Genomic DNA, 143,705 nt, shown 5'->3' with positions numbered 1-143,705 from the left:
ACAGGTGGATCCCTGGAGCTGCCCGTCCAGTCAGACTAGCCTATTTGGCAAATTCCATGCCAGTAGGAGATCTTTCATTTTTTAAAAAAGTGGATGGCACCTGAGGAATGGAATACCCACCCACATATGTGCATGTACACCCACCCACCCCACACAAATAAATAAATACTAATTTTTTTAAAAGGCTTATGGTGCTAAAACACAGGCATACTATTCATCTGGCAAATAATCCGCCAGGCTTCCAAACATGTGTGGGTTTGCCATCTCAGGGACTGCCATCTAAAGAGCAAAGGAAAATTCCCTTAGTCCGTGCCTGCTTGACAGACAATATAAGTGCATGGTTCTTTCTATGTCACTACAATGGTTAAGAAATTGTATTATTGCCGGGCGGTGGTGGCGCACGCCTTTAATCCCAGCACTCGGGAGGCAGAGGCAGGCGGATCTCTGTGAGTTCGAGGCCAGCCTGGGCTACCAAGTGAGTTCCAGGAAAGGCGCAAAGCTACACAAGAGAAACCCTGTCTCGAAAAACCAAAAAAAAAAAAAAAAAAAAAAAAAAAAAAAAAAAGAAATTGTATTATTAAGAAAATTGCAGTGACAACTTACATTTTCTTGATACAATCAGGGGTATTGTTGCCACTTGAATGTTGTGGGTTGCTGGTTTAGGAATCATCTCACTCTGGGTTAGTGTCAAGGCCGTGGGATTAAATGGAACAGGCAATTTAGCTTTGGCGTTTTGGAAGGAAGCTCAGCTATGATTAACAAGCCACCAGGGGTCTGGTAACTACTTTTATTTACACGGCATACATAATACAGATATTGTGAGGTGGGTGATAGACCTCTAAGGAGGCTGATGATTTATGTACTGAGTTACATCTCGACTTAGGCATAACTTGTAATTTGTGGTTGGTGATAAGATTGCTGGCATTTATTTTCTTCTTTCCTTGGCAAGTTCTCAAAATAAAAGGAACTAGAATGAGCCTATTGTTTTCCTTCTGTCTATTTACAGAGCTATAAAACTCAAGTTTTCTTTACTAGACGGTGAAGAAGATAAATCAGATAAATTCGGGATAAAGTTTTAAATGATTAACGGTTCTAAAAAGGCCAGCAAAACGAGAGTTGTCAGTTTGAAGAAAGTTCGTTTGTATAACCGACACACTGTGTAGGCTAGAGATTAAAGAGTGCTATTCTTAGGATGAAAACAAGTAAACTGAGTGACTGGTAAAGCCAGTTCCATGCCTCCTCCTCTTGGTTGCAGACTGTTCACACAAAGCACAGCGCTGAACGTCAGTTATAATAACAGGCATCAAACTCTGTATAATTAAAGAACAGGCACCAGCAAGAATATCCTATCAAGAAGTGACAGTTAGGGAAAAAGCATTCCCCAAAGATCTTAGAAATTGAAACAGCTGCAGAAACAAACCCACAGCTGGAACCGTCCCACAAGGCGCCCCAAGGGATGACAGGATATACCCACTGAGACGTGTAAAGAAAGCATGGGGAGGACTGATACCCAGACACCCCATGGACGCGCTGTCCCCCTGCCTGCTCACCCTCCTAGCCACAGTCAAAAGACTCAGCGGTTGGGCTTTTCCCGGTTTTGCTTTTCCCATAAGCTCCAAAGCCACCAGCCCACAGGTTTGTGCCTGCGCTGCCCACACCTGGGTGCAAGTTGCTTAACGCCCTCCAGGTCGGAGTTCCCGGATGGGTTGTGACTCCGGGGTCGAAGGAGGCCCCTACCCACACAGGGTAGCCAGGAAATCAAGTGTCCGAGTGTACACTGGAATACCTCATGTGCAGAGATGCCTCGCCCATTCTGCATCGCCACACCCCTCAAGCTGAGCGGACTAGTCCACTGCCCCGCCCATGGCTCCACCACGACCAATGACTGTAAACCACGTGGCCTCCAAAACAAGGGTGGAGTGTGACAGCAGAGCCGGCTCCTACGCCCTCGGTGGCCACCTCGCCCCCTTTTGGTCCTCTTCTCAACATCTTGTGTTGGGCTCTAAGTGCTGTACGCTGGCTCCCGAAACCGAGACTCAGGCTTTCCAAAACCGGGACTCTCCTTATTCAGACATACAGACTCTTTAAATCCAGGCTTAAGTTGAAGCTGATTTCAGAAACTAGGTACACTGGTGGCTGTGCAGGTGCAAACCGCAGACTCAGACCTGCCTGAGAGCTGCTCTTCCACTTGGAGGACAGGGAAGCTACTGTAATCACCGGGGAAACACGTCGAGATGCAGGCACAGGTCAAGACTTTCTGAAAGGTGCTTCAGCCGCACAGGAAACAACCCCAAGGGTTGGCAAATGGAATTATGTGAAGCTGATAAGTTTCTGGACAGCGAAGGAAGCCATCGACAGAGTAAACAGCCTACAGAATGGCGGAAACAGTCATCAGCTAAACTTTAAATATGGGATCAATGTATAGAATGTATATAAGGAGCAACACAAATTAAATACCAAAAAAAAAAAAAAACCTCCCAATCACTAAAACAACCTCTCAATCACTAAACGGGCTTGTGAACTGAACATTTATGGCTCAGTGGTTAAGAGTACTGACTGCTCTTCCAGGGGACCCAGGTTCTATTCTCAGCACCCACATGGTGGCTCACAACTGTCTGTAACTCCAGTTCTAGAGTACCTAACACCCTCACACAGACATACACACAGGCAAAACACACACACACACACACACACACACACACACACACACACACACACATATATATATAATATTTATCAATATATATATACCAATATACCAATATTGGTATACCTATATATATATAATATTTAAAAAAAAAAGAAATATGGCTGGGCAGTGATGACACATGCCTTTAATCCCAGCACTTGGGAGGCAGAGCCAGGCAGGTCTCTGTGAGTTTGAGGCCAGCCTGGTCTACAGCACAAGAGCCAGGCACCAAAACAACACAGAGAAACCTTATCTCAAAAAAAAAAACCCAGAAACAAAAACAAAAACAGAAGAAGATGAAGGAGGAGGAGGAAGAGAAGAAGAAGGAAGAGGAGGAGGAGAAGGAGAAGGAGAAGAGGAAGAGGAAGAGGAAGAAGAAGAAGAAGAAGAAGAAGAAGAAGAAGAAGAAGAAGAAGAAGAAGAAGAAGAAGAAGAAGAAGAAGAAATACAATTAGCTATCAAATACTTGAAATGTATTCAACATCCTTGGCCATCAGAGAAATGCAAATTAAAACCACTTTGAGATTCCATCTTGCCTCACTCAGAATGGCTGTCATCAGTGGGGAAAAGGTAGCAAATGCTAGCAAAAATGGGGGTGGGGGAGAGGGAGCTTTATTTAGTCTTGGTGGAACTGTAATCTTATGCAAGACAAAAGCAAGTTGGAGGGAAAAGGGTTTATTCAGCTTACACTTTCACATCATTGTTCATCTTCAAAGGAAGTCAGGACAGGAACTCAAAGAGGGCAGGAACCTGGAGGCAGGAATTGATGCAGAGGCCATGGAAGGACACTGCTTACTGGCTTATTTCTCATAGCTTGCTCAACCTGCTTTCTTACAGAAGCCAGGGCCACCAGCCTAGGGATGGCACCACCCACAATGGGCTGGGCATCTCCCATCAATCACTAATTAAGAAAATGCCTTACAAGTTTTTCTGTAGCCCAATATTATGGAGGCACTTTCGAAACTGAGGTTTCCTTCTCTCAGATGACTTTAGCTTTGTTAGGTTGACATAAAACTATCCAGCACACTTGGGTATATACCAGGGACTCTAAGACAGCACACCACAGAGAATCTTGCACATCCATGTTTATTGCTGCACTATTCACAATAACCAGGAAGAGCAATCAGCCCAGATGCCAAACAACAGACAAATAGACAAAGACAATGTGGCACCTATACACAACAGAATCTCATTCAGTTGTTAGTAACAGGGAAATACAACATTAGCAGGAGAAATGGATGGAACTGAGGAAATCATGTTAAACAAAATAAGTCAGACTTAGAGAAATACATGTTTTCTCCTAAATACAGAATCTAGATTTAAGGGGTTTTTTTGTGTGTGTCTCAGATCCTAGTGTGTGTGTGTGTGTGTGTGTGTGTGTGTGAGAGAGAGAGAGAGAGAGAGAGAGAGAGAGAGAGAGAGAGAGAGAGAGAGAGAGAGAGAGAGAGAAGGGAGAGAGCACTGGTTCTTGGTTCACTTCCTCTTTTTTTTTTTTCAGTCTATGACCTCAGCTCATGGAATGGTGCCACCCACATTTAAGGTGAATCTTCCTGCCTCAATTCACTCAATCTAGAAGCCTCCATATAGTCATGCTAAGAAGCATCTTTCCACGGAGATTCTAAATCCTTGCTGACACAAGGATGTGGAGGACAAGCCAGGACAAAGGTCAGTGCTTTGAAAGGACACTATTCTCGGTAAAGTCATTCAACTGTGCTCTATTCGAGTTCTTGTTAAAAGACAATGCATCCTTTTATCTCTCAGCCGCTTCTTCTGGCAGTTCAGATAATCAGCTTCGGGTGTTGCTTAGGAGAGTGAGAGGTTCATTACCCCTCCCAGAGCTACAGACATTTTTTCTTCAACTCCCTGGGTTGCCAAGCTTAGAGCGTCTAAGATACTAAGGTTTGCCTTTGTAATCCTGTTTTATAAGGCTGTTATTTTTCCCCCTTTGAAGACTAACTCTAAGTCATTTAGATGCTTAAAAGCCTAGACGTGGCACATTTTATTCCGTTCATTTGCTCTCCTCAGATGCCAAGTAGGTATCGCCGTGCCTTTCCAGAAGGCACACGCTGGCTTATGTGCAAACGACTCACATTAAAGTGCCAGGCAAGCCCAGGGATTTTTTTTCTCTTGACTTAAAATAACTTTTTAGCATGCAAAAGAATAACTTCTTTATGACATTTCCATAGCTATGAATCACTGTAACTTGTTCTTATTCCCTTCCATGACCTCCCCTGTCCCCACCCCCCAAGCTGGCCCCTTTCCTCCCACTAAAGAGACTCACTCTGCTTCCATTTCATAGTTATGTGTGTGTTTCCATGGTGATTATAGAGTCCATCAAGTTGTTTGTGTGTCTATAGGAGTGTGTGTGTATACATTTATTTGATCTAGATTAAATGAGAGACAATACGTGATACATTGTCCCCCTCACTACTCTCTCCTGTTCCTCCTCCCTCTTCCATTTCCATGTCTGAGAATGGACACTGTATCTTTATGTATGTATGTATGTATGTATGTATGTATGTATGTATGTGTGTATGTATGTATGTGTGTGTGTATGTGTGTGTGTATGTATGAGCATTTTGCCTAAATGTTTGTAATGTGCACTGCATATGTGACTAGTGCCTGTAGAAGTCAGAAGAGGGCGCTGGATTCTCTGGATCTTGAATCATGGGTGGTTGTAAGTCACATGTGGATGCTAGGAATTAAACCCAGGCCCTCCGCAAAAGCGGCAGCTGCTCTTAACTGCCGGACATCTCTCGAGCCTCCTACCATATGCTTTTTAACTTGTTACGGCACTGTAGGTTTCTGTTGTCGTTGTGGGGACTGAAGCCAGGACCTTATACACGTTATGTCAATGTTCTATCACTGAGCTACATCTCAGCCTATTGTTACGGCATGTTTTATAACCCAGAATAAATTGCCATCACAGTGAATGTTCTCAGAGTTCCTGAGAAGAATGTGTAGTCTGCTGTTAGATAAAGCAGACGAGATATGTCAATTATATCAAGTTGATTGGTGACCACCCCCCCGCCCCCGCCATTTTTACAATATAGTGCTTTTCAGGATAGAAAGCTTGTTTTGAAGTTACTTCACTCTTTCGAAAGTGCATCTCCTGGGCGTGTGTGCCCTCATTCATGTGGGTGCATGTAGAGGCCAGAGTTAGTAACAGGTGTCTTTCTCTGTCACTCTCCACATTACTTTTTGAGACTGTCTTTTACAGAACTTTTACCTGGAACTTACTGATTCAGCGAGACGAACTGCCCATCAAGTCCATAGGATCTGCCTGTCTCTGCCTTCAGGGTTACAGACAGGGCTCCCATGCCCCAGCTGATTACCTGGGTGCTGAGGATTCAAAATCAGGTCCTCATGTTTTCATGCAAGTACTTTACCCATCGAGCAACTCTTCCTCTCCCAAATGCTTACTTTTTGACTGGACATTTTAGCAACGCTGTGATGGTATTTGCTATTCCATTCACCTGTCTCCTAACTCTCTTCATGCATGCGGCACCTGTCCACTAGAGGGCGCTGAAGTCGTCAACTGTAACCATGGATGACCCTGTCTCCTTTCAGTTGTTTTTGCAATACATTTAATGTGCTAATGTTCCATACATACAATTAAAGACTGTGGGTTTGGTGGCTGATTTTTTTCTTTTTTAGAATTAGTTGCTTTTGCATTTTGAAATGTACCTTTGTGTGGGTGTGTGCAGGTGCTCATGTGTGTAGTGCACGTATAGGTCAGAGAACACCCTCAGATATTATTGTTCCTCAGGTGCTGTTTACGTTGTTTGAGACAAGTTTTCTTATTGGTCTGGAACTCACTAAGTAGGCTTAATCTAGCTGACCAATGAAAACAAGGATCTGCCTGACTCTATTCTACCAGCCCTAGGATTACAAGTGCATGCCACCATGCCCAGATTTCTTACGTGGATTCTAGGGTTCAAACTTAGGCTCTCTCATTTGCAGGACAAGCACTTTCCAATGGAGCCATCTCCCCAGCCCTGTAATTCCCCTCTTTGGCTCTGATCAACTTTCCTTGATCTGAAGTCAGCTCTTTTAGAACTTAATGTAGTTATTTCCACCTTCTTTTGATTAGTGCTAGCATGGTTTATATCTCTCCCACCCTTTAGAGTTAATGCACATGTCTTTGCATTTAAAGTGGAGTTCTCATAGGTAAGACATATTTGGATCTTGGTTTTTAAATTATATTATTATTTATTTATTTTGTGTGCATCTGTGCATGTATGCATATGCATATGGACCCTTACATGAAGATCAGTGGACAATCATTGGGAATAGAGCTGTCTCCTTCTGGTGTATGGATCCTGGGGATCAAAGTCACATCATTGAGCTTGGCGGCAAGAGCCTTTTTTACCCAATGACCCATCTTGTCAGCTCCTTGTATCTTGCTTCTTGATCCTTTCTAATACTCTGTCTTTTTTTTTTTTTTTTTTTTTTTTGGTTTTTTGAGACAGGGTTTCTCTGTGTAGCTTTGCGCCTTTTCCTGGAACTCACTTGGTAGCCCAGGCTGGCCTCGAACTCACAGAGATCCACCAGGCTCTGCCTCCCGAGTGCTGGGATTAAAGGCGTGCGCCACCACCGCCCGGCATACTCTGTCTTTTTTAATAAGGATATTTTTAATTTTTGTCTTTGTTGGCTTTTTGCTTTTTGTTGTTGTTTTTTTTTTTTTTTTTTTTTTTTTGGTTTTTCGAGACAGGGTTTCTCTGTGTAGCTTTGCGCCTTTCCTGGAACTCACTTGGTAGCCCAGGCTGGCCTCGAACTCACAGAGATCCACCTGGCTCTGCCTCCCGAGTGCTGGGATTAAAGGCGTGCGCCACCACCGCCCGGCTTGCTTTTTGTTGTTTTGAGACAGAGTCTCACTATGTAGCTCTGGTTGTCCTGGAACTCCCTATGTAGACCAGGCTGACCTTGAACTCAGAGATCTCTGCCTCTGCCTCTGGAGTGCTGGGATTAAAGATGTGAACCAGCATGCCCAGCTTGTCTTTGTTTTTTTTATGAGAGGGTTTTTAGCATAACTACTCATTCTATTAGCATATTTAGACAATGTTTAAAGTGATCATTGGTGTAATTGAATTTCTATCTACTGTATCTATTCCTGTTTCTTTTAATGCATTTGCTTTGTTTCTATTTTTTTCCTTCCACCATTTTTCTACTTGTAGTTTAAATTGAGTAATATGATTCCAATTTCTTAACACATTAGCTATATTACATTAAAAACATTTTTGAGTGTTTATTCTAGAGGTTGAAATGTACATTCACAACAAATACAAGCACACTTCCTAATAGTATACACCACTACCTTGGTGACACGGGCACCAATGCAAACAAAGCAGTCCCAGTCCTTCCTCCTGCTCCTTTGCATCTAGAGATTAAATTCACAAGGCGTAGAACTCTAGGAGGGGGGTTATCTTCTAGCAATGCTTGCAAGTTTTCACTCCATGCTTTTCTAGATTATACAATTTCTAAGGAGAAGTTGGAAATAATTCTCTTTTTAAGATTTTATTTTATTATTATGTGTATGTGTCTGTAGCTACACACGAGTGCAGTGCTCAAGGAGGCCAGAAGAGGGCATCAGATCTCCTGGAGCTGGAATTACAGGCAGTTATGAGTTGCCTAGTGTGGGTGCTGGGAACTGAACTTGGGTCTTCTTCAAGAGCAAGTGTTCTTAATTGCTGAGCCATCAATCCAGCCCAACTTTACTATTGTTTTACGATATTTTGCAAATTTTCTTCTTTGTTAGTTGTTCCAAAAATTATTGGGAAATTACATTTCCATATGAGTTTAATTTTCAATCAGTTTCAAGTTCCAAGTAAATCTTGTTGATTTGATTGTTTTTCACTGAATGTATAGTTTAATTAGGGAACTGTGGATATATTTAGAACATTAAGCCTTCTTATCTATTAACCTGGCATGGCCATTTTGTCAGATTTGTTTTCTTTTGTTTTGTTTGGGGCAGGGTCTTGCTGTTGAATCTTGGCCTACCTGGTACTCATTACTGTGTCATAGGCTGGCCTCCAAGTCAGTGATCCTTCTGCCTCAGCCTCTGGAGAACTGAGGTTACAGGTGTTCAGTACTATGCCCTGCTTCTATTTTGTCAGATATTTAAGGAATGTTTTTTAATAGGGCTTCCTAGTTTTGTAATATTCTTATACAGTTTTATTGAATTTGTTCCTGGTTACTTTATGGTTTCATTTGGCTATAGAACATCTTACTGCCAAGACGTAGCTATTTAATAGTTCTAGCAGTTTCTCAGCTGGTTCACTTAGATCTAAGCCCACCTTCTCAGCATCCTGTGAATTCCAAACAACCATTTGTTAAAGATGTGGCAGAGTCCTGTCACCAATTTAAGCCTGCATCCTCCCATCCTGGAATACAAAGTGCAGGAAACCACATGTGTTGATCATGGTCACTAATAACACTAGACTGTTGTCACACTTGATCTTTTCCCCTGATAACACTGACAAAACACACAGAACAGAATCTCCTCTCACTGCTGTTAGTTGGCTCTGTTTCCAATGTACTCCCACTTTCCATGTGTGGGGCTTAAAGCGGGACCTCATGCAATGCTGGGCAAACGCTTGGTCACTGAGCTACACCCCAACCCTTCAAGGTACAGCATGTAATATCCATATCTTTGAAGTGATTCTCTCTTAAAATCTGGCATGGAAAATGCAGTGCTCTGAATTTCTTTCTAAGAAAGCAGATGAAAGCAACGCAGAGTCCACGATCACCCAAAGTGAAGGTACCAAGACACCTGGAGGTGATGAGGGGGCTCCAGGGGCTCCTCCATGTAGTCTTCCCTATACACTACAGTTCGTTAGGGTGAGTTTAGAGGCTCATCAGGTGTGCTGGCTAGTTTTATGTCCATTTGGCATATGCCAGAGTCATTTGGGAAGAGAGAACCTCAATTGAGGAGATGCTCCCACCAGATTGGCCTAAGGGCAAGCCTGTTGTACATTTTCTTGATTGATGACTCGTGTGGGAGGGCCCAGGCTGCTGTGGTTGGTATCAGTCCCTGGGCAGGTGGTTCTGAGTTGTATAAGAAAGCAGGCTGAGCAGGGCACGGGAGCAAGCCAGTAAGCAGCAGCCCTCCATGGTTCCTTCTCCAGCTCATGCCCTAAGTTCCCTGGATGATGGTCTAAACACTGTAAGCTGAAATAAAATCTTTTCTCCACAACTTGATTTTCATCGTGGTGTTGTATCACAGCCATAGAAACCCTATCTAAGACATCATCCTATTGATGGAGTAACTCATTATCAGAAAATTCTTTGGGGGCTGGAGAAATGGCTCATTGGCTAAGAGCATGGCTGCTCTTGCAGAGGACTCAAGTTCAGTACCCAGCACCAACATCATACCTTAGAAATGTGTGTAAATTTAGGTCCAGAGGATTCAATACCTTCTTCTGGCCTCTGTGACACCTGTATGCATGTGGTGTACATACATAAGCTTGGATCCATACACATAAAATAATAACTCTTTAAAAAGAAAAAGAAAATTCTCAATTTCTTCTTAACCATTCATTGTAGATTGCCATGTGTGTATAAAGTGACCCCAAAATGCCAAAGGATGCAAAGGTCCTCCTTTGCACAGCCACTGCAGGGCAGCTGCTCACCCGGTGCCCACTCTCCTGCTTTCCATCTGCTCTGGGTATAGTCAGCAATGCTCTGCTGAGAATCACTGACATGGCTTCTTTCTTTCTTTCTTTCTTTCTTTCTTTCTTTCTTTCTTTCTTTCTTTCTTTCTTTCTTTCTTCCTTCCTTCCTTCCTTCCTTTCTTTCTTTCCTTCTTTCCTTCCTTCCTTTCTTCCTTTCTTCCTTCCTTTCTCTCTTTCCTTCCTTCCTTCCTTCTTCTTTTCTTCCTTCCTTTCTTCCTTCCTTCCTTTCTTTCTTTCTTTCTTTCTCTCTCTCTCTCTCTCTCTCTCTCTCTCTCTCTCTCTCTTTCTTTCTTTCTTTCTTTCTTTCTTTCTTTCTTTCTTTCTTTCTTTCTTTCTTTCTTTCTTTCTTTCTGAGACAGGGTTTCTCTGTGTGGCCCTGGCTATCCTGGGACTCGCTCTGTAGACCAGGCTGGCCTGGAACTCACTGAGATCCACCTGCCTCTGCCTCCCAAAGCACTGGGATTAGAGGTGTGTGCCACAGCCCTGCTGACACTGACATTTTTTCCTCTCTCTTTCATTTTTAGATTTATTTTACATGTGTTCTGCCTCCGTGTATGTATGTGTACCATGTGTGTACCTGGTGCCTGTGGAGGTCAGAAGAGGGCACTGGATCTCCTGGAACTGGAGCTAAGGATGGTTGTGAGCCAATGTGTGGGTGCTGGGAACCAAACCTAGGTCTTCTGCAAGAGCAACAAGGGCTTTTAACCACTGAGCCATCTCTCCAGCCTCTTCTGCCATTCTTTTTGTGGGAAACCAAATATAGCCCATGCCTCTGATACCTACACAATGCAAAATAAACCATGAACTGCAAGACAAAGTTCATCTCACATGCTTAGGAGGGATAAAACCCAAAAGGAAACACTTAAAAATTATTCCCACTTCTGGCTTCAGAAGACAGCTCAGTGGGTAGAGTATTTTGTACGAGCATGAAGGCCTGAGTTCAGATCCTCAGAATCCAAGAAGAGCTGGACATTCATCTATAGCCCAAGGACTCCCACATTGAGACAGGAGGGAGAGATGGGAGAATCCCTGGAAGCTCATGGACCAGTTAGCCTTGGAATATACAGTAGTGAACAACTGGAGATCCTGTCTCCAAGGTGGACAGTGTGGACTGATACCTGAGGTTGTCATCTGAGCTTGCAGATACCTGTGGTATAGACAGACACACCTGCACCCAGATCACATGAATGTGCATATACGTGCACACATGCACACACACAAGAGAAGAGTATATAGACTTATACGTGGAGAGGAAGGAGTCTGGGGCTGGAGAGACGGCTTATTGGTTAAGAGCACTTGCTGCTTTTACAGAGGACCTGAGTTTGATTCCTAGAACCCACAAAAGGCAGTTCACAGCTACCTGTAATTCCAGTTCCAGGGGATCCATCACTCTCTCCGGCCTCTGTGGGCACTCCAGGCATGTGGTGTATATGAATACACATACACATAAAAAATAAATAATAAAATAAATCTTTAAAAAACAGAAAAGAAAGGCTCTAAAGAGAGGGGGTAACAGAAGCTGATTGGGAGAATGAAGGAGCCAAAGATTGCATGTTTTCTCTTATATGTGGCATGCATACACACATATATGATATGAACACAGAAGGAATACTACATGGTAGGGGGGACTTGTTGTGGGGTGATGTGAGAGGACAATGGGGAGTGCAAGTGAACAAACTACAATGACAGATATGCATGAAAATGCCATACTGAAACCAATTATTTTATATGCTAAGAAAAATAAGAAGCCAGGCAGTGGCAACACACACCTTTAATCTCAGCACTTGGGAGGCAGAGGCAGGCGGATCTCTGAGTTCCAGGCCAGCCTGGTCTACAGAATGAATTCCAGGACAGCCAGGGCAACACAAAGAATCCCTGTCTTGGGGGAAAAAATTTTTTTTAAAGAGGAAAAAGAAAACAAAAAGTCACTAAAAAAGAAAAATGAGAAAATAATTATTTATGCTAAAATGATGGTATGCTTCTCACAGTCAGAAATCAAACCAGCAAAGCAGGTATTTTAAAGTTTTTAGTCCCTCAGCTAACAATAGAGATTTTCCAGATTACTTTCTGGATATGTGCAAATCTACTAAGCAACTGATTGGTGCCCAGCTATGGCTGCTTTCAGAAACATCGGGACACCGAGGGTCTTCAGATGAGTTCCCACCAGCACCAGCACCTTTTCTCACCACTGTGCCAGAACTCCTTGAGGAAACAGCCTCAGGGAGGGCTGGCCAATCTTGGCTCCATCAGAGCATGGAAGGCACAGTGGATGCAGTCGGTGGCTCTATCCATGAGAGCAAGAGCATCTGTCATGGTTTATTCACAGCCATGCAGGTCGGGAGGCAGGGAGCTGCATCAGAAGTGGGTTGGGTTGTAACCCTCAAAGACCAGCCCCCTACATCTGCTAGCCAGACACCATGCCCCCAAGGTGCCATGGCCTCCCCAGGTAGGGAGACTGGGGACCAAGTGTTCAAAACATGAATCTGTGAGTGACATTTCACATTCAAATTGTAACAGCCCCATTTAAGTAAGGCATACATTTGCTTTAAGAAACTATGGTGTCCTGAGGGCCTGGGGATAGTATGGCTCAGTTGGTAAGAGCATTTGTTGAATAAGCATGAGGACCTGAGCTCTCAGGAACTCTATAAAAAGAAAAAGTCAGGTATGGCCACATACGGCTACATACTGACCTGTACCCTCAGGACTTATGTTGGGTGGAGACAGAGGGACCACTGAAGCTTGCTGCTTACCTGCCTGGCTCGGGGTTCAGTGTGATACTCAGTCTCAAAGGTCTGAGGCAGAGTCCTCCTCTGGCTTCTGCATGCACCCTGTGGGCACACACACTTACATACAGACACGGATATCACACACACAATTTTTAAAAATTACAGTGTACTGGAAAGATTAGTTCCCCACCTACCTCCTCTTCTCTGTTCCCCCTACGCACAGCTGCCAAACTAATCTTTCCAAAACACCAATTTTCTTCTGCCTCCCCAAACCCAGCTCCCTGACTTCCTGTTGTCTACAAACTAGTCCTGCACACTTCTGCTTGGTGCTCAAGGCTCTGTAGATCGCAGATCCTCCAAAATGTTCCCCTCTTCTCGGTTTCTTCCGCCACCAGCCGCGTGACTGGGCTAATTATCCAACAAGTCACTCTCAGTTCCCCATAGATGTTTTCTGTGGCCGTGTTCTGAGAGGCGGTGGTGACAAAGCAGCTGCCACCTCCTGGGGTCAGTGGTTAGAGGTGATAGTGTCCACCCCTGTCCTGTTTTTATTTCTGTTGCTGTGATAAAAAAAAAATTTTTTTTTTGGTTGTGAGCCTAGCCCTTAACGGCTGAGCTATCCCTCTAGCCCTACAGTGATGAGAGCTAAGCTGACTTCCCCAAAGCCACAAGTGACATTACTGGTCACTGAGGCCGTGCATGCATGTCAGACTGCCTTTATCTTTTCTAAAAGTCACACCAAAACATCCGCTTAAGTTCTTCAATTTGTACCATTTCTTCAAATAAAGAATTTTGGTACAACCCCCCCCCCCCAAAAAAAAAATACCCTGACCAAAACAAAACCCACCACTTAGGGGAGAAGGGGTTGATTTTGACTAATTGTTCCAGGCTATAGTCCATAGCCTGGCAGAGAGAAACGAAGGCCTGCCTGCTTACATGCTAGTGTTCAGTTAGCCTTCAGCTTTCTTACACAGTCCAGGATTACCTGCCTAGGAAATGGTGCCACCCACAGTGGGCTGGGCCCTCTCACATCAATTGACCCTGCTAAGAAAAGCCTTTATGGGCATGCCACAGGCCAACCTGATCTAGCTAACTGTTTTTTGAGGGTCTCTTCCCAGGTGATTCAAGTTTGTGGCAAACTGACAACTCACCATCTGAACTACCAAATGCCAGGAACTGAAGGGGACAGTGAGTCTTCAGAAGAAAACTGGGGCACTATGATGGAAAGTTAGATGGAGAAGTGACAGAGCACTCTGTGTAGGGTAAAAGGGCCAGCCAAAGAAACACACCCTGGCCCTGAAACCAGAGCCAGCCAAAGAAACACACCCTGGCCCTGAAGTCAGAGCCAGTCAAAGAAACACACCTGGCCCTGAAACCAGAGCCAGCCAAAGAAACACACTCTGCCCCTGAAACCAGAACCAGTGAAAGAAACACTTTGGCCCTGAAACCAGAGCCAAAGAAACACACTCTGCCCCTGAACAACTCAGTAAAAAAAAAAACAACCAACCCCTGAGCACAAAAGCCACTAAGCCCTGAGCACAAAATCCAGCCAATCTCTGAGTTTATCCAAGCTCAGGGATTGAAATCTGACCAATCCCCACCCTGGAAAAGCTCCACCCCTGAGAAGCCCTGCATAAGCTCTGTGCGCATTCAGTTTGCTGCTGCCTTTGTCCACCCTGGGAGAGGCGGTCACCCTCCTGGACTCTTCCCGCCTAATAAATCTCTTGAATGAGGTTTGGGTGAGGACCTTCTTTTGCCTGAATGGAGCAATTCATTGCTCCCTGCTGGTTTTTCTCCCTCCCAATAAATCTCTTGTGTGAGATTCATTGTGTGGTGTGACTTGGTGGTGGTCCTTGGCTCCTGGTTGCCAGGTTACCTTTCCCTTCGGAGCTGTAACACCTGCACTGGGGAAACCTTCCCAGCTGCCGCAGAGTAGAATACTTCTGCGGGGGAAGCCTTTCCCTTCAGAGCTGCACCACTTATATCTTACAACGAATTAGAATTTAAAATGTAGATACTTATTTGACAGTGCTGAGATCTGAATCTCAGGCAAGTGCTCAGCCACAAAGCACCATCCCAGTTCTTGGGTTTTTGTTGTTGTTTTTTTTTTTTTCTGTTGTTGTTATTTTAATCTCTGTCTCTGTCTCTGTCTCTGTCTCTGTCTCTGTCTCTCTCTCTCTCTCTCTCTCTCTCTCTCTCTCTGTGTGTGTGTGTGTGTGTGTGAGTTCATGAGCCTGTGGAGACCAGAGATGTTGGATCCTTGTGGAGCTGGAGCTGCAGGCAGTTGTGAGCTCCTGACATGGGTGCTGGGAACCGAACTCGGGTTTTCTGAAAGAGCAATGCATGTTGTTAAACCTTGAGTCATCTCTTCAGCCTCAGTGCTTGGCATTTTGCTTGCTGCATGGAATCAAGTTTAAGAAAATATTTGCAGGTCCTGGGGGTGTAGGCCTGCCATCCTAGCACCTCTGAGGACTGAAGCAGGAGAATGGCAAGTTCAGGACTGCTACCTGGGCCACAGTGTTAATTCAAGGCCAGCCTGAGTAACTCAGTAGGACCCTGTCTCAAAATAAAAACTAGAATAAGGGCTGGGAGTACAGTTCAGTATAAGGTCCTAGGTTCAATCCCTCTCAAAATCATCAATGAATGCTATCATCTACTTCTCCTGGTCCCTGCCATGTAAAAACAAAATATACTGAAACATTTATTGGAAAAGGACAATAAAAGCTTAAGTCTGCTGTGAGATTGTGTCTCCTAGAAATGACAAAGAAGCTACACCCATGATACCTCAGCAATATGACTGCCTAATGGAGACCTGAACAATGACAACACCAGCAGACCTAGTAACGTAGAAGGGGGAAATCTCACGGCGCCCACCCCTAGATAAAGAACTAAAAGCAAGTAAGAAACGCTGAGATTGGGAGAAACAGTCTTCCCCAGGGATGACTACACTAACTGGTTATCCAATACCAACTAGTCATCCACGAAATCACACACATCCATGCAACACTAAAAGGACTCAGCAGGTCATACTTACATCTATGTGACAATAATGATTGGAGGCATGGATGTAGAAGGGAGCCACGGGGAGATGGGAAGGGGAGGGATTGTAGGGAGGAGAAGGGAGGGAAAAATAATATACTTATATTTAATTTTTAAACATTGAAGAAAACAAAAGCTGCTCTCAGTAGCCTAAGTTGTAAGGAAAACGTGTGCTGTATGACAGCCACCTACGTGTGGGACAGCCACTGGCTTACTCCTCCATCTTCCTTATTCCGCTGTTCTTCCCTCTCTCACTCTCCCTTCATCTTCTCTCTCTGCCTCTTTCTTTCCTTCCTTTTCCTGGCAATGCTCATATCAAACCAACAGCCTACATCATGCTAAGCAAATGTTCCTCCCCTGAGTCATACCCACTGTCCCTGTTATTTCGGTAAATGTTCACAGTCCCACAAACCACCCCAGAGTAGGTTCCTTGCTTGTGGTTTCATGCCCAAGAGTCAAAGCCAGCTGGGTTGGCTCTGAGATGACCAAGTCAGAATAAGGCAAATGGAGGTCAATTATGAACTCCAAAGCAACAACACTGGACACAGTAGCACATGCCTGTAATCTCAGAGATGGAGGTAGTTGAATTAGAAACTCAAGGTCATCCTCAGCTACATAGAGAATTCAAGGCCAGCCTGGGCTACATGAGACCCTTTCTCAATATATAAGCAAACAAAAAAACTCCACAAAACATAGCCAGGCAGTGGTGGCACACACCTTTAATCCTAGCACTCAGGAGGCAAAGGCAGGCATATTTCTATGAGTTCAAGGCCAGCCTGGCCTACAGAACTAGTTCCAGGACAGCCAAGGCTACACACAGAGAAATCCTGTCTCGAAAAACCAAAACAATAACGAAAAAAAAAAAAAGAGCTGAAGCAATGGTTTAGTGGATAAGAGCACTTGCTATGAAAACAAAAGGACCTGAGTTCAAACCCCCAGCACTCCTGTAGAAGTTGGGCATGGCCACAAGTGTCTGTGGAGACAGGCAGACCCTGGAGCTTGCTGGCCAGCCAGACTAACCAGGATGATGAGCTTCAGCGAGACACACTGTCTTAGGAAAGAATGGAAGGAAGGGAGGAAGGAAGGAAAGAAGGAAGGAAGGATGGAAGGAAGGGAGGGAGGAAGGAAGGAAGGAAGGAAAGAAAGGAGAGAGAGAGAGAGAGAGAGAGAGAGAGAGAGAGAGAGAGAGAGAGAGAGAGAAGAGAGAGAGAGAGAGAGCAATAGAGGAAGAACCTGACATCTTTCTCTGGCCTCTCATGTCCAAGCACATAAGACACATGCAATGCCAACCCCCAAATAAATAAATCACACATACACAAAACCCAAACCAAAAGCATTAAAGCAAAGGACTTCAAGGTCGATGCGGTTGAGGGCACTATAAGAAAGTGTCACCAATGCCCAGTGTTACAAGTATAAGGACAAACAACATTTTTCAGTGCTGAAGATGTTCCCTGCTGAGGCTGATGCCCTGAGTTCTATCCCCAGGGCCCGCCAGGAGAAAAGAGAACTGACTCCTGAAAACGGTCCTCTAGCCTCCACACGTGCACACATACATGCAAGCACACACACACACACACACACACACACACACACACACACACACACCCCAAATCAGCAAACATAACAAAATATTGTTTTAGGGACTGGAGAGGTGGCTTAGCAGTGAAGAGCACTTGCCACTCTAAGTTTGGTTTGGTTCACAGGCACCCATGCTGGGTGGCTCACTGTCACCTGTAACTCCAGTTCTCAGCAATCAGACACCCTCTTTTGGCATTTGTGGCCACCTGCACTCACATACACATACCCACACATAGACACACACATATACACATACTCTACAAATAGGAATAAGTCTTAAAAGATACTTTTGAAAGGGTCTTGCAATTCTTGCCCCTGCCCCCTCACCAAGCATGACACTCTTTGGGAGCAACAGAAGCAGTCCCCGAGAAGTCTAATGTGACAATAAACGGATTGCACAGGAACTTCACAGAATGAGAAACATTGTTAATTTATTAATCTTTCTTAAAAAAAAACTACACAGACATAAATGCAAGCAAAACCCCACACATAAAAGTTAAAAAAAGATTAATCCTAGTCTGCTGTGGCAGCTCACTGTAATCCCAGAATTCTTGAGGGTGAAGCACTGGGAAGATTATCATAGTTTGAGGCTAGCCTATCTACAGAGTGAGACCTTCTCAAAAGAGAAGGAAGAGGAAGGAGGAGGAAGAGGAGGAGAAGGAGGAGGAGGAGGAGGAGGAGAGGGGAGGGGAGGGGAGGGGAGGGGAGGGGAGGGGAGGAGAGGAGAGGAGAGGAGAGGAGAGAGAGAGAGAGAGAGAGAGAGAGAGAGAGAGAGAGAGAGAGAGAGAGAGAGAGAACAAAGAGGTTAGGCTCAGCAGGTGAAGGGAGATGCTTGCAGCCCAAGCTGATGACCTGAGTTTGACCTCCATGACCCACATTGTAGAAGGAGAGAACTGATTTGGACAAATTACCTCTGACCTCTACATTTTCCCCCATGGCACACGCTCACTCATGTGCACACACAGAGAAGGAGAGAAAGGCAACACACATTTCTAGAATCATCTTCTATTCAGTGAAGGATGGGTGTCATAGGAAGACTTACCTACAATTTCATTAGGAAAAACAAGTCACTTGATCCTGTTCTAACAATCTTGATATGTGGTACCTGACCATCAAACCTCAGAATTCTATCTCTGTGGGAAGTCCAGAAGGAACCGCAAAACAAACCTCAAAATAGATTCCCTGAGAAAATACCCTATCTAAAATAATTCCCTTCCTGTGTGAGCTCCTTTCCACACAGTCCCATGTTTTACTGTCGCCTCCTCTCTGAAGACTGTGTCCCACCCCACCCCCATCCCCTCACACACACACTTTTTTTTTTGGATAGCATTATGCCATAAAGTTCAGGCTGGTTTCAAACTCCCGTGTGCTGGGAATACAAACGTACATCATCAGGCAGGGATTAAAATGAACTTTTAATTGAAAACGTTTATTTTTTGCAGTACCAGGTTTTAAACCCAGGGCTTACACATGCCAGGCAAGCACTCTACTACTGAACTACATCCCGGGCTGCTGTCTCCTTTCAGCTCCTTTTTATAGGTCTATGGTTATGTTCAAGGGCAGATACAGATGATGAGATACCTTTCCGAGATTCCTATTAAATTTAAATTGTCTGTAACCTAAGAGTTAGTGACGATGTGGCCACTAGAGCTGGAGAGGTGGCTTAGCATGAAGAGCGCTTATTGGACTTAAGAGGACCTAAGTTCAGTTCCTAGCATGGTCACAACCACCTGCAACTCCAACTCCAGGGGATCCAACGCCCTCTTCTGGATTCCGTAGGCACTGCACTTACGTGTACATACCTTCCCCATGTGGTTTAAAAATAATAAAAATAACTTTTTAAATTTTAAAATAAAGTAAAATATAGCCATTTTAAACGCTCACATTCTCTGATCACTTAGTTAGCATAAAATCCCACTTAAACTAAATCTTAATTCATTCAAAGGCCAATGGGTTTTGCATTTCTGACAGAACCTTACATTGTTTTTTTTTTTTTTTTTTTTTTTTTTTCTTCTTCTTCTCCAGACAAGCGAGCAAGAGACCTTGAGACTGGCTTTTCTTCCCGCTCCTTTGTGTAGCGCTCACCCAGGAGGTCAGGCAGTAACCAATGCCAAAGAAACATCAAAATAGAAAGTGCTAGCGTGTGCGGTCATGCAGCCGTTCAGGCTGCCTGAAGATTAGGAAACTGTTCAAACATCAGATCGCCGGCAGGCGTCTCAGCCCGGGCCTGTGCAAGGAGCACGCTGGGAGCGCTTTGGTGTCCTAGCTGAGGGCGAGATTAGGAACCAGGAAAGCCACCCGCGCGCGCGGCAGCGGGTGCAAGGTTGGCTGAAAGGCCCCTCCAGCTGCGATCGCGTGTGCCCCCGTGGTGGGACCTGCGCACTAGGCCCTAGGTACCGGCAGGACACGTGCTCCGGGCCCCCCACCCTCCTCCCCGGGTCCTCTCGTGTCCAACCGCAACCACGGAATCCTCTTCAGAGTTCTGGAGAGACGCTCGCGCCGGGAAGGGGCTTTACTAATTGCAGGAAGTGAGCACGAGGAAGAAGTGGCAGAGATCAAGGGGAGGAGGGAAGGGAGGAGGAGCAGCAGCAGCAGCAGCAGGGCAGCCCGAAGAGCCCTAGAGTCGCGCATTGCCACGCAGGAGATTGGGTCCCGGCGGTCCTGCTGTTCTTTGGGGTCCCAGAGGCTGCCCAGCCCCGCTCGGACATTCGTCTGTCCCCTCCCGGTCTTCATGGCTTCTCCGGATGACCCTCTGCGCTCAGGTAAAGTGGCACCATGCCGCGCCCGCACTTGGAGCGTGACCACCAGCTGGGTTCGTGAGATTGAACCCCAGTCACCCCTGAGAGCGCTTCAGGACACCAGGGCCTGCGCCAGATGTGTACCAGGCTGGATGAGGACAGTGGTGGCACACTGCCCTACCTCTCCCATTCTTACCCCTGTGCTTCCCCTCTGTGAGCAGCAGCTGACCTGCTCGCCTCCTGCACACGGAGGCAAGGTGTGCGTGGTTCCTCTCCCCACGCGGAGGCCCAGACGAGCGCTTTTGTTCTGGGCCACGCGGGTGCCAGGTTGAAACAAGTCCGCAACCCTTTGGCAGAGAAGAACACAGAAGGAGTCTGTACCCCATCCCAGGCTCTCCCTTGCTCCCCATTCACACGCCTCTCCCTCCTGGCTCCACTTGGCTGAGATGGTTTTGCTTCTGTTTAAGTCTTACCTTCCGAGCTGTAGTATAAACTATTATACTATCCCCAGAACCGCGAAGCTGAGCTCACCTTCGCAGACGCCACCTGTGGAGGCCTCCAGTCCCGTTAGTACATAAAAACGCTGTGCTTTCATACCCGAGGCTAGCAGACTAGCTCGATTTTTCTATCGCTTCTCCCTGCATGCATTTAAGTAAAATTCTCCTTAAACTTCATCTTCCAGGGATTTCCCCCTGTCCTCCTGCAACCTAGCTTAACATTTCATCGGTGTTTGTGGGACACGCCTGACGAATGGATGGTCTCTGGTTTTGTTGAGATTGGAAGCTCTGGTGAGAGCCACCCAGAACCAGACCGGTCGGTCGGGATTGCTGGGCTAGATGTGACTGCTTGTGCTTCATATTTCATTTCTTGAGCCGGTGCAGGGACAGAGTTCAGCTGTTCAGCCCCGATTAACGGCTTGGCCTCACTGGGGAGATACCTTATGTCTGGCAGTGGCCCGAAGATTAAGCCCAATGGCCACGTGGACACCTTGAAGGGCTGATTTGGGGAGGGGGCTGTTTACTGGTGACATCGAAGAAAGAACCAAATTATTCAAGTGTGGCATGGTCAGCAGGCTATCAGTTGAAACGAATTGGCCATCCCTCCCATTGTTTGCAAGAACAGAATGGGAAATAAAGAGAACAATTCTCTCATCCTGGTCCTGCTCCCAACACTACCCTTCCTGTGCTGAGAACCTTATTGATAAGGTGCCAAGGGGTGTTTGGGGCTAATTTTAGTCATAATGGTCCCAGACTTATTAAATGATACTGGCGGGGGGATTTCAAAGATGGAGAGAGGGAATTCACTGGGTGAGGAGGATACAGGTAACATTTGCCCGAGCTGCACCCCAGCATCTCTGGCTCCGGAGAAAGTGTGGGGAGGGGGTGGTAGAAACCAGTTCAGCAGTGACATCAGTGTAACAAGCCTTGGGGAGGGCCGACAGGACAGTTCAGGTAGCAAAGTGCCTGCCAAGCAATGAGGACTTGCGTCTTGATCATTCCTGGCACCCATATTAAAACTCAGCCATGGTGTCGCCCACCTGTAACCCCAGTGCAGGGAGGACTGTTTGAGACAGACAGACAGATTCCAGGAGCTCACTGACCGGCCATCCGAGGCAAACGGATGTGTTCCAGGTTCAGTGAGAGACTCTGTCTCAAAATGTGGAGAGAGGCGAGGGCAACGGCTGTGTGGGTAAAGAGAGAGAGCTTGATGCTCAAGTGTGTGAACCTGAATTCTAATCTGAGTTTGAATTCTCAGCACTCACCTAAAAAACCTAGCCATGGCGCCCATGCTTGTAACCCCAGGGCTGTGGAGAGTGGGGTGGAGACAGGAAGGTCTCTGAAACTTGTTGGCCACCGGCTGAGCTCAGAGAGAGGCCCTGTCTCAAGTGGGTAGAGAATGATAGAGCAGGGTGCCTGACATCCTCCTCTGGCCTACATGTGTACACAGCTGTGTATGCCTGCACACAATGTGTGTATACATCACACACACACACACACACACACACACACACACGACAGAGAGCAGTTAATGAAATTGACTTCTAGTCTGTACACACAAAGGAGCATGAGCATCTGCACATGTGCACGCACCCACATGAACATGTACATATACCCCCCCCCCCCCCCGTACACACACAAAGCCTTGTGTATGTGGGGGTAGATAGATGATCTTAGGAGACAGTTACAGTATTATAGGATGAGAGTTGCCGCTATGGTCTTCATTAGCTTGGCCCATACTGAATGGATGCCCAAAACTTGCAGGAAAGGGACCATCAAATCTCTGGATGTGTGGAGTAGTGTGAACAGAGGGTGACCTGTAGCCAGTGTGTCTCTCACTTCACGAGGTGGAATCCAAACCTCCAGGTGAACTCTTCAGGGAGAGCTGGACTGGGGCTCCCCACAAAGGGGAAGGGGGCCTCCTTCGGGGGGCCCTTTGGCAGGGAATGGTGAAGGACAGATTCAGGCCCGGGAGATATTAAGAATATCCTGTCCCATTCCTGGGAATCTATCCATCAAGGAGGTTCCTCCATGTAATACATGTCTCGACACATGAGCGCTTCCACCCAGACACCCCACCTGGCTCTTGCACTTCTGAAGTGCAAACACGGGTGGTGCCCATGTGCACAACTGAAAGTTCCAGCTCTCCAACCTCAGACCACGCTCTTTCTCCTGGCGTTGTGCACCCACCTCCCCACCGGAGTTTCCACACCGATGCATGCATGCCTCCTGCCAACGGTCCTCCAAAAGGCGGACAGAGTGAATTCTTGATCAGGCATATCTGTGACCATCCTGTTGGACTCCCTTCTGGACAAATTCCAGACCCTGGAAGGTTCCTCTGTGCCATCCATCCTGACATCCCTTACCCAGCCTTTCAGTACTGTTGGTCACTTGCTTTTGGCGCGACAGTCACACTGCTTCCCTTCCATCCTCTGAGAAGCTCTGTATTCGGTGCCTCCTGGCCTCTGACTCCCAGGGATTCCTCCTCCTGGAAATCTCCCTGCACACCCTTCCTCCCCTACCCCATGCCTCCTGTTTCTCTAGGCCCAGCCCCCGCCCAGCCCGAGAGCACCCTCTCGGCTCTTCTGGAACCTTCCTTCCACTGTTTCTAGATTCCATTGGGCGGGTGTCACTCTCTCCCCTGGGAAGTGAGCTCCAGCTAGAACCCGCCTGCCTTGCCCGTAGCTCTCCCCTAAGTCCCACCACAGTACCCAGTACACACGAAGCCCCGGGTAGACACGTTTTACTTCAGCGAGTGGAGAAATGAGTGGAGGAATGGATGACACAGAAGTTAATGAAACTGTTTCAAACTGTGAGGGGAAAAAAAAAGTTTTTCCTGTATTGCTTCCTGAGGAATTCATTCACCAAGTGACACATGTCAACTAAGTTCACCTTGCAAAGTGAGAGAAGAAAAAAGACCTGTTCCCTCACACACATGATTAAGATATAGCTCAGTGGTAGAGTGCTCTGACCTGCTATGCATGGGGCCCTAGGTCCAATTCTTAGTCTCCCTCTCCCTCTCCCTCCCCACCCCCCCCTTCTCTCTCACACACACAGGAGGGGACATATCATTATGCTGTATTGTGAAGTTAACTAAATTTTTTTTGGACTTACTGATTTTATTCTATGTGTATGAATGATATGAATGATTTGCCTGCATGTATGTATGTGCCTGTAACTGAAAGACCCCCGGCTGAGATCTTTCTCCGGGAGAGACCCCAAACCCAAGGAACACACCGAAACCACAGATCAGATGCAAAAGCAAGAGGGTTTATTTAGACCAGGTACCTGGGGCGAAGTCTCTTGGAGGATTTGCGCGCCTTCCTAGGGCAAGGGGGACTTTTTATGGGATCCCAGGGGCAGAGGCGCGGTTACAGAAGCGAGAAGCATAGTTACAGGGTCCCTATTGGTTGTTTCAAAGAAGGCCAGGGTGAACTTGGGGTCATATGTGTGTGGCTGATTTGGCCTTGTCCAGGCCAGCTGCTTATTCCTCAAGGCCAGGGGCCCGCCATAAAATATCAACTGTCTTACTCCCAAGGCTGCTGACCACAGTTATCTCTCTCAAGGCTGGCCATAGCTATCTCTGTCAAGGCCGGGTAGCTGGCTATGGCTGTGAACTCCTGTTTTTCTGATTCCTGCAGAATGGCGTTTCTAAGGCCAAGTTATTGGGGGGGGCATAACATCGGCCCAACGCCCCATATCCTCATAATGGAGCGGGGGTCTTTCATAACCTGTGGAGATCAGAAGAAAGTATCAGGTCCCTTGGAACTGAAGTTACGGATAATTGTGAGCCACCATGTGGATGGTAGGAATTAAACCTGGGTCCGCTGGAAAAGCAACATGTCCCTAACCACTGAGCCATCTCCCCAGGCCATGAAGTTAATTTTTAAAATGGAGTTTTATGTATATGAACATGGGTGTTTTACCTCCGTTATAGGCACCACTTGTGTGCTTGGTGCACTCAGAGGCCAGAAGAAGACGTTGGATCCTCTGGAACTGGAGTTTCAGACGGTTGTGAGCAGCCATGTGGGTGCTGAGAATTGAACTCAGGTCCTTTGGAAGAGCAGCTGATGCTCCTAACCATTGAAGCATCTCTCCAGTCCCCATGGAGTTAATTAAAAAAAAAAACAAAAACAAAAACAACTTGGACATTAAGAAACTTCTCAAGACGCTGGAGGTCCCCTGGAAAGACAATAGCAGTGATGGGGTGGGAGGTAGCTGTCCTTCGCAGCCTCCCTCACTGATCTACCAGTGTCTGTCTACTACTGTCTGTCAGATGTCACTAAATTCTGGCTATTCACGTTTATTTGGATATTAAGGCCTAACAAAGAATGACCAAGTGAGGAGGTGGGATGCCTTATTACCTAAGCACCATAGTGGTACCATAGTCATGTGGCCGTCCCCTGTTTCAAGGTCCCATTTTCTCTGCCTAACTTGGGTGTTCTGTGGAAGCCCTTGTCCAGGTCCAGCCCATCAGCCTGGGACTGCGCTTTTGGGGGTGTCTTACCTGTTCTCAGCCCTCCCTCACCCTCCTATAAGTATACATGAGTCCTGGCCAAATCCAGGGTGAACCACTTCCAGAGTCAGTCATGTGTGCGAAGCTGGTCCAGCCTGCTACGTCTCCATGGCAACCATAGGGAGCAAGAGCGGAGGGCGTGGGCATCTGTAATTTTCCTGTCTCCTTCTCTGTGAGGTTCCCCAATGTGTCCTCCATCTCATTTTACTTTTGTTGTGGTCCTGGGGGTTCTTGGGGCCTTGCGCCTGACAAGCAAGCACTTTAACCCTGAGCTGCAGCCCAATCCTCTGCTTACATTTCATTTTGAGGCAGGGTCTCCCTGAGCTGCACACTGGCCTTGAATCCACTTTGTCGCTCAGGTGGGCCTTCCACTTCCTACCCTTCCACCTCAGCCTTGCAAGTATCTAGGATGACAGGCCTTGCTACCAGACTTGCCTCTCTTACTTATAATGCTTCGTAGCCTTTCTTATATCTCCCGCTTCTGAATCTCCTCTCACATCCTCTCCTCTCTTCCCTGATCAGTTTGATTCTTGCCACTGGGTCAGTAGGGAAGGCCGTTCTCCAAGGACCTCACAGGAACACCCTTGTCTGACACCCTTTCCCTAGTAGTTCAGCGCCATGACAGGAGAGAAAGGAGCCGTCAACGCCAACGGCAGCCTTTCTGCGGCTTTGAGTGTCTGTGATCCTGAATTTTTACAAGCAGGAACGAAAACAGCTGTGGGTGAGAGAAAGTTAGGGGTGGGGGAGGAATAAAAAGAAAGAAAGAAAAGAAGAAGAAAAAAAAAACTCTGAAACCCCAAGTTCAAAGAGTCCAGAACACACAAAGGGCCCCGCTCTTGCCTGGGGAACTGGGAGCCAAACATGATTCCCTCTTTACTTTCTCTGAACAGACATCTTCGGGCCTATTTAAACTTTCTGGGGCCAACTGCTGCTTAGGACCAGGATGTACTAGGTAAAGGGAGATGTCACTTTGTTCATGGTTGAGACACTGCAGCTGGTCCCTCCTGTAGAGGCTCTGGGGTGCTCCCCCTTCAAGCTGACTCTGGAGGTGAGAAGGTTAGATCTCCCCCTTCAAGCTAACTCTGGAGGTGAGAAGGTTAGATCTCCCCCTTCAAGCTGACTCTGGAGGTGAGGTTAGATCTCCCCCTTCAAGCTGACTCTGGAGATGAGAAGATTAGATCTCCCCCTTCAAGCTGACTCTGGAGGTGAGAAGGTTAGATCTCCCCCTTCAAGCTGACTCTGGAGGTGAGAAGGTTAGATCTCCCCCTTCAAGCTGACTCTGGAGGTAAGGTTAGATCTCCCCCTTCAAGCTGACTCTGGAGGTGAGAAGGTTAGATCTCCCCCTTCAAGCTAACTCTGGAGGTGAGAAGGTTAGATCTCCCCCTTCAAGCTGACTCTGGAGGTGAGAAGGTTAGATCTCCCCCTTCAAGCTGACTCTGGAGGTGAGAAGGTTAGATCTCGGGGTTGAGGCTGAATAGATAGATGAGGTTTTGGATTTAGATTCAATGTTATCATGATCAAGGCTTGGGGAAGAGTGAGTATTCTGCAAATGGAAAGGACAGGAATGGGGAATGGACGTGGATGGACTGTGACCCTAAGTTCTAACCCCTAACACCTCAGAAAAAGTTATGTTGAAGTCTTACCACCCAGTATTTCAGAATGCGACCTTTTTTGAAAACAGGGTTTTTAGTAAGATAATCTAGATAAATTGAGGTCATAAGAGCAGGTTGCTAAGCTATATGAGGTGTCTTTATAAAAAGAGGAAACAGGGTCATTGACAGGGCTCAGGGAATAAAGGTGCTTGGTACCCGAGCCTGACAACCTGAGTTTGATCTCTAAGCCTACATAAAAATGGAAGGACAGCTCCTCAAAGTTGTCCTCTGACCTTCACATGTACATGAGCGCACACACACACACACACACACACACAATCATACACTAAATAAATGAAATTTTAAAAATGAAAAGCATTATTGAAAGTAAACAAATGGGACAAGCCTGGGCATGATGACATCCACAGTTGAGACTGTCTGATGAACTAGGCCTGAGCCACTTCTAAAAGCCTCTGATGCTAGAAGATCAGCCAAGCTTGAGGTCTCGCGGACTCAAAGCCGGCTTTTTCTGTGTATCCATGAGCTTGAGCACACACTGTGGAGGTGGGGGTTGGTTCTCATAGCTTTCTCAGGATGGCTGCAAGGCTTCCTTGAGGTTGTGTCACACGAGTCACTTATGTGACCAAGAGAGGTATAAGGTCCCTTCCTCAGCAAGCGGGTCTTCTGTGGACACCCAGCCAGGGTTCTTCTCATCCAACTTAATTCTGATACTACAAGGAGGTGGTGGAAGATCTCACAGGTTGAGGGCTTGTCCCCAAGACTGCCACCTCTTCTAAGATTGCATGTCTGTGTTGGAGAGCCTGTGCTTCTGAGAATTCCATGAAGCTTGGCGAAACGGCTTAGAAAAAATGTTTACTAACCTTTCCTAGTTTTTCTGTTTGTTTCTGTGGTGCTGAGGATGGACCCAAGTGCCTGTCACGGGACTCTCCATCCCCTTCGGCCCTTGAAGGGTTCTACAAAGGACACAGATATAGAAACAGACACTCAGAGAGAGGCCTGGGGAAGGAAGGTGCATGGAGCTATGAAGCTTCGTAGCCTCTCGGGGTGCCACCACCCAGGTGTTCACGTGCTCAGCTGACCAGAAGCTCCTGGAACATAGTCCTTTTTTTTCCTTTTAAATTGAGATAGTATCTGAAGTAGCCCAGGTTGTCCTCGAGCTAGCTACATAGTATTGGTGAAATTATTAAGGCTACTCCACGTAGTTAAAAGGATATTTATTTAATGGTGTAACTTACAAATTAAGGGATAGGTAGGTCGCAGGGTCTGGGGAAGGTGTATCTCAGTCCAGCGGTGTTCTCTGGAGCTCTGCTCTGTCCACCTCCAACGTTCAGCGTCCAGGAACAGAGAGAGCGCTGGCCCATCCCGATCTCGGGTCTCCGGTGCCTCCCTTGGCCCTGCCTCGTAGGCGTGACAGTTGCCAAAGTCTCAATGGGGGTTGCAATTTCCAGATCAAAGCTGGAATGGCTACCCACTACAACATAGAATGACCTTGAACTCCTAATCTCCCTGCTTCCACCTCCTGAGTGTTGTGATTACAGTAATGCACCACTACACAGGATTTATGTAATGCTAGAAATTGAACCCAGGGTTTTGTGAATGCTAGGAAAGTGCTCTAGCAGCTAAGCCGACTCCCCCAACCCTTTATTTTAAGTTTATATGGAGGTTTCATTGTGGGGGCTGGATTAAAGCCTGAACAACCCCATGTGTAGAAACTATGACCTGACAAAGAGGCTGTTCTATTGCTGATAACCTGAGAGGGTCCCCAGTGAGGCTTCACCTCATATCTTCCTGGACCTCCCCATCCCCTCTCCAATATGGGACCCTTCTCAAACACAAGCTCAGATGAGGTAGCTCCGAGAGTTTTTGATGCACAGCTCCCAGATGTCAGATGGCCTGCCTTGGGAAGGGACTTTCAAGCAAGATCTGAGGAGAGGAAGCAACACGAGTGTCAGGATATCTCAGAGACCATACGTGTGGTGCAGTGCAGAGTGGGCGTGAGGGAAGGAGAGATTCTAGCTGTTACTTCAGGTGTCAGGGCTGGGGACTTTTAGCTTGGAGATGCCGTTCACTGTGGGGTGCCCATAGTCACTGTCACAGACTGATATGGGAAGGGGACATATGTGTTCTTTTGTTGTCACTGTTTGTTGAGATAGAGGCTTTTTCGATAGCCCAGGGTGGGCTGTAGCTCACTATGTAGTCCAAGTTGGCCTTGAACTCACGAACCTCTGCCTCCATTTCCAGAATGCTGGAAATGTGTGTAATCACACCTGGCTCCCGATAACTCCTAACATTACAGGTTAATGGGGTCCAGAGGTTCTGAATGTTGGGCTAGCCTGCTCATTCTGACCGGAATCCGGCGCTGAGAGCCTACTGGTACCCCGTCAGGAACCCCCATGGGTTTGCCAGGTAGAACTCTCTAGAAGGTGCCTGCCTGTGAGGGAGGAACACCAGTTACCACATCAGGCAGCTGCCAGCTGGTGTGAGGTGATCTGAACTTGTTTGGGGTGGTTGAGGCAGCTCTGGGGAGGGAAACTTGGCCAGACAATGGGTGACAGCTGGGGCCAGGGGAATGTCCCCATCACCCCAGAGAAGACTCTGCCCTCTTCGGGGCTCACATACTCCACCCCCCACCCCGTCCGTTTCTGTTTCAGACCCCTTGGTGCCCCACATCTGGCACTGGAGCTTTGCCTGTGGGCCCAACCTGCTGATACCTGGGGCTTGTAAAAACAAACATTTTCAAGCTTTAGATAAATGATTTGATTTTATACTTAATCGTATTGTAAACATTCAACTTCAAGGCCTCCAGGTAAGGCTTTTAAAAAAACTTTCGACTTCTAGATCTGTCTCAAAGAAGCAGGAACAGGCCCTCCCCCCTACAACCTCCCTGGCACACACACCTCTGGGCCTGTGAGAACAAAAGCGGCGGCGGGGCAACCTGACCCACACCAGCTGCCAGCAGAAGGCACTGGATCAGAGGTGGCATGTGGGGCACCACCGTGAACCCGGGTCTGTGAACTCATTTGACAGCCAGACAAATAAGAGCTTAATCTAAAGCCCAGTCTACAGCAAAGGCCAGGGCAGTCAAGCGTGTGTGATGAATGAAAAAAAGAAAAGACATGTGGAGTCTGAGGATGTAGCTCAGCCGGGAGAGTGTGTGCGGGGCACACGTGAGGCCCCGAGTTTCATCCTCAGCACCTCAAAAACCAGGAGTAATGACAAACACATGTCATCCCAGCACCGGGAAGGCAGGGACCGGAGGAACAGAAGGTCAAGGCCATTCTCCCTTACATAGAAAGTTCAAGGCCGGCTTGGACTCTATGGGGGCCTGTCTCAAAAACAAAACAAAACATAGTAACAAAAAAGGCTTGAGCATGTCTCTTGTACCCAGTTCTCAACATGCCTTTCCTGGGTTTTCTGGGACCTTGTTGTGCTTCAGAAAGCAAACCAGCAAAAGCCCTGCTGCCCTCAAGCAGACCCGCCTTCTGATGTCACAGATGGCAGCCAGGTTCTGAGGAGCAGAAGGTCAGCTGCCCCCGTGACCTCCATGTCTAGCCCAACCAGTGATCATCCGCCATGCGGCGTCCAGGGGCCAGAGGACCTGAATTTGATCTTATGTCCCAGAGGACATTCCCAGGCATAGGCAGCTTAAAGCCCATCCTGATGGCGGCAACGTCTCACCTCAGGACTCATCTGAGGGCAGTTAGAGGCTCCCCCAAGGCCACACCTCAAGGTTTCCCCAAGTTCAATATTACCCAAGGTTACGTGAGGCTCCAGCCTCTGCCACAACTGACTGCTGCTCTCTTCTTCTAACATCCCTGTTTGCTCCTCACTGACGCTGTGGGAGACATTGCGCCTTTCCCAGCCGTCACGGCCATTTCCCCCTCTTACGTCTTTTTTCTCATACTTTTTTTTCACTATGTAGCTCAGACTGGCCTCAAACTCATATCCTCCTTTCTCAGTTCCCAAGTGTTGGAATCGTAGGCACATACCACCAATCCCAGGAATTGTTTCTTTTCCCTCATACAATTTTTTTTTTTTTTTAATGATAGGAGAATCCTTGTGCAGGTGTGAATGTATGCTTCGTCTAGACCATTTCCGTCTGTCTCGGGAGCAAGCTATTTTTCCCATGTGTATGTGGTATGTTTGTGTGTGTATACATGTTTTTTTTTCATGTGTGGGCACAGGTACATGTGCACATGTATGCATGTGGAGGCCCAAGGTTGACGTTGAGAACCATCCTCCAATGTTCTCCAACCGTATTCACTGAGGGAGGGTCTCCCCATATTCACTGAGGGAGGGTCTCCCCTTTATTCACTGAGGGGAGCCCTTCCCTTTATTCACTGGGGAATAGTCTCTTGCTGAGCCTGCGACTTGCCAGTTCCAGTTAGTCTAGTTAGCAGCTCTCCCAGTCTCTGCCTCTCCGGGGCTGGGATTGCAGACAGCAGCTATACCTGATTGGCTCATTGGGTTATGGGAATTAAAACTCTGGTCTTCATGCTTGCATGGCAAATGACTTATCTACTGGGCCACCTCCCCAGCCCAAGAATCTTAATATTTTAAAGTGATATTTTTTAAGAAAAAAAATTTTTTTTTAATTTTATGTGTATGAGTGTTTTAAAGGCATGTGTGTATGTTCACCCTGTGCACGCCTGGTGCCTGCAGAAGTCAGAAGAGGGTGTCAGATCCCCTGGAACTGGAGTTAACAAATGGTTGTGAACCTTCAAGAAGGTGCTGGGAACCAAACTACAAGAGCCCCAAGTGCTCTTAAGTACTGAGCCATCTCTCCAGCCTCCTAAAATTTTATATATATATATATATATATATATATATATATATATATATATATATATATATATATGCAAGTTACAGAGACTAGGGGACTAGGAAATAAGTAAATATACAGGATTCAGTATAAAATCCTTAAAGTTACACCCAACCTAACAGGTAGAGTTGTTAGTAGCTAGGGAGATAGTCCAGTCAGTAAATGCTTGCCTTGCAACATGGGGACCTGAATTTGATCCCCAGAACCAATGGACAGAAAGCAGGTGCCGTAGAGCACACTTGCAATCTAAGCACTAGAGAGGCAGAGACAGGCAGACCCGTGGGTCTTGCTATCCAGCCAGCCTCACCTATTTGGTGAGTTCCAGGCTAGTGAGAGAACCCATTTCATGTCATAAAACTCATAGAACTCATTTCATAAAATAAGAAGGTAGATGACTGCTACAAACAACACCTCAGGTTGTCCCTTGGCCTAAACACACATGTGCACACCTGCAGGAATCGGATCATGTTTGTGTCATCTGTAGTTGGTTGTAACTCCCAGTATTTGAACATATTCATAAATAACCTGTTGTGTTGGTTGGTTGGTTGGTTGGTTGGTTGGTTGGTTGGTTGGTTGGCTGGTTGGTTGGTTGGTTGGTTGGTTGTTTTGAGTCCTGAGCATCATGGTATTGCTTTTCTGTTTCTCTTCCTTGCTGTCTTCCTTGAAGTACCATGCACAGGTCTCTTCGGGTTGCAGGAATAGATGACAGCGCATTTATATTGCTGGGAAAGGGTAGCTCATTCAGATGTGAAAATGACAGGGAGGGCCTCATTTGTGCTTTGGTCTCAAAGACAATCCTGTCCCTTTGTCTCTCCCCAGATCACATAAAGGAGCCAGTGGAGGACACAGACCCCAGCACTTTATCCTTTGCTATGGTAGGTGGCAACTTGGACTCTCCATGCCTTGTTACATCACACTGCAGTCACCAAGTGTTTCCAGGAAATCTCAGAAACCCCAAAGTCATGTTTACCAAAGATACACCTCTTTCTCATGGTATCCTCTGTGGCATCATCATCTCCAGGCTAAAAACAGAGTTAGATCCTGTGCTCAGGATGTGACTCAGTGGATAGAGTGCCTGCCCAGCACACATGAAGCCCTGGGTTTGATCCCCAGTACTACATAAACTGAGTAAGGTGATACACACTTGTAATCATAGCACTCTGTAGGCAGAGGCAGGAGGTTCAGGAGTCTAAAATCATCTTCAGCTACACAGCAAGCTTGAAGCCAGCCTGGGCTACATGAGACCTTTTCTGAAACAGCAACAAAGTAGTATTAGAGCCTCTTGTTGCTTCATGTGTACCAGCAGTGAACTTCTTAGATGTTCCTAGGTCTTTGTCTGGTCTCAACCTTTAACACTATCTATTTTTAGTTAACCACCTTTCAACATTCAAAATCTCTAACAAGGAGTCCTGTCCCAGGATTCAAACCCAGGACAGAGTCCTACAACAGTGAATATTGCCCAGAACACATATGTGTTGACCCAAACAGCTGTCACAGAAATGGCAAGAAGAAACATGTCCTCCCAGAATGCACAAAGACAAAAATCTGAGCACAAGGCTGCAGGAAGTCGAGAGGAAGAGGAGCCCAGCCCAGAAGGGAGGAAGCGTGGTTTAGCGGGCAGAGCCCAGGAAGTTGGGGGGGGGGGGGGTTACTCTGTTTCACGTTCCGACGTGAACCTGTCGACTCTGATTTCATTCCTATCAGCTCAGAAGAGAAACAGCGAGCCAGGCCTGCCGATAAGTCTGAGGCTGAAGACCTGGAGGGTTTTGTTTTGCTTTCTATAGCAACGCTGGGCACGGAACCTGGGGCCTTCTGCATGCCAGGCAAGCACTCTGCCGATGAGCTAGCTACACCCCAGCCTTCTTCCAGGGTTTTAAACTGAAACCCAACACAAAGCTCTCTTTTCACTTTGATCTCAGAACTGACATTTAAAAATAACCCTCTGCTTTTGTCCGTTTCTGCAGTCAGACAAGTATCCCATTCAAGACACCGGCCTCCCTAAAGGTAAGAACAGTTAATGTAAGGACTTCAGCTTGTGAGTAACTGAGTGTCTGGAACAAAGCACTACTCAAAATACAGTTTGCCTCACTGAAGGTGATAAAACAGAAACAGACCAGCAACTTAGCTCGAAACCGCCACAATTGTCCTCAGAAATGAATTTTCTTATTAAAATGTGTCAATCATTTGATACCAGATTATAAATTGCATTTCATCAGGGATGAAAGAAAGCCAGCCGGCTTCTGTGTTCAAGGAACAGAACTGACTCAAATTTGTTTAAGAAGGAGGGGAAGAGGGAAGAGTTGGGTGTGGTGGCTCACACTTATAATCCTAGCGTTTGGAAGGCCGAGACAGGAAGATTGCTGGGAGTTTAAGGCCAGACCGGGCTACACAGTAAGTTCTAGGCCAGCCTGAGCTATAGAGTGAGACTCTGTTTCAAAAAACCAAGAGAGAGAGAGAGAAGACAAGAAGGAAGGAAAAGACTGTTAGCTCGAGGTCTCGAGGGGCTTCGGATCCACACATTTAAGGGTGCTCTTGCCTCAGCTCACTGACCTTGTGGCTCTGCTGTCCTCTGTGCTGCTCTTGCTCTTGGGTGACACTTCCTGTTGAGGAAAAGAAGAGGCTCTCAGAGCCACCAGCACCCCACCATGCTGTTCAAGATGGTAACAGGCAGGGAGCCTACCCAGAGCCATGATGCATGCAGGCCCCAGAGTTATCTTTTATGACCCACAGCCTCAAGTTCAAACAAGGAAAGGATCCAAAATGGTCAGACCCTAGCTGTCCATGGCCCTGTGGGGTGTCTGCAAAGCCGCCACGCTACTTGTTATATCACAACATTGACTGTGTACCCTGTGGACAACCCAGGGATGAGGAGAAGGGACAATCAGATCATCCCAGCAATAGAGATGGCAGGGCACTTGGCTGGTGGTCCCTGCGGTCTGTAGAGCCCCTGCCCAGGTGGGTTTCCTGATATGTCCCCTGATAGGTGCTGGGAATGGGGGAGAGAGTCCCACCAGGGCCATCAGTGGATAAATCCAGGTTTCAGCCAAGGCGCTGCCCAGTCCCCTCCCTGGCCCCAGACTCCCCTGTCCCTTAGAGTGACATCATTAATGTGTCAGTCCTCTTCTATACTGTGCCTGTTCCTGGAGTGACCGTGGGATCCGGGAACCCCGGCTTGAGTGTAAACCATGGCTGTGCTTGGGAGATTTCCAGCAGCTCCCTTCCCCTGCACCTTCTCCACAGGTAAACGGACCCTCATCCAGAGCTCCTCTTTTCTAGCTCACTTGATTCAGTTTTCAAGTTAGCCTACAGAGTGAGGAGGTTCATCATGGCACTGCCTTACATTGGTGTCATTATATTCTAATTTCCCCTCCCTTGCAGTCACAGCCCCTGCTCCCTCGGGCTGAGTCACTTTCTTCCCCCACATAATCCCTCCCAATTTCATGTCACAGTATTCTGTTAACCTTTTTTCCCTTACACACACACACACACACACACACACACACACACACACACACACACACACACGAGAATTCAACAAAGGAGATCCAGGTTTTAGACCATGTTTTAATGAGCATGTGCACTTACAGGGATGGAGATCGAGGGAAGAAGGCTGGTCCAAACTCCACAGAAATCAGTTTGGGGACTGTCAAAAGCTTCTAAGTAGACTGGCCAACGGGGAACACTTGGATACATGTCATAAAGCTCTTTTCTTCTTTGCCCTTGAATGTGATTTCCTGTTTTGAAAGGAAAAGGTCACTGCTTAGCAACCTGACCCTGCACTAGAAACATGGTCAGGTTCTCCCAGAATCTGATTTCTACAACTTTGGTTCAAGTCCTCATACCTTTGCAAGAGGCATGACTTTGAAACTGTGCAGCAGACCTTTGTCCCATGTTACAAGGAATAATATAAAGTGCATACTTTTTAAATCTCCAAATAAATGTACTATTTTGTAGGTAAATGAATCTTGGTTAGAAGTTTTTAAATTTGAATTCAATAATACGGCGATTAATATCTGATAGTATTTTCCTTCATCTTCCCGAATGAGGACAAATCCACCATTCGACGTTTCCGATAGTTTTCTCATGGGATTTGTTCTTTAAGAGAGGGGAGAGGAGGAGGGCAGCCCGAGGGGGTAACAGGCAGTATAATGATGCTGTGTATGAAATGTGCCACAGTGAAATCTGCTGCTTTATATGCTGACTAAGAGTAAATGAAGGGCTTGCAGAGATGGTTCAGTCCACAAAGTGCCGGCTGCCCAACCATGAGGACCAGAGTTCAGATCCCCAGCTCTACATAGAAGACAGGCACGGGGATTTGAGTCTGCAAACCTAGCACTAGTGGGCGGAGTGAGGTGGAGCCCTGGAGCTCGATGGTCAGCCAGCCTCGTTGAAACACTGAGCTCTAGGTTCAGTGAGAGACCCTGTCTCAAAAGCAATGAGGTGAAAAGAAGATACCTCATATTGACCTTGGGTCTCCATAAATATATAAATAAGTACATAAATAAATAAATTTTTAGAAAAAGTTATTTTTAGAAATATAAAATTCATATAAAATAATTTAAGAGACTAATTCGTGGACCTAAAAATAAACTGCAGTCTAATTAAGTATCAGCTAGAATTCCAGCATTCCAGTGAATTGGGGGTGTCTAGTTTACTTAATATAGTAGTCATGGGTAATTAGCTCTAACAACTTCCTTATGGTGGAAACGGCCTCCAGACTCATTTTCTTAAATAGGTTAGGCAAGCTTCCGAGCATCTGTTCTTCTGTCGCTAGAGTCCTGCATTATTGGTGCGCGGCTTAGAGCTGTTCTTTAATGCGGGCCAAGCTCGAGTGCTTTTGAATGATGTGGTTTTGGTGCAAGTCATGTGGAAATCTAGGGTAATTTCAGTGATCAGCCTATGATTTATCACACCTACTTTCTCATGGGCAAAGGCCTAGCTTCCTCCAAGTCAGTCCCTGTCCCTAGGTGTGGGGGGTTTCTGGGGACATTCTGCTGGGCTTTTTCTCCAGAACTCCACTATGATCCTGCAGGTGTTTGACTTGTGTGAGATCCTCATGGATTAGTTACTTTCCTTGTTACTGAGACCAAATCCCTGACACCTCCCCCCCCCAAAAAAAAAACAGCTTAAGGAAGGACTTACTTTGCTTAAAATTTCAGGATCCAATCCTTCACAGGGACGTGAGGCAGATGGTCACATTACATCTGCAGTCAGGAAGCAGAGAGAAAAATTCTGGCACTGAGCCTGCTTCCTTTCTCCTTTCTTTTTTGGTCCAGGACCCCAGCGCATGGGGTAGTACTGCCGACATTCAGGGCTATTCTCAGACTTTTCTAGACAAATTCTCATAAATACACTTAGAGGTGTGTTTCTATGGTTATTGTAATTCAGTCAAGTTGATGATGAAGCTGTTCAGCTTCATTACAGGAACTTACTACATTTCCATCACACATCTCCTGACTTCTCCCAGAAACAGCTAACTTGAGCATCCCGAAGAGGATGTGTCTTCCTGTGACATTTGCAAACGTGTTTGGGAAAAAACAGTCCTGGTTTTTCAGTGAGTATTCACAGCAGAAGACAACCGTACACAGACAAGCCCTCGTGTATATCAAGGTACAGGCCTGTTACTGGGAGGAAGGCTGAGGCAGGAGGATGGGGAGTTCAGGGCCTGCTTAGGCTACAGAATGAGGCCATCCTAGGCAACTTAGTAAGACCCTGTCACCAGAGTAAAAAAGGAGCCCAGAGACAAGCTCAATGGTAGAACATCTGCAAAGTATGTATGAGGATCTTAGTTCAACCCGCAGTCCTGAAAAAACAAACAAACAAACAAACATACATACATACATACATACATACATACAAAATCTTACCATTTTCTTTGGAGTGCCTCTCTTCTACTGTTCAAAAATGTCAGAGTAAATTGAAGATGCAGGGCCTAGAGAGACGGTTCAGTGCTTAGGAATACTTACTGCTCTTCCAGAGGACCTGAGTTTGGCTCCTGGGACCCGCATACTGCCTGTAACTCCCGGGGATCCAATGCTCTCTTCTGGCCTCTGAGGGCACCCACGCATACACACAGAGTCACATACACATAAATCGAAATGAAATAAAATAGTTTAAAAAATTAAAATGCAAAGAAAAGTGATATAGATTGATTCCGGTTTTTCTTTTCATGAATCTGAGCATTCGTGTATGCTAGGGAAGTGCTTTAATGTTGAGATACATCCCTAGCCCAAGGAATTTGAACTTAGCTGTTATTTTAAGCACCCAGAATATACACGTCATTTGATTTTTTTATTGTGGTGCTGGAGATCAAACCCAGACCCTTGTGCATGCCAGGCAAACACTCTGCTGCTGAGCTACTTTCTCCCAGCCTCTGGAATGTTCATTTTACAACTTCAGCATCACGCACGTAGCCTGCTGTAAGGAATGCTCAAATTAAACAAGCCCTTGACGGGCTTTCCTCCAGACTAGTCATGGATCTCTTGGGGGTCTGGACTCCATCCAGTTGAGTGCTCTTGTTTGCAGCCTGGGTGGGGCCATCCAACTCCCTGATGGCAAGATTCACTCTTTGGATACGGGAAGCAGCAATGCTGAGCAAAGTCAGGTTCACTGGCTGGGAGAGCAATAAGTACCCAATGCTCCGCCTCCTTACTGTTCTGATAGGCACCGGGGCCTCAGCCTACCCTGCCTGCCACTTCAATGCCCTTAGTGGTCAAGGGAAAGATAGGCAGTGGTAAGGAGAACAGCAGTGAAGGGGTAGGTTGATGAATCACATCAACCAAGGTGCCGAACAGGACTCTCCCTGGGTGGAGAGTGCCTTCTCTTCTGGAAGCCCCATAAGAGCCACACTTCATCTGTGCTGCTGCCGTACATCCACAGATCACGTTTAGCACAGACCCAAGCTCAGGTGGCCCACGTGGTCACCATGCACACGAAGCACCAAAGGATCCCCTTGGTCGGTGGAACCCAAGGGGCACTCAGCCAGGGTACAATGCTCTCACTGCTAGGACAAGTGGGTGTCCAGAGACTAACCTGCCAGCCACTCTCCTCTCTAGCCACCTAGCAATAGTTTTCATTCTGGGACAAGAGATGGCCTCATTGAGCCACACAGGCTAAGTTCAAGTCCACCCCAGGCAGGCGTCACCAATGAAGGTCGTTAACCAAGAACATATAATTCATTCTCACCAAATGTCTTTGACCATGGCCTGGCCACTCTATTGACCAGGAAGTAGTTTTGCTCGCCTTCTCTATATCCTGTTGATGCTACTCTAAAGGTTATTGGGCTGGCCAAACACATGGTGCCTGGCCCTGGACAGATGAAATGGGGTGCAGCTATGGAGTCACATATAGCCTGGGAAACAAGGACACCCCACAGTGTACAGAGCCACACCAGGTTGCACTTAGGAACATGGGACAGTTGAGGGAGTATAGACTGTGAGAGGCAAGTTCTGTGGGATCTACAGGGTGGGGTGTCTGGTTCCCCTGGAAAAACTACTGCCTTGTTTGAATAATTCTTTGTTGGCAGTGAAAGGAACCCTTCTTCTCCAAAATCAGCAAAATCATGCTTAATCCCTCCCCCTAAGAAGAACATTGTGTGGCTGGAGAGAAGAGTTGGGACCTGAACTTGTGCTCATGCAGATCCATCCCAATTTTTACCAGATGTCAAGGCAGCATTTAATTCTGAGTTAAATTTTAGGTCTTAGACTGGAGTGTGTGCTTTCTTTATCAAGCTGTATATTGTTCTTTTTGCCCCCCCAGCCAAGGAGTGTGATACAGTCAGTTCCAGCTGCCCACCAAATTCTGATGATCAGCATCAGGTAAGAATAATATTAACTGTTTGTTAAACTGCAAATACCCAGAGCTTTTATAAGAATGATCTGAAAGAGCTTTAAAAATAAAAATGAGGGTGTGTGTAGCAGTGCATGCCTGTAATCCCTCCATTTAGAAGGCAGAGACGCAAGGATCATGGCTTCGAGATCAGACTGTGCTATGCGAGACCCTTCTCTAAAGACAAAACTTGATCTGGGAAGACGCTTGCTATGCAAGAACAAAGACCTGAGTTCAGAGCCCAGAACCCATGTAAACGCAGGCGGGTGTGGCGGCCTGCCTATAATCTCAGTGGGAGAGAGGCAGGACCAGGAGGTCCCAGGAGTTAGCTGGCTAGATGGACTAGTGGAAGTCCCGAGTGCACGTGAGAGGTCTTTGATGTCTATAGTGGAGGGTGATGGTGGGGAGACACTGAATTTCAGGCTCTGACCTCCACACACACTCAGTAAAGCTCCGCGAGGGTGAGTGTCTAAAGGCGAAGAGTGGAATTGTAGCAGTTCTCAGCCATTTCTTTGTTCTCCTTGTTTTGTTCATACGGTCTAAGCTTTGAAATCTTAAACCTTTTATCATCAAAAAACAGGGGCTGGGGAGATGACTTGGTCAGGAAAGTGCTTGTCAGGCAAGCATGAGGACCCAAGAGTTCAGATCCCAGCACCCATGTAGAAAGCCAAGCACAGAAGTGTGTGCCCACAGTCCCAGTTCTGGGGGGCAGAAGCATGTGGATCGGGAAGCTCCAGGTTCAGTGAAAGACCCTGTCTCAAAGAATAAGCTGGGGAGTGCCTGGCCCTATCAGGTTCACATCTGCTCATTTCTCAATGCTCACCAGCAACATTGCTTACAGTTCAATCTCCTAATCTACAGCGAGCACATTGTCTCAGAAAGCAAACCTTTAAGACAGGCTGATTCATGCCATTCCTTCACACACCAAGTTGAGTCCTAGCAAGTTTTGTTTAGCAATGCTTTAAAATCAAAACCACGTTTTGAGGAAGAGATGAGGTGGAAAAGGACCTGTCAGGTGATGGACTAAAGGTTTAGTTAAGGTGGGCTGAAGATGTGTGTTAGAGTTTGGGCGCCAGTGGGGCCACTGTTAATAGGGAAGTGGCTTCTCTTGGTAGTGGGACAAGAAAGTGTTATAGGAACTGATGACTTTGAGACCTCCTACACTCTGAGAACAGAGGGTCTAATTGGTGGATTAGCTAACTGGCATTTTTTCCATTCCCTAGGGAAAAAAAACCATGATCAATTCTTTTTCTAGAATTGAATCATTTATTTACCAGAGTGGTTTTAGGTCCACAGGAGAATTGGGGTGGAGCTATGGAGATTTCCCACCTAGCACCTTCCCCCACACACACACAGCCTCCCACATTGCCAACATCCTCTACCACGGTGGCACAGTTGTTTCTGCCGGTGTGCCCACGTTGAGACACTATCAACCGCAGGCCAGTGTGTTCATTAAGTCTCTTTGTGGGTGGTGTGCATTCTGTGGCTTTGGCCAAATAGTTAATGCCATGCACCTGCTATGACAGAATCACACAGGGTCGTTTCATTGCGCTAAAACTCCTTTGTGCTCAGCTGCTCACCCCTCCCTCCCTCCCCCAGCCCCTGACAATTTCTAATCTTTTCATCATTTCTATAGTTTTGCCGTTTCCAGAATGTCACAAAATTGGGATCACACCATAGGGCTTCTTGCATTTAGTAATAGGCATTTAAACTTCTGTGTCTCTTAATGGTTGGTATTTCATTGCTCTTCTGTGCTGTGTAATATTTCAGTTCACTATCAGGATATACCACTGATTATCTTTTTACCTACTGAGGGATATCATGGTTGTAAGAAATAAATCATTTTGATCTGTTTTCAATATGAGCTGTGTTTAGAGCTCATTAAACAATCATAGATAAGTAGGAAGCACTGTGCCCTTGTTTCCCCTTAGCTGGCCACTGGTGCCAGCTTGTCTAGATGTTGGCAGTTTATCCTGGGTTGAAAAGTTACAGGGAGCCTGCTATATGGCTGAGTGATAATAAAAAAGGGAGGAATTTTAAATCTCTGGATATACCTTAAACCTTTGCCTCCTGAACCACTAGGGTGGAAAATTTAGTGAGGAGTATGCTAAATGAGCAGGGAGATTGTAGCTGTCTGGTGTACCAGACCTTGGGACAAAGGAGGCAGGAAGCTTTGGCGGTCAGGGACTTTAAACACCATTGTGTGCCCTAAGTCAGTGGTGCTAGCCATTTTTGCCTTTTCTCTAGGCCGATGGCAGTTTCTACAGAACTGAAAAATAAAAACGGCTTCATTGTCTCCAGTGTCTTGAATTTGTCATTGCAGAGTGAGGGTCTTATGTCTCACCATGGTTGCCTCAACGTTCTGGCACTTAGGAAAAAAAACAGCTCTAAGCAGCCATGTGCAGGTTTAGGCATGCCTAAGTGTCCAGGAGCATGCCTGAGGCTCGCACAGTGGGAAAGTTCAGTTTTGTCAGAAGCCAATGCCACAGTGTGGCTTCCAGAGTGACGGCTCCATTCTGAGTTCTCACCAGAAGCTGATAAAGTCCGGTTGTACCACATTCTCTCCAGCATTCGGTGCTCTCTGTGTTTTGATTGTTTTGGCTATTCTAATAGGTGTATAGTGGCTGTTTTAATTTGCATTTCTGTGATGGCAGGTGATGTGGATGGAGTGTCTTTTAATATGTTAATTTTCTATCTGTATATTTTATTTATAAGGAGTGTTTGGGGATTTTGTTTCTAGTTTAAAGATGTATTGACATATTTATTTTTATTTCATGTGTGTGTTGCCTTCGTGTATGTAAGGGTACCACAAGCATGCCTGGTCCCTGCAGAGGGCGGATGACAGTGGAGGATTCCCTGGGACTGGAGTCACAGTTCTGAACTGCTCCATGTGGTTCACTGCCAGAGCAGCCGGGGATTTTAACCAGTGAGCCATTTGTCTAGCTGGGTTTTGCCTGTTTTTAAATTGGTTCTTTGTGTCCCTTTGGTTGGGTTTTAAGGGTTCTCTGCATATTTTAGGTAGTTCATTATTCAAAGTATCTTTTGCAAATAATTCTCTCCTAGTGTGTGGGTTATCTTCTCCCCTTTTCGACAGGGCCTTTAGCAGAACAGACATTATGTTTAATGAAGTCCACAGGGACCACTGAACAGGAAAATGTTCTTACAGTGTGACAGAGAACATGGCCAGGGAGACCGCTGTGCTAACCTACATGTTGAGGTAGACATTATGATCTTACTTAAAAACCTCTAGAACATACAGCTTTCCTAGAGGGCATCTACCTGTCTGGGTGTTTGGCAGGCCATTTGGATTAATATTTTGTTTCCTTTCTTAGTTAATGTTCAAAACGATAGGATTAGTAAGGCATTTTAAGACATAATTTGTTTTTCTTGATATTCCTTCCTTCTCCCCCACACCCTGCACCTCCCCACCCCCAATCTTCCCTCACTTCCTTCACAACATGTGTGTGTGTCCTGTTACCCGCCTCTCTTCCTTAAGGAAGGGGACAGTGGACAGTGGCACCTCTTTGCTCTTTACCTGAAATCCTCCAAGACGACAATCTTGGCCTGGGGATGGGATTCCATTGGTAGAGCACTTGCCTGCCATGAAGAAATCCCTGGGTGCCGTCCCCAGAACCACATGAAAACCAGCACAGTGGCAGACACCTGTAATCCCAGCACTTGGGGGATGGAGGCAGGAGGACCAGGAAGCTCAAGGTTGCTCTCAGCTGCAAAGTGAGTTTGAGGAAACCTGAACTACATGAGATCTTGTCTCCTTCAGGAGGTCCGGGCAGAGCTCCTATAATTCTCTTAACATTTTAGAACATCAAGTCTTTACCCAGGTCCAGAGTTAGTATTCAAATCCTATTCTTCTGGCTAATAATCTGAATCCTGCAGTTTCCTGGCATAAGTTACTGACTACAACTTTGAAACCTGGCGGTATCTGACTAGATTCCTAGCCACACCACACTGTCTTGATAACTGTAGCTTCATAGTGTGTTTTAAAGTTAGGCAATTAGAGCCTACTGCTTTCCTCCAACTAACTATTCTAGATTGGAGGGAATCTACTTTCTGTATCAATTTTAGAATCTGTTTGTCAATATTCAAAAATAGTTTGCTGGAACTTTGCCTGGGATTGAGTTGACTCTCTAGGTCAGCTTGGGGAGAGCTGGCAGCCTGTATCAGTCATTACTGTTCCTCAGTTTTTCACAGATGGCAGGCACCATGCACTGAGGCATCCCTTTAGGCATCCCTTCTACACCCTGTGAGTGGCCTGATTTCTTAAAGACCTGGCTATATAGCCCCGTATGTTTTGCAAATTCTACATGATGACCTGTGTTCGAAGGCCCTATGGATTTATCAGATCTTTACCAGCTTTTCTACTAATGATGAAAATACAGTTAACAGAATAGAAAAATAGACTATCCAGCAAATCATTCCACTGATATCTATGTAGTAAATAATTTCTAATAAATGAGAATTTAATTTTGTTTAGATTGTACATTATTTTTAGACACATATACATATGCAAGAAAGCATCACCTGTTTTTTTGTAGATTTGACCAAAAAAGTTAGCAATGCCCTGTGGTTGATCTGAGCTCTTTAGAGAGATGGCTGTCCTGCTTGTCTTGGCCATTCCCATGCTGCCCCTAGAGTCCTGACATTTCTCTGTTGGGAGCAGTTGGTGTACCAGTCCACAAAAACCTAGAGAGATTGTAGGCTTTTCCTCCGGTTCTGAAGGGTACTGGGCTGAAAGAACCGCCTGGGTGGATGGTACCAGCACTCCCCTGGTAAATGCAGGGTGTATGAGTTTCCTTTCTTGTTGTGACTAAAAACCCAACAGAAACATCTTAAGAGAGGAAGAATTTGTTTGGACTCACAGTTTCAGAGATACAGTCCCTCATGGTGGGGAGGGTACGGAGGACGTCCTTGTGGTAGGAGCATATGGTGGCTGCTCCACACATCGTGGTGGATCAGAAAGCAGAGAGCTAGCAGCAGAGGTGGGTGTACAAAGGCCCGCCCTGAGTGACCCAAGTCCTCCAAGTGAGGCCTCACATCCCAGAGATTCCATGACCTCCCCAAACAGTGCCAGCTTCCGGGGACCAAGTGTTCAAATACACGAGCATGGAGGTGACATTTCTGACCGGAATCCTTCCTCAGGGGCTGCTCCTTTCTTGGCACTGGACTGGGAGGCCCTGGGTAGAATTCTAACCAGCAGCCTAGCTGTCTTGGCCGAGCAATGGGCTCACCAGGAGCTATGCAGATCCGAAGCCATTAAGTGCATGGTAATAACAGGGCATGGCAGGGACCAGCAAGGCTGCAGATGCTATCTGTCGTTCGTCAGCCCGGCAGGCCCCTGCCTGCAGTTCTGGACACGCAACAATCCTTTCAAGCTCCAACAAGATCTGTTTCATAGATTGGCGGGTCCTTGAGCTTTTTTCTCTGAGGGAAAATCAGATCACTCTGGTTTATTTGGCAATTTCTTACTTTACCCCTGGTGTGAAGTTTATAGGACAAGAAACCAGCACTACCAGGTAAGACTGCAGATTTCCTTAGAATACATACGTGGTATTTTTAAACTCTTAAAAGAGAAACTTCTGCTGTAGCCTGCCATTCCAAATAGACCACATGTTTCCTTAAGCCAGGCCAAAAAGGTCTCTTGACACACAGTTGTCTGGGCTTCTTGGAAGAGAGAATTAATTTCAAGGGGTTGGGAATCACCTCGCCATCCCCCTGCCTCAGTTGTTTATGGCCGACAAACAGTTCATATCAGATTGAAGATGCTACCCTTGAATAGACATCTGATGTTAAAAATACTTGAGCTGGGATGTCAGGATGGCTCAGTAGGTAAAGCACTTGCTACCAAACCTGATGACCTGAGTTCAGTCCCTGGGACCCACATGGTAGAAGGAGAGGACCCAGACATTGTCCTCTGACCTCCACACTCATACAATGACATGTGTACACACACACACACACACACACACACACACACACACACACACGTACACATAGACACATACACACACACAAATAGATATATTATTAAAACTTAAAAAAAATAAATAAAACTACTCAAGCCTGGTGTAATGGTTCACATTTGAAATCCTAGCACTTGGGAGGTAAAGGCAGGATGTTCAGTTCAAGGTCATCCTCAGCTACATAGTCGGTTCAAGGCTAGCCTAAGCTACATGAGACCTTGTCTTTAAAAAACAAGAAAAGAAATAGAGGCTGGAGAGATGTCTCAGTGGTTAAGAGCACTGGCTGCTCCTCCAGAGGACCTGAGTTCAGTTCTCAGCACTTATGTGGCAGTTCACAACTGTCTGTAACTCCAATTACGGGCGATCCTATGACCTCTTCTGGTTTCTGTGGGCATACACATGTGGCATACATTCACAGACACACATGCACATACATGTAAATTAAAAAAATGAAAATAAATCTTTGTTTAAAAAATTAAACAACTAAAAGTAAATAACAGGCCAGGAGATGGTGGGGCACACCTTTAATCCCAGCACTTGGGAGGCAGAGGCTGGTAGATCTCTGTGAGTTTCAGGCCAGCCAGGTCTGCAGAGTGAGTTTCAGGCCAGCCAGAGCTGTTACAGAGAAACCCTGTCTCGGAAAAAAAAAAAAAAGTGAATAATAGAATTTCTCTTTTCATCTTTTGATAAGCAGAGGCAATCCTGTCCCAAACAGATAGCCATCTGATTCTATCTCCCTCTGACATTTAACTCCCTCAGAACACCAGCTTACTTTTTCTAGATCACAGTTGTGTGTCCCAGATCCTGCCCTTGCCATGATTTCCCCTCTCTGTGAACTAGTCCTGGGTCATGGCCTCACTGGAAACAACCCTGCAGCCCATACTCTGAGGTTTGCCTCTCTGCCCCAGCTCCGCCCCTCTCGGCAGGCTCTGTTGCCTTTTGGCACACACCCCCACCCCACCCCGTTTACCCTTCTGGACTTGCTCACCGCTGTTAGAAAGATGCTGTTGTCATTCCTGGCCCTCACAGCCCTCCGATGGCCGATGGCCGGACGCTGATCCAGATTAATGCTCTGGTCAAGCATTTTGGTGATAATCTCACTGGCATTTCTGTGGGATCTGCCTTGTCATTCTGAGGTTTACTGCCCTTGTTTTTGATGACTGGGAATAATGGAATGTCAACCTTGGTTCACATTGGTGCCACAGCAAACCCAGGTTCCCCAGTGTCACTCTGTGATGAAGCTCCCCAGAAATAAACATCTAAAAGAAAATTGTTGCATTTTGCAAGAGTTTCAGCTCCCAGCACCTATGTTGGGCAGGCCATAACCACCCATAATTCCAACTCCAGGGATCCAGTGCCCTCTTCTGGCCTCCTCAGGTACACACACACACACACACACACACACACACACACACACACACACACACACACCAAAAATAGAGCTGAAAAGATGGCTCAGTGGTTAAAGTGTATATTCTCTTGAGTTCAATTTCCAGCACCCATTTTGAGTGACTCACAATTGCCTATAACTCAAGCTCTGGGGGATCTGATGCCTTTGGTCTCCAAGAGCACTACACTCAAGTACACATACAAACACACACACACACACACACACACACACACACACACACACACACACGTAAATGAAACTAAAAATAAATTAAAAAATATTTTGGTTCCCCCCCCCCAACAGGGTTTCTCTGTGTAACTTTGGTGTCTATCCTGGATTTCACTCTGTAGACCAGGCTGGCCTCAAACTAACAGAGATCCACCTGGCTCTGCCTGCCAAGTGCTGGGATTAAAGGTGTGCACCATCACCACCCGGCCCAAAAATATTTTTAAAATAATAATAAAAAATTTTAAAATATAAGAAGTGTTCTAAATATTAAATAAAGTATTTAAAATACATTGAAATAATCACCCAAATGTAAACTTTTTTTTCCATATTAACATGTGAAATGAAATGGTCTTTCTTGCGCTCACACACTATTACGCAGCTCAGGAAAATCACAGAACAACCAGTGTATGATGCTACTCCCTTCACTACATGGCTGTTCCCAACATCACTGCTACTACAAGCCTGGGTTTTCTGAATGAAAGGGATCTAAAGAGAAGCTCCCACCACCCTGTAATTTCCATGTCCTGTGGTCTACCTGTGTTTGCATGCACCAACCATAATCACCTGTAAAGTGTTCTGTGATATTTCTGAACAATAACTAGCTCACTCCATATACAAAGGGAAAACCCAAGATCTTTTATCTCTGTACCTGTAGTGTGAGTTTGGAATTACACTTGGAAGTACACTCAGCACCCTGGCCTCCCAATTCTAGCAACAGCTGAGGGATTTGACCCACACTTCAACTCCAGCTGTGGAAGGCCTATGTCATCCCAGAGAAAAACCACCAAGGAGAAGAAAGAGCTAAGTGTACACAAATCTTTAGTTGGTTCTCATCTGAGCAACAACCGTGGCATTTCTTTCAAATGTGTGTTCTGCTGTAATTAGTTTTTCATCCACAGTGAAGAGATCCCTGCACCCAGCCTGGATTTAATCCCTTCCCACCTTTGTGCCATCTTTGTTCTAGCTGGGCTTTGAACACATGACTCCTGAGATGTTGGTCTTTACCTATACAGCCAACATTATAGTAAATGGAGACAAACTGAGAGCATTTCCTTTAAAACCAGGACCAAGACGTCCACTCTCCCCTCTTATTTAATACCATGCTCAAAATCTTAGCTATAGCAACTACACAAGAGAGAGGCATGAAGGGAATAAAAATAAAGGGAAATGAAAGAGTCAAACTATCCCTACCTACAGATGACATGACATCTCTTCAATGACCCTATAAAGTCTACTAGAACCAGTGAAGTTGCAAGATACAAAACCAATATAAAAATAAAAGCAATACCCTTCATATATAGCAATAATATACCACAGAGAAAGAAATTAGGGGGAAAAAATCCCACTCAGATTAGCAGAAAAAAAAAAAAAGGACCCAGGAATACACCAAACTAAAGGAAAAGACCTCTACAATGAAAATTTCAAGACATAAAAGAGGAAACCAAAGAAGATACTAGATGGTGGGAAGGAAGACCTTCCATGCTCATGGATTGTCAGAATTAATATTGTGAAAATGACTATACTGCTTTATATTAGCCTACAGATTTAATTTAATACCTATCAAATTTCTGATGTGACATTTCACAGATCTAGGAAAAACAACACAAGAACTCGTGTGGAACCACAGAAGACTATAGATACCTAAAGCAATCCCAAGGAGTGAAAATACAGCAGGAGGAATCACAATACCTGGCTTCAAATTGTATGGTAGAGCCAGAGTGACAAAATCAGCCTGGGATTGGCCCAAGAACAGACAGACAAATGGAAAGGAATAGAGAGCCCAGAAATAAGCCAGCAAAGCTATATCCACCTAATTCTTGACAGGCAAAAATACACAGTGGTGAGGGAGATAGCCTATTTAATAAACGGTGTTGGTAAAACGGAACCTCCACCAGCAGAAGAATGAAATTAGATACATATTGTCATTTAATTTTTAAATGTTTACTTAATTCTTTTCTTGAATGCATCATTTTGTCTTTCTAGTTGTCTGAACCCAGCTGGGCCCCTTTCTTGGGTCCCCGCTCTCCACTTTCATGCTTTATTTGGTGACATTTCCCTCTAGGCCTTTCCACTCTGCTGAGGACCTCTTCCACGTATGTGCCTCTCACCTCCCAATGCCTCTGCTCTTAGTTAGCTGACTTTTTTATTTGTGTTTCATTTTCTTTTGAGACATATTCTGTCTTGCCTGGGATTCACTGTGTAACCCGGGCTAGCCTCAAACTTCTGACTCTCCTCCTTCCACTTCTCCAGTGCTGGGCTTTTAGACATGTGTTGTTTATGCCCATTTTATTAGGGGACAGAGATCAAACCCTGGGCCTTGTGCATGCTGAATTACACCTGAATCACAGCCTCAGCACATAGTTAAACCTACCTTGAACACAGCCTTTGTGCTCAGCACTAGCGATATAAAGATGTGTAAGACATAGTTGCTGCCCTTCATGGTAGAGCTGTAACAGAAGTGTGCACAAAATTCATAACCCAAGAAGCAAGGGAAGATATTGGAGACAATGACACCATTTCTCTACAGGTTGATGTGGAGAAGACAATGACTTAAGGCAATGTCTTAAGACTCCTGAGGGTGGGAGGAGTCCACTGACTCAGCCCGCACCTTATAAAGCAGGAGGAGAGAAGGGGATGGGGACCCAGTGGTGAGTGCAGGGTCTGCATCAGGACCCAAAACAACTCAGGATTGTTGGCAGGTGTATTAGTTAGGGTTCTCTGGAGAAACAGAACTGGCAGAGTGAATACATGGCAAAGGGGGGCAGGGTTTAGTAGATTGGTTTACAGGAAGTGGTCCAGGTAGTTCAGCAATTGCTAGAGGCCTCAGCAGTCCCAATCTGGCCCTGAAGGCCTGAAGGGTTCCTGGAGAGGCCCAGGGCTTCATGCAGAAAAGATGGCAACATGCACAGTTGCAGCAACAACACAGTAGATGAACTTGCCAATGAGATGTGAAGCCAGCAGGCAAAAAGCAAAAGTGGTTCCCTTAATTCTCCTTCCATCTGGACCACAGGTGGAAGGTCCTGCCCACAGTTAGGGTGAGTCTTCCCATTTCAAATAACCCAATCAAGAAAATCCCTTACAGATGTGCCCAGAGGTGTGCCTCATGGGTGGTCTAGATCCTATCAAGCCCACAGCATTAACCATCATGTTATGTTAATGTGGAGCTTCGGATGAGCAGGGAACAGCGAGGTCAGATAACATGAATGTGTGAGGTTTGTAGCTTTCTTTTCTCCAGCAAAGCATAGCAGGTTAGAGCAAGATGGATTTAGAGTGTAGGAGACTCCAGGGATTGGTCAGGGGCCCACAGTTATCAGACAAACCGGCACACAACCAGGAGTGATGGGGTGGTAACCAGGAGTGATGGGTGGTAACCAGGAGTGATGGGGTGGTAACCAGGAGTGATGGGTGGTAACCAGGAGTGATGGGGTGGTAACCAGGAGTGATGGAGTGGTAACCAGGAGTGATGGGGTGGTAACCAGGAGTGATGGAGTGGTAACCAGGAGTGATGGGTGGTAACCAGGAGTAATGGATGGTAACCAGGAGTGATGGGTGGTAACCAGGAGTGATGGGGTGGTAACCAGGAGTGATGGGTGGTAACCAGGAGTGATGGGGTGGTAACCAGGAGTGATGGGGTGGTAACCAGGAGTGATGGGGTGGTAACCAGGAGTGATGGGGTGGTAACCAGGAGGAGTGATGGGTGGTAACCAGGAGTGATGGGGTGGTGGGAACTTGTCCCGGGGAGACATGGACGAACATCTGCTCACCGCAGAGAGGGCTCCTGCGACTGACCAAAGCAATGACTCTGTCCGAGAGGAGTCTGGTAAAGTGAGGTGATTGGATCTACCTATGGGAGCATGGATGAGGGGTTGCTGGCAGGCGTGTGGGTGACCCCAAAGCTTCTGATCACCAAAAAGTCTCACCCCAACATAAATGACAACTCCACAGATGGAGTCCCCCCTCCGTTAAGCTCCCACACTCTAGATGATCCAGCATGTCCTGGGGCAGAAGTACATACAGCTGTTAGGGTCATGCAGGGTGGAGCAGCTGGATCTCAGGTGAGAGGCTAATGACCCTCACCTCCTGCTATGGGGAAGATCAATAGGCCTGATCTTGAGGGTCCCTTCAAAGTGTCGCAAGAGAAAGCATAGCACTCGGGTGCTCGGTAATGACTAAGTGGATAGGAATGGAGGTGAGACCCAAGGGGGCTTATGGGGTCGAGGCCACAGAGCAGGCAGGGATGGAGGAGAAGTAAGGAGACTCCTGTTGAAAGGCAACTTGTGGAATGGTCTTGAAGACATGGGCTGCATTCTGTGTCCACGGTTACCTCCCTCCGTTTTTTGCCTCCCTCCACAGACACTTAATGCCCCAGCGATCCCCCGCTGTATAATACACACAATGTCCTTGCCATGCGGCCTGGTGTCTAGTGCTGAAGACAGACTCCAAACCCAATGCCCCAGGCACTGTGGGTGAGACTACAGGATACTGTGGGAGGACCCAGGTCACAGAACCCACATGGGGCATTTGGAGAAGGCCCCCAAGAGGAAGTGACGTGTCAGCTGAGGCCTGATGGGGGCAAGGTGGGAACCTTTCAGAGCTAGGTACATTGGAACATTCCAGAGAGACCCAGCCATGATTTCCAGCCACATCTGTGGCAGCACTACCCACCCGGAGAGATGTTTTCACTTCCGCTGCTTAGGGCAGGTGATTCCTGCAACCCATGAGGGTCCCCTCCCTTCTCTCTGGCCCCGACTCTGCCATCACAGTGTAGGATTTGGGTACTGCAGGAGGTTGAGACCTCTCAGCTTGCTCTCCACTTCTCATCTCTCCTTCCAGAATCTGCTCAGCATCTCTAGTTCCAACACTTGCTTCGGTCTCTTTCAGGAACCAGTCTTTTCTGTTGCTCTCAGGTTCCAGGGGCTATTGTACGTGGACCTGACCTCTTCTTGTCCATAATCTCTTCAGAGGCTACTCTGCCTTCTGCTCACCTCCTTTGCTCATTCATCTCCTAGTGACTTCTTCACCTCTAGTTTTCTTGCTTCCCCCTCCCTCCCAGACGCAGAATCTGTATCCCAGCCTCAGCCCCTGCCTTCTGTGTGTCCTGTACCTACAGCTAGTCAGGTGTTTCCCCTGCTAATTTTACACTGAATTGGACATGCCCTGCTTCCAGTGAGAGCCCGCAGTGAGCCCTACTGTCTATAGATAAAGTCCAGCACTTACGAGGGCGGCAGCCATTCCGTCTTCCCGCTATCTTGCTCTTCTTCTTGCCTCTGTCAAAGACCCAGTGACGCTGAGCCATTGCCTGCTTTTCTGTGTTCTTGTCAACGGCTGTAGGCTCTAGGCAAATGCCCTTGTTCTGCAACTGTCCACTTTCCAGACCCTCAGCGGGACCAGTCTCAACCATCTTTGTGTTTGGGAAATGACCTCTGATGTATTTTATCTTATTCATAGATTTTTGTGTGGTATTATTATTTGTGTTTTTTGTTGTTTGGTTTGTCTTTCAGAGACAGGGTCTCGTGTAGCCCAGGTTGGCCTTGAACTTCTGCTCTTCCAGCGTTTACTTCTCAGGTGCCGTGATCACAAGCATGCGCCCATGCTCCTGGGTTTATGTGTGCTGGGGTTGGAACCCAGAGCTTCACACATGCTAGACAAGCCCTCTGCCAACCAGGCTACATCCCCCCACCCCCCACTTCCTTGCCCTGCACCCTCTAGAACCCTCTCAGACAAGGTCTCCTGTAGCCTAGGCTGGCTTTGCACTCCTGAGCCTCCTGCCTCTACCTCCCAAGTGCTGGGGTTCTAGAGGTATGCACTACCTCACCCAATTTGTATTTGTGTGTGTTACGTTCTCACTGTAGCCTAGACAGATGTCTACAATCAGCAAATCTTCCTGCCTCTGCTCCCCAAGTACTGGGATTACAGCTGTGAACCACCACTGCCAGTTTTGAGTTTTGTTTAACTTTTTTGTGATGCTGGGGATTGAACCCAGGGCCTGAACATGCTAGGCAAGCATTCCCTCACTGAGCTGTATCCCCAGCCCCCCTCTGGTATTTTCAGTCTATGGAGACCTCTTCCTGGGGGACTCCATCGGTATTTCCCCGAGTGCTCGAAATCTTTGGGCTGGCCTTTTGGTCACGCCTGTGATTCTTCTCCTTCTGTACCTTACTCAGGTCAAGGGCCCAGGTCCTTGGACCTGTGGATATGAGTTCCTTCATGCAGTTCTCCACATTAACAGCTCAGTAAACAACTGTGGAATAAAGGCATTAGCATTGTTTCAACAAGACCAAAATAAACAGATAAGGTACAAATTAAGTCTTTTCTGATTTCAGTGTTGGGAATTTCACATTAAAGTGGCACAGTTATCAGGACTGGAAGCAAAGGTCCTGGCTTATCTTTTGTTTCATTTTATTCTTTGAGGCAAAGTCTTGCTATGTAGCCGGTGCTAGCCTGGAACTCTCTTAGAGGTCCTCACAGTGGTGGGACTATGGGCATGGGCCACTATACCCGGCCACCCTGGCCACTGCTCTGTTTTCAACCATTTCACAGTGATTCTGAGTCGTGCACCCTGCCCACATCCTGAGGGTGACTCTGACCAGCTGGTATTGGCCCGTTATTCTCTAGTTGATGATAAGTCAAACAGAATGAGCCAGGCAACACAGTTTTGACTTCTGGGAAACATTGTGTTTTACCAGAGACCTCTATACCACAAAATCTACAAACTTTAATATTCCTGTCTGTCTCTGCGACTTGGAGTTTCTGTTCTGTCCTTGTGGCCCACGCTTCTGATTCAGTGAGCAGAGTTGACTGTGTTGATGTAAGAGTGAGCAGGCCTGCCCAGGCCTGTGGAAACTCTGCAGATAGGAAAGGGCAGGTCTCCACCAGGCCTTCAAGGCAGTCTTGTGGGGGTGGGGCTCTCGGGACTCCACCTTGTGACTGTGTGAGGCTGTGCTGAGACATTCAGGCCCCTTCAAGGGCTTCCTATAGTACACACACACACACACACACACACACACACACACACACACACACACACACACAGAAGGGAGAAGAAAGCATTGCCCAAATCCCATGGCTCCCAAGCACGCTGGCTTTGTTGCTGTCCTGGAGAGTCAGGGAAGGCAGGAAAGCAGAAAAACCAAAGCAAGAATTGTCTCAATTCCTGGGGGAAAGTCTGGTTGGTGAGAATAGGAATGTTCCTGTGATGGGTGGAAAGCTAGCCTTGGGATTAGTGGACATATATACACTGCAGAGAACTGGGATTGGCAAGTTCAGGGCAAGGAGAAAGGCTTTTTAAAGGATTAAGAGAAACGTAGCAAATGCTTAAAGTGTACTACACACAATGACAGCAGGGTTAGCGAGTTTGTCGTTCCTAAGACAGTGTGTTGTTGTAAAGGCCACTTTGGCCTTGAACTTGTAATCCTTCTGCCTCTGCCTCCTGAGTGCTAGGATTACGGGTGTGTGCCACCGTGCCTGGCCAAGTTAGTGCTTCTTTACAAACCAAGTTCAAACACCTGGTAATTAAAAGCCCCGTGGAGCTGTTGTGAATCCAACAGAACCTTGGTGTACATCGGAGGCCAGCGGAGGTGATGTCTGTCTGGAACGACAAAAATCACAACTGCGGATCCCACTCCTGTGATGGATGGAGGGGCAACGGTGGATGATGGGAGAGGCTGCAGTTGTTCCCAAAGGCGAAGTGGGCTGGGATTGGCCCTCCCTGGCAGCCTTCGTGACAGCACATGTTTCTCCCTCCAAGGAGACCATAGAGAAGGCCACTGTCATCCTAAAACAGCATGACCCTGGAGGGAGAGACAGAAGCCCAGTCAGACAGGCAGGGCCTGTCTGCTCATCGCGGGCTTGCCACTGCTCTCTCACAGTGGGTTTTAGCTGCTCCGCAATAAAACTTGAAAGAAATCCGTAGAGAGGCTTGAGAGATGAGAGGCTCCGTGGTTGAGTACTGGCTGCACTTGCAGAAAACTTGGGTTTAATTTCCTGTACCTACCTGGTGGCTCATAACTATCTGTCACCCCATTTCTGTGGCATTTGATGCCCTCTTCCAGCTTTGCAGCCACCAGGCACCCATGTGGTGCACAGTCATACATGCATGCAAAATACACATAAAAATGAAATTTAAAATATACACAGACAGGTAAGGTAAAGAATTGTGGCCTGGAGTGGGTGCTAGGGAAATGGATCCTTGCTTAGGTCAAATGCCCGCTGAGCAAGCACTGAACCTGAGTTCAGATCCCTACACCCACATAAAAGCTGGGTGTGGTTGATACATCTATAACCTTGACACTGACTGGGGACAGAGTAGAGAGACAGGCAGACTCTGGAGTTCACTGGCCAGCCAGTCTAGCTAGAGGTAAGAGACACTGTTCAAAAGATAAGAAAGATGTAGAGGAGTGTGGGAGACAATAACATCAACCCCTGGCCTCCACATGCGTGTACAAACACATCACACACACACACACACAAGAATTTTAGCTTAGACTGGCAGGTCTAATCCAGAACGAAAACAAAACAAAGAGTTTGTGATAAGGATAAAATGAAACAGGAACCATGTTTGCATGCTCCCATGGTTCCATGCATGCTCCCATGGTTATATGCATGCTTCCATGGTTACATGCCTTCAGATGTTTGAAATGGGACCCTGGTCTGCTTCACCTCTGTCCAGTGTCTCCTGGAGCAGCTGCGTTCTGGGCTTGTTCCACATTCTAGGTCAGTTCTCAAAGCTCACCACCCCTGAGGAACTACCCCTGAGCTTCAGTCAGGCCCTCCCACTTAGCTGGTAGAAATTTAACTAAGGAGGAAAACTTGACATTGTCATTTACCTGTGGCCATGACTTTAATGAGGGTGGATTTTTGTTTTTTAGGGAGAAGAAAATGACTTTGTAGACAGCACTGGAGATCCCCTTTCAGGTAAAGGATTGACTAAGGCACCGGCATTGGCGAGCACTGGGCAGACGCATGAAAGTTAGTCAGCGAATGTGTGCATCATTAACGTGTGTTATGCATGTGGCTTTATAGCTATTCAACAATCAGCAGTTAATTTTCATCCTATTGATTATAATTGTGAGTGTGCATGTGTGTATGTGTGTGTGTACCTCAGTTTTTGAGACGAACTCTCACTAGGACCTGAAGGCTAAGCTTGTTGGCCAGGGACCTCCTCCCTCTGCCTTCCCAGCACTGGGACCACAGATGCATGTTACCACACCTGGCTTTTTTGTTTGTTTGTTTGTTTGTTTGTTTTTTTGAGACAGGGTTTCTCTGTGTAGCTTTGTGCCTTTCCTGGAACTCACTCTGTAGACCAGGGTGACCTTGAACTCACAGACATCCGTCTGGCTCTGCCTCCTGAGTGCTCGGATTAAAGGTGTGTGCCACCAGCGCCTGGCTTCCTTTTGTAGTTCTGAGGCCCACATTTGGATGCCTGGGCTTGCAGAGTGAGTGCTTTACTGATTGAGCTGTCTCTCCAGGCCCAACTGTACTTTATTTTCAAACAATAGCATATGCTTGGGGGAACCAAAGCACAGAGCTTGCCCAGTGACTCTTCATCCTTGTTATATTTTCTGGGTACAGCAGAGGATATTCCTTATTCCTGTGACCCAAACACCTCTGTGGAGCCTGGTGTCAGTACATACATTTGGGACACCATCGTTCATGAACATGTCCCAATCTCTTTGAGTGCCTGAGGGGTTCACCTATTGCACGTGTTTTGATGGTGAATTCTCGGTTGCTTCCATTCTGCTTATGATCCCTTCTGAAAGGCCCGAGTTACACAGAAGAGGGCAAGGGATTGTGGGAGGGGAAAACCTATCAGAACTGTTTATAACCTTCCTGCAGATAGAGTGAATTCCCATCCTAACTTGGCACAGCCAACTACATAGCAAGGTGTGTCTTCATCCAAGTCTGCCCCCACCACCCAAATGCAGTACTAGGGATGGAACCCAGGGCCTTCGCATGTTACACGAGTGCTCTGTCACTGGGTTACTTCCCTAGTCCTCCTGAAAATGTTTAGAGGGGCTTTTCTCTAATCTGGCCCTCATTTGTCTATGAAGGGTAGATTGGCAAGTTTAGTATTTGGGCCACCATCAGGACCCTACCCAGTTCTTGTGCTGACAGCCACTGACCTGAGGCTACTCCTTGAGACCATGGTTTCCATCACAGCTGTGCATCTGAAGTCTCCGAGGGAGCTGTGAAAACTCCCATGTCCTGCTACCACTCCGCACTAATTAAAATCAGACTTTGGTGGCTGGCCCAGATGCGAGGAGGATTTCCCTCAGGGGTCCGAGGGGATCAGTGGGCTCCACCTCAAATGAAGTTGAGGAACAATTGCTTCTCAAGAGCCATTGTCCCGCACCCACAGCTGTCCCCTGGGCCATGCTAACTGTGTGTTCGAAGTAGGCTTTAATGGATGACGTCTTTAATCCTCGAAGCTACTTTTGAGACCAATGTCATTCATTACCTGTGTTCACAGAGTGAGACCAGAGCTTAGCACACACCTGTGCAACAGGCAATCTGCCTGGCCACAGGGGGCCTTCTCCCTAGTAACGCTCGCTCACTTTTCTTTTTCTTTCTGGGTCTCCGTGGTGCAAGCTGGTCTGGAGCTAGCTGTGTGGCTGAGAACGCCATACCTATCCTTGGTCCACCTATCTCTACCTCCTGAGTGCTGAGGTTGACAGGCGTGCACCAGTTTATGCGATGCCAGGAACTGAATCCAGGCCTCAAGCATGATGCACAAGCTCAATACCCACGGGGCTCTACCCTCTGAGCTACACCTCCATGCCCTCGTTTAGAAGTGACAAATAGGATAAGAGTTATTAAAGTATCTAAGTGAATTTTTGTGGAGGACTGAATATTTTTTCAATCATCTCCTCTCTTTCCAAATCTAGAATTGACCCACAATTTTTTTTTAGTCTTTTTACTGTTTTCTCACAGCCTGTTCTTCCTGGCTTCCTCCTTCCTCCCTGAATTCTCCCTGCCACATCTGAAATGCAGCTGAAAGTAACACATGCTTAGACCTCCTTCCCGGGGAAGCAGAATCCTCGTTTATGCACCTATTTGGCAAATACATACTTAATTTCTTTTTTTAAATATCATTTATTTTTTATCTTTAATTATGTGTATGTGTGTGGCAGTGGGTGGGGCTATGTGCATGTGAATGCAAGAGCCCACCGAGACAGAAAAGGGCATGAGTGCCCCAGGAGCTAGAGTTCCAGGAGGTTGTGAATACTCTTAACTGCTGAGCCATGTTGCCAGCCCCTAGTTTTTTAATTTCCAGAGAGAACGTGTCATTGGAGGAAGGGCTAGTTCCTTGTCATTACAGTAACTGTCATTCATCCAGTGGCTACTGTGTACCCAGGGCTAACCTGTCACTTGATAGGTATCAGGTCATGATCAATGATCTAGTCCTCCCCCATGCCTGATGATTTCTTGGTTCTCAAGTTTCTCTCTTCCTTCCTCAAGACATCTCAAAGTTTGTCCTTCCAGGTAGAATATCACATGAGATGTGAGAAGTAGTTAAGGTATGGGGCGGGGTGTGTGTGTGTGTGTGTGTGTGTGTGTGTGTGTGTGTGTGTGTGTGTAAATATGTTTCATAGAAAATAACCCCGCTACCTAAAGTTTATCATTTTCTTTTCAGTTTCTTAGACAGGGTCTTTCTATGTAGTCCTGGCTGTCCTGGAACTCACTCTGTAGACCAAGATGGCCTGGAACTCACAGAGATCCTCCTGCCTCTGCCTCCCAGGTGCTGGGATTAAAGGTGTGTGCCACCAGGCCTGCCATAGCTTGTGATTTTAACAGGCAGTTTGAAATCTTCTCATACATCAATGCATACGGATTCCAGTGTTGCGTTCCCACCTTATTCACTGAGCCGGGGTGATCTGTCCAGGCAGCTTGCTCTGTGGATCCTGTCTCTACCTTCTATGGCTAGAATAGCAGTTGGGCTATCACATTCACACAGCATTTACAGAGGGTTTGGGTGGAGGGTCTGAACTTAAGTCCTCGTACTTGTTTGGCAAATGCTTTAGCCACGGAGCCATCCCCCTGGGCCTCTATTTTATTTATATTTAAGACAGAGTCATGCTATGTAGCCCTGGCTGACCTGGTGCGCAGGCTAACATGGTGAATACTTTATCAGCTGAGACAATCTCCCCACCCCACCTCTGTTCAATTTCTTCCTTTCCCACAGTCACTGCTCAGTGACATCATGTGTAGTAATGTGTCATCTTACAGCAAAGGTCGCATCCCCACAATTTTCCAAGCCTATGATCTTTCAACCCAAACTCAGACTCTGGAGATGGCGTGGTGTAGTCGACGCTGCTCAGTGGTCATGTCCACAGAGTGGCCCCACCAAGGGCTTTAGTGAGTGACTTCCTGAGACCTCTCCCCCACCCACTTCACTTCCCACTCATGTTTTTAACCTCCTGGTAAGAAAGGATGCTGAGAGGACTGAAGCGGGGAAGGCCATCCTTCTGGGGTGGGAACCAGTTTTTGGGTGAGGCCCAGACTAGAACCTGGTGTGCTCCTCGGCCTGCCTCCAGCTCCCTGCTCACCCCCAGGCTGCTGGCCACACTTCAGACAGAGCCTCTGTGAGTGAAGAAACAGATAAAGCAGAGGAATGATAAGGAGGCTGTAAATTCCAAAAGTAAGCTTTCTGTCACTAGCCATGACAGATGTGCTTTTTGTTTTCAGATGTGCGCATGGAGCAGGCAGACCAGTTTTCTTTCTTTTCAAGAACTCTCGAGGGGTTGTGCAATCACCATAACATCTTCACATGCTAGGTTTGATGTTAAAAGCTATCAGGGAAGCCAGTGAAATGGCTTAGTAGAGAAAGGTGCTTGCTGTCAAGCCTAGCAACCTGAGTTCAATCCCCGGGCCCCACAGGATGGAAGAGAAAACTAAGTCCTGCAGTTTATTCTCTGACCTTCACAGGAAGTGGCACAAAAGCACCTGTGCACACACAGGACAATAACAATAATTTAAAAAAAAAACTGTCGGGTAGAGGGGTGTGCTCAAGCATGAGTTGGTCCTGGAACCCTCAGCCTGGTCAATGGCCCTCCAAATGCATGCTGGAACAGGGAAAAGCATGGATGGAAAGGGAGGTTGGCTTTATCAACTCTTGCTGCTGCTACCAGCTGAGCAGCCGTTCTTCTCCTGTAAAGAGTAACACTGTAGGGGCTTCCAAGATGTCCCAGTCAGTAAAGCGCTTGCTTGCCTTGCAGAATGAGCTCTATTGCCAGCAGCCATGTGGTCATGGTGCATATGTCTGACTCCGGTGCTAAGGAGGAAGAGATAGATGCCTGGGGGTTTGCCGGCCAGCCTACCCTACTTAATAAGCTCCAGGCCAGAGCTTAAAGATACTGTCTTTAAAGAAAAATAGGCTCAGTGGTGGGTAACGTTCTTGCTGTGTACCTATCTAAAAGTAAAAGCCAGTGCCTCAGAGGCAGTGCACATCGTTAACCTGAACAGTGGGTCCAGATTCAGGTAGATCTCTGAGGCTTCCTGACCAGCCAGTCTAGCCTAATCTGTGGGTTCCAGGCCAGTGAAAGATCCTGCACAAAAGGGGGCAGGGGTGGCACCCAAGGATTGACACCCAAAGTTGTCCTCTGGTCTCCACACGCATACTGTACATCTGTGCACACTTGCACACACACATAATAACATGATGTGAGCAGTAAGAAGTGGCTGTACTGGACCATTTGAAGGAAGGCTGTGTGTGTGAGAGAGACACTTAGATGATGTCACCAATATGGTAGGAAAATAAAAGGGACATTGCTTGTGTAAGTCAGACCCCTGGCTAACCTGTATCCTCTCTGTCACCCTGCAGGTGTCAGTAAAAACCAGCCATGTAAGGAAGGCTGCTCTTGCTCCTCCTGTTCACCCCGGGTCCCCACCATCAGCGACTTGCTCAATGATCAGGACTTGCTAGATGTGATCAGGATAAAGCTGGACCCGTGTCACCCGACCGTGAAGAACTGGAGGAATTTTGCCAGCAAATGGGGCATGCCCTATGACGAACTGTGCTTCCTGGAGCAGAGGCCTCAGAGCCCCACACTGGCCTTCTTATTCCGAAACAGCCAGAGGACTGTGGTCCAACTGATGGAGCTCTGCCGACTTTACCACAGGGTTGATGTGGAGAAGATCCTGCGCAGGTGGGTGGATGAGGAGTGGCCGCACCGGGGACACTCGGACAGTTCCATGCACTTCTAGAATCCCCTTCTGGCATTGGCCTTTCTGCCTGCGGGACCAGCACTCGTCACGGGGGGAGATGTGCCTGCTCTTGAGATTTTTCAGATGAGGATGTGGAATGGGCAATGGCTGTCCCTGAAGCTGGTGGCTTGTGGAAGGATGGGTTCTGTTTCGGTGGCAGGTATTTGTTTCTTTTTGCACATCTGTTTTAATTTAATATTTGAACCTGGAATTGGGGAAGAATATTTTGTAGGTCGTATCTAGAGCCAAGGCCTATGGGTGGGACAGAACCATGCCAGCATGAAAAGAAAATGACCCTCTCCTTAGGTACTGCTAAAGATTGTAGCGGGATCCCAAACTGTTGATGTCTCTGGACGTGTCCATGTCATCCTATGCAGAACCCTTGCATTCCCAGCCTTGCAGAAGATGGCATGGAGAAGTCACCCTGGCCTGTTCACTGTTATTGTTTCTGTCGCAAAAGGTTTAGAAGATCAAGAGGATACTGTATGATGTGGCCTGGATACAAGGGCCATCTTTTTTATTCAAACACTTTTGTAATCTATGGGCTATTAGTACTGTCACTGGGTTTAGTATTTTTAAAAGAAATACAAAATTTCTGGTTTGAAGAACAGCAGAATGGGTTGGTGTCATGGGAATGGCACTGACAAAGAATAGTACTTAATATTCCCTCTTGGGGGCTGGGGAGATGCTCAGTGGTTAAAGTGCTCACTGCACAAGCATGAGGACCAGGGTTCATGAGGACCAGGGTTCAGGTCCCAGAACCCATAGGAATGAGGGGATGTGTGGCACCTGTGATTTCAGTGCTCAGAAGGGAGAGACAGAGGTCCTCAGATGGAGCAAGCTGCCTAGCTAGGGCCAGTCAAATGGGATCAACTGAGGGACTCTTTTTCAATGCACAATGTAGAGATCAATTGAAGAAAAATGTCAACATCAGCTTTGGGACTCTGTATGCACACATGCACATGTGCATCTGCATACACATGCAACAACACACAAATCACACACGTGCATGTGCATCTGCATATACATGCAACAACAACAACAACACACACACAAATCTTTCTAAATGCCATTTGGGGAGGCTGAGGACATGGGTCAATGAGTAAAGCGCTTGGCTTATCAGTACGAGGACCTGAGTTCAGTCACCAGCACCCCCGTAAAAGCCAGACATAGTAGCATGTGCCTGTAACCCCAGCACTAGAGAACCAGATCCAGGAACTCACTGGACAGCCAACGTAGCCAAATTGGGAAAGCCACTGTTTCAAAAAGGAAGGTCAGTGTGAAGAGTGATTGAGGAAGATACCTAAGGCCAACCTCTGACGTGTGCACGCATGCGTGCACACGCACCTGTTTGTTATCCAAGCCTCTTTTTTTGGTGCTAGGGATGGAACTGAGGACCTTGAACATGTTCAGCCTGCGCTCTACCACTGAGCTACACCAGCACTCCTGTTATTCCTGGAATTTTTTTAATTTTTTATTCTTCTCTCATACACTACACCCCAATTGCAGTTTCCCCTACTTCCGCTCCTCCCAGTTCCCCTCCACACATATCTCCTCTCCCCCAGATCCACTCCTCCTCCACTTCCCTTCAGAAAGAGCAGGCCTCCTAGGGATATCAACCAAACACGGCATAACGAGATACAATAAGACTAGGCATAACCCCTCATTACCAAGGCTGGTTTTTATTTTTATGTGAGCTCACCAAAATCCCAGTGCTGGAAAAGTCGAGACAAGCTGATCCCTGGGGCACCCCTGCCAACCAGCCTAGCTTATATGGTGAACTACAAGCTGGTGAGAAATCCTGTTGAAAAAAAACAAGGTAAACAGTGTCCCAGGAGCGACATCAGAGGTTGTTCTCTGGCTTCTACACGCACACATACACACAAGCTCACAGAGCCATACACATATACCCTAATTAAAATAAACAAAAAGGAAGGATAACATTGACTACACAGGACAGAGATACTAAGATGAACTTAAAAGAAGGTGATTTTCTAAGCCGCCATTTTTTTCTCATAGCAATTACGTTTTTCCTTAGGTTGTTGGTAAGTAAGGTCAGCTTCTCACCCAGTGTGACCTCTAAGCAGCCCATGAGGCTTGTCCATCACTTCTGTTTCACTAGTAATCACATTCTACACCTTCCCCACTCAGATGTATCACAGTTATGGCCACCTTATTGCCCGATGTATTTAAAGTGACGGCTAATGATCAAATGTGGACGTTGTGTTTTTCAGATTTATTTTATTTGTATGAATGTTTTGCTTGCATATTTGTCCGTGCACAGGCATGCATGGTGCGTGCAGAGGTCAGAAGAGGGCACCCTAGGTACCCTAGACCTGGAATTACAGCTTTTCAGCCTCCATGTGGGTGCTGGGACTTCTGCAAGAGCCACTTTTAACTGCTGAGCCCATCTCCCCAACCCCTAACTGCAGATGTTTTAAGAAATAGCCTCTTGGGAAAATCAGATGTTATGTGCATCGTGGGCAGAACTTGCTAGGGGATGCTCTGTCATTTCACAGATGTGATTGGTTGCCTAGCTTTCTCATTAACCTGTCCATGGTGTGCTCTGGCTAGTCTCGCAGAATCTCCTAGCCAAAGCTAAAAGCTACTCTCAAACTCGCTGCAGAGCAGAGGATGACCTCGCATTTCTGGTTTGCCTGCCTCTGTCTTTCAAGTGCTGGGCCACCACATCTGGTTTTGCTCTCGTTTCTTAGAGCAGAAGCAACCGTAGGGAATGAGAGGGGCTTTGGAAATCACTTCGCAGGAAATGTAACTCGGCGGGTGAGGCTCAGAGGTAGAGGATGCTGGAACATTAGGAGATGTCAGCCCTAGCTTCCCAATGTATCCTAGAACCCCCAAAGGATGAAAGGAGTAAGCTCCCAGGCTGACATATGTCTTATTGACACTGTCTAGCCAGATGTTCCCAGAAAGCCCCTTCCTTCCCATCTCCACCAAGCAGACTTGTCACTTTGGCCCAATTTGTGACCATCCCAGAGGCATTGGTGGAGGGGGAACCCCCATTCTGTTCCATTTTGTCAGCCTACTCCCCCGTCCGTACCCCTCCTCCGAGCCTGCCTTTCCCACACACAGAGAAAAGAAGGGAGAGGAGGAACTCCGGGTGGACAAGCGGGGCTGCGGCAGAAGGCCAGGGAGGAAGGGCATGAGCTAGCTCCCGTCTCTCTGTCCATGTCCTCAGCTCCATAGAACCCCTGCTCCACCTAGAGCCTCGGGCCAATCTCTACGACTCGGAACACAGCAGCTGAAATGATGGCTTCCAACTCCCTCCCATGGGCCACAGTGGCAAAAATGATTAAAACGTAAAAAATCTTCCTAATGGTGCTGATTTTTTAAACCAAAAACTGAGATGAAAAATCCTGCCCATAAAAATCCCCACAAGTTGATTCATGGTGATCAGAGTTTCAGATAGCCCAGATTCTCCTCAAACTTGATATGTAGCTGAGCTGAGGCTGGCCTTGAACTTATGATCCTTCTGAATTCACCTCCTGAGTGTTAGGGTTGTGGGTATGTGTCACCATGGCCAGCCAAACTTGAGTCCCCACCACAAACTCCAAGAGTGAGTATTTTTCATGACCGGCCTGGGACAGCTGATCCTCTGGACCATCATTTCACAGGAAGTGTCCCCAGCACTTCAGCCTCCATGGACTTGTCAGGCTGCATCTCTAGAACAGAGCTGTGCTTGCAAGTGTTCGCTGACCTTGCCTTTCTACAGTTGGATCAAAGCTGTCAGGCAGGGCTGGAGGGATGGTTCAGCAGTTAGGAGTGCTTGCTGCTCTTCCAGAGGACCTGGGTTCAATTCCCAGCACCCACATGGGGTGGCTCACAGCTGCCTGAGACACCAGCTCCTGGGGAATCTGACACCCTCTTTTAGCCTCCAAGGGCACCCACACACATGGCATACACACACACACACACACACACACACACACACACACACACACACACACACACACACACACACACAGAGTAAATCTCTAAGAGACAATGTCAACCTATGGCTGGGAATGTAGCTCTGTTGGGAGAGTGCTTACCTCGCTTGCCCAAGGCCCTGGGTTTGATCTTCAGCACTGCATAAACTGGTGTGTGGTGCTGCATGTCTGCAATTCCAACTCCTGGAAGTGGAAGCAGAGGATCAGAAGTTCAAAGTCATCCTCAGCTACAGAATGAGTTCGGGGCCAGCCTTGACTATATGAGACCCTGCTTCATAAATAAAACAAACTGTCATGCAAGCCACGTGTGGTGGGGTTCATGACTGTCACCCCAGCATTTATCTTGTGAGGATTTTTAATTATTAGGAGCGTGGCATCAGCAAAGAAAAATTTACTGAACGATTTCTTCAAGTTCATTCTGACTCTAAATGTAAAATGACTTTGATCTGTGTTGCATAAAGAAAGCCAGGAAGTATTCTCAGCTGACGTATTCTCAGCTTATTTAAAGTTAACTTATGGCCAATGAGTTCTACAGAAGCATAAATACCCACAGAGGTACTTCACAGAGGTGAGAGCAGGACGGAAGGGGGTCATTTTATGACCGACCGATTAAATGATTATTGAAAGCTTAGTTGTCACTTTTTAAATTTTTTTTTTTGTTATTTTTGGTTACGTGTCTGGGTGTGAGTATGTACACATGAGTATAGGGGTTCATGGAGACCAGGGGTGTCAGATCCCCTGGAGCTGGACTTACAGGTGCTTGTGAGTTGCCAGGCGTGGGTGTTGGGAACTGAAGTGAAGTCCTCTAACGAGCAGTAGGAGCTCTTAACTGATGAGCCATTTCTCTACTCCATCATCATTAACCCAGAAGAGCTTTCCATCCTGGGAACCTGTGTTAAGGTGAACTTGATAGAAGCTGCATGGGATAAGGTTGTTTTCCTATTATAATGTTGAAATCCCCTTAGCTATGTTTCCAGAAATATGTTTCTTTAAGCAAAATTTCCGTCTATAATGGTCTGTGATGAGGCCATATATAATGTACATTTTATGTGGTTGCAATAGTGAAGAGTCAAGTGAAAGGGAAGAACTCAGAGCCGCATGGACAGCCGTACACCCCGGGACAGATTACACACTTCTGGGGACTCACACCTGTGGCAAAAACAGGGCATGCGATATTAGCATGGTGGGGTCTTAACTAGTTCGGGCCTGCAGATGTGCTGGGATGTCCCACGTGTGCCTCTAAAAGACCCTGTACAGCCACCTACTTCTGTAACCCCGAATAGTAAAACTCAGTAACACAGGAAATCTGGCCAAAGACCTTGTGGTTCATCCTGAACAGTAGTTTTTTAATATAGTGCTGCCCCCTGCTGGAGGACACACTCTAAATCAGTTTCCATTTCCAGTCTGGCTTGATTAGGCGCCTTTCCCGCAGCCCTACTAAGACAGAAAGAGAAAGGGTATGATTGCTCTGTGACTTGGCACACATAGACACTCCAGGGGTGACATGGCTGAGCTGGAGGCTCCTGAATCCAGGATGTGCCCAGCACAGTGGCTGCAGGAGAGTCCCGTGGCCTGGTAGTCACTATCGGCACTTGGGTGGACTGGTCTCCACAGGGACGGAAGGTACAGCTGTGTCTGTTGGCTCCCTTTCTCTCCCAGTTTAGCCGGAGGATGCCACGATGCGGTGGTCCCCCGCTCACCTGCCTTCAACCATCTACATTACAAAAAGACGAGCTTCTAAAGACAGGATTAATAACAAGGCAGAACAGACTCTTCTCTTCCATCCTCTCCTTTTTAGGAGATTAAACACATCTCATTTGGTCTTGAGCAAAGAATTTCTTTTCTTCATTTTTTTTTAATCAATCATGTTGTTCCTGCTTTAAAAGTTTCCTCCCATGAGGCTATGATGCTGTTGTCTGTGCCACGTGTCCAGTGCCGCCCACACATGCGTATCTCAAATCACCTTCCCCCGCTGGCCAATGGTATTCTGCCTCTGAGCCGGCAGCAGACATCTGCTTCATGTTCTCATGTGTACACACAGAAACAACAATGCTGTGGGCCTAGCAATGCCAAACCACTCTCTACTCTGGGTGCTACAAAACCAAAGACTGAGGCAGTGCTCACAACAAAAGGCACACACCTTCAGAGGGCACACACCTCTGCCCAGGGTGGTGACTGAGAAACATTTGCTATCTCATTGCTGCCTGGGACTCAGACCCCACCCTGGGACTCCTGGGTACTCGATTATCAATGCACAAGGAAGGGTGAGTCTTGTCTTTATTGTATTTAGAGAGAATCAAAGCCAAGATGCTGGGCCAGGTGCCATGGTTACTGAAGTCTCAACACTGGTGGATGGAGCTCCTGTGGGTACCCAAGACCTAGACTTGAAGGACCCTGGTGGAGCAAGGCCTGCTGTCTTCCTTCCTGTGGCTCTGGAGGGGGGTGTCTCTGGGAATTCTGTCTGGCAGGGGATCCCCAGGTGACCAGGTGATCTGAAGGGACTAAAGAAGTCAGTGATGCAGCTGGAAATGAAATGATGAAATCAGTCAGCTCTCTTGGGGATATGAGGAGGAAGCACCTCAGTACTTCCTGGGTGCTCCGTGCTCTTCCACTCTGTGTGACAGTCCAGGGACCACTGTCTTCTGCAGCACCCACTGGGGAGCTTACACAAGACATTTCAGTCTGAGGAGGTCAAGCTTCTGAGATCCCTGCGTCCCTGGATACCATCTGTTTACCTTGGTACTAGCCTTTCAACTCTGTCTAGATTTTCATCTTCTGTATGATTCTGTTTTTCTTATGAATAAGGAAAGATTTTTATAACTGTAATAATGGGTGCTACAAAATTAAAGACTGGTGTCAACTGCTGTTCCAATGGATGCCTCTTTTTTTTTTTTAATGTGTATGTGTTTCTGGGAAGGGGGTGTTTTGCATGTGTGTGTTTGCCTGTAGAGAGAGGCTGGAGGACAACCTTGGGTGTCAGCCTCATGAATGCACATCATTCACCTCCTTTGAGACAGGGTCTCTTCTTGGCCTGGAACTCACAAATTAGGCCAGGTTAGCTGGCCAGTGAATCCAAGAGATCTTCCTGTCTCTGCCCCGCCAGTGTGAGAATAACAAGTGTATGCCACAATGCCCAGCATTTCTACTTGGGTGATGGGGATCAAACTCAGGTCCTCGTGGTCAAACAAGGAGCACTTTACTGAATGAGCCATCCCTTAAGACCTACTTTGTGCAGATTCCAGTGTCGGCTCACGTCTTGTTAGCCCCATCATCCATTACTTGAACACCCAGTGCTTTTCTGAAATGTGTCCCGGATGCTGGAGATGCTAAGATAAATAACACAGCCCTTCACTCCAGGAGCTGTAGACAGACTCACTGCAGGTAAGGACTGACAGGACTGAGGGATGTGGGCAAAGGTGGTCCAGGTGCACAGAGCAGGAGGAAGGACGAGCAGTTAGCCTTCCAGGAGGGTCTCCAGCGTACTGTGTCTGTATGTGAAGGGTTGTTTCACCATTACTGCCTGCCTCTTCTGACCCAGTCCATCCTCTAAGGTATCTATGGGCTTGACATCTCTGATTGGAGCCTTATCAACACCTCAGACTCAACCTGTTCCATGACTCATCCTTGTAGTTTTGTGTCCCACCAGACTTCTCCGTGTCAGCCATCCTCCAGCAGCTCAGAGCATCCTTAAGACTCTCCTCCTTTTCCTGGTCTGTTTCTTTTTGGGTTGTTTTTGAGACAGGGTCTCACTTATGTGGTTCTGGCTGGTCTCTAAAGTAATCTTCCAACCTCTGCCGTTTGAGCCAATGATTGTGTGTGTGTGTGTGTGTGTGTGTGTGTGTGTGCGCGTGCACACGCGCACATGGAGGCTAGAGTTCCAACTCCAGTTCTCTAGTATCATCTCTCTGGTGCCATCCATCCACCTTGATTTGTATTTTTCAAGACAAGGTTTCTCAGCTCTGGCTGTCCTGGAACTCACTCTGTAGACCAGGCTGGCCTTTCCTTCCAAATGCTGGGATTAAGGCTTGGCCACCACTGCCTGGCATACCTTTTTTTGTTTTGTTTTGTTTTGTTTTGTTTTGTTTTGTTGAGACAGGAGAGAGAGAGAGAGAGAGAGAGAGAGAGAGAGAGAGAGAGAGAGAGAGAGAGAGAGAGATCCCTGTGTCTGCCTGGCAATCACTAGGATTACCACATCTCACCATGTAGCTTATCTAGGTACTCTATATTAGACCAGTGGTTCTCAACCTTCCTAATGCTGTGACCCTTTAATACAGTTCCTCATGTTGTGGTGACTCCCAACCATAAAATTGTTTCATGCTGCTTCATAACTGTAATTTGGCTACTGTTATGAATCATAATGTAAATATGGGAACCCAAAGAGGCCGCAACCACTGCCTTAGACTCTCTCCCCCCTGCATCTCATTTTTCATGTGTCTGCTAGATCGACGCAGCATCAAAAACAAACAAGTTGTTACCTGCTTGAATTCCTTGTTCTCCGCATTCTCTCATCACATCCAGACAAAATTATCTCTGTCAGTTTAAATGAGGAAGCCTCTTTGTGGCTCTCTCCAGGGACCTACCTAAGATATGTCTGTTTTGAAACTATCACAGCTTGACTTAATACACCCTTAGCAATTATCATGGATGCCTAATTACAGTTCAAAAACTCAATGTAAAATGCAATTTCAAAACAAAGAAAAAATTTTAAGGAAAAAAAAAATGCGGTCTAAGTAAAACACGCCCTTGGTGCCACGCAGCAGAAGTCTGTTCAGGTCCATGATGGATTCACTTTTAGTATTATTCATGAAAACAGGGATTTCTTTTACCCACCCACTTGACAGAAACACATAATGGACATTGTTTGGCCTGTTCCTGGCAAGCGCCCTGAACTGGGAACAAGCAAGGTAACCAAGGAGATGATGAATTACTACTTAAATATTAGGTTGGGAAGATTTCAGAGGAGATGGGGCCAGATTCCTTCAGGCTTCATTAGAGCAGCTGTCAATACTAGAGAGCCAGCTCCTTGCTGGTCTCTGAGGAGCTGGTCCAGGGAGGTCTCTGGCCAGGGCTGCCCGCTAGGCCTGCGATCTCTCAGGTCTTGTCATCTCTCCCCAGAAGTATCAAGTCACAGCTTGTTCACTGAGCCAGGTTCCCCCCATTGCCACGAGTAAAGAGACACTTTGCAAAATGCATGCTGATATGTTAACTCAGGACAGCAAGACGCTCAGTGGGTGTAGGTACTTACTGTCAAGACAGACTGAGTTCAATCCCCGAGACCCACGTGGTGGGAAAAGAGAACCAACTCCCACAAGCTGTTCTCCGACCTCCACATATGTACTGTGGCATACACGTGTCAAATCCGTAAGTAAAAGGCAGGAAAAATACCAACTCTCTACTGAATGTTTTCAAATGCCAGGAACTTCCTAAAGGGAATCTTCAAAGCTGTCCCTCCAAGTATCAAAGTGGTGTGTGCGTGTGTGCAGGCAGGTCCACAGGGGTAAAGATATAACCCTCAAGGACCCCCTCCCCCATCAACCTGCTTCCTCTAGAGAGGCCCTACCTTCCAAAGGCTCCACAATCTCCCCCCAGCAGTGCCACCAGCTGGAGACCAAGAGTCCGAAGGCATGATCCTGTAGGGGACACGTCATATTCAAACCATAGCAAACTGACGATTTTCACCTATGATCTTAATTAATCAAATGTGCCTCCACTTCAAGCTGCCTGCCCCCTCCCCTGGCCCGGAGGCACACATACTTGAAGCCTGAACAAGGAGAGAGTGTCCTTTTTGAAGCTGCATGGCTTCCTCACAGGGTGGTGGGAAGCTAGGCTGGCTGGCCAATGGCATCAGGGCCACCTGCGTCCCATCTCCCAGGCTCTGGGATCACGGGTACAGACCACTGTGCCTGGCTTTCGTGTGGGTGCTGCAGGGCCTCGTGTTCTGTGACAAGTGCTTCACTGAATGAGTCCAGCTCTAGATGCCTGAGTCCTGTGCTGTAATTCTCTCTCTGAAACCTTCGGAGTTCATCCCGGAAGAACTCCTGAGAGATGAGTATGGATCCCCCAACGGATGCTGTCATGTGCATGTGATCTAAAATCATTCAGCCATTATGAAGAAGTGCTAAGATTACCACATATATCAACTTCCTGAAGTGGCAAAGGTCAACTTGGGCTTGAACTTTAACCCCAAATGCTACTCCAGCAAATGGTCCTCTTTTCAGAAACACAGCCTCTTCCACCTTCAGTCAGGGCCCCTACTCCCGGAAGGTCCAGCAGTCAGTGGTAGGTGATGGTTATGTCTGCACACACCTCTGAGTGTCTAGAAAGGTGGACGTGTTAGTAAAGTTGGCTTCGGTTTTCAATAAAAGATAAGGAGGGATATGAAGAGAGGGGATCTGGTTGTCTCAATGCCAAACTCAAAGCTGGAGAGATGGCTCAGTGGTTAGGAGCACTTGCTGCACTCATGAGTAGGGCAGAGACTGGGGAATCACTGGGGCTTGCTGGATTTCAGCCCAGCTGAGAAAACACAAGCCCTGGCTGGGTTCAAGGGAAAGCCCTGCCTCAAAGGAACAGGCAGAAAGCAGGAAAGAAAGACACTGTCACTGCGATAAAAACACTGACCCAAACCAACCTGGGGGAAGACAGGGTTTTGGGGCTTGTGTGAATCTTATCACACAAGGGATCAACAGCAAGGACTCAAGGCAGGAACTGAAGCAGAGGCCACAGAAGAGCCCTGCTTACTGACTTGTTACCCAGGGCTTGCTCAGCCTGCTTTTTTACACAACCCAGGACCACCAGCCTAGGCAAGGCATCACCCACAGTGGGCTGGACCCTCCCATGTCAATCATTAGTCAAGAGAATGCTCCACAGGCATGGCAACAGGCCAACGTAATGGAAGCCATTCCTCTGCTGATACTTCCTCTTCCCTGTGACTAGCTTATGTCAAGATAACAACAAAGCTAACACCCAGTGACTCCTGGCCTCTGAATAAAAATATGTACACACACGTTCATGTATGTACACACGAGAGAGAGGATGAACAGGGCGGTGAATAAGCCTGACAATCTGAGTTTGCTCAATGGAACCCCAGCAAAGGTGAGAGGAGAGAAATGACTCCCCAAAGCTTTCCTCTGATCCCTGTCTACATGTGCATGACAGCAGGTGTATGTGTGTGTGCGAGCACGGCTGGGTTACTGAGGGAATCCTCTTGATGAATCCCAGTGATGTGACCGGAACAGGTGAACGTATGTGTAACGACAGCCTGACTCCGAGGGGCTTTAAGCTCCAGAAAAGTCCATTTTGTTTTGTGCCAGTCTACGTCTAGTGGGTAGACATCTTGGGTCTCCCTTTATATACATTCATAAATACTACTATATAGAACATAGAAATCTTTATATTCTTTTATAGTATCTTGTTCAGTCTTTAAATTTACACAATTTCAGATACATTTTCTCATATCAAATACTTCAATATTTCCTAATACTAGCATGTTGTAGACTTGAAGATAGTCAGGGGAAACTATTTTAAGGAGTAGGACAATATGTCATCCTTCAATTTACACTCCTCATAAGATCTCTCCCATCATTAAGATTCTATTATTTTGTGATGTAACCAGATCTAGAAGCTTGCTTCTCTCAGCTGAAATCCTAAGGCGTGGGACATGAAACCCGTAGAACATAGGAGGTAAGCTTTGTGGATCTGAACAGAGGCCTGGCTGGAGGAAGGAGAGGTTCAGTGCTCCTGGGAGATACTTCTCAAGCGTGGGTGGAGACATTAGGTCAAAACGAAAGGATTCCGGGCCAGGGAGACAGGTGTCAGTAAAGTGCTTGTCACACGTGAGGACCTGTGTTGGATCTCAATATCCATATAAAAAGTCAGGTGTGGTGGTGTGCCCTCGTAATCCCAACACTGGCAGAGACAGGAGGATCTCTGGGGATTGCAGGACAGCCAGGACAGCCAGTCCAAATCCAAAAGCTCCTGGTCCCAGTGAGACACGCTGTCTCAAAAACGAAGGTGGCTGGCTCTGGAGGAACGACACCCAAGGTTAACCTCTGGACTCTACAGGCATCTGGAGTCACATGACGGTAAAGGTTTCACATCTGGCTCTCAAGAGAGAAAAGTCCTAAGAGGGAGTACTTGCTTATTTTCTTAGTAAAGAGTGGTGTCCTGGCCTAGGTATCAACACACGTGGAAAAGCACAGGTTGCCTCTCAAAGCTGGTGTGAGCAGACTTTAATCTTCACTAAGTGTTCTTGGACTTCTGGCTACAACTCACTAGTCACTAGTGGGTCATGCCAACATTTTAGTGGATTATAAATGGCATTTTAACTTTTTGGGTTTTTGTTTGTGTTTGTTTGTTTGTTTGTTTGTTTGTTTGTTTGGGACAGGGTTTCTCTGTGTAGCCCTGGATGTCCTGGAACCCACTCTGTAGACCAGGCTGGCCTCAAACTCAGAGATCCACCTGCCTCTGCCTCCTGAGTGCTAGGATTAAAGGTGTGTGCCACCATTGCCTGGCTGCATTTTTAACTTTAAAAAGATTTTTATTTTATATGTTTGCTAACACATATGTCTGTGCATCATGTGTGTACACAAATAGCATTTTTAAAATGGACTTATCAATCCCACAGTGAGTTTTGTGAGAACTTGTTTCTTTGTGTAACATTTGAAATCACAGTGGAAATAGTTCTCATTGTGGTTCCTGGTTACAAAGTCTGAAGGTCACCACTGTTGTATTGTCTCTTAAAATAAAAAAACAAAGCAGAAGGCACACATAACCTTAGTACTTGGGAGAATGGAGCAGGAGAAATGAGAGTTCAAAGCTAGTCTGGGCTGCATAAGACCACAGCATCTCAAAAATACCCACCCTTCAAAAATGAAAATCTTTTTAAAAAGATTTAATTGTGTGTATTATTGTGTGTGCGTGTGCACGTACATAATTGCAGGAGGCTGCAGAGGCCAGGAGAGGTTATCATCCTCTGGACCTAGAGTTGCAAGAGACTGTGAACTGCAGTTGTAGGTACTAGGACCTGGATTCAGGTCTTCTGCAAGCGCCGTGTACCATACATTCTAAACTTTGAGGCGTCTCTCCAGGCCCCCCAAAACCATTCTTTACCTCCGTTCCCTTGCCATGGTGCTGTTTCCCTGTTCTTCCCAGCAAAATGATTTTAGTGTTTAAGGCTACTATTTCCACCTTTTCCTAACCTCTCATTTCTCCACTGCTTCGAAGTCAGTCCCCAGTGACCTCTGCTGGGGTCTGAAGTCCACTGATCCTGTTTGTCATTTGACCCCTCAGAGAATGTGGCACCCCTGGCTGCTCTCTTTTGGTACCATTACCAGCAGGTCTCCAAAGCTGCTCCTTCTCTCTTCCTGGATTTTTCTCCTCGGGGCTCTGGTTAAGGCTGTTTCCTCCTATCTGCTCTCCTAGGGAACCTCATTCCCATGACCTCATCTCACCTTCCTGCCACCTGCGAGCCTCAGCACTGCCGCTGATGATTTTGTTTTCAGAGCATGCAGTGGCGCTCAAGAGCCCCAGGACTTTGCAGTAGCTATTTCCACAACTTGGAATACATCCAGTACTGAGATGAATTTATCTTAACTTATTTTAGCCTTGTAAAGAAGTGGTAGACTCAAGCAACACTGGATACTCAATTGCTCCTCACTTACCCTAATGTAGCATTCAGTCCAATTTTTAGGGACTATTTCTTTAGAGGATTTACACAAGGTATTGGGAAAGTGTATGGCAAATTTCCTTTCTCAACTTAAAACTCAGAAAGTATAGTTAGAAGCCCATCCCACCTAACAATAACTACAACGCTAAGGCAGTGCACATCAAGGGTTAAATCCAACTATTCAAGTAGAATCTTGAATGAATCAAATTTAGAAAACCGACAAGAGGAAGAAAGGAAAAAGTAATAATGAATCAGAACACAAAGTTGCTGCTAAGAGGCTTGTCATGAATTCAAGTTCAAAACAAAACACACAACCAGAGGGAAAAAATAGGCCATGTCAAACATGTCTTTCAAAAACAAACACGGGCAAAAGTCAAGAAGAGAACATAACTTTGAGCCCTTTAGCACATCAAAACTAGGCAGCCGCTCAAAGTACACCTACATTTTTATTTGTATTTCTGTTTGTACGAAACAGGCCAAACTGTCAGCAGTGCAGGCCCCTGACCGTGCAGTTGAGTGTTTATTGACCACCTACTCTGCTCAGAATCGAGCACCCCACTGTCTAAACTGTTCCCCAAGGAAGCGTCCCACTTAGCAAAACCCAACACAGAACAACTGGTGAATCCTACTGTTGGCATGACCAGGCTACTGCTCACAGGATGGGGGTTTCCTGCTGGAGCAACACTGAACTGATTTCCTTCGCATCTACAGCGGCTGCTAAATCTGATTGGCGCACAGCATTGCTCGGCTCTGACCCAAGGCTGCTAGGAGGTATAATCGGGAGGGCCCTGGCCCCAACCACATCCGCCCACAATTACTCTTTAAATGCATTTTTATCACCCTTGAGATACAGTGTCTGTCCCCAAGTGACCCAGAACTCCTTAAGTTCTCCAGGACGACCTTGAATGTATGATCCTGGCAAGGGCTAGGATTACAGGCATGCACCCCGACCAGTTTGTGTAGAGCTGGTTGGAAATCAACTTGGGGGCTTCCAGCACTATATGTAAACCACACCCCAGCCCTGAACGAACTCAGAAGCCCCACTCCCGCAGCCAGCCAGTGGTCTGCAGGGGTGACGGGAAGAACCCATAGCCCTGGCTGGCAGCACTCGGACGCCCCGCCCCCGCTGTCGTGCGCGCGGAAACGGCGGCGGACTAACCCCGCCCTCAGCCTGCAGTCGCGCGGGGGAACCCGGAAGGTGTCCTGCAGGGCACACGTCAGAGTGCAGCACCTACTAAGCACCGGACTTGGGTGAGTCCCGGCGACGCCAGGCTCAGGGGCATTGGGTTGTCAGGGCTCAGGGGCATTGAGTTGTCACTGTCCCCGGATAGGAATCCGAAGGGTGTTCGAGTGTGGACACGCCGTCCCGCCGTCCCCATCATGACGCTTGCACTGGGCTCCGGACACCAGGCACTGGGCTGCGGGAGGTAGTCGTGGGTTGAGGTTTGTCCTCCTATCGAAGTGTCGGGACGGCGCCGCCCGCCCCGAATGAGGCTTCTTCGACCGGCAGCTCCCCGACTGTGGTCTCCATCCCCAGCGAGGGGTGGGGTGGGGGTGGGGGTGGGCGCGAGTGTCACCTTGATCCCCAAGAATGACAGGCCCCGGGACAGTTGACTGACAGCCCTGCCACACTCTGTGATCCCAGACACGCACTTTAGGATGCTGAGTCATTCGACCCCAGTGTTGAACGTGGGGAAAACAGAAGTTCTCTGGGTTTGGGGATCATCCTAAAACCTAAGCTATGACTTCTTGTGGCTGGGATGTTGAGACTTGCCTGGAGACTTCAAGAACTAGTTATCTAATGCCAGCCTAGGCCATCTGGATCTCTCTGTGGGCAAAGTATCAATTATGGATGTGGTGATGGCAATTCTTGTCTCCTTTTTCCTCTGGTTTGTGCTTCCTGAATTGCACGGAGCAGAACTAAAGGTTCAGAGGTTTTGAATAAAGCGATAGTTAATGACAAATACTAGATAGGGGTCTAGGTTTGAAAGATTCAATTTTCTTTTCCCCAGTAAAAACTAACAGATTTGGCGAGTGCCTGTTGTTGTACAGCCTGATAGAATTGTAGGAAGTCAACTGCAGGAAACGCTAGTTTCATTTTCTGGCTTGGTTCTGGTTTGAGTCATCAGTCCTAGAGGTAGTAAAATGTATCACAGGCATAGTGGAGCAGGCAATTTTATCTTTAAAAAATAAAAACCGCGCTGATTCAGAACATTGTATCTAGTATTCAGAGGAGTGGCTAGACCTCCCCATCCCACCTCAAATTTATTTAATTTGGCTGGCTGAAGAGCAATCTTTTCTAGTAATACTAGCGAACACATACTGAGCTGGTTTCCATTATTTAAACTTGTTCAATCCCCAGGACAGTGTTGTGGAATATTACTTTAAGGTGTGTTACATTTGTTTGTACTATGGAACATTTGTTTAATGTCAAAAATGTGTTGCATTCTTTTATGTCCCATTTGTTTAACTCTGTGAATCTGTGTAACTCTGCCTGTCCTAAACCACATAATTGGTTTAATAAAGAGCTGATTGGCCAATAGCAAGGCAGGAGAAAGGATAGGTGGGCTTGGCAGACAGAGAATAAATAGGAGGAGAAAAAGAGGAATTGGGAAGCAAGTGTGGATCAAGAATCGAGAAAAGAAGGGGCCAGCCACACAGCCACACAACCACACAACCACACAGCCACACAGCCAGACATGGAATAAGAAGGAAAGAAAAGATATACAGAAATAGAGAAAGGTAAAAGCCCAGAGCCAAGAGGTAGATGGGATAATTTAAGAAAAGCTGGCAAGAAACAAGCCAAGCTAAGGTCGGGCATTCATAAGAAATAATAAGCCTCTGTGTGTTTTATTTGGGAGCTGGGTGGTAGGTCCTCCAAAAAAGTAAAGAGTAAACAACCAACTACAGGGCAGTCCTACAATGTGATTCCTACTTGTTCAACAAACAGGAAAAGTTAAATGAATATTCTCATAGTTTAATAGGACTGTTTGGATGGTATTTGCCATTTTTTCAGTTTAGGGTTTCGAGTTTTGCTTTTGTGTTAAGAACTGAACTCAGGACCTTGAGCATGTTAGACAAGCTCTATCACTGAACCACACCCTCGAACCCTTTTCTCACTTTTTTTTTTGGTGCTGAGGATTGAACCCACGGCTTCAGTCACACTAAGCACAATGTAAATGACCACTGGTCTCCTAGCTCTCTACTCAGTTATACCTTAGCCCTTATAAAATTATTTTGAGACAGGATGTCTTAGTCACTATTCTATTGCTGTGAAGAGACACCATGACCATGGCAACACTCATAAAGGAAAACATCTAACTGGAGCCTGCTCATAGCTTCAGAGGTTTAAGTCCATTGTCATCGTGACTGGGAGCATGCAGCATGCAGGCAGACTTGGTGCTGGAGAGGTAGCTGAAAAGTCTACATCTGGATCCACAGGCAGCAGGAAGGGAGAGACACTGGGCCTGGCTTAGACTTCTGATACCTCAGAGCCACCTCCCACCCTCACCCCAAACCCAACATACTTCCTCAGATAAGGCTACTCCTCCTACTCCTTTCAAATAGTGCTAAATATATGAGCCTATGGGGGCCATTCTTACTCTACCCGCCACACAGGGTCTTGCCAAACTGCCTAGGCAAGCATCCGGTTTGTAGCCTTCCTACTTCAGCCTCCCAAGTGGTTGGGATTGCAGGTATGTTCCACCACACTTACAGTTTTAGTATTTTTTTTTTTTTTGGTTTTTCGAGACAGGGTTTCTCTGTGTAGCTTTGCGCCTTTCCTGGAGCTCACTTGGTAGCCCAGGCTGGCCTCGAACTCACAGAGATCCGCCTGGCTCTGCCTCCCGAGTGCTGGGATTAAAGGCGTGCGCCACCAACGCCCAGCTTCAGTTTTAGTATTTTTAACAGGAAACTCCATGGAATTTTCTGCTTAGGTATTTTTAAGATACTTCCTACACTGCGGTGATATATTGTGTACCCCAGTGAAGCTTACCTGGGGATCAGAGGACTGAGCCACCCACTAGATTAGACATTGAGGTCAGGCAGTTGTGGCACACACCTTTAATCCTATCACTCGGGAGGCAGAGATCCATCTGGATCTCTTGTGAATTCAAGGCCACACTGGGCTACACGAGAGAAACAGAACCAGGCAGTGGTAACACACGCCTTTAATCCCAGAAAGTAATATGGCAGGACACAGAAAGGTATATAAGGTGTGAGGAAACAGGAACTTGCTCTCTTGAGGCTGAGGATTTTCGCAGAGGTAAGCTAATGGCTGGCTGTTCTGCTTCTCTGATCTTTCAGCTTTCAGCCCAATATCTGGCTCTGAGTTTTTTTTTTTTTTATTATAAGACCTTTTAAGATTTGTGTTACACTACACTGATAATTTAAAATTATTTAATTATAAATACATTGCTAAGAATGTAGGAGCTGGGCGGTGGTGGTGCATGATTTTAATCCCAGCACTTGAGAGGCACAGGCAGGTGGGTCTCAGTGAGTCTGAGGCCAGCCTGGTCTACAGAGAGAGTTCCAGGACGCTAGGGCTAGACAAAGAAACCTGTCTCGAAAAACCAAAAAAAAAAAAAAAAAAAAAGAATGTAAGAAAAAAAAAAAGAATGTAGAGTATGTCTTTGGTGATACTAACATTCTATTACCTGGTAGCTATCATTAAAATAATATAATTTGCATATTAAAGTTTAAAGAAAAACTATGTGTGCTTACCTTTCCATTTTGCTTTTACACAGGACAAGTTTTCAATTTGAGTATTCTTTAAATGAAACATCGGTAAAGCCTTGTATAAAGAAGAGAGACTCCAATCAACAATATCAATTATAAATTGGAAAAGAACCATGTTGTCCTTAAACAACCTGCAAAATATCATCTATAACCCGGTAACAGATTTTTAGCAAATCATTTTTTTTTTGCCTATAGTAAGATTGACTGAAAATGCACTCAAGTTATAATTATCCGTTGGGGACCAGACATGAACACAATTCAGTTAGCATAATAGCCATTTCCCTGGAAGGTTGACACTGTGGAGGGTACAGGCTGAAAAGTAGATGGGGTTCTTGTTCTCAGGTCGGGGGAGGAACAATGACAGCTCCATGTGATGAGAACCATGGGGCAGAGAATTTAAGGGTCTTGGGGGGTGGTATGTCTCAGATCTTAAAAGCATGACTTTTAAAGGAAAATGAATTTCTTATTCTACATAGTTTTCCCCTCCTGCTTCTTTTTTAGATTTTTGTTTATTGTGTATGTGTTATGTGTGCATGCATATACCTTGATGCCACAACACACACAAAGGGAAGTTCTTCTGTCCTACTATTGGGGTTCCAAAGCTGAACTCAGGTGATCAGATTTGGCAGCGGGCACATTTAACTGCTGAGCTAGCTTACTGGCTTGCTTGCTCCTTCCTTCTCTCCCATATCTCTGTCTGTCTGTCTGTCTGTCTGTGTCTGTCTTACAGAGGATCGAACCTATGGCTTCATGATTGGGGTGTATTATACCACTAAGCCACATCTCCACCCCTTCACTGTTCATTCATTTGTTAGGTGTTTTTGTTTTTGTTCTGAGAGAAAGCATTGCTGTTCAGCCTGACCTCAAACTTGAAATCCTCCTGTCTCAGCCCCAGTACTGGGAGTATAGACTGGTGTGTTCTACCACACCTGGTTTTTTGTAGTCTTTTTGAAATGAGAACTGCCCACAAGAAGTTGATGTCTCAGGCTTCCCCTGTCTTTTTCCAACACTGCTTGGTAGTGTAGAAACATCAAGAGCCAGTGGTGAGAGACCCAGGCAAAGCTTGTTGTCCAGTTCAGGCCGATGCTAAGAGTCCCTGACTAATTGCTGGGAAATACACTTGACATCCTGGTCCTTCTAGAAGCCCGTGAAGAGCCTGCTCTGCTTTTCTGTGCTTGTGAGACTCTCTAGCTAGGCCAGATTTCCTCTTACCACTGCATGTGGATAGAGGCCTGGCATAGAGCCACCGGCTTTTGGTGACCCTTAAGGAGACCCTTGGGTAGGAGAAATGGCAAAAGTCACTGAAGTGAGGTCTACATCGGTTGTGTGTTTGTGTTGAGGATATGATAGCTTTAATTTTCCTCCCTAACCTTCATAGTGTCGTAGTGAAAGAAAGGTTTGACACCATGTCAAGCAAACTGAGTTTGGGGGAGAAATAGATTTATGTGGCAAAAGGTCTAAAAGGGAAGGTTTACAAAATTGGTCACCAGTGAAGACATTTAAAGTGACTTTATGTATGTTGTAGTTAAAAACACCCCAAGGTTGTGGACTGGAAAGAAATACAATCAGGCTTCTGTGTGTGTTAGTGTGTACATGTGTGTGTGCTTGTGTGAGCATGTGTGTGCATGTGTACGGGAGAGTGCATGTGTGTATATGTGTATGTGGTGAGTGTATGTGTTTGTGAGTGTGTGTGCATGTGATTTTTTTTTTCTGTACTTGGTGTGATGAAGACAGGAACTGTTGTTACCTTTTCGTTTTGACCTCATGAAGGCCTTAGTGTTCTTTGTCCAGACTGATGCAAGCTCTGTCTATGTTTAAACACTTCTTGGAAAAGACAAAGTAAACTTTGTAACTGGTGGTGTCTTTTTTCCCACGTGGCGTATGTCTTTCATTAGTTTCACTGAAAGAATTTGAAGAAATAAAAGCGGGACTCACTCTTCTCCATTCAGACTGAGTGAGTCCTTTGGAAGATGTTGTCTTCACTGTAGACCAGAAACGCCGTCACGGGGACTCTGTCACGGGGACTCTGTGGGCACATCATCATCCCCCAGAGAGTTTGCAGGTGCTGTTCTGGGCACTCTTGCTTTTGTTTTGTGAGATGAGAGCAGGCGTCTTACTTTGTAGCCCCGGCTGTCTGCAACATACATCGTCCTTTTGCCTCAGCTTCCAAGTGCTGAGACTGCAAGCTGAACCACCACACCTGACTTGTAAAGAGCTGAGGGCACTCTTTCTTGATTTCCAGCTGGCCAAGAAGTTAGTAGACGTGAGTCTGGCTCGGCTGCTACACCTCATTCATCAACCACTCATCAACATTAACCCCAGCTGGAGCTGAGGAATGGCTCCTTCGGAACCCAGGTCCCTAAGGCTACAATACACCCCACTGTCCCGAGTCACCAGCACGGGTTTATGATTGTAGCTGTTGAGTTGTTGCAGCCAAAGGTCAGGGAGCAATTCTCCAGACAAAGAGGCTCAGGGGCAGAGTCGGCACATGCTCCCGGGCCTCTCAGATCCTCCATTGCGTAACACCCACGTGGAGTTGTCTGCCGGGGAGACTGAAGACTCGGGTCTTTTATCTGGTGCTGGTCACATAGGCACTGTCTGCCTCCCACACAGGAGTACTCCAGAGCTGGGCCTGGTGACTGCCTGTAGTCAGTACTTGGGAGGCAGAGAGGCAGGAGAGCTAGAAGTTCAAGGTCGTCATCTGTTACTAGCCTCCCATAGTCACCGAGTTTGCTTATAATTGCCTTGCAGCTGAATCTGTTTATGAAAATACATTTGTAACATTTCTTTCCCTTAGACAATCCCCTATGTTGGCACCATTTCTGAGCAGTTGAAGCCTGGCTCTTTGATTGTAATCCGTGGACATATTCCTAATGATGTGGACAGGTAAGATCCTGTGTCCTGTGGAAGTCTCCCCGAGACTGTGGAGAGGCCACTTTGATGTTATGAGGGCTGCTGCATCACTAGTAGCTCTGCCGAGGGGTGAGGGGGATGAGTAATGGGGTGAAGGTTACTGGGGTGTTTTGTTTTGAGACAGGGTCTCTACATAGTCCTGGCTCTCCTGAAGACCAGGCTATCCTGAAACTCACAGAGATGTGCCTGCCTCTGCCTCCTGTGTGCTGGAATTAAAGGCCTGCACCACCATGCCCAGCTGGTTACTGGACTTTTTTTATATCATTGCTTTAAGTCTGGTTTCAATATAAGCTGATGCATTTATAGAAAAGGGGGTTGTTGGATAGCAGGACGTCTCGGTAGAGTCTCAACACTGTCACAGTCTCTCTCAAGACAGTGTTGGCGGCTTTGCTGAGTGTCTGCTTTGGGTATAAACTCGGGATGTGTTGGTTCCTTTTCTTGTTACTGAGAAAAGCAACAAGAGGAAGAAAGCTTTATTTCAAGCTCGTGATTTGAGGGTTCAGTCCACCCTGGTGGGGAATAAGAGCAACTCTGCTATGGTGGCAGGATCTTGAGGCAGCTGGTCACATTGTGTCCCTAGTTAGGAAGGTGAGAGAGCTCACTGTCTCCGTTTTTCTTTTGTATTCAGTCAGGGACGCTAGTCTGTGGGTGGTGCTGTCCACATTTCAGGAGGGGTCTTCCCTCCTCAGTCACACCTCTCTGGAAAATGCTCTCACAGACACACCACGAGGTGTGTCTCCTAGGTGATCCAAAATGCAGTCAAGCTGACAAGGAAGAGCAACCATCACAGGTCATGCCAGTCAGAGTTGAGTTCAGTTCTGAGTGGCTGACATTGATTTAGATGTGTGGAAAGTATCCCTCAGAGACCTCTGAGCTTTGCAGCCGGTCCTACCCATCAACTTGTGACTTGCGTACCCCTGGGGGCAGGCCTCACAATCAGAATCCTCGGCTGAAAATGCACCCTCACTTTCATGCTTGGAAAGGCTGGAGGTGTATGTGGAGCAGGGGGTGGGGGCGCGGAGCAGGAGTGGATGAAAATCAGATGCAGCTCACTGTCAACCCAGCTCAGACTGTGGGCTCTGTCACTGAGGAGGGCGGAGAGGAAGATGGGCAGGCTGCCCATCAGGTGCTGTGGATGAAGGAAGGGGTGCGGGGGTGGGGGGTGGGGCGCTACACTTTTCCCATGGCTCACCTTCACGGGCTCAAGTGGTTCCGCTCTGCCCTTGCTCAGGTTCCAGGTGGACCTACAGCATGGTAACAGCCTGAAGCCGAGGGCTGACGTGGCCTTCCACTTCAACCCTCGCTTCAAAAGGTCCAACTGCATCGTTTGTAACACGATGACGAACGAGAAATGGGGCTGGGAGGAGATCACCTATGACATGCCCTTCAAAAAAGAAAAGTCCTTTGAGATCGTCATCATGGTGCTCAAGAACAAATTCCAGGTGGGTGCTGAGAGGAAAAGGGAGGGTGTGAGCGGGCTTAGGGGCATCTCAGGCTACCGGAGGCATCACATTCGTCATTCTCCGTCCAGACGGAAACACAGGCCCAGAACAGATACTCCTTCCTAGGTCTTATTTCTTTTAGGAGGGCTAAGTTCCGCATCGACACAGCATCATGTCACTGTTAGGGGAGTGGATGATAACCCCCACCCCCACCCCCGCGCTCGCGCACACACACACACACACACACCCACACCACCACCACCTAACGTGTGGAAAAGTCTGCATGAGCAGACTGTTGGTGGCCAGGGTGCACTCCAAAGGGGCAAGCCTAGTCTCACAGCCAGATACCCGGGGGGCTTGTGAACACAGCCGCTGACTTCCTGGGCTATAGTCGGCTGCAGGGGTTCCTTTGAGTACCAGCCCTCAAACCCACAGAGGGCTTGTAAACCAGAGATCCTCCGGCTCCAGGAGTGGGTGCACATCTTGGTCTAGGTCCCGTGGGACCTTGCTCTCTGGAAGCCCCTGCACTCCTCAGTTTACCGGTCTCCCCTTCCGTCTTGGTCAGCATAGCTGTACCGGCCATGTTGCCCTGGGCTTATTGTACGTGGGGATTTTTTAAGTTCCTTGAGAGGCCCTACTGTGGACCCTACTGTGGGCCACTTATGTCTCCTGAATTCTGACACACCACCTGGCATTTGGAGGCACTGTGCAGAGAACTCACAGATGGCACTTTATCATCCCATACAACTCTAGCCCATTGAGTACGGTTTTTACAACTTAGAGATAAGAAATCTCAGATAAGTCAGCAAGCTCACTGTGTGCTTTTTTGGGGAGGTGAGGGGTTTCAAGACAGGGTTTCCCTGTGTAACATCTCTGGCTGGCCTCGAACTCACAGAGATCTGCCTGCCTCTGCCTCCCAAATGCTGGGATTAAAGGTGTGCGCCACCATGCCCGGCATTTTTTTTCTTTTTGGTTTTTTGTTTGTTTTGCTGTTGTTGGTTTTTTTGTTTTTTGGTTTTTTTGGTTTTGGTTTTTTGAGACAGGGTTTCTCTGTAGCCCTGGCTGTCCTGGAACTCAGAGACCCACTTGCCTGTGCCTCCCCAGCGCTGGGATCGAAGGTGTGCACCGTCACCGTCACCCCCTGCTGTGAGCTTTCACTTCGTGAAGTCAGCACATAACTGTGCCTCCCATATAGGTGGGCTCTGTCAGAGTGTGGCCCTTAGAGAGGGTGGGGGGCAATTAGGCAGAGCTAACCTGCCTCCTAGGCTTTCAGACCTCATGTGTGACCCTTGGGGCCCTGAGAGATGACCCGGGTGCTTAATCAGAGAAGACTCAAACAGTTCAGGATTTCTGCTAGTGTGGTGGCTGCTTTTGTCACAATGTAAGCATAGAACTGTGGGAAAACCTAAGAAGTCCTTCCTTCCTTCCTTCCTTCCTTCCTTCCTTCCTTCCTTCCTTCCTTCCTTCCTTCCTTCCTTTCTCTCATTCATTCATTCACTCACTCATTTTTGTGGTGTTGGAGATGGAACCTGGGACAAGTGTGTTGTACCACAGCGCCACTCCCACCCTGTAAGGAGACATTTCTATTTGGATAAGGAGTTAATTACCATGCTCTGAGGGCACTGCCGTCTGTCTGCCCAGGTGGCTGTGAATGGGAAGCACACTCTGCTGTATGCCCACAGGATTGGCCCAGAGAAGATAGACACCCTAGGCGTCTATGGCAAAGTGAACATTCACTCCATTGGGTTCAGCTTCAGCTCGGTAAGTGACCTTCCACACATACCTGGGGGCTTTTGGGGACAGTGTTTTTTACAGTCAGTCGGACCAAATAGTAGGAATTTTCTTTAATTTACATCTTCCATTTAGATAAAAGAAGTGTAAATCTTTCAGACTAGTTGGGTCCTGCTCACTAACCAGGCTTTTGTTGTTTATGGGACCTCAAATCTAGAGTGAGCCTGCAAAGTGAATACCTTTTTATCTGGTTAGTGTGTATTTCCTGTCCATGGGAGTGAACAAATGCTTCTGTAAGGCAGTTCTCTCCGTACTGGAATGCAAGTTTCTTGGACACGGGTAGCTTGTTCCCAGGATGTGAACAGGTCATACTCTCAGCAGCTGTGTCCAGCTGCTCGTGTGCTCATGATCTCATTAACATTATTAACATCTTGTTCTCACAAACTTGCCAGTTTGCGGTGGACCCCAGTGTTCAGTTGCATTTTTATCATAATTCTCAATAATTTTCCATGCTCAATATCACTAATTTTTTTTATTATGTGCAATATTTTTAAAAGATCCTGATGGACATTAAAGTTAATCCATGTCTTTCTGCAGGGTTTACAGAGTATGGAAACATCTACCCTGGGACTGACGCAGATAAGTAGAGAAAATGTAAATATTCTCTTTATAAACCAGTTTAAAAATGTTCTTAGTTACTATCAGTGGAAGGAAGGCTTTATTTTTTTTTTCAATTATGGAATTTTCTGTATTTGCTCATGTGTGTGCAGGTGTATATGTGGGTGTGCATATGTGTGGAGGCCACAGGTCAACTCTGGAAGTCTTTATCAATTGCTCTACATATTTATTATTATTATTTTTGCATGTATATGTGTATAGTATGTGCATGTGTATACATGTTCACATGTGTGTTGGCACCTGTGTATGAAAGTCAGAAATAGCTATTGGATGTCTTCCTTGATGGCTCTCAGCCTTTTGAAGCAGAGTCTCTTGGTTGAACCCAGAGCTCGCCAACTCAGCTGTCTAGAGATGCTGTCGTGTGCTAGCATTACAGGCGGGCCTCCGTGCTGGCCCAGCATTTACATGGGTCCCCCGTGCTGGCCCAGCATTTACATGGGGCCTCCGTGCTGGCCCAGCATTTACATGGGTCCTGAGGATTTGAACTCTAGTCCTCATGCTTGCCCTGCAATTGCCTTAGCCTCTGGACCATCTCCCCTACTCTTACACCTTATTTTTGTGAGACAGGGTTTCTCACTGAGCCTGGGACTCAGCTATCAGCTAGACTGACTGGTCAGCTTGGCCTGGGGATCCTCCTTTCTCTGCCTCTCCAGCACTGGGGTTACAAACGTGCAGGTCCCATGCCTGGCTTTTACATGGGTGCATAGCAAGCTCCTTACCAACCGAGCTGTCTTCCCAGCTTCCCAAATTAGGGCTTTTAATGAGAGGCCAGGACAGGAGCAGCCATTTGAGAGCCAAGGGGCGTACTGTTTTGTGGTCTTGGGTGCTGTGTTTTTGGTTGCTGTGTAATCTGTCTGTTCAAATGGCCACCGCTCCGTGGGTCACGTAAACAGCACTTTGTCACCCTGACTTCCTAAGGGGTATTGGAACGAAGCATTTGCAAATATTGAACACCAGGTGCGCTGCAGATGAACGCTCTGCCCCTTTGTGGCAACAGAGCAGTTTTAAAATGGACACTTTAGTGTTGTTAAAAGAGCAAGGCCTTACCCCTCTGCATATCATGCTTACAGGTGGAACAACATGTCAGTATTTGGAGGGTTCTTGGGGAGGATAGGGAAGATGTTTGAAGTTCACATGTAAACCTTTGAACAACTCGTAATTTATGGGTGATAAAGTATCCACATGGAGAAGGATGCCAGACTCCACTCCAGGCCACGTTGCTCCTCATAAGCTCCATGGCGCCTGTCCCGAAGCACGGTGCCTGTGTCACACCCAGGCAGACGAGGCACTGATACACGAAGCCACAGCAGGCTGCTTATTGCAAACCTGTCAGCCTGCCCACTCGGTTGTTCTCACTCTTCTTTCTCTTCCACCAGGTACATACGTCTGGCAAGGCACAATTGGTGAGTACTTTTGCTTGGTTATTCCATGTGGGACATTTTATAAACAACCCAGACCATGACCAGCTGAACCTTGAAGGCAGCTGTATTCTTTCCACACTTTATTGTAGAACGGTTCCCTGTAACCTGGTAATAGAGGAGACATTTCTAAAATCATACCCAGAACTGGCCACCAAGAGCATAGACTCCGCTGTCACTCACACTAAAACCCTACCTCCCAGCTGTTTGTCTAAGGTTTGACGAGCCAACAGTTTAACTCTGTATAGAAATTAAGTTCTAGTTAACGGCTACATGTAACCTGCACTCTCAACAGAAGCCCAAGGCAGCCCCCGGCATTGTACTTTTCCTGGACAGACATGTCATCTGGCATGTGTCTGAACCGCTCGTGTGGGTGGCTGGTCCCATTAGACAGAATGACCTTAGGCCCCACGCACTGATAGCTCTGAGGCCATGTCTCATGCAAAAGGTGTCAGGTGCCACCCAGACCCCGATGCTGTTTTGTAGTGTAAAGCAATCACTGAGTGTGTCCTGTGAGCCAGGACCTGGCCCCCAGCTGAGATGAAAGCAAAGGTCTGTGCCTTCCTGGGGTTCACAGACTCTGAACCTGCCTGCATATTGGGAATTTCCCTGTCTGAAGCCGCCTCACTCTGACTGTGCCCCTTTCAGAGCCTGCCGTTTGAAGCAAGGTTGAACGCCTCCATGGGCCCCGGACGGACGGTTGTCATTAAGGGAGAAGTGAACACAGTGGCTAAAGGGTCAGTACTGCCGCTTCACGGTGCCGTGGACTCGGGGTGTGTTGGTGGAGCTGGTGGGCTCTCCTGAAAAGAGGAAACACGGCAGTGCAAGGTCCCCCCAAAGAGCCGCTGGCAGAGTCTGGACTAAGGACAGGTTCTGCCTGGGCCCTCTTTTGCCCAGGTAGGTGAAAGTTTGTCCAGGCTCCTCTTGCCTAGGATAGCCTCAGTGTACTAAACTTGGGGTCACAGTCCATACCCTAAGAAGCCAAGTTCAGCTATCCACCCTCAAGGAGCCAATGAAACAGCCAGACGAATAGCAGAAAGCAGAAAAAGGATTTATTCAGCATAGCCACATGGGGAAGAGACGAAGAGATCCAGAGACCCCTCGGGTGCAGGGTCCTGTGGCAAGATTCAGGTTTAAATAGAGGGCCAAGGATCTGTACCTCTCAGCAGTCTCAGTCAGGGTGTGGTCCCAGCACCACTGGCCCATTATTGTTTGGGCTTCACGCGGTCTTACAAGTTGCAAATATTTTCCCAGGCAACCAGCTCCTACTCTGATTGGTGCGATTTCCTTCTCCTAGCCTGAGATTCCTGGGAAATGCCCATTTCTTGGGGTCCATTGTTTCAGCAGTCTAATAGATGAGAGATACAAGTCCCTCTTTACAATACCTTCATCTCTGCCAGTCATACCAGGTCAAACCCAGATGAGGTTCCCATTCTGTGATACAGAATCTTTCCTGGGTTGGGCAGGGTAGTGCAAGTCTAATCCCAGCATGCGGGAGGCAGAGGCAGGTGAATCTCTGTGAGGCCAACCAGAATACACAGTGAGACTGTCTCAAAAAAAAAGAAAAAAAAAAAAAAAAGAAAGAAAAACGACTTCAGGGGTGGGGCTAAGGAGATGGTTCAGTAGGTAAAGTTTGGATTACTATCACCCCTGTGAAAAAACTGAGTGTAGTGGCATGTACCTATAACCCCAGTACTGGGAGGCAGACAGGAGGATCCCAGGGGAGACTCTGTCTCAAAAAAATTAAGGTAGAAGGGCTAGAGAGAAGGCTGTGATTAAAAATGTGTACTGCTTTTGTGGGGGTCAATTTCCAGCGCCAATGTTAAGCAGCTCACAATCTCGACTGACTCCAGCTCCAGGGGATCTGTTGCCCTCTTCTGGCCTCCACAGGCATCTGCACTTACATGCACATAGCTATGCATTTATGCATAATTAAAAATTCATAATAAAATGATTCTTTAAAAATGAGTGAGTTAGAAAGCAGTATTGGAAGATACCTAATGTCAACCTCTGGCTTCTGTGTGCACACCCACCCCCATGTATCTCTCACACACACACACACACACACACACACACACACACACACACACACACAAACCCTTTTTATTTCCTAGGTAGGAGGGTGTTTTCAAAAGGGAACATGTGGAACTGATTGGAGAATGCTTGCATTGAGGGTCCCTGAGTCCTGCAGCCTGAGTACTCATGGGGTTTACTTGTTCTGAACATCCAGCTGTTGCTCAGCCAAACCATAGCCTCAGCACTGATCCTCGTCTCATGTTGCAAATGAGTCAGCAGCATGCAAATTTAGAGTTGGAAACCCCTCCCTCATGTTCCCATGCAAATGAGTCAGTAGCATGCAAATTTGGAGTTGGAAGTCCCTCCCCCCATGTTCCACGTGCACGTGCGTGATTTGTAGTTAGAACAGTAGTTCAAATCTAAGGGTTTTTTCTTTCTCTTACAGTTTTAACGTTGACCTAATGGCAGGAAAATCAAGGGATATCGCTCTACACTTGAACCCACGCCTGAACATGAAAGCATTTGTAAGAAATTCCTTTCTTCAGGATGCCTGGGGAGAAGAGGAGAGAAATATTACCAGCTTCCCATTTAGTCTTGGAATGTACTTTGAGGTAAGATTATGCTTTTTGTTTTGTTTTGAAATGGGATGGGGAAAAAAGAATCCTGAGAACACAGTAAAATGACTTTTATTTAAATCAAACCCAACTTCCTATGTAGGGATTGTGTGCTGTTGTTCACTGACTGTGGAGGTTGTAATTTGAACACAGGCCATTGGCGTAAACAGCAGGGCCAGTATACTTGACATACCAGACTACTTGACATTTGTCATATTGACAATATCTGTGTAACCCAAGGAATTCTGGCAGGAATTTTGTCTCAGGACTGGAACTATGGGTACTCTCTTTTTTGGCATGAGTGCATATGCGCACGCATGCGTGTGTGTGTGTGTGTGTGTGTGTGTGTGTGTGTGCGTGCGTGCGTGCGTGCGTGCGTGCGTGCGTGCGTGTGTGTGTGTGTGTGTGTGTATGTGTATGCACATGCGCGCGCATGTTGATGCTAGGTGTCTTTCTGTAGCTCTCTCCCCATTTTTTGATACACATCACTTACTAAGCCTGGCGCTCACCAATTGGCTAGGTTAGCCAAAAGCCTTAGGCTCTACCTATGTCTGCATCCCAGCACTGGGAATAGAGGTACATGCCACCACACCCAGAGTTTTCCTTACCTCAGGTCCTGTGCAAAGCACTTTATCTACTGAATCACCTCCCCGGCAACACATACATACTTGTAAGCAATACATGGGAACCCTCGAATTGTGTGTTTGCACCATCCACAGCCTCCATAGTTTCAGGTGGAAGTATTTCTTTCTAGGAGCTGGTCCTCTTGGTAGGTAGTTAATTTCTAGTCCCTGGTATGCATTGTTTTCTGGTGTTCTTTCTTTAAAAAAATATTTATTTATTTATTTATTTATTTATTTATTTATTTATTTATTTATTTATTTATTTATTTATATTATATTATATGTGCATTGGTGTTTTGCCTACATGTAGGTCTGTGTAAGGGTGTCAGGTCCCCTGGAACTGGAGTTATAGACAATTGTGAGCTGCCATGTGGGTGCTGGGAATTGAACCCAGATCCTCTGGAGGACCAGTTAATGCTCTTAACCACTGAGCCATCTCTCCAGCCTCCTTCTGGGATGCTTTCTGATTGGAGAGTGCAATCTCCTTGGGATGTAGATGCTAGGTGGCTGGCTAAACTTTCTCACTAGCTTAGGTGACCACCTCTCATGGCCTTTCAAGGTTATGCTTTCCATTTTAAACTCAGATGCTTAAACTATTGGAGTTCTCAGGGACTCACTCAACTGGTTGGTAAAGCATGAAGGCCAAGCTGACCAGAATATGGTAACTCGACATTCACATATTTCCAAGTTCCAGGATAAGGAAGTAACCTAGTGCTTGGAGGGCAGATGTGGACTAGACATGGCAGGTTCCTTGAAGGTGTGGGTGTTGGTTGTGAATGTCGAAGGCTGAGCAAGACCTGGAAGGCCATGTTTAGGGCACTTTGAACAAGTCATTAGAAGTACTCTTTTTTAAAAACAGTCATGCTGGGCCTCACAGGCACGCACACCGACTGACTGAGCTACCACCCCTAGCTCTTGTCTTAAAATCGCATCCAACACTGTATTGCATTGGGATGCTGTTCACATACAAAGCAGCTTATGTGACTCTGGCTGTCACGACACCTCCCTGTCACGGCATCAAGTGGAGCTCACCAAGCATCAGCTTTACTATACTGGATACCGTTAGGCCTAGTCACACAGTGTGGCCACCTCCAGCTCTGAAGGCGGAAGTCCAGGGCAGCCAGAACTAGAGCCCGAGAACTGTATTTTCCCAGCTGTTCTGAGGTCACGTGGGGGGTGGTATCTGTGCTGTTTCACTTCCTCTCTAGGCAGATGCACTCTGCAGGTCACGAGCCTTCCTGTTTTGTTTTGCCGCAGTGTTTTCACTTGCCGCATTTATTTGATACAGCAGAGGGAACTTGCTAGGGTTGCATCTGGCTTCTTGCCCGGCCTCTCCACTTTTTCCTGTTGAGCCACACAACAGGAGACTATATATTATGATTTGAGATTTGTTAGCCATACATCACCCAAGATCCCTTCCAGCTAGTTGAACTTGGGATTTCCCCCGTTCTTGGGGAGTTATCTCAATAGATAATCCCAGTTCCCTGTGTAGCGCTACTTTGGTTTCAGTCAATTACATTACATGCTCACTTCCTCCTCGTTCTGACTTCCTGTGGTAGCTTTTCCATCCTACCGTCTAACAAATAGAACCTTAACGAGGTTGTTTGCAGATTCAAATTTGATGCTCTAGTCTGATCTCTGGGAGTGGGGTCGGTCCAAAGTCAGGCTGTGCTGTCTTCTAAAGTCTTCACCGTGGCAAGGAGCACAATGGCATTTTCAGTGAGTGGCCACTTGGCACGGTCCGTGGCCTACTGGCCTTAAGTGTGTGGCAGCGGAAGTGCGGGGTTAGGTGTTTAGGCAGTGTTACAGGATACTGGCTTCAGACGGTAGGAAAGTGCTCTGAAGGGTGGGCAGCAGTGATGCATCTGCCAGGCTGCTAGTTCCTGCACAGAGCCTGGGGTGTCAGCCCTGAAAAGCTTTCTGGAAAGAGGTAGAAAGGCCACTATGTTCTGAGCGAGGACAGAGTTAGGATTACTGAGTAACTGCTCTCCTTACCAAGTGTCCCAAGCTGTTGGAACCTCATCAGTTGACATGGCCAAGACCCTAGCATCGAAGCAGGATAGTCAGGTTCCAAGGCTCAGCTTCGCAGAGAAGGGGAGGGGGGCAGCGATTAGCAGCTTTCTCTTAATTCCCAAATATCACGAGGAGAGACAGTTCCCAGCCTTCTATGAACCAGGAGCAGAATGGGAAGGACCTGGTGAGACATGGTGGGTTGATGCAGATGCCACATGGTGCATTGGGGATTTGGGTCGCCTTTGAAATCACTCAGAAGGGGAGTCAATGGTAGAAGGCTGGGGAAACATCTCCAAGCTCAAAGTAAGCCAAATGGTTTTCCTTTTGACCCTCTATTAATATAGAAGAAACATAAAATTTCTCCTTTCTTTTTAGATGATAATTTACTGTGATGTCCGAGAATTCAAAGTTGCGGTAAATGGTGTGCACAGCCTGGAGTACAAACACAGATTTAAAGACCTAAGCAGTATTGACACACTAGCAGTTGATGGTGATATCCGTTTGTTGGATGTAAGGAGCTGGTAGCTACCATGACTGCCAAAACTACTGAAATACAAAATGGCTTATGTGATCCTGGCCATGTCAAATGCATCTCGCTTTCACCACATTGTTTATGTTGTTAAATTGAGCTCATACAACATCAAGTTCTGCCTGGTGTTCTCAGGCCTGGCCATGCAGTGGCTACCTCTATGTTCAGAGGAACAAATCTGGGGCAACCCCAGCTTCCCTTGTAAGCCCTGTGAAGCTCTGCACACAGGGCCCCTTCCTGTAAAACCACACTCAACACATATTTAAGTGCCTACTCTAATATAGGGATGGAAGGCATATTTCCTGTGTATATTCTCTGAGCTGGGCATAGACATGGCAGTGCCCAGAACCCGTGTGGTCCCTGTTTTCTGGCACTCATGTGCCCATGATCTCCCATTGTAGGGCCTTCCTGCTGACATTGCATTAACCCCATTAGGGGGCGTTTGTCGTTAAGGTCAGAAAAATATACTAATGGATGGGAAACACTGCTTCCCCAGTGATCCTTTTCATAATCAACATCTTATCGTATCTCATAATAAGACTGTGTAACACTTATTTAGCTCTTATTGCTTTAAGCTTTATAAAATAATAAATATGATGCTGAACATGGCAGAAAAACTGAGGCAACAAAACCTGAATTCGAACAAGTATTCTGCTCCAAGCAGATTTCTGCTTACTGGCCCTCAAGTCTGCGTGTGTGTGCCTGAGGCAAACTGTGGTAGAGAATGGATAAATGCAGTTTGTAAAACCTTGGGTAACAACATCAAGATGAGACTCAGTGAATGTATAGAACAGGCACTATCAAAGCAAAGCCTACACAGGAGGGTACCTGAACAAGGTGAGTTGGTGTGCGAACCAGCCCTTGCCCTTTGGGTCTGAAGACGTGTCCGTCTACAGCAGCAGTGAGGTCAGAAGCTGCTCTAAGTCAGCTTGCATCAGCAAGGTCAGCTGCAGCACTCCTGCAACATCTACTGTTTGACTGGAGCTGGGAGAAGCTCTAGGTAAAATCTGTCTTTACGTCCCGACCTTGTTACAGATTTCAAAGGTTTGGTGTGGGGAGGGGAAGGGCTAAATGTTAATCAGATCATTTTATTATTTAACCACAGGATAGAATTCCACCAGGGTTTAGGAGTATTCACAGCCAGTTCGTCCAGACACATGTATTCATACATGGGAAATAAGACCCTCAACATTTCTTACTTTCTGGGAAGTACCAATGCAGCAAATGCTAGTCCTTCATTCTTTTCATGTAAATTTATTATGCTGACTCTTGGAAAACTCAAGCTACGGAGGCGGTGGGTGGAACTGGGCAATCTGTAGGGAGGTCAAGAGGCTCCAGAACCCCTCAGCGACGCCTCTTCATAAAGAACACATGACTGAACTGTTGGAGGCTGAAAGGCACTCAGGGAAACAAAAGCCCATTCATATGAAAGCTTATTTTCATTTCTATTTTACACAGAGCTATCAGGACTGATTTTGAATAGAATCAGTTTTAATTCTTAGATTCTGATCTTTAAAAAAAGCTGCTGGAATTTAAGCTGTGAGATGTTTCATTGTATATTTCCAAGTTTTATCTCTAAAATGCAAAGAGGCCTTTTTGTTTGTCATAGTTCTGCATTAAAATTTTGTATTAAATTAGAAGGAATCCTCTGTGGACTAGTTCTTCCATGCTGTAGAAGGAGGAAGGCAAACTGCTTTAATTCGACCTGAACTCTCATCTCCAGCCTCACTGTGACAGTACTAGACAGAGAACTATAGAACAGTTATGGCTAGCACTGCTCTCCTCCCTGTGAGCTGTCAGTCAGGCATGGGCTGTTTCCTCACAAACAGAAAAGATGAGCAATGGAGACATGCACAGCCCTGAGTCAACTGTCAGTTCACTCCAAAAGAAAAGCAAGACCCCAAATGGCTGTCACGAGAAACCTTCTTGTTGAAAGTTGCCGCATGTGCCATTTTCTTGACCTAGAGCTCCACTGTGGGTGGTACTCACAATATGTATACCACACCCGAGATGCTGCAAGGAACAGCAAGACCTCGTGTTTCAGAGAAGCACTAGACCTCAGGTACTGAAATTAAACACACCGGTGTCATCCAGAGCACCAGCCAGGACAAAGACAAACACCAGACAGTTTGTATAAAACACCGTCCCATTTACTCCTTAGCAACTCTGTACAAAGGGCAGGAGAGGCCACTGTGGGAGCCCAGATAGGCAGGGATTTTGTAAACATTAAATATCGGCAGATGTGAAAGTACCAAAAGTAATATGGCACCACACCCCCATATAAAGCACGAGAATAAATCTGAACTCTTAGCAGAGCACAGGCAGTGGGTACGCTTTCTGCTTTAGAAGTAGCTCTGCAGCGGCTCCCCCAGCACGGCCTCCAGTTGCTGGATGGTCTTCTGGCACTGATGCTCCACTTCTTCACATTCATCTAACAACAAAAACCAGGATTAGGAGCGGGCCTGCCAGCATTCTAACTGCCTAATTGTCCTGCCTAATTGTCACTGTTCCATCAGGGCACAGGAAGCACCCAGCAGGCTGTGACCTGAGGTGCTCCCCCACTGACCCCCCTCCTCACAGGCACGTTCTTGTTCTTGGCTGCTGGAGAGGCCCAAGAAACAAAGGGGCACACATTCAAATCCAAGCTCCAGAGGGACCTCTCTTCCAAGAATCTCTCCCTGGTTAGACACCAGACATCAAAGGGTGTGCTTCTGGCCAGACGTACAGCCAGTGGACACAGAAGTACCTCCTTCCTCACCATCCCCAATTAATAGGAAGGGCGTTGGGTGGTATGATATAAAGGCATGTCAATGAAGAGGTGTATTGTTTAAACCAGCCCCACCTTGCCACTTAGTGCTATTATCAATGTCTTTAAGCTTTCTGAGTTTCTAGTTTCTTAGATTCTTTTAAAAGAGGGCCAGTGTGACCCACTGTAAGATATGTCAACACTTAACACTGAGTACCAAAAGTATAGCTCATCATGCCAGTGGAAACTGATTATGTCCTTAATGGCACAGACAATGACTCCTGTGAATATCTGAAGTTATTTCATGAACAATACTGTGGCCATATGAGCAGTACAAACACAGGGTAGATACCAGTAATACACTGCAGGCTGCTCTCAGTGACAGTGAGGTGACACCTTCCTGACCTGTGCCTCAGGCACAGTAGAGAGGACAAAACAAACAAGCCTGTGGCCATGGGATCTGCATCACTGTTTACTAGCTTCAGACTTACCTTCCATCAGTTCTGCTAGAAAAGGAATGGACTCTGGAAGCAGAACAATGTAATTCTCTCTCAGTTTTTCAGCCACTGCTAAGACAGTAATCAAGGCTGCAAACCGCACCTGGAAGGAACAGGCATCAAGAATGAGAATGTCTCATCTGTCCCTTGCTGCTGTTGGAGATGGTGCTCTTTATACTGCGTGTATTCACATCCTCGCTGTGATCACTCAGTGTAGACCAGAGAGCCAATGGGAGCTACTTAGAATAAGGGTAATCTACTTGTCAGTGGTTTTCCAACTGTGTTTTAGCACTGCAGCACTTTAAAATGTGAAAAAAAAATCACTGTATTTTCCTTTACAACCACAACAAAAAAGCAAGAGCCGATAAGATGGCTCAGTGGGTAAAGGGGACTGCCGCCAAGGCTGGTGGTGGCTTGCGTTCATTCCTCAGGACCACAATACTGGGAAGGAGAGAACTGACTCTTGCAAGTTGGCCTCTGATCTCCACACATGCATGATGGCATAATGTAAAACATAAACATAAAACAAAGCAAAAAAACCCAAACAAACCCCAAAACAAAACAACAAAAAAGCCGCATGCAAACTTAAGGGAGTCATAAACTGTAACTAAACTGGAGGTTGTTTGTTGGGTTGCCAGAGATGGTACCAACCTGGTGATGGAGTGCCTCGGCCATCTCTGACAGCCCCTGTATGACCAAGACACCCACATGGCTAGTCTCATTTCAGCACTGAATAAAAGCTTGGATGTTTCCCTCCACATACCTTGCCTTTCATGAGCAATGCAAGTAGCTATAAGGTATTGACAGCAAGCCACTGAAACAAAACAGACCCCTTTCTAATGTGGAATAATTTTCGTAATTAATTATATTATTTAATCAAGATTTCCTTAATAAGCAATCCAAATAAAATACTAAAATAAATTTGTTTCTGCAACTATGTAAGAACCTATAATAGATAGCTTTACTGTTTTCAACTCCTAATAAATGTAATCAATTTGAATAAATCCTACTGAGTTTGCTTTGGGCTGTTTATCCAGTGAGATTCTCATAAGATAGTTTGTGAGATGGTGATTTATTAATAAAACTGCTAAGAAATTCCAAGGAAGGAACGTTAACTTCACTTAACGTACCATGGCACTTATTTCTGTTCTAACAGAAGGAGTGTTCTGTGCACACACCGCAATCACTTAACTCCGGGCACAATGACATTGAAAAACAAGAATGACGTGGAGTTTTTACTACTTGAGACTCAGAGGTATTTAGAAAGTGTTTTAATGCTTATGCCTACTATGCCCAGGGGGTTGGGAAATAGAGCTATTCATAAAGAACCTGCAGAAGAAATAGGAGTTCTTTATTGGATATGTGTGTGTGGTGGGTGCCATGTACACTGTATGCACATGCATCCGAAGGCCAGGGGCCAACTTCAAGTATTGTTCCTCAGGGGCCACCACCTTAATTTTTCAGCAAGTCTCTCACTTTCACATGGATACACACCAGGTACTCCCAGACACACACCAGCATGCTGGCTTTTTACGTGGTGAGTTCTAGAGAGCAAACTTCATCGACTGGGCTATCTTCCCCAGCCCAAGAATTCTATTATTATACTGCTGTGGGATGTTCTGTATGCTCTGAATATGTTGCTCTGACTGGTTAATAAAGTACTAATTGGCCAGTACCCAGGCAGGAAGTATAGGCGGGACAAAGAGAGAGGAGAATTCTGGGAAGTGGAAGGCTGAGTCAGGAGACACTGCCAGCCAATGCCATGAGAAACAAGATGCAAGATACCGGTAAGCCACGAGCCATGTGGCAAGGTATAGATTTATAGAAATGGGTTAATTTAAGATATAAGAACTAGACAGCAAGAAGCCTGCCACGGCCATACAGTTTATAAGTAATATAAGTCTCTGTGTTTACTTGGCTGCAGGACTGGCAGGTGAGAGAGATTTGTCCTGACCGTGGGCCAGGCAGGACCAGGAAAACTTCAGCTACATTATATAGTAGATCAGACCTCTAGGAATGAGGCCTAGGGCCAGACTGGTGTCCATGACTATAGGTGGACATTTAGACCACGTCCAGGAGCGGGGCAGGGGAGGGGGATGCAGCTTAGCTTCAAAGACTGACCCACGGCACTCACCTTAGGGGAGGAGTCTCTTGTCTTCAGCAGAATCTGGTAGTTGAGGGGTTTCCACATGGAGTCATCTGCCATGGCCACAGAGAACTGTGCGATGCAGGGTACTAGGTGCTTTGTCACCCGTTCCTGGAACCGCTCTTCTCCTCCAAGCCTGTTTTCCAGCTGGGAAGAGACCCGTTGGGTGTCAGCAATAGGTCATTTTCCTTATGCCTGAACCCGTCCGCAGTGTGTGTTTTACCACCTCCACAACATTAGCAGGCTCAAAAAGTAGGTTCCCCCCACCCTAACCTTGTCTCTAGGGCCATTTTCTTCCCCTGGAGCTCAAATAGCTGCAAAGGTCCTTCATTAAGCGCTCCCTCCAGAAGACTCGGGAGGGGTACTTTCTTGTGGGGGCAGCCATGCCCAGTGAGGCTCAGTTGACAGTCAACATACCTTTTCAATGGGTAAACTGACAATGAGATTGTATTTCGTTCCTTTTCAAAAGCTCCCAAGTAAAACTCAATGAACACCACAATGAAGACAAGTTACACTGTGAAAAATCTGTTTTTGAATAACATTTTCATAAAGGATCCCTCCTTGAAAAACACCTTATAAAAAAGTCCTGCAAGCTACCATGCAGCACACATACAACCGCAAAGACCGATCCAGGCAGCCTCGGTGACCAAAGACTGTCCAGGGGGTTACCTGATCCACCAGCGGCATCATCAAGGCTTCTGCTCTCTCTTTACTCATGAAATTCTGGGTGTCAAAAAGGAAGATCTTGTACAAGCAGTTCAAGATAAACTCCAACAACAAGCAGCACTTTTCCGGGTCCTGTTCGGAGTCAAAAAACGCTTCATCTGTAGGTAGGGAAAGAGCACAAGTGGAAAACTGCTCAGTTCCTGGTGTCTACAGACACTACCACATTTACAACCAGAAGAGACTGTGGGGATGACCCACAGGCTGGGAAAGGGGCAGGGAACTCTGAACAATGGCCTTTCAGAGGCGGGGCTCTCCTAAGGCTGTGACACTTAGTTGGGCAAGTTCAGTCACTTCAGCTGCTTATCAACAGAGGATGGACGATTCCAACCCAGGGATGGAACCCACGGTCTCACCTGTATCAGGGAAGCACTCTACCAATGGACTATCTCCAGCCTCCAATTTACTGTTACAAAGTTATTGCCAATAATGAGTAATAATGCCCATCTTATACTTTCTCTGTGTCAACTGATTCTTGTTTGTTCTAACATAACAAAATATAGTAAAATAAGAATTTACCATCCTTAGCAGAAAAGCTAAGGAACATGAGAGTCTTTTATGAGCTCCAGGTCTCGTGCCGTGTTAGACAGGTGGACTGGCCTAAAGGAGCTACCAACCTGTTTTGGAGATGTTTACTTGGTTCAAGGTGTCTGCAAAAGGTTTCACCAAGTGGCCAGCAAACAGAGTGAAAAGGCCTTTCAACTTCTCAGCAATGCAGTTGGCCAGGTTGTAAAATGTCAGCAGCCTGTCCCTTGGGGCATCTTCTGTCTTGGCCCAGTCATACAGCTACAACCAGGAGAGAACAGTGAGAGAACATCTACTCATCCTGCCGCTCACAGTAAGCAGGAGATGCAGGGAAGAAGACCTCACCTTGAAGAAGAGAGGCCTGAATGTGACCTCAGAGAGCTTCACCACCATGGCCACCAGACAGTCAATGATCCAGCTTTCCGTTTTCCCAACTTCCTCCAGATCATCCTGAAAGTGAAGGAACTAATTAGACAGCATGGACGCAGTACTCTGGTGAGGACAAATGCTGCACGGCTAATTTGGATCTGGCTCTTGCACAGACAGGGAGATGACAGTTTTAGGGCATGGGGGTGGGGACCAGCTCACCTCTGAGTGCTGTGCCCGGAAGTCCAGGGCTTCCAGGAAAAAGGTGGTCAGCTCAGATTGGTGAGACAAGAGCTCTTCCTTCTTCATCACCCCAATGTGTTCTTGCAAGATGCTCATAAATGGGCCCATGTGATTCTACCATGAATGCAGCAGAGAATGTAAGTTTGATTTGTCTTAGAGCTCAATGCATCCTCACAGGAAGTGAATACTATGCTCCCAGAAAAGAACATTCTACATTTCAGTACCACCTTCCCTCTCCAAAGTCTAACAGTCAACATGACCTCACCTTCCAGTTCTTCCGGATCTGCTTGAAAGTCTTGCTAACGGCTGGCAGCAGGACTCGAGGTGAGAGCCTAGTGGCTAGGGTCTTTTTAAGAGCTGTCAGGCGGATGTTAGCCTGTGAGGCAGAACCCATTTCACTAGTGATTTTCTCTAGGTGAATCACCTATAGGAACATGAAAAACAGTGACTGAGGGCACTGGACTGTGCTGACAACCACACTCACAGAAAGGCTTGGTGATGGTATACAGCCAGCTAAAATGCCAGAGCACAGAATTCTTTTAAAGGAAACTGACTATGTGTAGATAAAACCAGGTAGATGCTTCTAACTGGAAGCCAGGGAAGGTGAACAAGCACAGAAGCACAAAGGGCCCTCAGCCTGATGGTCTTCCTACAACTCAGGTTCTTCCTCACTAAAAACAGCTGAGGATGATTCCAGCAGCCTAGCTCCCTTGAGAGAGACAGCGACTGAGCCCCAAGTGTAGTCAAATCACTAGCACAACGACAGTCAAGACTCAGATTCACAGATGGCAACTGATCACACACCAGAACACTAACAACCCTGTCAATGAATGGCTGACACTCATGGGTATTTTCAGTCAAATACCAACCTGCCTACAGTGTGCTGACAGGCAACCAAGCACTCCACCTATAGAGAGGAGTCAGTTAAGAGAGCTTGCTCATCAAAACCACAGCATACTGGTTAGCAACAGGAACAGTAGGCAACTCTACCTGCCCATTCCCAAAGATCTGAGGTAAATGAAGCAATATATTTTATACTACTGAAAAAACAGAGCCACCTACTAAAAAGGGATCCTTGCCTGTTAGTCCATGATGAAGCAGAAGAGACAATGGAAGAAAAAAAAAAGATATATGTCAACAAAGAGAAATACCTCTGTTGGGAAACAAGAATCCTGTCTGTCAAACAGTAATGAAAAAAGAGCCAATAATAAAAGGATTGAATGGGTAAAACTGTTTCCCTTGCTACCTTGGGTAGCATATTATAGTTGGCCAAAGCCTACCTGGGTCAGAAGCCCTTCCAGGTAGGGGCTGATGAAGTGTGGGAGAGTCTCAACAACTCTGTGCAGGGCAGCCAGGGCACTGAGCAGGCAGACCTCACTGTGGACCAACTCACTGGTGCTCTTCATGGCTGTCAGCAGCGATGGCATCAGGCTGGCAACAAGGGACAAGTGCATTAGAGCAGCATTAACCTCAGACACACAGTGACAAAGGGAACTGGGGACATGAAGAAAAGCCCTCAGCCTGCTGTGCTTGCTACAATACTAACCCACAATGTGCAGAACACTGCTTACACACTTTACACTACTCGGCACAAGAAATTCTGGGTGCCAACAGTGCCGACACATTGGTAACCATCGGAGAATGTTTCTCAATCCTGGAACATGTGCTAGGTGTCAAGACTGTACATAAAGCATGGCAAGGCCTATAAAGGGAACCCTGAGGGGTGGGTAGGGATGCCCCTGCCTTACAGATGGCAGAGCTTTAAGATAAGCAACCTGCTACAGCTGCACAGCTGGCTATGGTCAGAGCCAAAAGCAGAGTCAGGAGCATCGAGCTTCCCTCTGTGGCAGCGAAAGGCTGCTCTGGCCATGCTTCTCAGCAGGGAGTTACACCACTGCGTCCTAAGCACATCGATTCCACAAAGGAAGAACATCACCAAGCAATGTGTCTGAAGGTCACAGCACTGTCCAGTGAGAAGAGGAAATCAATTCTTTCCCAAGTTTCCTTTCATGTACTTTCTATTCAAGAAGCCAAGGACTCCGCAAGGTATTTTCCCCCTTTTTTGCTGTAGTGGTTCCTGTTTGAAGGTACCTGGGAAGCTGAGGGATGGCCAGCGCTTCCAAAGTGGAGGTCACCTCTGCTATGCACAGCAGGGCGCTTCCCAGGACGTTTTTCTCCTCCTTTTTCTCTGGTGCTATCAGCTTTACTGCGGCACTCAGAACTGGTATGAAAGTCTCTCGGTTCCCTGCTCCAAAGTTCTTGCATAGGAGCTTTAGGGTGTAGAGCGCTGTCTGTCTGTTAATTGCTTGTTCGTCTTCTGCCTCCTTTTTCTTAGGCTGCACAATGGCCAGAAGGACTGGAACCAGTTTTAGAAAGCGGTGAACCTGAAGAGGCAGCCAAAGTGACCAATAATCAGAGCCACAAGGAGGGCCAGTCTCCTCTACCACCTTCCCTGCTTGGGTCTTTCTGATGTGGTCGAAATCCACAGACCCAAGTCCCAAGCCACACAACCACAATCAAGCAACTGTTCCTCCCTAGTCCCCAGTGTAGTGAGTGACGTCAGCTAGGACCTCGTCATGTTAAACAGGTCTTCTACCAGGGAGCTACATCCCCAGCCCTCTTCTTGTGTTTGACTTCTGAGACAGGGTCTCCTAAGCTGCCCAGACTGACCCGAACTCGCTCTGCAGTCTGGACAGGGACTGAACTTGAGAGCCTCTTGTCTTGGTCCCCAACTGTCACCTGCCTAGTTCCATCTACCTTCCTTACTGCTAAGCAAATGCATATGCTGTCTGACCTACTTCTGCTCCATACACAGCATCCCAGGGAGAAAAGATCAAAATTACTAATGGCTGCATGGTCCACAGCGAGCAGAAGTGCTTTCAGCTGAATTCCAACCCCTGACCTTAACACATCCACATCTATATCTACAGCATGAGAACGAACAACACATGTCTCTCTCACACATACACACACAGTATGCTAACCCAGACAGTAATATCCTTCCATGTTAAACGGTGCACCTGAGAACTGTTGGGGAGCTAAACGCAGCTCTGTAACAAGCAGGGGGAGGGATATGGGTTTGCAAAAGGGTCTTCACTCACCATTTTCTTCTTCCAGAATGTGTTGTGCTGTAGTTTGTTATTCAAAAGATCCAGAGCTTTCCTACGAACAGATGGCAGGGGGTTGCCCACCAGCCCTCTAATCACAGAGATGAATGTTTCTGTAGGCAGCAAAGCATTGACCTACAGAGAAAGGAACATTTAACACAAAAGGGGGAAAAAGAGAAAATCAACTCTGTAATAATGAGTTTTTATTATTTAGACAGAAAGTATACCTATGTAGCCCAGGCTGGCCTTGAACTCAGATTTGACTGCTGGAATGATAGGCATATACCATAAATCACAATGTCCAACTCAGACTCCTGTTTATTATAAGCCCTGTGGTACCAGATTTCATACATGCTTTCTTACGTAATTCTTACAACAGCTTTCAGGTAGTTGTTAATCACAAAACCAAAAACCCAACACTAAAAGGAAGTACACTACTCCAGGTCATGCCCTAACTTCAAGGCCAGTCATTTATCTATTACACCTAAGTGGCCTTTTTATATTATCCCACTTCAATGAAACAGCATTATATATACACAATCAACTCTCCATCAGATATATTGAGACACAGCTTCCTATCATTGGTAGGGAAAAACTGTTTTTCACACGTTTGTTTCTAGACATTAAGAGATTCCAACAAGAAAAACTTGAGCTTTCTCATATCAAAAAAAATATAGTTCTAAGTGTACTGTTAAAGTGGAAGTTTAAGCTAAATAATTCTACAATGACATAAAACTAGTAACTAACGTGGTAACAAAAAGGAAAACTGAAAGCCTACCTTATCCAGCATGTCGTAAGCTTTGCTGAGCAGAGCTCTCCAAAACTTCACCGTCAGTTTGTCTGCATTCTTCTCCATGGACTGTGCTACTGTGTTGATGTAGCCAAGGACTGTTTCTAGCAACCTAAAACAGAGGCACACTCAGAAAAGGCAATTTAGTATTTTGAATTACTTCAGGAGGGAAAGGAGAAGCAAGATTATCACTCTACTTATGGGTTATCTAGAGGATAACCAGTCTAGGGAATCTTCACTCTGGCTTGGAGCAAAGTATTCAGGGCAAAGAATGTCTTAAGCAAGAATAAGAAAGCCCAGGTGCAAATCGATAATAAATGTGGCCAGACTGTGTGTATCTGTTACGTTCTTCCAGTTGCTCTGCAAGTTTAATTATTCCCAAAAAAGTCAAAAAAGAACCGACATACCTCTCTTCAAGGCCGTGCAGGACCTTAGGACCACCACTTTCAACTACCTACGGATGAAAGAAGCTCATGAGGACAGTATGGATGCTGATGCTGAAGTCATTTGATGTAGGTTAAAGAACAGACTATTCCTGCAATCCTGCCCCTGAAACTCCTCTATTACAGGTTAATAAGGTTCAGATCACCCTCACTGGCTGCAGCCACTTAACTAGGCTTGCAGTACCTGCAAAGCACAGTGAGACTCAGAAAAACACAGCAGTGAGCAATGCCTCTGTTGTGAAAGTCTGACCCTGTGAGCTCAGTTATGGAAACAGCTGTAGTCCACCATGTAACTGCTTCCTGGTCTACCCTTCCTGTATCCCAGACCACCAAAGACGTCCTGAATCTGCCATTAAGTTTCTAAACTGGCTGGGCAGCAGCAGCTCACACCTTTAATCCCAGCATTCTCCAGGCCAGCCTAGTTTACACCACAAGTTCCAGGACAGCCAAGGCTATACAGAGAAACCTGTCTCAAATACACAAACAAAAACAAAAACAAAAACAAAAAAAAAACAAAAAAAACCAGCCAACTAAACAAACAAAACCCAACCTCCCCGCCCCCCCCCAAAAAAACCCAAACCAAACCAAAAATTTCTCAATAGCACATACATCAGATTATTAAGACCAGTGCATGGAAACCTATCTTGTTCTAGGTCCTTCTGTATGGTGATACATATTGTTCCTCTATAAATATACTTGACCACTTCCCTTGATTGCTAGACAGTTAATTCATGTCCATTTTTTGTTTTTTCCTCTCATAGACTGAGTATCACCCCTTACCTAAAATGCTTGAGATGAGACCTGTTTCAATTTCAGATTGTTTTCATTTTGGAAAATTTTGCATACAAATGATACCGAGGAAGAGATATATGTCTAAACATGAAATTATCTTATTGTCTGAGGGTAATTTCATGCTGTATTTTTCATGTGCTTCTGTTTGGATGGTGACCTGACATATGAAGTCAGGTGTGTAATTTTCTATTTATGGTGTCAAGTAAGTGGTTTCAAAAGTTTTGAATTTTGAAGCATTTCTGCCAAGCTCAGATTAGGGATCACCTCCTGCACTAATAAAGCTTGCGAACATTTTTATAAATCTTTTTTGTTGTTGTTTTTCAAGACAGGGTTTTTCTGTGTAGCTCTGGAGCCTTTCCTGGAACTCACTCTGTAGCCCAGGCTGGCCTCGAACTCACAGAAATCTGCCTGCCTCTGTCTCCCGAGTGCTGGGATTAAAGGTGAGCGCCACCACCGCCTGGCTTTTTATAAGTCTCTTAAGCATCTATCTGGGCAGGCTTACCTCCCCTCTGAGCCCACTGCAATCTGCCAAGTGGTTTCTGAAGTGATTGTCTGCACATCACACTACCTACTGCTGCACGTCTGGTCCCGTATCCTTGCATCTCTTGCTATGAAAAGCTTTGCCGTCTCTGCCACTTTGATAGGCAGCAGGCAGCTTCTTATTTAGTCTCCATTTCTTGCTTTGCTCTCTAGGGCACTTGAGTTGTAGCAAGTACTAACTACCATTTGTGGTTCCTCTTCATCAAAACTATTCTTTGCCAGGGTTGTGATGGGAACAGATGTTGTTATCCACAAATGCACTAATCTAAGTCTGCAGCTTTCCTTCTACTTTGCTAATGGTGACATTTTGTTGAATCAAAGTTGGAAAGAAAAATTATTTCTCCTTTGATCACAATATTGTTCTCCTTGATTTTCTTTGAAAAGTTGTTTTTCACATCAAAGTTTTTACCATACCTAAAATTATCTGATGTACATGGTGTGAAAGCAGACTCATTTTTTCCCATAACAAACAAACCATGCCAGCATTAGTACTTGAACAGCTCGCTCTTTGTGGATTTGTAAACCTTCTGCTACTTTTCCTATTCACCTCCATGGAGGTGTGTTCTCTTCTCAGCTTGGTGGTCAGTTGCACTGACTCCTCTGATTACTCTTTCTCTAACATTTTGCTAGCATGTCCTCTGCACATCAAGATCATTTTTTAAGAAGTTAACTAGGGAAGTGCATTGAGCTTATGTTAATCTAGAGAACTAAAATCTTTGAATAGTGGTTTTTATAAAACATCAATTTATTTAATGTACATGTGCATGTATTTAATCTCATGTATGCTACAGTGCATGTGTGGAGTCAGAGGACAGCTTGCAGGAATGGGTTCTCACCACTATGTGGGTTCCCAGGATCAAACTCAGGTCATCAGGCTTGGCAGGAGGGGTCTACCCATTGACCCATCTAGCCAGCTCAACAATGTGTTGTGTCTTCATATGCATTAACACTGTCTCTGTTTTTCAAGTATTCTTTTGTGCCCTTTAAGATTCTGGAAATTAGCTGGGTGATAATGGCGCACGCCTTTAATCCCAGCACTCAGGAGGCAGAGACAGGGAAGTTGGAGGACAGCTAGGGCTACACAGAAAAACCCTATCTCAAAGAGAAAAAAAAAAAAAAAATCCTGGAAATTCTCTCAGAGTATTTTTGTCAACATTTCATTAGGTTGAACTTTCAGTACTTTATTTATCTTGTATTGCTTATCAAGTTTCTCCCTGCACTTTAAAAACAATGGTAACGTCCTACGGCAGTGAGTTAGCTGGCGGTTATCTTATGGAGATACCCTATCACACCATCTCTATTAGGAGCGGCAGAACTTGGGGACAGGGCTAGGAGACTGTTGGTTCTCCTTCTTCCTGATTCTCACGCTCCATTTCTTTTCTTGCATAAAAGGGATGACAGAAGGCACCTTAGTTCCTGAATTTGGAGAGGCAGCAACACTTTATCCATGACCACGTTATAAACCATAGTTTCCTAAGAAACGGTCATGAGACGGCTGTGCTGTTCACCATCTCCCCTCAGAACCAGGCAGTTTATCCACTGGACCGGCAGACACCTGGTTTGTTAGCAGTTTGGGGCTGGCATGAATAACGCTATCCCCCATTTGCCTGGAAATGCCTGGTGGTGTGCGTCCTCACATGCTTCTGCCGAGTCTATACTGTCTGAGAATGAAGTTACTGGGTCTCAACTCTGGTGGATAGTGTCCAACAGGTCTACATGGTGAAGTATACTATTTTTTATTATCTTTCTAGGCATGCCTCATATTTTACAAGACATTTGCCAAGCTATTTTGAGTCTAAAATACCGTTCTTTGGCAAAAGCAAGATCACTTTTTAGCATAAACACACTTAAAGAACACATCACCTTTTTAAGGAAATGATTGGAAGCCAGGAGCTGGGCCATGAAGGACACTGACAGGTATTTAAAATGCCGAAGTTGCTTGCTTGTGTGAGTGTCCACCTTAAAGATTGGTAACATTTCGTCTTGTACTTCACTCTTACTAGATACTGTCTTGGGAGTGGCTTCTGAAAAACAGCAACAAAACAGATGACTTTATTCACCTACAACAACTCACTTGTCCACTGAGCTTTCAGGTGTAGCATGGTGAGCGGGACGCCATCTCAGACACAATTGTGCTCAGCTAGGACACCAGACTCTTCCTCTGCCAGAGCAGTGAGTGACAGGAGCCACAGCAGTGAGCCATGGAAGCATATTTACCAAGGAAGCAGCCGCCCCACAGGCCTGAGAAGAGTGGGTCAAAGCAGAAAATACAACAGAATGGAAAACGGAGACAATCAGACGACACTCTAGCTCTGGGTGAGTTCCTGAGGGCTGAAGCCCAGAGGCTGGAGGAGGACACCTCCACATGAAACACTGGTCTGAAGATGTGTATCTCAGAACTTCAAATAGAGCTAACAGGGCGTTAGAGGAACAGTGGTCAGGAGCCTCTGTAGACCACTTAAAACCCATAGTTTTGATCTTCTACGGACACACTCGGGTTCCAAGGACTGCCTCCTTCCTTCTGTTCCTCCTCAGCTCTTGGTTGGATGGTACCCAACACCTGACCCGTGCTTACCTTCTTTTTCCTCTGGCAGCTTTTCTAGATACTGGAGGAGATGCATCAAGCTCTGGACCTGATGCTGGACACTGAATTCACAACAGACTGAAATCCAGAACTCAGTATCTGCCTCTAAAATAGCATCCTGTTTGGAAAGAAAGGGAAAAGGTCACAAAAACTGTCTATCAAGTACATCAGTAAGCATACATTAAGGACACACCCAGAACACATCCTTTAGCAGTATGTGCTTTTCCCTTCAAGTTGTCACCAGATGAGAAAGTTATGAATTCCTTCAGTAAAACAGCTATTCAAAGACCTGCACAGGAACCCAGGACACCATGCAGTAAGATATCAGAGGATGACTGATGTACAAGAGCTGTTTGCCTCTTCCCAGGCCCATCAGTTTGGGATCTATAAGCTCTGGCTCTTCCACATGGCTGGCCAGGCCCTCCCTTCACCCAGTACCCCCACAGGCAGTTTCCAGAGGCCTGGTTTAAACACCCCACTCTGCTGGGCTTAAAACAGAACCAGAGCTAAGGCTCCAGACCCATTGCTTAGAAAACGTCAAGGGCCCTTAGAAGATGTTCTGTTGTTATTTAAAGATGTTCTGGTATAGACATTCTGAAAGCTTAAAGAAAACCAGAAACTATCTTGACAAAGCTTCTGGGTAAGCATCATCAAACATGCACATTAGGCAGTGCTAGTTCCATACTGGACAATATCCCAAGGCCCATGTGACATCACCCCACTCCTTCTTTACCATCCCACCCAATATTCTGACCTTTTCTCCATAAGCAGCCACCAGCACTGTTTTAGTGACATACTGCTCAAAGAGCAGGGCGAGGAGAATCCACAGGTATTTTTCTGCACCTATTGTGTCGACAAGCTGGACAAGGATGGGCAGGCGTCTGTGCTCCGGCACGTGCGGAAGTGCATCCACAAATACGCCAATGATTTTCACCACGATCTCTGCAACGTTTCTAGTGACTTCTATAGAGTCTCCAGTATCAGACTGCAAAAGATCAAGGAGGGACTTGGGTAAGCACAAATAACCTTCTTCAAAACCAGCCTGCAGAAGGACTAGGCCTCTCAATGAAAATTTAGTGAGTGTTTATCTTATCGCAGGTACTACTTGGCTCTGATGGAAATATAGCATAAGGTGCTGGCTTTGCCTCCCTGGAGTTATCATCTATCTGTACAAAACAAGGTGTACACACAAAGGAGAGCAACAGGAGGCAGGAAATGACAGACAGCTGTACAAGCATCCTTATACAGGCAGAATCTATACAGCACAGCACAGAGAAGGCTAACAGCTCCCCACTGCTTCCAGAGCCAAGTTCAGTTCATTTGACTTTGGTACCCACCAGAATTAAAGAACTGAAAGACTAACCCCAGTGCCCTCTAATTCTATCAACAGTCCCTGCTAACTGCACTGCCCCTCTTCACACACACAGAGCACATACTCTTTCCCATGCTACAGATGACTCTGTCACATTTCTGTACAAACTGTGCCCTCCCTTTTATTGGTTCAAATCTTGTTTCTTATGAATTTTTCTGGTTATCTTAGACCATGTAGACATTTCCTTATTCTCAACTCTTTAGCCATTTACTTATTCCTTTGGTAACTAATGTACATACACACACAGAAACACATTATGCCCTGCACATGCCAATGTATTGAACAAAGGAAACACCAACCTAACACTAAGAATTAAAGGAGACAGTGTGAATATATTTATCCCTAGAACAGTCAAAAGCATGACAAATGATATTAAGAAGTGAGAACAGATAACCACCTTTCTTTGCTTGAAGCTACTTTTCACTTCCCATATTGGTTTCCCACTGGTAAAGACAATGTTCTCTCTGAGTCTTGGCCCAGACCATGCTTAGAAAACCTGTGTTAAACTGCATGCTAATAAATTTGACATTGTAAAAAAAAAAAAGCTGTATAAGTTCCTTTCTCTTTTTTCTTTATTGTATTCTTGATCTAAAAAGTTCATTATCAAATTATGAAACAGTCACTATAAATGTACTCATCATTATGATGTTAAAACGCTCTCATGGCTACACTACTGTCATTCAGTGGAACCAGATTTAACTTATTTGATGGCAGTGCCAGAAAATGTGGTTAATTTGTAAGCTCATTTACTGGCTTTACTATTGTAAAATTCAGGACACAGAAGAATCTGAGTGCTTCCAAATTGGCATTTACAAGAAAACTGTAAAAATTAAAAACAGTAACAATGATGGTGGCATCCAAACAGCTTACCTGAATAAGTGCTGGAATGACCATTTTCACGGTCTTGCTAATAACTTGAAAACTGTAAGCATCATCCAGGCGCATGACATTGGCTCCCATGAATGTAAAAATAGACATGATATTGTGAAGAACTTTATCCTGAAACAAAGTACAATTTTCATCATTTTTCTATTTTAAAAACTAAAGATTTGTTTTAAAAAATCACTAATAAAAATAGAGCTATCTCATTCCATGAGTTGGCTGTTTGAAACCAGGAACTTATGCAGGGACACTTGGCTTAGTCTGGGAGGAAGGGACTGGACCTCCCTGGACTGAGTCTACCAAGTTGATCACAGTCCTCGGGGGAGGACTTGTCCTGGAGGAGGTGGGAATGGAGGGTGGGCTGGGGGTAAGGGGAGGGCGTGGGAGGGGGGAGAATAGGGGAACCCATGGCTGATATATAGAACTGAATGGTATTGTAAAATAAAAAATATATATCACAAAAAAAAAAAAAAAAAAATAGAGCTATCTGCTGGGCGGTGGTGGCGCACGCCTTTAATCCCAGCACTCCGGAGGCAGAGGCAGGCGGATCTCTGTAAGTTCGAGGCCAGGCTGGGCTACAGAGTGAGATCCAGGACAGGCTCCAGAGAAACCCTGTCTCGAAAAACAAAAACAAAAAAAACCCTAAACTAACCGCACAGTCTTCCATCTGCCAGACAAAAGCTCTACCACTGGGCCCCCAATCCTCTAATCCTCTGCCTACTGAATTTAAATCACTACACACCAATGCATTTCCATGGAAGAAAAGACCCGGAACAGCCACTCAAGTCTTACACTGTTCGCTTACCGGAAATATCCCAGCAACAGTACCCAGAAGTAGAAGGGCATGGTGGTGAGTCTGCGGCATCTCTGAGAGGCGGATACACTGCACTATCAATTCTACATTGAACTTCTCCTCATCTACAACGTCTACAGTGGAGGGAAAGGAAAAGGTCTGAGTGGTTGGTACACTCATGGGCAAAGCAGATGGTTGTCCTGCCCTTCCCTTCCACCAAGTACATACCTTTAGGGATTCTGCCACCATCTGGGGAGAGTTTTTGGCAGATGTTAAGCAAACAACTCAGAATTAATTGCTTAGTGTATTCCATGTTCCCCTGTTCCGATGACAAAGGTTCTAAACACCTTCAGGAACCCCAGAAGAGAAACGATTCAGAAGGTAAAAGTTAATCCAGTCACATTAATGACTATTGTTCAGAACTTATTCAATAAGGAGTAAAGAAAATACTATCAGTAAACAGTCTAACATGTAAGATTTCAAACTCTAGTTTTTTTCCTCCTACAACCAAGTAGCACATCAGAGTATTTCTCCTCTCTATGTACTTTTCACTAACCTACTTGCAATCTTCTAGCAATGTGGAGAATTAGCTGACTTTTCTAATGAGAGCATTCCTCAACTCAGTGGCAAACTCTACAGCTATGCTTTCTACGAACTTACAACTAAAACACAGCAGGTGTCTGTCACACAGCACCCTTAAAATACAGTGACGGTGGATACGGCACTGGAAGTGGAGTAAGAGAGCAGGCAGAAAGATGAGGTCAGCTGCTACACAGCACAGGAGGAGGTCAGCTACGGAAATCGGCAACGGGTAACTAAAACCATTTCTCAGTATTTCAACCCCAGTATTTCAACTTCCTTTAATGGACAGTCTAAACAAGAAGAGTATCCCAAAAGAGAAAGACAAATCAACATGGGCAAATTTTTACCACCCTACTATCTCACAGACCAAAGCCAAGCCATTACCTTGACAGCAAGTTAAAGAGAGTTGGAATCAGTATCTGCGGGCCTTTGAGCTTCTTTTTGTGCTGCAGTAACTCCAGGATGAGGGTGACTCTCTGCCAGTAAGGACCCTCAACTTCTTGGACAGATTCTACATCTTGTGATTTTCTGGTCAACAGAGGAGACAAAAAGTTGAAAATGCAAACACCATTATGCCTGTTTATGCAAAACTGACGGGTATCTAGAAATCACAGTCATAACAGGCAGTCAGAGCCTAAGGAACAAGAGCAGGCCCTGGGTGTAGTCATAGCTCTTACTTCTGCTGCATTTTCTGCCTTCTCGTTTGCTGAATTGTGCCCAAAGATTTAGCTTTATCTCGTGGCTCCAGTTCTATTCTGACTTGTTCAGCATCAACAGAAATCTGAAATATTGAAAAGGATAGCGAGTGATTTAATTCACTGGAACAAGATTACAGCAATAATTGTAATGTAATTAAATGATCAACTTTAAAATAAAATGAGATCAAAACATTACTGAAATAAACAGTTGTATACAGGTCGATGAAAGCATTTCCGTCCGCTTCTATGTCATTATGCCACTTGAGGCCTGCCCAGTCCCCAAATACAAACATTACTAATGACTTCTTATGCATTCTTTAGGATGTTTTCAAATACTCAAATTGAATAAATGACTCTGGTATCTTGGAATTCTACCCATATCAGTATGTACTTATTTCATCATACGATATTTACTGACTGCCACTAAGTACAAAGACGTGTACAATAAAGTATTTTGGTAACCACACTTGCCTTATAGCCAAGGCTGAGCTCATCTTTAGCTGATATGGCGTACTTGAAAATATATTTATCTTCTTTGGTTTGTCTGGAGATAGGATGGAATATGGGCTCCAGTATGGAGCTCAGGCTGGCCTTGAACTTGTGATCCTCCTGCCTCACCCTTCCAAGTGGTAGGATTAAGGTGTGCATCAACCTCTGGCTTGCAAATATTTCATGTGCACACTAGTCTACTATTCACTGAGATGGAAGATGGAGTAATTACAGTGACATGTTCCCTTTCCAACCTCTTAAAAGTCTTATTATGGTCCTGTTTAGGTTGGATCTCATTTTAAAAGAAATTATTATTATTATTATTATTATTATTATTATATTGAAGTCTGCTAAAATGCTATCTCTAAGATTCTAATCATCCCCATTTCTTTAAAAATAAAAATTAGAAGCAGAGGTTGTCCCACAAAAAGGGTTTCTGTAACTGAAGGGCTGGGACGCCATCCTGGATCTGTAGCCGTCCTGCCCTCTCACTGTCTGATGCTGTTACTTCAAGAAAAAGCAGGAGGGAGGATGGTTCCAACCAAAGCCAACACCACACTCGCCAACATGAATTTAACTTGGAGGTTCATTTTTGCTGAGCCCTCTTGCTAGCACACACTTGCTTCTAGGGGGTTCTGGGTCTCTGTTACAGGCATCTCACACTTTCACATTCATCCCTCAGTGTGGAAAACACCCTGGTTCCACATGCCGAAACAGATACATCCTCACCAACTGGGAAAGAATAACAGATTCACACTCCAAGAGACTCTTTAGATACGGGGCAGAATTAAGAATCTTTTTTCCCCCAAAGTTCTGACACAGCAAGTAAATATTTGTATTCAATATGAAGAAAATGACTGTCGAAAATATCTGTGAGACTTCATTAAAATATGACTATGCACTAGGTATTAAATGATATCAAAGAAGTAATGCCATTTTTTCAGGCATGTTGTAGTTAGGGTAAAAAAATGGCTGTTTTTAAAAGGTGAAAACAGACATGCATAAGGATAGAAATTAAATGCCTTAGACTTACTTTAAAATACTTCTGCAAAGAATTTTAACAAAATACTTTTAACAAAATCTGTTAAAAGATTTGAGAGCTAAATATGGATACTCTAATTTATTATTTTTAAAATTATCTTATGTGTATGGGTAGTTGCTTGCATGTACATCTGTGTACCACCTACATGCCTGGTGTTTTTGCAAGCCAGAAGAGGGTGTCAGATGCCCTGGAACCAGAGTTACAAACTGTTGTGAGCAGTAATGTGGGTTCTGGGATTTGAAACCAGGTCTTCTGGAAGTGCTCTTAATTATTGAAACCCTTTCTCCAGCCCTGAATTTCATTACTCTTACTGTTGTATGCATACTGTGTCTGTGGTGTGTATACGAGTGTGTGCGTGTGTGTGCGTGCGCGTGCAAGAGACTGCTAACCATTCAAAACACTGAGAGGAAATGACCATGAATGTTCAGCCACTGATGGAACATCCAGACAGACCTGCTCCACACCAAACAAGTCTCAGGGGACATTGTGGTAGTGGGCAGAACTAATCTAAGACCAGAAAGATGGAGAAGGCTGTGAAATGCTGTCCTCTCCACGTGAACTCGCAGCAGCTGTGGTAACCTGCACAGTATCATGCCTGTTAAAAATTTCAGCAAGAAGGCCACGCAGTGGTGGTACATGCCTTTTAATCTCAGCACGCTGGAGGCAGAGGCAGCCTGGTCTACAGAGCCAGCCAGGACAGCCAAGGCTACACAAAGAAACCCTGCCTCAAAAAAACAAAAAGAAAAGAAAAAAATTTTTCATCATGAATGGGAAGGGGCTCCTGAGGTTCCATGCCTGGCTGAGGAGCTATGACAGCTGATGGCTTCTGAGAGAGGGTTGCCACCGGTGGGTTGCCTATGCCCCAAAGGATGCCCCCACACTCATTTATTTACATATGGACAGAACTGATCGAAATTAGTGAACTGTTTCTTTTTTTATTTTAAATTATTTATTTTTACTTCATGTGCATGAAGGTGTCAGATTTCCTAGAACCAGAGTTATAGGCAGTTATGAAGTTATGAGCTATCATGTGGGTGCTGGGAATTGAACCCTGGTCCTCTGAAGAGCAGTCAGCACTCTTAACTACTCTTAACTGCTGAGCCATCTCTCCAGCCCCCGAATTGTTTCTTTTTAAAAAGAGGGCTTGAAGCTGGAAAGAAGCAGGATATGGATATGATTAAGATGCACTGTCTAATCTATGAAAAATTTAAAGAATTCAAAAAATCAAAAAAAGTGGCGAGGACATAAGATTTGAGTTTTGTACTTCTTGAGTACATACTTTTCTATGGATCTTGTTAATAGTGAAATCCGACCCCAAAGAAACACTGTAAAAATACAGGATGGTTATATACTTTGTCAACTGTAAAAGACTAAACATTTACAAATTACAAAATTTGCAACTTACCCCTTTAAAAACACTGCCAACCGTCTGAACACAATGTGAGTTTTTGCAGTTCACCAATAAGTCAAACAGCATACACAGAAGCTTCTGCTGCACCTTCCCATCTGATAGAGCTGCAAAAAATGGCTTTGTAATCTAGGAGCAGGAAAAAAGCAAACCCAGGAGTCAGCAAACAAGCTTCAACCCAAAGATTTCTCCGTACTATAAAGCAACTCTGCTTTACTTTTCCATTTCAAATCTGATCAATTTGATCTGAGGATCAAACTCAAGTTGTCAGTTTGTGTGGCAAGCTCCTTTATCTGAGGAGCCATCTCACCAGCTTTTAAATGCAATTATTTTAATGACCTATATACAACTTAGTATAGTAGGTAAACTATATCTATCTCATGCCTTTAAAAGCATGTTCAACCCATTAATAACTCTCTAAATGCATGATCAAGCTTTGATTTCTGAAGGAAGCCACTGACCTTTTCAAGAGCAGTAATCTGTATGGGTGGTATTCCTGGGTGAAGCTCCTTTGTTGTGTGCACAGCCTTTATAAACAGGTCTAGACTCTTTGGGTCTTTATGTAAAAGTGAAGCTGAATATTCATTGTATTTTCCCAGAATGAGACGCAAAACAATGGCCTCATCTTTCAGGACAGCTGTAGGCTCCTTCTCCACCTTCTCTAGGAGTTGCTCCACCTTAGGCAACAGCTGTGCAAGCACCATCTAAAGACAGAGAAGGTTATTAGTAGTAAACGAGACTCATGTTTTGCTCAGGTCTGCTCTGACAGCTCACCTGACAGTTCTCGACATTTACAGGAGCTGAAGACATTCTGAGAACAGAAAATACAAACTAAAATATGAGTGTATTTGCTAAAGTACTGCATTTCCCTCAGCCACCATTTCCAATTTGGTATAGTTAGCATTAATTCAAATGAGGTATGTAAAGGCTTTAACAATTAAACCATAAGCCAGCAAATCATGGCTTGTCTGACAAATCCAGTGGATGTCTTGTCCTTTTAAACTTGTTCACTACCAATGGCCATAATCATCTGATTACATACCCTCTGTGGTTGCTCTCCTCACAGTGACAAATCTGAGCAACTGCAAAGAAAGATGGTCCATAGAGCCCAAGAGTTGTTACTTGATATCTGCAGAGTACCTACCGTCCATAAGCCACTCCTTAAACAATCCCCTGGATACTCAAGCCCCTCATATAACATGGCATAATGTGTACATATAACCTAGTCACAGCTTTCTAAAAACTTTTAATCACCTCTAGATTAATTATAATAATAATGCTGTATTTTTTTAGGAAATAAGGAGGAGCAAAAAACCTTGCCTGTTTACTATAGACATAATTTTTCTCCAAACATTTCCAATCTGAGCCTGGTTGAACCAGAAGACACGAACCTCACAGATAGGAATATGGACCATATTCACTATGTACTCCTTCATAGAAGAAGTTTGTCAACTTGTAAATGACACCAATGACAACTCAGGGCTGATAATTATAAAAAAAAAAATAATCAAATAATTTTTATTCCATTTTACTCCTTTCAGTTCTCTGAATTTGCAGTTGGTCAAGAGCCACGGGAAACACGGGCATTCAAGGCAGAGGGAAGAAGGGAGTTAAAACTCTGCTAGTCAGAGCAGACATCTCCTTCGCATCACAGGCTTCCTTGAGCAACTAGAGGAGGCTGTGCTTTCCCTCCAAAAAAATACATTCCTTCCAAATTGTGAAGAACTTCTGCCCCTGAGAGCACACAACTGCTTCCTCATACATGACAGTTACTTATCAGCAAAGTCATATGGAACATACAATCCACTGCATTCTGTGTAAAACACTCATACCTCACTGTTCACATCTTGAAATACTTTCATTAAGTCTTTTGCAATGTAAGATGGGCAGCCATAGATGCAGTGAAGAAGGCTTTTCAGAGTTTCAGACAACTTCTGATGAGATTTCTGTTTCTCTTCTCTCTGTAGTTCATCAAATAACGTAGCCAAATCCTAGGATACCAGAAAGAAAGAAAACTGAATTAAAAAAGGAAAAGGAACTTTAAGGACTAAATGTTCTAATTATGGAAGAGTCTTTTCCAAATGACATGACATTGCTTACATCTTTTAATTTCTCTTCAAATACAGTCCCAACTGGAAATAGTATCAGTATCCACAGCTAGCTCACTATGGAAGGCTGAACATTAGTCTTTCATGAAAGGAAAGGACAACAGAATTGAAATACAATATGTGACCTTTTAAAAAATGACACAAAGACTGCAGTTGCTGACACACATTTTTTTGTTTGTTTGTTTTTTTTGTTTTTCGAGACAGGGTTTCTCTGTGTAGCTTTGCGCCTTTCCTGGAACTCACTTTGGAGACCAGGCTGGCCTCGAACTCACAGAGATCCGCCTGGCTCTGCCTCTCGAGTGCTGGGATTAAAGGCGTGCGCCACCACCGCCCGGCTAACTGACACACATTTTTACGTTAGTGGATTAGTCCACCCAAATCCCTACAAGGCACAGGGAGGGAGCAGACTGTTCCTGTTCCACAGGCCCTCATCACAACTGTCTGTGACAGTAGTCTACCTGAATCACATAGGTAGCGTCTGAAGTGATCTCCTCTGCCTTGGGAAGGAGGTGCTCTATCACCGGCTGAAACTTCGAGGCTACTCCACCGAGGGCCTGGAGACACTGAACAGCAGCTCTGCGCACTTCTTTTACAGGGCTTCCCAGACTGAGGAGTAGAGATGGCACCACTAAACCAAATGGGAAAGGAGACAGTGTCAGGGTACACGGTGACAGGTCTCCTTCTGGGTCTGGAGCACAGCTCAGTCACACAGCATGCATGTGGCCTGTGTGACACCCTGGTTACTATCCCTAGCACTCCCCCCACCCTGGCCATCACACACACACAGGCTCCCTTTCAGACTCCCTCCTCTGAAGACTGTTTAAAGTTTTATTATTTCAGAAAAATGGCTATGTTTTCTCAAAACATGCAAATGAGCCCAATAAACTGATTCTTTGTCAACTGTCATCTCATCTCAAGGTGTATGTTCCCTAATAGGTACACATGTATCTAAATTGTTATCTTTACTCTTAAGTTGCCAAGTGCTAGTGAAAGCTAGGTGATTTCAGAACAGTGTTGCAACAGCTCCCAAATCCATTCCTGCCTTGAGCAGCAGGAAGTTACCCATTGTGTTTACTATGGGTGCTTTGCAAATATTTAAATTACTGCTGATTTTGTTGTTGCATTGAGACAAAGTTTTGCTATGTAGCCCAGGCTAGCCCAAAACTTCAGATCCTCCTGCCTCCACTTCCTAAGTTCTGGGGTTATAGGCATTAGCCAATCAAAGCTGGCTCCCTAACTGATGCTTGACTTTATTTTTAGTGTGGAAATCTTACAATTTATATTTTTTTCCATCTAGGGTTATTATATTATATATATTATATTATATATTTTCTTCCTTCTAGGGTATTGTTTGATTGGTTAGGTTTATAATGCTTTCTTTTTTGAGATAAGGCTGTGATATAGCCCATATAGCCCAGGTTGGTCTATAAAAACTTTTCTACTTTTATCTTTGGCTTGGAAAGTTACTGCCCACCCTGAATATTCATTCAAAAAGTATCAATCTCTGTATTTAGAGAACGATCATATGCATTCTGTCTTGCTTCTAATACCAGCTAAGTTTTATGTTACACCTTCATTTTAGGGGGAATTTTTATACAAGGAGTAAGAATGGTATTAGATTTTCTAATAATTAGTCTACTATCCTACTTAACATCCATAAAAACATCCCAGGCCCAGGAAGGTATCAGACCCATCCACTCATTTCATACACATCTAAATCTACCTATTCCTGACAGCAAATTCACAGTAGTGAGTGTAACAAGAGTGGTCCCTCACCTTAACTCTAACTGTGCAGTGAAACTGCTACCATCTGATGTGAGGATTATTATTATTTTTTAATTTAATTAATTCATTTATTTATTTTTCATTTTTTGAGACAGGGTTTCTCTGTGTTGCCCTGGCTGTCCTGGAATGTATAGACCAGGCTGGCCTTGAACTCACATAGATCCACCTACCTCTGCTTCCCAAGTGCTGGGACTAAAGGTATGTGCTACTACACATGGTAAGGAATATTTTTCTGTTATTTTTATTTTGCTGTTCCTTGAACATGAAGAATTTATTTCTTTTGCCTAATACCTTTTCAGATTTTAGGACATTATATGAGGTTTCCCTTTCAATACAGAGTTCTTTATATTAAACCAATGTTGTATTTCTTATATAAATGCTATCTGGCAGATGTTTTCTATTTAAACTTTGTGTAGGACTCTTATAGAGCATCATTCACAAACTGTAAGGACCTGTGGTTATGTTGTTCTACACATAAACTTTGTGAACTTTCAATGCTATGCTGGTTTTCCAGAACAACTCTGGAAACTACTCATTTTACATCCTACTCTATTCAACAACCCTGACAAGATGGCTTTAGAAGTGTAGTAGATGACCTCTTTTTGAGATCAACCATACTGGGTTTTTCAAAGATGTATTAGTCAGGCCATACTTGTAATCCTAACATTCTCATGATGAAGGCAGAAAGACAGCTGTCAATTTCAAGGCCCGCTTGCTCTACCACATCAAGTACAAGGTCAGCCAGGGCTGTCAAGTGGAACCCTGTTTCAATAAATAAACATGTACTCAGGATATAAAGCTATAAAAATCCCTTTCATGTTACATGTATGGAAATGATTGATGTGAATATTCCACTTCTAGACTGCAGGGAAGAACTCAACAAGTTCCAGACTTTTCTGTAAATCTCTTACACTATGAAAGCTATAAATCCTTCTCAGTTGCCCCAAGGTTAATTCACAAAGCAAAGCCAGAAGCAAATAGCTGAAAATTCTTTCAAGGGGCAGATTCGAGCCAAAAGATCAGTTTTCATATATTGTGAAGCAGAACTTTTTAAAACATTCAAATCTTAAGACATTCACAGTGCTATTGCAAAGGGCACCATATCTAAGTCAAGTCCTAGAACCCAAAGTATGTTAACTCTACACAATTTAAGAAAGCAGTTTCTTGCAATGTCTTTCCATTTAAACAATGCACATGACATAATTCTTCCAATTAATTTTATTTGCGTTCAAAGCAGCATAGTTCATTGACTTTCGTAGTTTATTACTTATTTTTATGTGTTTTTGTATGTGCAGCATATGCATGCCTGGTACTCAAAGGTTATAAGAGGGTGTTGGATCCACTGGAACGAGAGTTACACTGAGTTGTAAGCCACTGTGTAGGTACTAAGAACTGAACCTGGGTCCTCCGTAAGAGCAGCAAGTGAGTCATCTCTCCATCCCTTACAGTACTTTTTACTTTGGAATGTTGTAACACTTTTGTAAATATGCTAAAACAAGGCTGGTTGTGTTGGCTCACAGCCTATCATCTCAGCTCCTGGAGGCCGAGACAACAGAGGCACTGTTGTAGGTGTGAGACAAGCCTGAACTACATAGTGAGTATGTATCTGAATGATAAGGACAGGCTGAAAGATCCTGTTTCAAATACAGAACAAAGCAGAAAGAAAGATGCCAAGTAGTATCTCCTGGACTCCTCACAGACAGAAATGTCTAGAAGCACACTGCACTCACAGTGAGGACTGGTGCTAGTCTAAGAAGCCTCTTCTCGAGGCCCTCTGAGACTCTCCTGTCAGGACTGAAGCTTCCAAATGGACCAAGTACATTCCCCCACTATTCTGGGAAATTCTGGGACAGGTCTAGACAGCACAAGTTCAGAAGTACTTAATGCAGGGGAAGAGACAGATCACGAGAGAGGAAGAGCAGCAAGAAGCCAGTCTTACACTAACACTAGTGAAAAAGGATGGAAAATATGTAATGCCAAGCTGAAAAGTTCAAATGCTTATTTCTAAACAAAGTATATGGCTTCTTCTTGTAGCCCTGGCTGTTCTGGAACTTGCTCTGTAGGCCAGGATAGCCTTGAACTCAGAGATTCACTTGCCTCTGCTTCCTGAGTGCCGAGATTAAAGGCGTGTGCTACCACAACTGGCTTTTTTTGTAATCTTTTTTTTTTTTTTTAAAGATTTATTTATTTATTATGTATACAGAAGAAGGTACCAGATCTCATTACAGATGGTTGTGAGCCACCATATGGGTGCTGGGAATTGAACTCAGGACCTATGGAAGGGCAGTCAGTGCTCTTAACCTCTGAGCCATCTCTCTAGCCCCCGTAATCTTTTTTAATGAGTAAAAATAAAGATATTTCTGTGTATGTATGTGGTGGGGTGTGGTCACCACTATGCTGAGTACAGAGGTCAGAGGACAACTTTTAGGGGTCAGTTCTCTCCTTCCACATGCGGGCCCGGGATTAAACTCAAGTCATTATGAGGCTTGATGGCAAGTGCTGTTATCCTCAGCACCATCTCCCCTACACAGTCATTTATTTTAATAAATTATGTTATCTCTATACACTCAAATACAAGAGTATATGCTATACTTCCTCATATACTATGTATCTATAATGTACTCACTTAAATATTAAATGTGACTTGCCATACCTGGAGATGCAGTAGACGCCAGCTTTTGCTTATACTGTGTATCCTGAGAAGAAAGCATCACAGAGCCTATGTAAAGAGCCTGAGTCTGCAGCTCTGACTTCACAGTGCAGTTAAGTGGATTGGAAAGGCTAGAACCATAGGTCCACAAAACACAGAAGAACTGGAACAACTGGAGAACATCTTGTAGATGTACCTAACCAAAAGAAAGCAAGACAAAGTGAAGTCTAGTTCTTACTCAGATAAACTGCCCCCGCTCTTTTCATTAATGTACAAGAATAAGACATGAGTGATTTAATGACATGTGCCTTGTTGAATCACTTCTTCAATATCTGGAATTTTAACCAGTTAGAAGGATGTCACTGAAGAATGACATTTAAGAAGCCTCACTATAACCTTGCACTTGAAAACACTGAACAAAAAAAGACAGGGACACTAACTAAAAACCACGACAAGAGCGGGATCTGGGAAACTTCACTAAGAGAGCACTCTGCAGGAGTGAGCAACGCTGGCAATGCTGAATGCCTTGGGGAGTGAGTCAGACAAGGACAAGAACACACACACTGCTTGCAGCATGGAGGTAACAAAGCCCAGGGTAAGTTCCCTGAATATCATCTTTGAACACTCGGCCAGTTTTCTCATCCACAAATGACATTTAAAATGAAAAACTGGGCTTGCTCTGATTCTTAAACACACTAGCCCATCGATAGGAATGCTGCAGTGTTACTCTCCACTCAGTGTGCTGCCCGGCTGTGATTACTACACTGCTTTGGAGGGCATGTTTGTCAGCACACACTCTTCTTTGCTGCAAAATATCCTCCCATTAGTATTAGAACTGTGGCAATAAAATAACCTACACTACCTACAGCAGAAATGCCTGTGAGGAGCAAGCCAATACCTTCATTATCAGCTTCATAAGAACCCTGAAATGCATGGCATCAGAAACCTCGAGCAGCATTTCAAAGACACCAATGAGCAAGTGCAGGTAGTGTCTGCTGTCATCATCTAGCTGCTCAGGATTCCACCACGTAGCACCTGCAGGGAATGGGGACAAAGACAAGCAATGGGTAGACCTACATGAGCATGCTGGGGGAGCTTTTCATTCAAGTGAAGGTGAACTACGGAGTTAAAAAGTCAGTGTTGTATCACATTTCAAGAGTCATGACCATGCCTTACCCGAAGGAAAAGATTTTGGAGCCTTCAGTGCAAAAATAAAACACTTCAGGGAAAATACAAGTAAAATGGAGTCCTCCACAGCAACCCTCTGGGCCTTGTGGAGCTGCTGTACATAATGCTCCCACAATTCCTCTGGCAATCCTCTGTTCAGCATCAGTTCCAGGTGCCACTCGGAGGGGATTTCCTGAAACATTCATGGAAACAGAAACCAGCACATCCTGAAGGTAGTTCCAGACATGAGCTCTGTGCATAGACTGCAGCAGATGTGCATATCCTAGTAGGGACTGGATCAACAACTGCATAAAGATTGCGATCGTAAATGGACGGATATGCTGCTCCAGCTGAAAAGATGCTCAGTCCTCAGAAAGAGCACTAACAGAGCAATGCGAAACGACCCATTCAGTGTGACACTGAAGGAACCACAACTGTTCTACACTGCTAACACTGAGGACCACTACAGCTCCAGTTACTGCACCTCACAAGACAGACATTGAGAGGATCACCTGGGCCACTTTCTACAGTATGAAGAAGCATGCTAAATTTACATAATTTTAGCTAACAATGACTACAATTAGAATTTATAAAAACCCCAAGAGTATACGTAAATATGAAGAAAGTATAAATCACTTAGCAAATCCTGTAATGGGCAGCCCTTTGAAGTACTGAAGATAAATAAAAGAAAAATATTGCTGCAAACAGCAGATACTAAACTATCTTGTTACCTCAAAATGGGCACTCTGTACAAACAGAAACATGACCTTTAGTAACACTGTCAGAGACAACAGCAGGCCAGAGACAGCCAGACCTACCAGAACACTCAACCATTTTAAATATACAGGATATTCTTTCAATAAACACTGCAACAAGTTTTATTCAAGCACCAACTCTGGTGAGTTGATGAATTTGTCATTAACAGAGTAGTTATGAGTGAAACTTGGATAGTGACCTGATAAAAACAGTGAGGAGGCTCAGTTATGGCATAAAACCTTCCGCCTTTGAAATCCTATCATCTGTATAAATTTCCTACAAAAGCATGGGAGTCCCTTGTCTGAAAACCACTGCTCCCACTGCACCCTCCTCCCCCAGCTAGTGCTCCCACTGCACCCTCCTCCCCCAGCTAGTTCTCCCACTGCTCCCTCCTCCCCCAGCTAGTGCTCCTACTGCACCCTCCTCCCCCAGCTAGTGCTCCCACTGCTTCCCCCTCCCCCAGCTAGTGCTCCACTGCTTCCCCCTCCCCCAGCTAGTGCTCCCACTGCTCCCCACTCCCCCAGCTAGTGCTCCCACTGCTCCCTACTCCCCCAGCTAGTGCTCCTACTGCACCCTCCTCCCCCAGCTAGTACTCCCACTGCTCCCTACTCCCCCAGCTAGTGCTCCCACTGCTCCCTCCTCCCCCAGCTAGTGCTCCTACTGCACCCTCCTCCCCCAGCTAGTACTCCCACTGCTCCCTACTCCCCCAGCTAGTTCTCCCACTGCACCCTCCTCCCCCAGCTAGTGCTCCCACTGCACCCTCCTCCCCCAGCTAGTGCTCCCACTGCACCCTCCTCCCCCAGCTAGTGCTCCCACTGCACCTTCCTCCTCAGCTAGTGCTCCCACTGCACCCTCCTCCCCCAGCTAGTGCTCCTACTGCTCCCTCCTCCCCCAGCTAGTACTCCCACTGCTCCCCACTCCCCCAGCTAGATCCAGACACAGCAGCTCAGCTTCTGGACTTCAGCTTTGCTGGGATCCACAGGCCACGCTGTACTTTACTCAGTAGTCAACTTTCTGCAGACACTGCGCTCCTTACCACAGCAGCAATGATGCTTTTGAGCTTCCTCACTTTTTTCCGCAGCAAACTGAACACGCGTATAGCAAACGGAAAGCAGGTTTCTCTGAAGGATGAACAGCAAGAGATAAGCACAGACACAATCACGTGGAACGTCACTTTCTGCTTCAGGTTGTAGGACTCCTTTTCCCCGGCACTTATTAAATCCTCCACCTTGGGAAATAAGCATACTCCATTACTGGTTAGTCATGATCTTCCAGGACGAAGTTTTCTATCTATCTCAGGCCTATCTATGTATTGTGTATAACATGAGATGACAAACAAAAAGCCTTTCAAAAACAGTAAACACTGATTAAAGGTAAATGTACACTTAAAATTATAATGTACATAAATACACTTGACAACGCATATAAACCACATACCTAAAAATACAAATAGCAACAAAAAAAAAAAATCAATAAATCAGACACCTAACACCATTAAAAGGTTTACAAAAGTATTTTCTTTTAGTTTCATTTTGCTATGTTAACAATGAAAAGACTAATAATTTAAATATAAATTAGGAAAAATGAAGATTAAAAAGAACAAAGTATGGGCTGGGCAGTGGTGGTGCATGCCTTTAATCCCAGCACTTGGGAGGCAGAGGCAGGTGGATCTCTGTGAGTTCAAGGCCAGCCTGGGCTACAGAGTGAGTTCCAGGAAAGGTTCCAAAGCTACACAGAGAAATCGTGTCTCAAAAAATACAAAAATACATAAATAAATAAATAAAAAGAACAACGTATTTTCACTAGTCCAAAAATGATATAAATAGTTAAGGACTTAAACAATTGGTAGAGTATGCTAAGTTAGTGGTTGTACAAGCTTATAATCCTAGTTCTTGGGAAGCAGAGGCAGGAAGATCAGGAGTTCAAGGTCAGCCTGGGCTACAAAGTGAGTTCCAGATCAGCTTGAGCTGTAACTCAGCCATGGCCCCCAAAGGAATACCCAAAACTACCTTTGTGTTTGTTCAAAGTAAAACAGTTGTTTAAGAATGGAACAACAACAAAGAGACAGAAAAAATGTCTGGTAGGGCAGAGCTGGGTGCCTGAGGAACATGAGAGGAACAGGCAGATGGACAGCACACCTACCAGCTTCAGCATTGAAGAGCGGTCTCCTGAGCTTAAATTGCCAGCCAGCAACTGGACCATCTTCTGATTTCCTATACCAATTATTTCTCTTGACTTTCTGCTTCTAATAACATTTTCAAGAGCTGTAAAAAATTTTGAATACAGACAGCCCTATATCAGTGGCATTCATATAAAGAATTAGGTAAAGTAACAAATGTAGATAAAATTTTTACTCGTTCTCTTCAAAAGTTTGCTTTTTACTTTTCTTTTTACTCCAAGTCTGAATTTGTCTATGAGCCACTTAGTAAAAATAAAAACTATGATGTTGACATATAACAAATACAACCGCAAACAGCAAAGACAGACAATTTTAACTCATTTATCTTCCTAATAAAATAGATGCTTGTTTCATCTAACAACTGGCTTTCTTACCTTCTTTCCAGCCTCTGAACAGAGGATGCAGAGAGCAAATTCCTGATTTTGACAAATGTATAGCAATTTTCACATCAGGAGACTCTATATCATCATTAGTAATGACCATAAAAGGCAACAACTGGACAGCCACCTGATTTGACAACTGATCATTTTTACTCAGGATCTCCTCTTTAATTAGGATGTTTGCTGCTAGCTCAAGCACCTTGTACCTGGAAGACATGAAAGCCCATTTGGTTCAGAGACACGTTAGAGACTTCAAGTCAACACAACTCATTATTACACTGTCCTGGCTCAATTGGCAATAGCTTGCCTGGTCTCTTAACCAAAAATACTGCTCAGAGAGCACTAGGACACAACCTCAAATCCATGCCAATAAAGGAGTCACCTAGCCAATAATTTTGTCCTGTCAGTTATCTTAAAAAAAACAAAAAACAAAAGTCTCTAACTGTAACAAAATATATTACATCAGCTATCTCAGCTCCACTAGACAGTGGAGATTCAGATTCACTCATGCATTTTAAAAAAAATGTATATCCTGAGCTGGAGAGATGGCTCAAAAGTTAAGAACACTGGATGCTCTTCCAGAGGAGTTGGTTTGTGTTCCCACACAGCAATTTAACAACCAGTGGTAACACTTCTGGGGACTCTGACACCCTCTTCTGGCCCCCACAGGCACAAGGCATTTATGAGGTGTACAGAAATACATGGAGGCAAAACACCTGTACACATCACATCAAATCAATGAAATGAAAAGCATATCCTTTCTGGGAAAAGGAAAGCCAGTTTTCATCAAGGGTGCGGCCCCTGCTAGATCAACCATGCTTACCGGATGGCCCCACACTCATGCATGTATGGGCATCACAAACTGGACTTGGAGGGTTATAAAGGAAGAGGTAAAGCCACAACACTGGGAGTATGTGAGGTAAAGGGTAGGTCTAGAAGGAGTAGGGTGAATATGATCAAAATACATTGCACCCATGCATGAAATTCTCAAACTATAAAAGCATCACACACACACACACACACACACACACACACACACACACACACACACACTAAGAAACTTCTTTAAAGCTCTATCTACGATCCTGAGCAAAAAGTCCATCACTAAGTTACTAAAGTCCTAGTGAAAAGGAAGAGAAGCAGTGTGAACTTGAGAGCTCCACTCTGCACAGAGCATGGACTGAGGAGAGCAAACACATACCACCCCTTATTCTTTGACAGTTCTGCTCTCTGGAAGAGATTCAGAAGATGTGAAACGGTCTCCTCTCCACTGAAGTGTTGCTGGCAAATCTAGACGGAGAAAGAAAACATGAGTAAATATTTACTTGTCCAATATGTAAAGTGTTTCTAAAATAAAACCGAAAAGATGATTAATTGTAAAGATTTTCTCCAAAGAATCCCAGTATCTCTTTTGTGAGAACTTTTCTCTTGTAGAGGTTTCCTTTTCACTCACGAGAACATTTTCTCAAAAGTGGCATTCATGGTCTTGGGACACTGGCTGTTGCCACAAAGCCTTCTCCTTTCTGCAGTACTTCCTTATCCAGCAAACTGTGCAGTCTAGCTACTCCTTTGAGACTTATCACCAGACTACACTCAATGAACTGATTTCTAAACATATTCCAGCCTAGAGTCAAGCACCATGTGAGAAAAACAAAGTATTTACAAACAAAATTTGCACATCCACAGAACACATTTACTCACCTCAAAAGCACTCAGAGCCGACAAAATGACATCTATGTTATCATCACCTAATCGGGTTAGAATAGCTTCCTTAATGAAAATCTCATCAATGCCCTCCTGAGCAAAAGAAAAGCAAATTAACTATTGCAACAAAGCTCACAAGCTTTCCACTGGAAAAGACACCTCAGAACACCAGTGTGGAGGCCAGGCTCAGCTCTGAGAGTACAACAAATGAGAACCAGGTCATCTCCAAGAGGCCTTCTGAGATTGGTAACTGTTTGCTACAATCCTCTTCCAGTCTCGCTGAACATCATATATACAATCTAAATGCCATCTTTTAATTAAGGAGTTGTCCTTGCTAAATCAGAGAGCCCAGAGGGAGATGACAGGCCAGTGAGATGGCTGTGTGGGAAGGTCCCTGACACCACACTTGACAACTTGAGTCCAATCTCCCATACCCACATGGTGGTCCTCCAACCCACAAATGTTTCTCTCACCTCTGTGCAGACACTTGTGTATACATGCTCATGCACAAAATAAATAAATACATATATAAATAAATAAGTAAACGTAATTTTAAAATTTAACTATAATCCTTAAAATACAGCAATATAAAAAAACATAAATGAACAAAAAAAACCTCAAAAACTCAACAAGTCAGATATTTTGAAAGAACTAAAAAGTAATAAAATTTGAGTTATCTGTAATTATACAATATGAATTCTTGATGGAAACTCCAATCTCCTACTCTAGAATTAGACTGGTCGTTGTAAGGGGGAAAAGATCAAAAGTAAAAGCTATCTGACACAAACCTTTGATGTTTTCATGATAGTCTTCAGGTGGTTAACGGCCAGCAGTCTCACAGGAGCCAGTGGATGGTTCAAACTGAGCATCAAAGATGTGTCAGAATCCTCTAAAAACTGTAAGTCCAACATAATAACGAAATTATTTCACTTAATTTGAGTAACATATAAACAAAAAACAAAAACAGGAAATACCTTACACTGCCCAATATACCGTGCAATAACCATATAAATATAGAAACAGAAAAGTAAATTCATCTCTAGAATATGGTTTGAGTTACACCACATGAAAACATAAATGTTATACATGGTGTGCGCTGTGTACTTGTGTGGATGAATGTGTGGGTTCAGTTTAGTGAAACAGCATTATAACGTAACTCAGCACTTTTTATGATATATAATTCCAAGTGACAGCACTAAGTTGGCACCTCACTGAAGACAGAATACAACCCAGAAAATAACAAAAAGATGCTCAAACTGGTGACAGCTTAGGTGACGCATAAAATCAAACTACAAAGGATGTCTACCTATCTACCTGATCTGAAATGCACTACTGATGGCACATGCCTTTAATCTCAGCATTCGGGAGGCAGAAGCAGGCGGATCTCTGTGAGTTTGAAGCCAACCTGGGCTACAAAGCAAGTTCCAGGATAACGAGGACTGTTACATGGAGAAACCCTGTCTAGAAAAACCAAAAAAAGAGGAAATATACCCCAATTTCAGGAGAAAAAGTGCATTTATTTTTATAATATTCATTTTCAAGGTTAATTATAAGAACTTATCCAATTTCTTAGTATTTAGACTTGAATCCCCAAAAAATGTCTTAAGATTTATCATGGTCATGATCACGTGACTGCACTCCTGCTCTGGTAGATGCACACCTAGAGTAACAAGGCATGCTGGAAGCCTGTGAAGCCACCCATTAGTGACAACCGCCATATGAAATTCTCAATGTTTTCTGAATGTTACATTTTTCTTCAGTTATGATTCCTGCCCCAGAGCTGTTTCTAGTAACTATACACACTGTATAAATCCTCAGCTCTCTGACATTTTTCAAAGATGGAAGAAAGTAGGAAATGACCGCCTCTGCTCTTCAAATAGCCACACCACCAATTCCTGTTGTAACTGTGCTGGGGAAGGACAACCTACCTGATACTTTCCTCCACTCGTAGAGAGAGAAATAAATTGATGGAAAAGCTCCTGCTTTTTAAGGCCTGTAATTTCTTTCAGGTGTTCCTCTAACACAACATCTAATGTTCTGGGGTATCTAGGAAGGAATTACAGTTCATTCAATATTCTTGATAAAGCTATAACCACATTCCCCTACATGTACAGAACACATACTATACATAAAGGCTTCATTACATCTGTCACTATGAAGACAACAACAAAAGTCTCTAGTGTAAAAAAATTATACTGTCCACAGACCCACCACAACCCCTACTTCCTTTTGTCTTTCATATATCTCATTCTAAATATACTGTCCCTTTCTGAAAAAGAAAAAGTAGAAAAAGTATCTACGATCCATCGCTTTAAGACACAACTTGCAAGTTATTCTTTGTAGAACAGATCAGCATTGAAGATGAACACCTACACCCACTCAACTTACTTGCTTTCTAAAAGTCTGATAAGTGGAAGAAACTGCTCGTTAAGCAAAGCTACTTTGTTAGCATGGGTTTCCTCCTGGGAGCTGTATGAGATATATTCTTCAAAAAGAAGGCTGCAAAAGAAAGCAGAACACCAGTAGATATGGGTTATCATTCATGAGCTCTCTGCTATATACTAAGTGCTTTACAAATCAAAAGAAATTATAATAATGATTTTGCTGATGAAAAAACTAGGGCATAGGACAGCTTCTAATTTGCCTGAGGTCAAATGAAACAGCAACAAACAGAAGTCAAATGTGTAGTAACTCTTTCTATGTCAGAAAGAGCAGAGGAGGGCTGTAAATTGTAAAGGCCGTTCTGATTCCAGAGTGTAAACTAAGCCTCCATGCATACAAATGAGCATACCTGCAGGCAGTTAGTTCTCTTCTCACCTAGCATAATGGTCAAATCAGATCCAGGAGGACTGGCTTCTGAAACTACCATTCATTCGAGCTGAAGTGGCATTGAGTCAGATTCCAATCTATGTCTAACTACAACACCTAAACCTACAACACCTTCTACTCATTACATCAGATTGTCAATCAAATAGGGAATGAAAGGGGAGACAGAAATGCCTTTCAGAGAATAGGAGGAAATAATTTCCATGGCATACCTACTCTCAATATTAAGATTCTAAGCAACATTTACTGAGTATCAGCTTTGATGTGCTATTTCAGGCACTACGTCCATTTATTAACAGAAAAATTTAAACACCCGTAAACACAACTCAAATTTAGCTGGACTATTACATTTTCATTTTCTTCTATAAGCATTAACAACAATCAAGAAAATTTTACTTTTGTATTTTATGCTGTCAGTTGTTAGATTCAACAACCATAATTAGTGAAATTATATAGACAGTGCAAGCAAAATACATCAGAAAGCTAATGATGAATCCCAAAATGAATACTTAGTCAAAAATATGCAAATCAGAAGCATATTAGAAACAACCTTACCTAGCAAGCAGGTGATCTAAGTTGTTCGTCAGTGGTATTTTTGTAAGAATCGCTTCTAAGTGTTTCTTGTAGATCTGACCATCAATCCCTTCAGTTTCTTCTCCTTAATATGTAAACAGATGAAAACTGAGTTAGGGGTATTCTTTTTGGCATGCTGATGATTAAATTTACTTATAGTAGAAAACTTTTCTAGTAATAACTTAAAAACATATATACTAATAGCTCTAGCTTTTTACCAATTATCTACTAAAAAAATATTTGTTTATTTATGTCTATGACTGTGTGCCTGCATTGAGCTTATGTGTACCAGATACATGCAGGTGCCTGTTGAGGCCAGAGGGAGTCATCAGATCCCTGGAACTGAAATCACAGACAGCTATGAACTGTCCAGTGCGGGTGCTGGGTACTTAACCTGAGTCCTATGCAAGGGCAGTATGCACTCTTAATGCTGAGTCAGCTCCCCAGCCTCTTTTTACCGATATTCAAATGCATATTTTATCTATTGAGTAACTTACAGTTTTCACACCATTTTTGTGTGCAAGTACTCCTCTCATTTGCCCTTCACCTGAAATCCTCCAAGCTTTCAATAAGCATGATCACGATACAGATATCAAGAGTAAAACAGAAGTGCAAATAACACATTGTTTCTCCAGATCACACTAAAAGTTAGTGAAGCTGGCTATAACCTAGATCTCTGAAAGCAGCCTAAGCTTTCACGTCAGTGCCTCCTGACTAAACCAAGGCTGCCACCTTCTAGACGTTAGTGAAATGAAAGATTTAAGTCAAGATTTGGCTGTGCAAACCTTTTTTACATCAGACTCAACATAATTTTAGAGATGCTTTTCTTTTCTTTCTTTCTTTTCTTTTTCTTTTTTTTTTGGGGGGGGGGGTTTCGAGACAGGGTTTCTCTGTGTAGCTTTGGAGCCTGTCCTGGAACTCGCTCTGTAGACCAGGCTGGCCTCGAACTCACAGAGATCTGCCTGCCCCTGCCTCCCGAGTGCTGGGATTAAAGGTGTGTGCCACCACCGCCCGGCGAGATGCTTATCTTAATATTCATCAGACTTAACATAATTTAGAGATGATTTTGTTAGTGTTCTCTAAGAAGCCATAGAACCAAATATTTACTTTCTTTTCTGTTTATTGAGGCAAAGAGAAATAATGCAAATTATCGTTTCCTTTCATAATTTGGATTTTTATGTATGAAATCTTGGCTTACTTTCTGGCAGCTGGATACTTACTGTAAATGAAACACTGGAGATCATTAAGTAGCTAGATGGAAAGCAAAGGTCTACGTGGCCAAATCCTTTCGCTCCTCCAGAGCCTATTTAAATAACAGAATCCTGAGAAATTTCTCAGGATGACAGTCCTCCCTTCTGTGGACCTGCCCAACCCTAAAGATTTTCACCTAACTGGCCAGTTACATAGAAACAACTGGACAGGAGACATTTTTCAATAGTTTACAGCTATCAACCAGTGTCTGTCCTACTGAAGATAGCTGGAACTGAGGAGGCTTTGGGGTCCAAATGGAAGCCACACACCTGCAATGTGCTGAACCACAGAGGCGACCAGATGGGGAAGCATGTAGCGCAGAAGAGGACTGACGTCGTAGCTTTCCGAGATCCCATGAAGCAGCGCTATAAGGTCTGGAACAGTACACAAGTGAGGAAATGGCCTGGACAGAAGCAAGCATACGTGATATCGACAAATTAGACAAGCAGCGATTTAAAAAGCAGTGCATCTTACCAAAATTTTTCAAAACAACTTCCCTGGCCTCCGGCTATAAAACAGTACATACTTTTTCCCAAGGGCTTCTGGCTTCTGTCGCTGTAAGAGAATTATCAGGCAACCTAATCCATCCTTGACTTGAGAAGGAACCTTGGTCAATGTTCTAATGAGCTGGGACGCCAGTGAGTTCACAAAGGTATCTTCCATCGTTACTTTCACAGAAATCTGACAGATTATCATGTATGTGGCAGCTCTATAATCTGGTAAGGATGATTTCAACCCCTAAATATTTTTAAAATATAAGGAAAATGACAAAATATAGAATTATATTCTTCTATTTAACATGCTACTTAAGTATAACAAATTAGAAATGTTAATGTTTGCCCTGATTTAAATGTTAAACATAGTAAATACACATACTAAAACATCACATGGTACACCACGGTTATGTACAATTCTTATGTTTCCATGTATAAGACAAAAAACAAATTTTAAGCCAGCTGTCACAGCACTCAAGAGGCTGAAGCAGGATGAACATGAGTTCAAAACCAGTGTGGTCCACACAGCAAAAGGCTCTCTCTCAAAACAAAACAAAACAAAAAAACCCCTAAGATCGGCAAGATGGCTCATTGGGTTTAGGTACTTGGTATCATGCCTGACAACCTGATCTTTGGGGCACACATGGTAGAAAGAACAGGCTCACACAGCTGTCCTCTTACACATAAGCAAAATGTAATTTTAAAAATACCTAATGAGGCCGGGCGGTGGTGGCGCACGCCTTTAATCCCAGCACTTGGGAGGCAGAGCCAGGCGGATCTCTGTGAGTTCGAGGCCAGCCTGGGCTACCAAGTGAGTTCCAGGAAAGGCGCAAAGCTACACAGAGAAACCCTGTCTCGAAAAACCAAAAAAAAAAAAAAAAAAAATACCTAATGAATAAATAAATACGTTGTAAGTTAAAAAAGACCGATAAAAGCTAATGTACACTGACAGCCAATGACTCTTAAGAACTGGAGAATCAAGGTGTTCACTTCCTTTCCTATGTGGACACAGAGATGAGAAATATCTATATATAGGATGACAAAGGACAAACTTCAGAAAAGCCTCCTAACTCAGACATCCACTACACATCCCAACAAGAGGCAACAAGCTCTGCTTGACCTGTAAGCTCATGTCTCTGGAAGGAAGACATCCATCTTAGCACTCATGGAGTAAAACTGTATTGTACTGCAGAAGTGCAAGCAGAACTCTGTCAAGGGTCTAGGAGGTGGCAGGTGGGAAAGACACCAGGGCTAAGAGGACAGGGAAGAGAGCCTGTGCTCCAAGGGCAGGCTCTTCTCTTCTCTTTCCCCTAAGACAAAAATATGACTAAGAAAATAGACCTAGGACACAGAAAGAAAGCCAACATTTATTATTAGATACCCATTTAATAACTGAAAAGTCTTCCTTAACTTTCTTTGAATCTTATCAACCATGCAAAATAAACTATCAATTTAAAAACACATATTTCAGCCGGGCGGTGGTGGCGCACGCCTTTAATCCCAGCACTCGGGAGGCAGAGCCAGGCGGATCGCTGTGAGTTCGAGGCCAGCCTGGGCTACCAAGTGAGCTCCAGGAAAGGCGCAAAACTACACAGAAAAACCCTGTCTCGAAAAAAACCAAAAAAAAAAAAAAAAAAAAAAAACACATATTTCCCCAGAAAATTTTCAAAAGCAAGCAAATTCCTTTATGGACAAAATGATTTACTTGACTAACCTTTTGGATGTATGGAAATAGTTTGGCAACAACGTTGTCTGATAGGTTCTCAGCAGCCACTAGAGCAGACACAATGGTGGAAGCGTAGAAGGCCAGAAGCACTCTCAACTGAGCTGAGCTTCCCGGATACTCAGCGAACGCCTGAAACAGCGAACACAACACACAGGCAGGCTCCTTTGAAGCACTCTGGCTCTTTAAGCATCATAATATTCAACACTAAGTAAGGATGACGTCCCTGACAAGGTTCCTGACGTTTTTAGATAGTTTCTATTTAATAATCACTGTAGCTGGAATTTGACAAGCAATAGACTAATTTATTTTTACAGAAAATGTCTTTTGGTTAAAAGACTGATTCTCCACCTGCTCATGCACCCAAAGAGCAGACCATTCAATGTAGGAAAAGTCTTCCAAGTTCCACTGAATATGTTTCCTCTCTCAGAGCAAGCAATCATTTTATGAGTCCACACACTCAACAACACACTCATGGCTCACCTTCACAGATTTAGTCACCAGACTGCAAATAAAATCCATGAATCCAAGGTCTTTGTAGCAATGGGTGACCAAAGTTCCTCTAGCCAAGGGCACTCCAGATTGCTGTTATTGACAACGAGAACAAGTTATGAGAAACAACTGCCAACTGACCATGACCCCAAGTCCCTATCTAGTAACATCTGCATATTGCGGCAAGTCATCAACACAGACACAATCTCTCCTTATAACTGGTGCTGATGAGATTAACACATAAATTCTTAGAAACTCTAGAGACTCTAAAGAACGGGTAACAGTAAATGGAGAAGAATTCAGTACAAAACACTCATAATATGCCACTTAAGTGTATATTTAATCTCAATTCTCTAGACCTTAATCATTCTACTAGTAGGATTTGGTTTTTGAGTCAACATGACATTGTTCTGTCTCTGCCTCACAATATCCTAATAGCAGAAACAGATCCAGACCCTGGCCAACCTGTATTGCTATTCACACTAACTGCTACTGTACATGGTCTGTAACTGAACACTAACAAAACAATTCAGTGAAGACTGCAAGTAACCCTTGATGGGAGAGTGAGGTCTGATACCTGGAAAGAGTTTCTAGATCATGGTGAGATCTGTGAAAGACCAGGAGAAATGGTCTTCATGTTTTCAGCAGCAGCTTTAGTACAGGCTAGACTCTTTGAACTCCACTTAGCCTGACTAATTTACATCCAGATTCTGAAATTTTCTTTTGATTTCCAAACTGGGGAGTCCTTTCTTCTAGGTTTTTCTGATTGCTAAATTCACTACCACCTGTCATTAGCTCCTGGCACAGGCCCATGGTCTGTTGGTCTATTTCCATCCTCATCAGCTTTTCTCCCAGCCCTACCAGCACGCTCACGTGCAGTAAAGTTCCTGCCTATGACATACACCTACTTCTTTCTAGTCTCTATTGTGGGCAGACCTTACTAGGTCCTTCTTCTAGGGTAACTATCCTTTTGTTCCAAATATCTTATTCAATTTTTAACAATTTCCTGATGCTCTTCAAGTTATCCTTATCCTTTTTTTTTTTTTTTTTTTTTTGGTTTTTCGAGACAGGGTTTCTCTGTGTAGCTTTGCGCCTTTCCTGGAACTCACCTGGTAGCCCAGGCTGGCCTCGAACTCACAGAGATCCGCCTGGCTCTGCCTCCCGAGTGCTGGGATTAAAGGCGTGCGCCACCACCGCCCGGCCGTGTTATCCTTATCCTTTTAATTCGTGTAAGTATTTTAAGAGTTCCATACCCTCCATCTTTCTTTGGTACCAAAATTACAAATGCAAAGTAGCATTGTACAGTGCAAAGAATAGGGTTCACATAGCAACTGTGCCCACTTTAGTTATAGGAACTCTAGCAAGTAGCTTCAATTTTCTGAGTCTGTCCCCACCTCTATAAAGAATTTATGAGACTCTGTGTGATGTAAAATGTCTAGTCTAATGTCAGGTACTAAATAAATACTAGTTGTCATTAATTAGAGTTTCAATAGAAAGCTAGGAAACAAATGGTATAGATAATAGTAGACTATTCCCAGAATCACTAAGGGCTTTACTTTTCCCAAATTAAATTAAATTGAATTGAATCCAAAACTCCCCATTCTTTCCCTCTTGTTCCTTCTGATTGCTAGCTTCACCCCATCTGTCATTAGCTCTTGGTGCAGTCAGATCTGTGACTCTGAGGTCAGTCTGATCTGATCTACATGGTGAGTTTCAGGCCAGGCAGGGCTACACAGAGAGAACTTTTCTCAAAATAAGAAAGTTCAAGCCGGGTGGTGGTGGTGGTGGTGGCGCACGCCTTTAATCCCAGCACTTGGGAGGCAGAGCCAGGCGGATCTCTGTGAGTTCGAGGCCAGCCTGGGCTACCAAGTTAGCTCCAGGAAAGGCGCAAAGCTACGCAGAGAAACCCTGTCTCGAAAAACCAAAAAAAAAAAAAAAAAAAAAGAAAGTTCAAAACCAGCTTGGGCTATACAGTGAGACTCTACCCCCAAAACAAAACTAGCCAAGTAACTACAAAGGAAGGGGGTGGATCTCTGTGAGTTAAAGACAACCAGGGCTTTACAGTGAGACCCTGTCTTAAAACAAAACAAATAACAACAAAAAAGCAAAAACAAAACAAAAAACCTTAATCATGATTTATAATAATTATATACATGAATGAATATGGTATTTAACAATCTTACCTTAACAGGAGACAGCCAAAACCATTTGTGTTTTGGATTACTAATTTTTAGAAGCTGTATCACCCTCACAAATACCCGTGTCTCATGGTATGGCAGAACACAAGCAATAAGACTATCAGGATTGTAAAGATGGATGTGGAACCTAGGAAAAATATGAAACAATTAAAATCAACACAAAATACAAAGTTCACAAGTACTTGCTTTTGTTCTTTTTTTCTTTTGACAGTCTCACTGTGTAGCCCTGCCTGGCATGAAACTTGCTATGCAGACCAGACCAGGATGGCCTTGTCTCACAAAGAAACTGACAGAGATCCACCTGCCTGTGCTTCCCAAGAGTGCATCACCATGCCTGGCAGGCACATATTTCTAAAAGGTCCAGATCCTGTCTCAATGAAGTACAAAGAACTAGAATAAGTATCAATCTCAACAAGATAAATAGTACTTAGATAATAAACCCTCTATTTTGCATTCAAGTTTGATTCAACATGGTTCAATCAATTCTGAGGTAATAACATTTTGAATATTTAGTATCAAAATTTATACCCTATTCACTTTCAATTCAATGAAAATGTGTGATCATCACCATCAAACCACAGAAAACTAACTGGCTAACAAGACAACAATTGCTGGGTTTGTGTGTGTTCCAGACACCTTCTACAACTTTCCTAACCACCATACTTCAAATAATAATAATAATAATAATAATAATAATAATAATAATAATAATAATTTTGATTGTTTTTTCTAGACAAGGTTTCTCTGTGTAGCCCTGGTTGTTCTAGAACTCACTTTGTAGACCAGGATGGCCTTGAACTCAAGAGATCTGCTTGTCTCTGCCTCCCAAGTGCTGGGACTAAAGGCATGTGCCACTACATCCCGTGAAAACCAAAAGATAATAAAATCACATTAATTTCTTCAGATAGAAAAAAAAATGACAACCACACACAATTTGAAACAGCTGTTTGTCAGTCCTTGTATGCTAAGAATGTTAAGAAGCATTCATTTTTTTCTGTCAGGTTCACTGAACCTTTCCCAACCTATATAATCCAGCTCTCTTCTAGCACTTTGCCTGATCCTAAGTGAGACTGCTCATATCTGTCTAAGCTGTTCTGTTCTTAAAAACATGTTCACATGTACTTAAAAAAAAAGATGTATTATATGTAGTGCCCACATGAGCCTGTGCACCACATGCATACACTTGCCCACAAAGATCAGAGGGCACCGGATCCCCTGGAACTGGAGTTATAGGTAGCTGTAAGTTGCTGTTTTACCTCTGGCACAGTGGCTGTGCCTTAATCTCCTACTATTTCAGCCAGTAACTACAGCTCCGAAGTTACCAGCCTGCTTCACTAGCAGCGGCCTGGCCACTCAGGCAGCAGCTTGTGGGAATCCTGTTTTGAAGGCACGGGCTGTTGCTAAAGGTAGCTTTAACTAGATCTCTATCATTCTATTTATAAATAAGACTCAGAATTCGGAGGCTGGGGTGGAAACCTGCTAGTTCAGAGAGGCTGGGTCACAATTAGCTAACCTTCCTTCCTTGCTGGGGTCTCTGAAAGAGCCGCGCTTCCACTTCACCAGACCAGAAAAGCTGTGCCGCTCCAAACCCCACCCTACTATTTCCTGTGTCTCTCTCTCCTGGATGCCCTCTGAGGTTCTATGATTGTTTTCTGTCAACTAGTTGCTCATGCAGCCTTCTGACCCAAGGTTAATTTTATTTAATTAATGCAATGTAAACTTGGGGTTCACAGTGTGATCGAATATCCCCCAACAAAGTGGCCCCTAATATGAGTGCTGAGAATCCAACCTAAGCCCTCTTTGATAACAGAACACTCTTCACCACTGAGCCCTTTCCTTAGCTCCTACAAGTACTCTTGCCTCCTATTAATTTTATACAGGCTTCATTTAATATTAATCAAGACACTACTTGCATGGAACTTTCTCAACAAATCCTGGCATAGCTACCTCTCTAAATCTTGTATAAACTTTTACTAAGGTATTTATTTAAAGACAGTCACCAAGGACAACTTACAGGTATTTTTATCACACTTAACGTTTGCTGAATGAAAGTTACATGAATGGGGGGGGGGGGGACTAGAGCAGAGGCTCAGCCACTTAGAGGACTTGCTGCCCTTGCAGATGTCAAAATTTGGTTCCTAGCATCAACATAGTACAGGGTCTGATTATGTACATGCTTACTACACATCACTAATACTACTTGATTTGGATTGATATTTTAAAGGATAGTCTTAACCTCTAGTGTGGTAAGAAAGAATTTAATACTTTTGTCCTTGTGAATGAATCTGCAATGGCAAAGTACATTGCTCCTTAGAACTAATGAAGTTAAGTCTGGTCTCATAGCACACACCTATAACCACAGTACTGAGGTAGGAGCAAGAGTTCAAAGCCTTGCCAGGCGGTGGTGGCATACACCTTTAATCCCAGGGATCTCTGTGAGTTCGAGGCCAGCCTGGTCTACAGAGCGAGATCCAGGACAGGCACCAAAACTACACAGAGAAACCCTGTCTCAAAAAATTTAAAAAAAGAGAGAGAGAGAGAGAGAGAGCGAGAGTTCAAAGCCTTAATCTCAGGACTTGGGAGGCAAAGGCAGGCAGATTCATGAGTTTGAAGTCAACCTCAACCTGATTTACATAGTGAGTTCCAGGTCAGCCAGGACCACATAGAAAGACACATTCTGAAAAAAGAAAGGAAGTAATTTAGTTAAAAAGCAGCTCAAGCTGTATAATGAGACCTTACCCCAAAACAAAACTAGACAAGAGTGATGACATATGCCTTTAATCCCAGCTTTGGGGAGGAAAGGGCATATGTTTGTGAGTTTAATGTCAGCCAGAGATATACAGTGAGACCCTGTCTCAAAAAACAAACAAACATCACAAAACCTAAAAAAAACTAAACATACTAAATAGGTCATTTTACTCAGGATCTGCATGTTTAACAAAAGAATATGCTCACTTCACATTCTAGACATCATATTAATCTAAGTCAGCTACAGCTAACACAGCTTTAACAAGTGTTCGCAACTATTTAAGTCTGTAAAGGATTACCATGGTTAGCTACCTGTGAATCAACCATTCCAGACACTTCTGGGCTGGCTTAAGCAGGAAATAAGGAGACAGGTGAATGAGGAACAACGAAATGTTTTCATCCAGCTGTTTGTTCACTGCTTTGGTCTGAACGCTGCGCTCCAAGGTTTTTGCTAGCTGGCTGAACAGCGGTGCTTCAAACTGTTCAAAGGCAGGGTCAATTCCAAGAAGTTCCTCCAGGCCAGTGCATCCTAGAAGAAGAGTCACCTGTAACTTCTTTGTAAGCAAACTCAACAGATATTCTTCTACAGTTTTCCTTACCTCTAAGTCCAAGAACTCTGTTAGAATGTGCAATGCACTCTCAAACGTTGCTTTTAGGTTTTATGTACAGGATAAACCGATCTCACTCACTAGAAAAAGTACTTCATGCCAAGAACTACATCCCGAGCCCTCTTTTTAATCCTTAGTATAACCACACTCAGTTCTGGAACTCCTCCCACACCTCTGTCATTGTCTCCGTCTCCTTACTTTCCTTCCTTTTAACATATTAGTTGCTTTGTGAAATTTAAGATACCACTATTTATAAATACATTCAAGCGTCTAGCAAGATTGCTTTTTCCCCCCTTAACAAGACAAAGTTAGAAAGTGCTCGGGAAGCAAACAGCGTAGAAGACAAGAAAACACAGGAAAAGCCCCCGATACCATTGCTCCAGGAGCTTTGCTAAATGAAAGGGGACTCACCGATGGCAAAGGCGGTGTCCCTGTCGATGGTGGCCGCTTCCTTGGGGTCAAACAACAGAGAGGCAACTTCATGTCTAGACAGGAGGCTGGGATCAGTTTGAGGGAGGGCGAGTCGCTGGAGTTGCTGGGCTAAGGACGTCATCTTGCAAGGGAGCGGATGCCTCAAAACACGGGCTAAGAACAAACATAAGTTTTGTTTTTTTCCCCGAAACTTCCAGCGGCTTAACTTGGTACACAGGCCTCGTGTACCGGCAACACCGCGCTCAGGACGCTCGAGGACACAGACACCCGCTGCCCAGGCACTCCAGAACCCGCGAAACTCAATCCCTACGGTAACAGCATTCACTCGACCTCGGCCACACAGGCTTTCCCCAACCCGGGGACCACGGCTGCAAGGCCCACCCTGGCTACCCGTCCCAAGCCGCGGCTGCTCATGGCCGCACCGTGCTCCTCCTCACCCTGAACTCGGAGTAACAGCAGGATTCGACAACCAACACTCTTCAGAACAGCTCCCACATGGTGCCGGCTTTATCCCGGAACTTTAAAGCACTCTTCATAGGAACTTCCGGTTTCGCCCTACGGCAAGAGAAGAGGGACATGTTTATAGGAAATGCGATACGGCAGCCCTCCCCGACACTAAGCCAGCCTCGTGCGGGTCATAAAATTCCCCACCTACTTCCCCCTCCAAAAGCCTGATCCTCGAAGCCCCTCCCTCGGCCTCCGCACCTCTTTCCAAGACCCCACCTCTATCCACGCTCCTGGCTGTCTTTTACTAAGCCACGCCCACAATCCCTACCCCTTCAAGGCCTTTCTTTCCCCAAAACCCCGCCTATAAGGCCCGCCCCTTTCGGAGCCCCGCCCCCCGCAAACTATAGTTTGCTACTCTGGGTTCCTGCTGTCTCTCCAAGTGTTGTGTGCCCTTCGGCTAAGGTCTGGGACTCAGTCTCTGCTCCACCTTTTGGAGCTCCTACCTTTATGTAGCAGGGATGGGTCTTTCACGAGATACTTAACCAGCCAGCTAGGAGCTGAGGTTGAAAGCCGCTTTG

At 45.3% G+C, this 143,705-nt stretch overlaps 3 protein-coding genes across 5 annotated transcripts; 2 read left to right on the top strand and 1 right to left on the bottom strand.

Annotated features, from left to right (window-relative positions):
* Positions 1-20,091: 20,091 nt before the first annotated feature.
* Edaradd (EDAR associated via death domain) lies at positions 20,092-64,649 on the top strand. Its single transcript, XM_006980159.4, has 6 exons — positions 20,092-20,464; positions 32,708-32,763; positions 33,853-33,892; positions 39,647-39,705; positions 56,179-56,224; positions 61,131-64,649. The coding sequence occupies exons 1-6, from the start codon at positions 20,434-20,436 to the stop codon at positions 61,511-61,513; spliced, it is 615 nt and encodes a 204-aa protein (XP_006980221.1). The 5' UTR covers positions 20,092-20,433; the 3' UTR covers positions 61,514-64,649.
* An 8,412-nt stretch (positions 64,650-73,061) lies between these two features.
* Lgals8 (galectin 8) lies at positions 73,062-93,880 on the top strand. Of its 2 annotated transcripts, none has more exons than XM_042278222.2 (10): positions 73,062-73,140; positions 79,870-80,016; positions 82,659-82,747; positions 84,006-84,216; positions 85,858-85,977; positions 86,545-86,601; positions 88,002-88,028; positions 88,692-88,780; positions 90,505-90,670; positions 93,685-93,880. In XM_042278222.2, the coding sequence occupies exons 2-10, from the start codon at positions 79,975-79,977 to the stop codon at positions 93,832-93,834; spliced, it is 951 nt and encodes a 316-aa protein (XP_042134156.1). In that variant the 5' UTR covers positions 73,062-73,140; positions 79,870-79,974; the 3' UTR covers positions 93,835-93,880. The 2 variants fall into 2 exon arrangements, with proteins under 2 accessions (XP_042134156.1, XP_006980223.1); XM_006980161.4 differs by lacking the exon at positions 73,062-73,140 and adding an exon at positions 76,238-76,375.
* A 2,086-nt stretch (positions 93,881-95,966) lies between these two features.
* Positions 95,967-143,486, bottom strand: Heatr1 (HEAT repeat containing 1). 2 transcript variants are annotated; one of them, XM_015998728.3, is made up of 46 exons: positions 143,404-143,486; positions 143,118-143,235; positions 142,660-142,833; positions 141,953-142,169; positions 138,878-139,019; positions 136,686-136,787; positions 136,194-136,334; positions 134,512-134,723; positions 134,255-134,388; positions 132,717-132,819; positions 131,724-131,834; positions 131,264-131,381; positions 130,124-130,231; positions 129,333-129,428; positions 128,833-128,921; positions 127,626-127,837; positions 127,215-127,336; positions 126,109-126,300; positions 124,326-124,509; positions 124,048-124,184; positions 123,153-123,345; positions 119,173-119,342; positions 118,439-118,597; positions 117,068-117,310; positions 116,604-116,735; positions 113,647-113,750; positions 113,354-113,497; positions 112,616-112,734; positions 112,400-112,521; positions 111,583-111,711; positions 110,095-110,325; positions 109,332-109,458; positions 108,620-108,780; positions 105,389-105,435; positions 104,970-105,093; positions 104,186-104,326; positions 103,176-103,468; positions 102,365-102,515; positions 101,350-101,508; positions 101,064-101,198; positions 100,821-100,925; positions 100,568-100,736; positions 99,897-100,051; positions 99,216-99,374; positions 97,076-97,184; positions 95,967-96,269 (listed from the first exon to the last, which is right to left on the bottom strand). In XM_015998728.3, exons 3-46 carry the CDS (start codon positions 142,799-142,801, stop codon positions 96,181-96,183), a joined length of 6,432 nt encoding a protein of 2,143 aa, XP_015854214.1. In that variant the 5' UTR covers positions 142,802-142,833; positions 143,118-143,235; positions 143,404-143,486; the 3' UTR covers positions 95,967-96,180. The 2 variants fall into 2 exon arrangements, with proteins under 2 accessions (XP_015854214.1, XP_076429042.1); XM_076572927.1 differs by lacking the exon at positions 143,404-143,486 and adding an exon at positions 143,386-143,401.
* Positions 143,487-143,705: the final 219 nt, after the last annotated feature.

Source organism: Peromyscus maniculatus, chromosome 5, assembly GCF_049852395.1.
Source record: "Peromyscus maniculatus bairdii isolate BWxNUB_F1_BW_parent chromosome 5, HU_Pman_BW_mat_3.1, whole genome shotgun sequence".
Taxonomy (NCBI): domain Eukaryota; kingdom Metazoa; phylum Chordata; class Mammalia; order Rodentia; family Cricetidae; genus Peromyscus; species Peromyscus maniculatus.
This window is presented reverse-complemented; position numbering and strand designations above follow the sequence as displayed.

Bases quoted from the DNA above. Each gene is read 5' to 3' on its own strand.
- Heatr1 (XM_015998728.3), bottom strand. From the start codon at position 142,801: ATGACGTCCTTAGCCCAGCAACTCCAGCGACTCGCCCTCCCTCAAACT. The intron at 126,301-127,214 runs GTAGGTGTGCTG...TTATTTCCCAAG, and splicing joins GCTCTTCAATGCTGAAGCTG to GTGGAGGATTTAATAAGTGC. The intron at 117,311-118,438 runs GTATGAGTGTTT...CTCTGTCTTTAG, and splicing joins TTCAAGATGTGAACAGTGAG to ATGGTGCTTGCACAGCTGTT.
- Lgals8 (XM_042278222.2), top strand. From the start codon at position 79,975: ATGTTGTCCTTAAACAACCTGCAAAATATCATCTATAACCCG. The intron at 82,748-84,005 runs GTAAGATCCTGT...GCCCTTGCTCAG, and splicing joins ATTCCTAATGATGTGGACAG to GTTCCAGGTGGACCTACAGC. The intron at 90,671-93,684 runs GTAAGATTATGC...CTTTCTTTTTAG, and splicing joins GTCTTGGAATGTACTTTGAG to ATGATAATTTACTGTGATGT.
- Edaradd (XM_006980159.4), top strand. From the start codon at position 20,434: ATGGCTTCTCCGGATGACCCTCTGCGCTCAG. The intron at 39,706-56,178 runs GTAAGAATAATA...TTTGTTTTTTAG, and splicing joins ATTCTGATGATCAGCATCAG to GGAGAAGAAAATGACTTTGT. The intron at 56,225-61,130 runs GTAAAGGATTGA...GTCACCCTGCAG, and splicing joins CACTGGAGATCCCCTTTCAG to GTGTCAGTAAAAACCAGCCA.